Genomic DNA, 144,179 nt, shown 5'->3' with positions numbered 1-144,179 from the left:
CAATGTTTTACATTCTTCTTTAGAAAACTAAAATATATTCAATGGTCCCCCCTCACTGGGCACAGCACTGCACTCTGGAACCGGTGGGAGGTGCAGAGAGCAGATTTGACCCTGCTGCAAGTGCTTTAATACTAAGGTAAGCAATGTCATGCCCATTAGTACTCCTGCACTCCGGGCAGAGGCATAAGTAACTAATCTCGGATACTTGTAACAGCATTTCCATATCCAGCACCATAGCCACTTCCAACATCATGCTCAGTTTCAAATCGTATTTCTTTACCAGTTCCAGTGGCATCCTAATTGACAGCTGCCAACAAAAATGTTTGATTAGGTATCATAGAAAAAGGAAGGACAGATATATATTTATATATATACAGTGTATAGACAAGGCAACTGAAGATGATACTTACATGCATTTACCATTTCAGCATTTTTTCTGGTGAAGCTGCCATTAAAAAAGAAAATATTTGTTATTCTTCTCTCTGTTCCAGTAATGATTGGTTGGTTGATAATTTGGATACCATAGATCAATTTAGAATGAGGTTGCACTTCTGTTGCTATTCATGCCATAATATAAAATAATATAAATAACAAGATTGCTCACTTGTTCTCTTCTACTTCTAACAGTTTCCTGTAGGTGGCGATCTCAATGTCCAGTGCCAGTTTGGCATTAATCAGCTCCTGAAGTTCCATCATCTGGCGAGCCATGTCCTGCTTGGCCTTCTGCAGAGCAGCCTTCAGGTCTTGTGACTGTTGTTTTGCACCCTTTAATGTAACTTCCCCATGTTGCTCAGTCTCAGCAATGGTCATCTGCAGTTTGGCACACTAATTATAAAAGAGGCAAAATATAATTTGTTAGGAGACTACTAGTTACTACTAGTTACTTTTATGTGAAGTTGGAATTGAAATATTCAACAATATTTTAACACTTTTTGTAACTTAATCAGACCTCAGTAATCCAGGCCTGCAGAGCAGCACATTAGAACATTAATAAATGAAATATATATGAAGGTCAGTAATGAGAGCAAACAGAGACAGAGTAGTATGCAGACAGGGGAGCCATACTGGTGCCAAACCAGTGTCGCACTGGGGTGCCAAGGGTTCACCAGAGAACTATACCATAGGCCCACTCTCCTAATGGTTTTCATCCCCCTGCACTCCTTGTCTAATCTCTAAAGATTTCATCTATCTCTCTCCCCATTTCTTCTCTGTGTTCTCATTCTCAAGAAACTGGAAATGACCATGGTATAGACATACAAAGCCAATGGTTGGATGAAATTATCGAGACTCCCATTAGGGATGTTTTACTTTAAAGTTACCTTCATATTCATTTAATAGACTTAAAGCCAATGTAGAAGTAATTCAACAGATTTCAATCTTCCATACTTTTTTGTGTATCTTGTGCTCTACCAGGGTAGGTTTTAATGGGCAATTGCCCAGGCGCTCAGTATCATGTTCGGGGGATAACTATGGCTCCCTAACATGTTTGATACTTGGCTATTGTCTATTTTTTTTTTTTTTTTTCACTGGAATGGCACATTTGGGTGCTGTATAAAGGGGATGTTCACCTTTAGACAATACTATAAATTTGAACAGCCCCCTCTTGAAAAAACATTTTGTTAAATCACCTTTACTATTTAAAATGTAGGATCAGTGCTGTCAAAACTCTCTCTGCTCTGCTCTCTCTTTGTAAGGGACCACAAAAACAACTTGCATTCTGCCCAAACAGGAAGTTGACACTGGACTGGTTGCTATGCATGCCTTCCCTCTCCTGCTTCATTTGCATATCTTTCATACCATTGGTTGGCAATATTCAGCCAATCCAATCAATGAAATGCAAATAATGCAGCAGAGAGAAGGCATGCATAGTAACCGGTTCAGTGTCAACTTCCTGTTTGGGCAGAACACAAGTTGGTGTCGGTGATCCCTTCCAAAGAGAGAGCAGAGAGTGGAGTTTTAGAAGTGCTGATCCTGGTCTGTAGATTCAAAACTAAACATTTTTAATAACAAAGATGAATTACAAATTGTTTTTCTGACAGGGGCCCTTCAATTTTCAGTTTAACATCCCCTTTAATAAATGCATCAAATGAAATGCACACTCCACCTTTAATTCCTGTTCCATGTGAGGCCCATGGAAATCCTGCAGTGCAAGTGGTTCACATGATCATTAATCTGCTAAAAAAGCAGATTTGAACATGACAAGAAGTTTAAACTCCCAATCTTCCCCCACTTTTCTGTCGCCCCTATTGTACCTGATTTTTTAAAATGTTGATTTCAGAGTTTAGCCTTTTAATCATGTGATTCAGCTCGGAGCTTTCCACCTTTGACTTTCTCAGTTCATCACCATCAGTCCTAGATTGTCCCTGCAGCTTCTCATACTGTTGAAGAAAAACAGAATTTTATAGAACATGGAAACTGCTTTTAGGACTGTATTATGATAAAGCATGGTTTTTTTTTCATTTTACGGTTTGGAAATAATAAGCTTAGCTATCCCTTCCCAAGTAGGAGTAATTTACTAAAACATTTCATGGGAAAGGAGTCATGGGACAGAACAAAAGGGGAAGATGTCTGCTGATATCATAAAAACTAAAAAATTATTATGAAAATTGCAATTGCGCTCAGAAGAGCAATCTGAGCAATTTTACACTAAGTTAGGATATGGGTTGGGATATGTCCCTATCTGTGTATATTTGCTATGCCCCTAGGTTAAAGGGATTCTGGCATGATATTTATGAGGTATTTTTTATTTCTAAATTACACTGTTTACATAGCAAATAGTTCACTCTACCATGTAAAAGTTTATTCTTGAAACAACAATAGTATTTTTTTAGCTGCAATATTGGTGTGTAGGCGCCATCTCAGTGTATTGTGCCTGAGTCTGAGCTTCCAGATGGAGCCAGCACTTCACAATACAATGGCTTTCGGATAAGCTATTGTTTCTCCTACTCCCATGTAACTGAAAAAGGTATGACTTGGGTGAAGCAGATTTGGATTGGAGTGCCATTCTCATATCTACCACTATGTGAGGTGTGGGAGCATTGTTAGCAATGTAGATGTTAGGGAGCTGTTTCCTGTCACCTTCCCATTGTTCTGCTGATTGGCTGTTGGGGGGGGGGGTGATATCCCTCCAACTTGCAGCTCAGCAGTAAAGTGTGACTGAAGTTTATCAGAGCACAAGTAGGCACACTGGGAAATGAAGAATATGGCTAGCTTCGTGTGAAATTGAAAAAAAATTATAAAACTATAAAGTGATGCGTTTTGTAACAGAATCCTGTTAAGATACTAAAGCTAACTAGTGCTACATACAACATTAATGAACAGATACTGTGATATATATATATATATATATATATATACAGTCCACAAAATTTTCAGCAAACCAAACCTGTAATATAAATCACCTGGGTGCTACCTCCATGTGTCTAATTATCCAGAAGTCCAAGAATTGGGTGCACACCAGGATATTTTTTAAAAATTAAAACGTTACTTTTATTTAAACATGCTGTTAAAACAGGCCAACGTTTCGGTCTCCTCCTAAGAGGAAAATGGTCTTAGGAGGAGACCGAAATGTTGGCCTGTTTTAACAGCATGTTTAAATAAAAGTAACGTTTTAATTTTTAAAAAATATCCTGGTGTGCACCCAATTCTTGGACTTCTATATATATATATATATATCCTGAAGTCATGAAGAAGTATCACTAAGCCACTCACCTTGGTTTGATACAAGGACTCTTCTTTGTGGCTGAAGCTGATAATCTCCTCAAACTGAGCCTTCACCAGAGCTATTACACTGTCCAAGTCCAAGTGCCTGTTGTTGTCTATGGACAAGCTAACCACAATGTCTGAGGTCTGAGCCTGCATTTGGGTGAGCTCCTGCAACATGTAGAAACAAAATGTAGGAAAAAGCTCAGTTACAGCAATTAGTTATAGCAAAATAGTATTTTTCATTATCTGGTAAGAAGAAATACTGCGTTATGCTTTTTAAAAATCTTCTAACATTTACTTTCATCACTATTAAAGAATGTACATCAAGAAAGTGTAATTCTAAGTTATTTTCTAAGGGCTAGGATACACAGAGCTACTAGTCGCCACTAATTGTCGTGGCTACAAAAATAGACAATTCACTGATAATTGTCTCTACGTGTGTTTTAGCAGAGGCAATTCTCAGTATTGTCTTGTTTTTTGTATCTCCATGCATTATACTAAGTCTACTAAAAAAATCATTTCAATATTTTATAAAGCCAATAGGATTGTTTTGCCCCCAATAAGGATTAATTATATCTTAGTTAGTCAATAACAGTAACGATCGAGGAATTAAAACTTGTCACATGAGCTTCCCATATTGAATTTTGTTAGAAGTGTCTGCAACACTGCACATGCTCAGTGAGCTCTGGGCGGCTGTAGAGAAGCTGAGCTTAGGGGTCGTTGGAAATTATCAAGCAGAAAATTAGGTTTGTCTGTCATTTATATTCTATATATACAGTATATTGTGAGCTGGTCCCTAAGCTCAGATACGTGACAGCAGCACAGAGTATGTGCATTTAATCTCAGAAAAGATGGGGGCAAAGATCCATGCTAAAGGACTGTGATTGCCTTGGGCTGGTACAGAAGCCCAAAACATAATGTTCTACATTCTGCCCTATTTCTTCTGCTTTAAGGCTTTAGTTCTCCTTTAACATTTCAATAATTGCTGTATAATCAGTAGTATGTCTGATAATTGTTGATACACTTATACAACTGAAATACAACTAGACAAGGCAGATACAGTAGCGTTACCTCTTCATAGACGACCCTAAGGGTGTTTATCTCATGTGTCAGAAATTGTATCTTGGCCTCCAGCTCAGCTTTATCTATGTACCCTGCATCCGCATCCTAGAATGACACAAGTGTTACTGTATGTATTAAGGCATGGATTGCACTACTTTAGCTGGTTGGAGACACTTGCACCCATGCTTACCCTTTTAAGCTCTGCAAATGTATCCTTTAGCGCAATGTGCTTGTTTACTTCCTCTTCATATCTGTTGGATGGAAATTCATATTTAAGTCCTCAGTCTGAAAAAGTTAATGGCAAGTATAGGTTTATGCAATATTACTCTGATGGGCTGATTTACCTAGACGTTGCAAAGTGCAAAGGGTAAAATCAAGCACAACGCACCATTTTTTGGTCACCAGGTGTCTTTAGGTGCAACTTTATGCACTGGCGGAATGGAAAGCAAGAATTAGTGCCTTTTTCTGTGTGCAGCAGTACCTGTATCTGGAAGCACCACATGCTGGACTGGTGCACATTGGCAGGACTTGGACAACCTCTAGCATGCCCCTGTCATTTAGGAGGTAGAACATAAGTTTCCAAGTATACCCAATATCCATAGGAGCCCAGTATGTTATGCCTCTCAGAGCAGCTCCCTTGTAACTGTGAGCCATGTACTTTTCGCCTTTTAAGCTGGATTTCAACAGCCCTAACAATGGGCAGAGAAGTGCTAAGTATATGGGCTCTAAGGAGCATAGCATTACACCCATTAGTGCTCCAGCGCTTGCATTGCTGTCAATAGTAATGAGCACTTATATGTTCAGTTCTGTCAGATCTCATATATCCACCCAGCCACACATGCCCCACTCCCTCCCAGCATTCCCTCTGAACAACACTAGGGGGCTGATTTACTTACCCACGAACGGGTCGAATGGAGTCCGATTGCGTTTTTTTCGTAATGATCGGTACTTTGCGATTTTTTCGTATGTTTTGCGATTTTTTCGGATTCTGTACGAATTTTTCGGATCCAATACGATTTTTGCGTAAAAACGCGAGTTTTCCTATCCATTACGAAAGTTGCGTAAAAAGTTGCGCATTTTGCGTAGCGTTAAAACTTACGTGAAAAGTTGCGCATTTTTCGTAGCGTTAAGTTTTAACGCTACGAAAAATGCGCAACTTTTCGCGTAAGTTTTAACGCTACGCAAAATGCGCAACTTTTTACGCAACTTTCGTAATGGATACGAAAAACTCGCGTTTTTACGCAAAAATCGTATTGGATCCGAAAAATTCGTACAGAATCCGAAAAAATCGCAAAACATACGAAAAAGTCGCAAAATATTCGTTTTCAAGTCGGAACTTTTCCAATTCGGGTCGGATTCGTGGGTTAGTAAATCAGCCCCTAGGATTAATTCCAATAGATAGGCTTGTTACCTTATAGGCATATTAGATTTAGCACTCATCTTCATTCCCCACATCCAATCCCTACAAAATCCTGCTGGCTACATCTCAAAAAATCTCAAAACAAAAACGGAAGTATACACCCCTTTCTTATGTAAGAAGCTTATAAATTACTAGTTCTCTCATTAATTGTCTCCTGCTTAAGTTGCTGCAACCTTCTTATTATTTGGCAACCATGTTCATTTATCTCATTTCTACTTGAGCCAAAATTCTAATCAGCCTCTTCCATCAATTCTCTTCTGCTCCAACTCTGTGCAAATACCTACACAATTCTTTATTTCAGTTGTCGCTAAGTGATTTTATGCAGAATATGTTGGCACTTTTATAATACAATAAATAAACAGTTATGATGACCATAAGGCGTTTATGTGAATAGTTATAGAAGTTAAATTCTGTAAAAGGCCAACAGGGGGCCCCAGCAGGGTCACAGGGGCCACTGGTATTTAGTGTTTGGTGTAGGGACAAGGGGAAGTCTGGCTGGGAAATGTAGGACAAAAAAGTAGGAGGAGGAATAGGAAGGGTTAAGTGAAGGTAGGCAGAGGCACATTTAGGTAAAGCAGAGAGAAAGGCAAAAACACATCACTGCAAAGGTTAATGGACACAGAAGAAATAATGAGTTCAGCAGTAATAGTAGGGCAGAGCTGGGAGCTGCATTTAAGGTCTGGAAAGGGTACAACCAGGAACAAGATAAGGGAGCACCTATCATGAGTAGAGTGACCAGCAGGACCGGAACATCACAATCTGTAACAGAGCATTGGCATCAGCACCAAGGAGGCATTGGGATTTCATCACAAATGCCGGCTGTCTAATGTGCATGTGGCGTTTCCTGGCGTATAGTTGCTGGTGTCACTGAGCCAAATGATTGACCGGCAAATTGGTGACGAAGCATCAAAAACACTTAATGATGATTTTTTTATTTCTCCCCCTTTTCATTTGTGTAAAGTAAATATTTATTGGGGGGGATGCCTAATTGCCCTTTTTGTTCTCTGTAAAGTTTATAGGACTCATTTAGGAGCATTTATAGGGACCCTGGGCACAGATTCAGAATAGGGCACAAAGACCTACAGATGGATAGAGATTTTCAGATAAAGCACCTTTAAAAATGCACACATATATATACTGTATATCTAATGATGGGTGAAATAATTTGGCAGGCATGGATTTGAAGCGAATTTCACCATTGGCGGAAATGAGCAACAAACAAATTTTGCAAAATTTGTCAATTATACCAGGCATTCACCTCACTTGCCCTCAAGTCCCAATGAGCCGCACCCAAATTATCCAACATCCTGAGCATCCCTGCCTTCCCATTTTCACGTACAAAGCTCCTGCCCACAGCTGTGCAGTAAGGTAAAATCCAATTCTCTACCGTAGCTCTCTAATTCTAACTCATTTTTACCCCTCAAAAAAGGTGATGGTCAGATATTTTTAATTAAATTATATATAACAACAGCCTAAGGATTTGTTAACATGAGGAAGGTTGAGGAGTTAAAGGAAAAAATAAAATGATAAATATAGTATACCTTTACCTTCTCTTCCTGGAAATAACAGCAATACAAAAAGGGGTTGAAATTGATTGACTATGTCTTTTTTTTTCAACCCAAATTTACCATGTAATGTTCACATTAAAGCAATTGCACCTCTGTTAGTCTTTTAGCAAGCTTTCCATTCAGTAATTTGCTCTCCCATACTACAGTACTTCTATTTGGAGTAGCATAGAAAAGAAATGTTTACATCTTAGGGGCAGATTTATAAAACTCACAGAAGGCTCAAATGGCAGTAAAGACTTGAATCCAAGTTAGTGTATCAGGTGTTTGTAATGAGTGAATAGGACATGAAGATGCCCATCAAACCATTGCTTCTTGTCATGTAGAATTTATACTTACTTTCTTCTGAAATCATTGACAATCTTCTCAATTTGCCTTAATTTTGAATCTGAGTGCAACTTGTCATTTCCCAATTGGTCCAGTTGTCTCTGCAATGCATTGATGTAGTCTTTAAAAGGAAGTTGTGGTACACTGTTCTCATGCTTTATTCCCTGTGCTTGCAAAATGTTCCATTTAGTGCGCAATACACAATTGTGTTGTTCCAGTAGCTGAACCTATGTAAATAAATGGAACAAGTTCTAAAATATATCATTTTTGACCAATAAAGTTAATTCTTAAAGGACAAGTAAAGTGAAATTTCACTGGGGGGAAACAATGTGTTATGCAGTCCCCACTGAATATAGTTGTCAACCTAAGGCCCCAGGCTGGAACTCCTGTCCACTGAAAAATGCACTGGCCCAGCCTATTGTTCCTGCCATGGCGCCATCTTTCTCCACACATCAGAAATCCTCTATGGTGTCCCATTGAGTTATAATAACAATATGGTTACAGCGGATACAGCAAAGGCAGATGTGCTTAACCAGTTCTTTTCTTCTGTGTATACAGTAGAGGAGCCAGTGGGCCAAGTCCCACCCAATAGCTGCACTGTTGCCTCAGCTCCAACTACACAGTGGTTGGCACAGGATATGGTGCTTAAAGGGTTACACACGATAAATGTAAACAAGGCACCTGGGCCAGATGGAATACACCCTCGGGTACTGAGAGAGCTAGGGGCAGAATTGCAGTGGCCCTTGTTTCTGATATTCTCAGACTCTCTTTCATCAGATATGGTACCTAGGGATTGGAAGAAGGCGAATGTCATTCCCATATTTAAAAAGGGAGTAAGATCTCAGCCTGGTAATTATAGGCCTGTAAGTTTGACATCCGTGGTGGGCAAGTTATTTGAAGGCTTGTTAAGGGATCACATACAAAATTATGTAGTGGAGAATGGTATTATGAGCAGTAATCAGCATGGCTTTATGAAGGACAGGTCATGTCAGACCAATTTAATTGCTTTTTATGATGAGGTAAGTAAGAAGCTGGACAGTGGGGATGCAGTAGATATCATCTATTTGGATTTTGCCAAAGCATTTGATACCGTTCCCCACAAACGACTGCTTTCTAAGCTAAGGTCTATTGGTCTTAGTGAAGTTGTTTGCACATGGATAGCAAACTGGCTACAGGATCGGGTACAGAGGGTGGTTGTTAATGGTACATTCTCTACTTGGAGTAAGGTTCTCAGTGGGGTCCTTCAGGGTTCTGTACTGGGTCCACTTTTGTTTAACTTGTTCATAAATGACTTGGGGGAGGGTATTATGAGTAATGTATCAGTGTTTGCAGATGACACAAAACTCTGCAGACCAGTCAATTCTATCCAGGATGTGACATCCCTGCAGCAGGATCTTGACCAACTGGCAATCTGGGCAGCTAAGTGGCAGATGAGATTTAATGTGGATAAATGGAAGGTCATGCACCTGGGATGTAAAAATATACAAGCCCCGTATACCCTTAATGGGACTGCACTAGGCAAATCCATAATGGAGAAGGACCTTGGAGTCCTTGTAGATAATAAACTTGGCTGTAGCAAGCAATGCCAGGCAGCAGCTGCAAGGGCAAACAAGGTTTTGAGCTGTATTAAAAGGGGTATAGATTCACGGGAGGAGGGGGTTATTCTTCCCCTTTACAGAGCACTGGTAAGGCCCCATCTAGAATATGCTGTTCAGTTTTGGTCTCCAGTGCTCAAACGGACATTATTGAGTTAGAGAGGGTCCAGAGAAGGGCAACTAAGCTGGTAAATGGTATGGAAAGTCTCAGTTATGAAGAAAGACTGGCCAGGTTGGGTCTGTTTACACTGGAGAACAGGCGCTTAAGAGGTGACATGATAACTATGTATAAATATATAAGGGGATCATATAATAACCTTTCTAATGTTTTATTTACCAGTAGGTCCTTCCAACGGACACGAGGGCACCCACTTCGTTTAGAAGAAGGGAGGTTCCATTTAAATATTCGGAAAGGATTTTTTACTGTGAGAGCTGTGAAGTTCTGGAATTCCCTCCCTGAATCAGTTGTACTGGCAGATACATTATATAGCTTTAAGAAGGGGCTGGATGGATTCTTAGCAAGTGAGGGAATACAGGGTTATGGGAGATAGCTCTCAGTACAAGTGAGGGAATACAGGGGTATGGGAGATAGCTCTCAGTACAAGTGAGGGAATACAGGGGTAGGGGAGAAAGCTCTCAGTACAAGTGAGGGAATACAGGGGTAGGGGAGAAAGCTCTCAGTACAAGTGAGGGAATACAGGGGTATGGGAGATAGCTCTCAGTACAAGTGAGGGAATACAGGGGTATGGGGGATAGCTCTCAGTACAAGTGAGGGAATACAGGGGTAGGGGAGATAGCTCTCAGTACAAGTGAGGGAATACAGGGGTATGGGAGATAGCTCTCAGTACAAGTGAGGGAATACAGGGGTAGGGGAGATAGCTCTCAGTACAAGTGAGGGAATACAGGGGTATGGGAGATAGCTCTCAGTACAAGTGAGGGAATACAGGGGTAGGGGGGATAGCTCTCAGTACAAGTGAGGGAATACAGGGGTAGGGGAGATAGCTCTCAGTACAAGTGAGGGAATACAGGGGTATGGGAGATAGCTCTCAGTACAAGTGAGGGAATACAGGGGTAGGGGGGATAGCTCTCAGTACAAGTGAGGGAATACAGGGGTAAGGGAGATAGCTCTCAGTACAAGTGAGGGAATACAGGGTTATGGGAGATAGCTCTCAGTACAAGTGAGGGAATACAGGGGTAGGGGGGATAGCTCTCAGTACAAGTGAGGGAATACAGGGGTAGGGGGGATAGCTCTCAGTACAAGTGAGGGAATACAGGGGTAGGGGGGGATAGCTCTCAGTACAAGTGAGGGAATACAGGGGTAGGGGGGATAGCTCTCAGTACAAGTGAGGGAATACAGGGGTAGGGGGGATAGCTCTCAGTACAAGTGAGGGAATACAGGGGTAGGGGAGATAGCTCTCTGTACAAGTGAGGGAATACAGGGTTAGGGAGATAGCTCTCAGTACAAGTGGGGAATACAGGGGTAGGGGGGAAGCTCTCAGTACAAGTGAGGGAATACAGGGGTAGGGGGATAGCTCTCAGTACAAGTGAGGGAATACAGGGGTAGGGGAGATAGCTCTCAGTACAAGTGAGGGAATACAGGGGTAGGGGAGATAGCTCTCAGTACAAGTGAGGGAATACAGGGGTAGGGGAGATAGCTCTCAGTACAAGTGAGGGAATACAGGGGTAGGGAGATAGCTCTCAGTACAAGTGAGGGAATACAGGGGTAGGGGGATAGCTCTCAGTACAAGTGGAGGAATACAGGGGTAGGGGAGATAGCTCTCAGTACAAGTGAGGGAATACAGGGGTAGGGGAGATAGCTCTCAGTACAAGTGAGGGAATACAGGGGTAGGGGAGATAGCTCTCAGTACAAGTGAGGGAATACAGGGGTAGGGGAGATAGCTCTCAGTACAAGTGAGGGAATACAGGGGTAGGGGGATAGCTCTCAGTACAAGTGAGGGAATACAGGGGTATGGGAGATAGCTCTCAGTACAAGTGAGGGAATACAGGGGTATGGGAGATAGCTCTCAGTACAAGTGAGGGAATTACAGGGGTATGGGAGATAGCTCTCAGTACAAGTGAGGAATACAGGGTATGGGAGATAGCTCTCAGTACAAGTGAGGGAATACAGGGGTAGGGGGAGATAGCTCTCAGTACAAGTGAGGGAATACAGGGGTTAGGGAGATAGCTCTCAGTACAAGTGAGGGAATACAGGGGTAGGGGAGATAGCTCTCAGTACAAGTGAGGGAATACAGGGTTATGGGAGATAGCTCTCAGTACAAGTGAGGGAATACAGGGTATGGGAGATAGCTCTCAGTACAAGTGAGGAATACAGGGGTATGGGAGATAGCTCTCAGCTACAAGTGAGGGGAATACAGGGGTATGGGAGATAGCTCTCAGTACAAGTGAGGGAATACAGGGGTATGGGAGATAGCTCTCAGTACAAGTGAGGGAATACAGGGTTATGGGAGATAGCTCTCAGTACAAATGAGGGAATACAGGGGTATGGGAGATAGCTCTCAGTAGAAGTGAGGGAATACAGGGGTAGGGGGTGATAGCTCTCAGTACAAGTGAGGGAATACAGGGGTATGGGGAGATAGCTCTCAGTACAAGTGAGGGAATACAGGGGTAGGGGGATAGCTCTCAGTACAAGTGAGGGAATACAGGGGTAGGGGGAGATAGCTCTCAGTACAAGTGAGGAATACAGGGGTATGGGAGATAGCTCTCAGTACAAGTGAGGGAATACAGGGGTAGGGAGATAGCTCTCAGTACAAGTGAGGGAATACAGGGGTATGGGAGATAGCTCTCAGTACAAGTGAGGGAATACAGGGGTATGGGAGATAGCTCTCAGTCAGTACAAGTGAGGCGAATACAGGGTAGGGGAGATAGCTCTCAGTACAAGTGAGGCGAATACAGGGGTAGGGGATAGCTCTCAGTACAAGTGAGGGAATACAGGGGTATGGGAGATAGCTCTCAGTACAAGTGAGGGAATAAGGGTAGGGGGATAGCTCTCAGGGACAAGTGAGGATACAGGGTATGGGAGATAGCTCTCAGTACAAGTGAGGAATACAGGGTTATGGGAGATAGCTCTCAGTACAAGTGAGGGAATACAGGGTTATGGGGGATAGCTCTCAGTACAAGTGAGGGAATACAGGGTTATGGGGATAGCTCTCAGTACAAGTGAGGGAATACAGGGGTATGGGGATAGCTCTCAGTACAAGTGAGGAATACAGGGGGTAGGGGAGATAGCTCTCAGTACAAGTGAGGGAATACAGGGTTATGGGGATAGCTCTCAGTACAAGTGAGGGAATTACAGGGGTATGGGAGATAGCTCTCAGTACAAGTGAGGAATACAGGGGGTAGGGGAGATAGCTCTCAGTACAAGTGAGGAATACAGGGTTAGGGAGATACTCTCAGTAGCTCTCAGGACAAGTGAGGGAATACAGGGGTATGGGAGATAGCTCTCAGTACAAGTGAGGGAATACAGGGTTATGGGAGATAGCTCTCAGTACAAGTGAGGGAATACAGGGTTATGGGGGATAGCTCTCAGTACAAGTGAGGGAATACAGGGTTATGGGAGATAGCTCTCAGTACAAGTGAGGGAATACAGGGTTATGGGGGATAGCTCTCAGTACAAGTGAGGGAATACAGGGGTATGGGGGATAGCTCTCAGTACAAGTGAGGGAATACAGGGGTATGGGAGATAGCTCTCAGTACAAGTGAGGGAATACAGGGGTATGGGAGATAGCTCTCAGTACAAGTGAGGGAATACAGGGGTAGGGGAGATAGCTCTCAGTACAAGTGAGGGAATACAGGGGGAGGGGGATAGCTCTCAGTACAAGTGAGGGAATACAGGGGTAGGGAGATAGCTCTCAGTACAAGTGAGGGAATACAGGGGGAGGGGAGATAGCTCTCAGTACAAGTGAGGGAATACAGGTGTATGGGAGATAGCTCTCAGTACAAGTGAGGGAATACAGGGTTATGGGGGATAGCTCTCAGTACAAGTGAGGGAATACAAGGGTAGGGGAGATAGCTCTCAGTACAAGTGAGGGAATACAGGGGTAGGGGAGATAGCTCTCAGTACAAGTGAGGGAATACAGGGGTAGGGGAGATAGCTCTCAGTACAAGTGAGGGAATACAGGGGTAGGGGAGATAGCTCTCAGTACAAGTGAGGGAATACAGGGGTAGGGGAGATAGCTCTCAGTACAAGTGAGGGAATACAGGGGTAGGGGAGATAGCTCTCAGTACAAGTGAGGGAATACAGGGGTAGGGGAGATAGCTCTTAGTACAAGTTGCCCCAGGGACTGGTCCGATTGCCATCTTGGAGTCAGGAAGGAATTTTTTCCCCTCTGCGGCAAATTAGAGAGGCTTCAGATGGGGTTTTTTTTGCATTTCTCTGGATCAACTAGCAGTTAGGCAGGTTATATATAGGCATTATGGTTAAACGTGATGGACGTATGTCTTTTTTCAACCCAACTTACTATGTTACTATGTAATAGCACTCATGTGCAGTAGAGTAATATTTGCAACTCTAAAGCACATGTGCTGTGTCCAGGACACCCAAAGCAGATCACTGGGGCATTGGAAGGGCTGTGTGGCAGTATAAACAACTCAGGCCACTGTAAGGCTATATATATTCATTAGGGGCTTCCAAAAACATTGGCACCCCTAAATAAAGTTCATTTTACTTTCCCTTACCGGGCCAATCATGTGCCAAATCAGTTAGTGTTTAAAGGAGAACTAAACCCTATGGCTAGAAATGCCATATTTTATATACTGAACTTATTGAACCCACCTAAAGTTTAAGCATCACTATAGTAATAATGATTCAGTACTTAAAAGTTGTCACAGGGCGTCACCATAGTGGCATCTCGAAGAAGCGTCTGCAATATGCTCAGTATGCTCTGAGCGGCTGTTGAAAAGCAAAAGTTAGGGGTTGTCACAAATTATCAAGCAGAAAATGAGGTTGGCCTGTAATATCAGCAGATGCTACAGGGCTTTTTATTATATTCTGATGCTAATTACACTGGTTTCTGGGCTGCCATGCAGTGATAATCTGTATTATTTATTAATCATCTTTTTATTGTGACATGTATATTCTATATATACAGTATATTGTGAGTGGGTCCCTAAGCTCAGGTAAGTAACAGCAGCACAGAGCATGTGCAGGGAATCAGCAGAAAAGAAGATGGGGGGCTACTGGGGCATCTGGGGGTACAGATCCTCTTTAATAAAGGACTGTGTTTGCCTTGGGCTGGTACAGAATCCCAAAATATAATGTACAACTTTTTCAGCCTGCTTCTTTAGTTAAGCTTTAGTTCTCCTTTAAAACAATGGTTGGGTTAACAGCGCCACCTCAGGGGTCCTAGACGCTGTGAGGGGGGTGTGCATCGCTAGTGCAGAGAGCGCAATAAAAATTGGAATTTCTGCATTTTAAGTTACCAGTAACTTGTTGGGGGCTGCCACCTGAGGTCAGTTTCTCTACTCGCCTAATGGCAGCAGCGCCCCTGTGGGTAAATTTGAGATGTATATCACATATAGGTTTAGATTCAGTTTGATAAAAATGTATCTAATTCAATTCCAGCTTTCCCAATAGATAATAAAGTTTCTATTGGATCAACCATTTTTCTGAAATGAATCTCACTCATAATGGGCAAACCTATATAAAGCAAAGGTGTATACTGGTGAAAGAAAGCTACATGTATTGACATTTTCCTCTTTTAGCCAAAGGCTGAGCATACAGCATGATTATTGGCAATTACTTACCTTATCAATGACAGATGCAAACTTGTTGTTGAGTGATTTAATCTGATCTGTCTCTTCTTTGCGAATAGCATTTAATACATCACTTTCCTTATCCCATTTATCTCCTGTGCTCTGCTCTGCAATTATTTCAGATGTCTGGTAAGCTGTTTTAGGAGGCTGGTCAGGTACACCTTGAGCAAAGGGTACTCCTTTTATTGATGGTGGTACCACAAATATTTTACTCGCCATAATCAATTTTTAAATTAATCCTTTAATGAATATTTCTTTCCCTGGCAGTGCCTTTTATAAGGTATTGGTTGCACAGATAGTCTTGCAAAACACAATACATACAGGGTTAGGCATGCCTTCTACCATGACCTCACAGGAACTGGGTAACTCCCATAACTTGTGACTCACCATTATTTTAGCAATAGAATCAGAACTAGCAGTTTAGGAAATCTATCATACATTATACAATATAGCAACTTACTGTTCATTTCAAGGAATGGCAGTAATTATTTTCTGCTTTTAATGTCTGTTTCCATTTCATGAACACTGAATATCATCATGTGCAGTTTTTTACTTTCTACTGTTTTTATTGTTATAATTGTAGGGATCTCCAAAATTGGGCCCCTAGGATGGTTACCCCCAGGTTAGACCCCCAGGGAGGGTAGTACTTTGATAGTGGAACGCCTTGGGTGGTTTGGCACTTAAACAGTTAAGTGGGAGTTAGCTTCCCTGCAGTTCGGGTTATGGCCACAGGGTGGTACATTTAGTATATAAGGGTATGTAGCCATGTGCTGCCAGGTTTTCCTGCCTGGGACCCCTCTGGCTAGAGGTTAATAACAGGCCGGTGTTAGACAGAGAGAGAGATATAAGTTTAGTCCACTCTAGGAGTGGAAGACAGGCAAGCTAGTCGGGCAGCTTGGCCCCAACAGGAGAATTATGGTATTAAGATCCCCCAGGGAACAAAGTGCTAAGTATAGGAGATTTGCCTAATCCAGGGGTATCTGAGTGACAGTACTGGAGTGAGGTCTCAAAGGGGGTGTCTGCTTGGCGAGAAGTACCGGGGAGAGCCTTAGAGAGGGTCTTCTGGCGAGAAGTACCGGAGGGAACCCCTAAAAAGAATCATTTGGCGGGAGTACTGCTCGTATCTCACGGAGGGAGGGTCTCTCAAGGAAGAGGGAGTGTAACCTGACTGTAACATTGCACCTGTGTGTGATCTGCCTGTCTGATACATCTGTGCTAATAAACAAGTTCTGCTGGTTAAACATCCATCCAGTGTCTTGGTCTCTGCATACACTGAGGATCCGCTCTGCCTGGTAAGAGTCTACCCCAAAGGGAGGGGGCAAGGTGCCAGGAGTGCTGAGAGTCCCCAAGCAGAAGTACAATATCAAGTTCTCAGGAGGGGAGTTACAGTTCAGCCTGTCCCTATCCTGGGTGGAGGCACGCCAAATAGTACAGCAACATCTGTTCCCCATAGTAAGCGGGGCTCAGGATCCTGTTAGCGCCATAAGATCTCAGCAGGTAGCGGTACAATCTATAAAGTGGGCTACATAATATTTTTGTATTTATAATTATTTATGATTTAAAACTATAGAGCAGGGTCTTCTTATTTCCTGCATTGCTAGCTTTCCTATCTCAACAATAAAGAACATAAATTATCTTAGTAGCCCTTCTCCTGACAACTTCTCTTATACTGAAGTCTTTCTGTAGACTGACCCCCAAAATAACACCAAACATTCAAATTGTTTAATATTGTAGGGGTCATTTACTACTGCAAGTGCAGGGGGCAAAGTGCGATTTTGAGCGCAGTCCCTGTGTTTTTCTCCCATAATACAGGTTTTCCCCCAAAATTTCAAAGAAACTGTCATCTTCAGCAATGATTATGAATTACCATTGAACAATTTTTGAAACCAGAAAAACAGTAAACAAGGTCTATAAATCTTCGGGTAAAAACTATTTGATTGTATTTTGCTTCTGATAACAAAAATATCAATATAGGTATGGGATCTGTTATCTAAAAAAAATTTTTAAGATAATTTATGATTTTTACTGCCTAAATAAAAGTACTTTATTATTACAGAAATACAGGAATTAAAAAAAAACAGGACTTTCTATAAAATGTTTATCACTTAAAGGAGAAGGAAAGGTAAAAACTAAGTAAGCTTTATCAGAAAGGTGTATGTAAATACAGCCATAAGCGCTCACAGAAACGCTGCACTGACTTCTCTGAAAAAAGATTTCTTGTGTCTGTAATTCCTGTGCCAGAGACACACAGCTTTCTGTTCTCTGCTCTCTCCTGCTCCCCCCCCCTTAGGAATGTGGATCTGAGCCAATCAGCAGGAAGTTGACTCATAGTCTTACTAACTGAGCATCAAGGTAAGCGATCTAAGTCACTTGGGAGTAGGGATGTAGCGAACCTCAAAAAAAAAGTTCGCGAACTTACGCCAAAAAGTGCGAATATTCACAAACTTTGCGAACCCCATAGACTTCAATGGGAAGGCGAACTTTAAAACCTAGAAAAGCCATTTCTGGCCAGAAAACTGATTTTAAAGTTGTTTAAAGGGTGCCACGACCTGGACAGGGAGGGGGATCAAGGGCAAAAATTTCTCTGAAAAATACTTTGTTGACACAGCGTTGCGTAAAACCGCAAGCTATTCCTATGTATACGCAAAGGCAGCTGGCAGACCTAGCGGAAATACTCGGCGTTTTTTGCTATTTCGCACTATTAGCACCATGGAAACAGGATTTGCTGAAAAACGCCATGTGTGGCTTGTGCGGCGTTTTTAGGCCGATAAAAAACGCAGCGGAAAAACGCCACGCGAACCCAAATTCCAAACATATGCGAACAGTTCGCGAACTTGCGAACTCGCGAACACCTGATGTTCGCGAGGAATTAGTTCGCCGGCGAACAGTTCGCTACATCTCTACTTGGGGGTGCCTAACATTTTGGCACCCCCAAGTGACTTTGCCTTTCCTTCTCCTTTAAGAGAACTTTCTTTACACAGCTCAGCGTTTTTTCTTCCTGTTTGGCTTCTGATCATCTGAACAGGTGAAATATGGGGAGACTTAAGGGCACTATTGAGAGAACTGAAGGTATGCCTGCAGCTTGAGATTAACTCTTTACTAGCCTTTCCACTCAATTCTTCTTGGGTTGGTGGGAAGAAAAAAGTAAAGGCCAAGTTTTATAGGTAAAAAAAAGAGACAAACAACTAATAAACAAATGCACTTATTGTATAATATCCTCACATCTTTCTAAGTGTTTGTGAAATGAATTCCACCATTGCAGCTGGCATTTTCTATCACTGCTGTCTCCACCCTTAGTTTGTCCTAGAAAATCAACTGAGAATTCACATAAGGTAATAAAATGTAAATTGATAGGGAAACAAATTACATGTTTATGGCATTTAGTTGGACTCCGTTTAATAAAGAGAAATATAAAAGGCAAAGAAACAAGTCTTTAGTGACCACCTTTTATTCTGACCCTGTGCCGGCCTCTCTAAGTTTAAATATTGCCCCACGAGATTTGCTGGTTGTAAAATCTGTGTAAAATCTAATCGTCCGTCTGTGTTTGCTAAAAGGACCAAGTTTTGGGGTAAGGGATTCCAAGTTCTTCTTTCTCTTGGGATAAGGAATTTCAATTTCTTCTTGAGGTAAGGAATCAACATCACCACTCACTCCCTAGACTTAGGGGTTAAATAATCTGCAAGTGCACAAAACAGCAGAATGTTGGAATGTAATATCTATCAGTACAAATGTATTTCAAGAAAAATCATAGATCACATTCAAAATCTAACAACATTTACAAATCTAACAGTTCAAATTAATAGAACAATGTGCAGTTGAAGAAATATTTATATATACTCGAGTATAAGCCGATCCGAATATAAGCCAAGGTACCTAATTAATTAACCTAAGAAAACTGGAAAAACGTATTGACTCGAGTATAAGCCTAGGGTGGGAAATACAGCCGCTGCTGCTAAGTTTCAATAATCAAATAATTAATAAAGGACACTCAGTGTGACCCCCTGTGAACTCTTCATAAATATATCATGTTGGCAGCTGCAGATTAGGGAAAGGTGGATGGAGCCTAAAATAATTTTACTCACCCCCATCTGGAAGGCTGTGCCCAAAGCCTAGAACTTCTGATAAGCAGCTACTGTGAGCAAAGCACTGAATCTGCCACCAATCAGAGCAGTGTTCTCAACTGCTGCTTGTCAGAAGTTCTAGGTAAAGATCCTTTAGAGTAACAGGCTTCTGGATGGGGGTGAGAAAAGTTTGCCTCATAGTTTTCATTGTTTTACCTTTTATTTTTTTTAACTGTCAGGCAAGTCAGGAAAACATTTATTTAATGTTTAGATTTTTTTTTAGCAAATTATGAGTATAGTAATCAGAGGGGCTTGGCCAACTGGCGATGTGAACAGATGTGTTTTGACCTAGCTTCACTGGATTACCACAATATTCTTTAAATCTTGACTTCTACAGCCTATTAAACTTTGCTAAACCAGACCTGTGTCCTGAGAAACTTTAATGGGCAAGAAAATATAAGCTGCAGATGAAACTTCAGATATTCTCACCTGTGTGATTCAGTGCAGCCTACAAAAATGGCAGACCCACACAAAACTGAACTGCCTAAGGAGCAACCCATCAGACACCTGCATACTGACACCCCTCCTCAGAAAGATTGGTACATCGGGAAACCCAGGGCTCTTCTCTTGTCTGCAGCAAGCTCACCTCCCGACCTACAGCCTTTATACGAAGCACACAATATACCCGAATACACATCCTTGCTGTACTCGGTGGTTCATTACTGAATATGCCTAATGGTGCTGCCATGTATATAATCAAATCCCAACAAATTGTTCTTACAATAGCTTTTTTTTCACAGCCAGAGGAGAAAAAAATAATAATATTGCAATGCCCACACCCCACACAATGTGTAAATAATGTTCAGAATCATATAAGCTGCCCTCCTAAGCACATTTTTTGTTCTGAAAAACTCGGCTTATACTCGAGTATATACGGTACCTTAGAATCTTCCCTCTGCTGAGCCTTTATTGTACACAGACCCTGAGCTGGGGGGAGGGGGTCAGTGACCCCAATAAACACTACAGTTGCTTTTTTACTTCCTTATATGATGTCATGTATAGTACAGCAGACTTAACTCCTATTGGCTGTGTTTCCTGCCAGTCTGACACTGCTCCCTGTGCCTGTGACAGAGTGCTGCATATATATAACATGTTAGATTTGTGATATGCTCAGTCTGTTTGCCTACGCCATTGCAAGGGAGAAATTAACCAATGACCTTTCATTTTATCAAACAGGTTAGAGTGCACAAGCAACCAGTGTATTGGTCCAATAGGAGAAAAGTAAGGGCAAAGCCTGGGCATAATGATGTAACACTTGTTTGGCTTAATAGGGGTATTATTACCAGGCTAGTGGGAAATTAGAGCATGTGTTACATGCAACCCCCTTTCCCAGGATGGGCCTCCGCTATATGGGAGCTATGTCACCCACACTGGTGTTGTGCAATATAATAAGTGATAGGATGCCAGGAGCTCTTGCAGAATAACTGAATAATACTTTAATGGACAAAGGCACATATGGAATAGTGCAGCAGGGTTTATACTCACAGATACAGCAGTATAAGATGTTAGTCACAATGGAGAATGCAAGGGTGACCTTTAGGAACAGAATACCCCTCTTGGAGGATGCACAGAGGATTAGCTGATACCTGAGGTGAAGACCTTTCAGTAGGGAGTGTTCCGGCTGACTATGGTCCAGGGGAGAGCTCCTAACACTGGTACCTAAAACACTGGTAACACTGGTAATAAAACCGGTCCCTAAAGAACGACAACAGAGCCGGGGTAGGCTAAACCCTTTTACATCTCCTGGATGGGGCTATTAACTGCCCTTGCTAAATAAGCTGACTGTTCTCACCACTTCTAGAGGGTGCTATAAATGGTACTGACTGTTCTGGCTTTACCTCGTTCACGGGGCCCTGTCCCCAACTTAAGGAATAGGTGGTACTCTTTACTGGGGCCTTATGCCTCCAGGCTCAATGACGTGAAGCCTGAGACAACAGCAGCCAGAGAGGAAGACACTTCCTTGTGCAAGACACTATATAGTCTGCCAAGGGGAGTGGTCAACCTGAGCTAAACCTATTAGGAACAGCTTAACACTGTAATCTGAGTGTAGAGGGCTCTGCCCTATAGCAGCACAGATAAGGAAAAGATAAGGGATAACACCATAGGAAGCTTAACCCTATGGGTCCCTACAATAATGTCAGCATATAGGAAGTTCTCAGTGTGTCAGGTTCAAAATAGGCCACTCCCATCCCATCAGAAAACTGATCAGAGAGGAAGAAGGAGGACTGATTTAACAGGTATAAAAAGTAGCTTTTACTGTGGCCTTTTTATTTTTTTTATGGAAAATGGATTTTCTAACATGCTGAGAGCATTGTTGGTGGTTTAATAAGATTTGAACATTGAAGGTGAACAACCCCTTAAAGTAATATTTATTCTTGCCTTTGCTAGAGAAAAGAAATGTTTACAAAGTCTTTAATGACAAAAAGCATATGGGAGTTTTCAAAGCCATAAATACACTTAGGGGCACATTTACAAAAGCACGAACGCTCCGAGCGTATTTTTGCCAATTTTTTGGGGCGTCTGCACGACTTTTTCGTACGTTTGCATGAAAAAATCGGAAAGGTTTTACTGCTGTTTACAGTGGTTCGGTACGAAAATTTTGTGTCTTTCGGATCGCCAATACGATATTATCGTGACTAATATGATTTTTTCATAAGCATTTTCGGGATATTTGCGATCTTCAGAAATTTTTGTTTCCAATCCGAATTTTTCCCATTCGGGATTCAAATTCGTGGATTAGTAAATCTGCCCCTTAGTGGCCCTATATGGTATGAGATTGTACCATTACTTACTACTGTCATTTTGGGGATTCTGCCATTTGTTACTTTCTGCAGTTTATCCTTAAGCTATAATTTATGGCATCTCTTGGGGCTGCTGAGAGTTGTAGTTCAATGCACCCATACATATATCTGTCTATATATGTCTGGGGTATATGCAACAATCTAAATCCATTTCTGGTGTGACTTCCCAGCTGGACTGGACACATAGGGCAGGGAATTATCAGCCATCCCAGTAACTGGAGAGGGGGCACAGGGCAGGGGCAGTGATTATACGCTTTAAAAAGGCATGTTTTCCCATGTATACTTTCATTTTTTAGAGTTGTTTTCATTGAGCATATTGGGCTATTTTTGGGCTACTTTTGAAGTGGCTTTTGGCTAGCTTTGGGCTGGTTTTAGAACTGACTGGCTGATTTGGAAAAATAAATCTGGCAACCCTGGGGGGAATCAAAGTGCTCAGCTGATGTAGGAAATTTTACCTGACGTGCCAATTTTCATGTGCAGGACTAAGTGAATGTTCTTGTTGTATTATAGGTAGTGATCCTTATCCCAACGTTTTATAAAGTTATTTAAAGCTGTTATATGACGCTGCAAACTAGTTTTACACTGTCCCCAGAACAGACAGCCTGCAGTGAGTTACAGCAGCCAGACAGTTATACCTGCAGAATCAGTGCATGTGTTGCATAGTAGTTAATACCAGTTATAGATACCTTTATTCAGCAAGATAGATGTTATGTACATATATTCATATAAAAGATATTGTGTATTATTAGCACAGTATTATGTTATGTTGCCTGTGTAAGCTTATAGTAAATTAGCCCTTTAATTACCACAAGCTACACCGTATTTTATCCCGGATGAGACTGTATCCTTCAGGGGTGAGCCCTCGCTTTGTATGGAGGCCAAGTATATATGTGTTGTATTTCTCAATAAATGGGCGCCAGTGGTTCTTAACCTTGAAACCATGAACTGTTTATTTACACAGTCACTTTGGAGTAATTACAGCATAGAATAGGCAGGTAGTAGCATTTCACAGCATAGGCAGTACTTACAAGGTATAGTCATAATAACCCTTTAGCTGCAGGGCACAATGGGTTAACTCCCAGCTTTCAGGTATATGCTTCCAGTGGAACCTGGGTGATCACTATCAAGCCCTAGGTCTGTACACTGTTAACCCTACTCTGGGCAGTATTATACCCTGGCTAATAATGCCTCTACAATTCCTGGTTGGAGCAAATGCTGCTCACTAAATAGCCCTGCCTGTCTATCACACCTAGTGTGATCTATAACAAGAGCTCGCCATTCTTTCTAAACCTACCTATTCCCAGATTTCCACAGTATCTCTCTCTGCCTGCTTCCTCAGGCAGAGAGCTTCACAAAATAGTCCCTAGCCTCATGGCTGCTCAGCCTTTTATAACCACAGTGCCACCTAATGGCCAAATTGTGGAAATGCACCAAGAGGTCATGCTATGACCCAGGAACAGGGACTTACTTCCTATTACATTTAGGACCCTTCAAAGCTGTCCAAATACTAGGGGACCCAGAGTTAGAAAAGGTACAATTTACCAGTTCCCTACACCTGTATACTAAATTACTTATATATGTTTAGAAGCTTAGGAACTTTTACCTGATGCACCAGTTCCCATGTGCAGGACTAAGTGACTGTTCCTGTTGTCCTACAGCTCCCTGCAATAAAAGGAATTACTTCTCTTACCCTCCCCTTGCACTCTGAATTTATATACATATGTGCAACGTGATTATGTCATAAAATGAAGTCAGTGATCCTTTAGAGCAGGTTCTGGGCTGTTAAAAACCTGTTTAGGGCCATGCTCAGCTTATGAGCCTTTAGATAGACAGACCTGTCCTAGTCAGAGCATTTCTTTACAAGACTATAGCACACTTCCCTATTAACTTACAAGCTGCACACCCTTTCCTGATTTAAGTGCGTCTTTTTTGAAAATGCTCTCAATAGCAACACTTTTCATAGCCACATCAGGGCTGTAAGACTGCTAATCCATTGCTGCATAAATTAGAAAAACAACTTGTTTAATTAACATTAAGTCCATTTAATAAACTTTGCATATGCAACAAGTTCTTCAAGTAGTGAGTCCATGGGGCATATTTTTAAGTACGATTGTTTCCGAATACATGGGAGACTTTCCTTGGGCCGGGTTGGAGCTGCAGGGTGCCATTGAGCCCTATGGGAGACTTTCCTTGGGCCGGGTTGGAGCTGCAGAGTGCCATTGAGCCCTATGGGAGACTTTCCTTGGGCCGGGTTGGAGCTGCAGAGTGCCATCGAGCCCTATGGGAGACTTTCCTTGGGCCAGGTTGGAGCTGCAGAGTGCCATTGAGCCCTATGGGAGACTTTCCTTGGGCCGGGTTGGAGCTGCAGAGTGCCATTGAGCCCTATGGGAGACTTTCCTTGGGCCAGGTTGGAGCTGCAGAGTGCCATTGAGCCCTATGGGAGGCTTTCCTTGGGCCAGGTTGGAGCTGCAGAGTGCCATTGAGCCCTATGGGAGGCTTTCCTTGGGCCGGTTGAGCTGCAGAGTGCCATTGAGCCCTATGGGAGACTTTCCTTGGGCCGGGTTGGAGCTGCAGAGTGCCATTGAGCCCTATGGGAGACTTTCCTTGGGCCAGGTTGGAGCTGCAGAGTGCCATTGAGCCCTATGGGAGACTTTCCTTGGGCCAGGTTGGAGCTGCAGAGTGCCATTGAGCCCTATGGGAGACTTGCCTTGGGCCAGGTTGGAGCAGCAGAGTGCCATTGAGCCCTATGGGAGACTTTCCTTGGGCCGGGTTGGAGCTGCAGAGTGCCATTGAGCCCTATGGGAGACTTGCCTTGGGCCAGGTTGGAGCTGCAGAGTGCCATTGATTCGTATGGGAAGCTTCTGAAAACATGCACAGAAGGATCAAAGTCAGAAAGGTTTTCCCACCGTTTACGATCGTTCGGATACGAAAATTGTGACTTTCGGAATGCCATTATGATATTATTGTGACTATTATGATTTTTTCGTAAGCATTTTCGTGACATGTCCGACCATCAGAAATTATCGTATTTAATCCGAATTTTAACAAGTACAGCCAAATGTAAAAAGACTTGGGGAGCAACACAAGCATCATAAAAGTTCATGGAAGAGCCAAATAAGGGCTAAGATTGGCTATTAGGCAGCCTCTATGCACACTATCAGCTTACAGGGGCTTTATTTGGTAGTAAATCTTGTTTTTATTCAACCAAAACTTGCCCCCAAGTCAGGAATTCAAAAATAACTCCCTGTTTTGGGGCACTGAGAGTATGTTGCCCCGAGCCACATCACTGCTGTACATAGTAGGCAATCCCTAACAGTATTATACTTATTACTGGCTAATGGCTGGATTTATGATATATGCTAAAACAGTATAAAACAAAGCCTATTTTGCACTAGTAAGAAGAGACAGTGGGAGAGAAGGTCAGAAAGAACATCAAGGCCTTAGAACCCTTCAACATCAGGTCACATGAGATAATAGGCTGGGCAACTTAGAATATCTTATTTATGTGCCAGATAAGAACTGTACTTCTTTAAACTGCTGTAATCCATATTGGTGGCAAAACAATTTTATGGTGTTAATTTAAAGTTCAAATGATTTTTAGCAGATTTAAGGTATGGTGATCCAAATCATGGAAAGTTCCCTTATCCGGAAACGGCAGGTCCCAACCATTCCCGCTAATAGATCTAATGTTTGTATTATTAGTAAAACACAGGCTTGCTTCAAACACTGAATTTGCTGCCAGTTATTGTGTTCATCAAACTTTCTTAAAGGATTAACTCTGGCACATACAGACATGAGAAATATCTCAGAACACGTCAGGCAACAAATGCAATTACTTCAGTACATGGTTCTGTAGGATATGTTCTTTCAAACTATTATTTTAAGTTCAACTAGAAAGGGAAGTTTGAGAATAAACTTCATGTTGGTTTGAAAAACATGTGAAGCCACTGAATTAAATCTGATTGGCTGTTGTTGGCTCCACCCACTTTTTCAAACATAAAAACTGAGTTCCCCTAGTGGCCAACTGTGAGGGGTTTGGGGACACTAGCATAATCCCAGTTCTTCTAACCTTGGACCACAGTCATATAGTAAAAATCACTGTGCAGATTTTGGGGACCCCGGTTTGAATAATTACAGAATGGCAGCAATTTGAATTTTCACACTAAATTGGCTGTTGAAGGCTCCACCCACCTTTTTTTAACCTGAATCCATAGTCACCCAGTGACAAACTGCAAAATCTGGGGACACTGGCATTAAATGTGTGAAAATGGCAGCAGTTTATGTTTCCACACTGAAATCAATGAGTGAAATTTGAATCTATAGCCATCCAGTGACAAAATGTACAAAGTTTGGGGAACCTGGCTTAAATGTGCAAAGTGTGTGGGCCCTGCCATTAATGCTGTGAGGAAGGCAGCAGTTTAACTATAATCCAATGAGATTTAATGGGTAAAATCTGATTGGCTGTTGGTTTCTCCGCCCTTTTTTTTAACTTTTAACCTTAGTCAACTAGTGACCATCTGTGAGAAGTTTGGGGACACTGGCATTAAACATGTGAGAATGGCAGTAGTTTAAATTTTCCTGTTAAAATCAATGAGATAAACCTGGTTGGCTGTTGGTGGCTCCACCCACTTTGTTCAAACCATAAATTGTTGTCACCCAGTGACTAACTCTACAAAGTTTGGGGGCCCTGGCATAAATAGTATAAGAATGACAGAGTTTTAAACTTAATCCAAAAAAATTCAATAGGTGAATCTAAATCTGGCTATTGGTGGTTCCACCCACTCTTTCAAACCTAAAACGGCAGTCCCCTAATGGCCAGATTGAGTGTGGGGACCCTGGTGTTAATACTTTGAGAATGGCAGCAGGTTGAATTTCCCCATTAAAAAGTCAATAGGTAAAATATGTCTGGTTATTGGTGGCTCCGCCCACTTTTTATATCCCTGAATATATAGTCACCTAGTGACTGACTGTGCAAAGTTTGAGCATCCTGGCAAAAACAGTGTGAGAATGGGAGTGTTTTAACTGTAAAACAATGAAACTCAATGGATGAAATCTGATTGGCTGTTGGTGGCTCTGTCCACTTTTACTAACCTTGACTTGCAGTCCACCAGTGACCAACCATGAAGAGTTTGATGACCCTGGTGTTAATATTGTGAGAATGGCAGCAAATTGAATTCCTCCAATAATAGTTGAGTAAAATCTGATTGTAGCTCCACCCACTTTGGGGCATCCAACAAATTTCATCTTGTCATTCAGGTTGACCCTTTGAGTGTAGCCTCAAAGCTGTAAGATTGGCAGCAGTTTTAATTTCCCCATTAAAGTCAATAAGTGAAATTTGATTGGCTGTTTTTGGTTCCTCCTACTTTGGGTCAGCCAACAAATATCGCTGTTTCGTTTGGCGTGTTTGAGGTTTGGGGGGTGTAGCTTCAAAGCTGTAAGAGTGGCAATAGCGTGTAGAGTTGGAAATGGGCAATAGCGTGTAGAGTTGGAAATGCCCTTTCTTCCTAGCAGACATGCAGAAGGACACAACTCTGGTGTGGCTGGTGAGTGCATGTGTAGTGTACAGATTAGTTTGATTGGCGATAATGTGGCAACCACTATAGCAGTGATCCCCAACCGGTGGCTCGCCAGTAACATGTTGCTCCTTTGATGTTGCTCCCAGTGGCCTCAAAGTAGGTGCCCAGTTTTAAATCTCTGGTTTGGAGACAAGTTTTGGAAGCACCGAGACACAGTTTTACTCCAAGCAGATCCTCCTGCAGGCCAGCAGGCCAAATAGCCAATCACAGCCCTTGTTGTCTTCAGCCTTCCAGATTCTGTAGGTTAAATCAAGGCTCCAGAAACAGGCAGCACATTATCAGCAACTTTCTGTAAGTTTTTTTTTTATTTTTTAGCAAAGAACATCTAATCCCTAAACACGGGGTGCTAATCTGCTGTACAAGAGAGAGAGAAAGTCCTAAAACTACTGCAGGCATAGCACAGCGCCCTCTAGACTACTCCCAGTGGTAAAGACACAGCTAAACTTACTGCAGTCCTTATATGGCATCCTCAAGGAACTTTTGTGGCTCACCAACACTTTTTACACTTTTTTTTGTGTTTGGCTCACAGGTGAAAAGGTTGGGTAACCCTGTACTAGAGACGGCACAGGTCAGTAGGCAGCAGGTATGTATATTTTTCAGCAGAAATTCAAGGGAAAAAAGGCACCACTGAGGAACTAAGCAAACTTGACAGTAGCTTTGGCATAGGTAGCTAGTAGGTAACTACTTTGAATACTGAAAAATCATCCGAGAGCTTCTTAAATCCAATTTAGCAAGTCCAGTTGCTGCTAGGTACTGCATATCATATCTGGGCGATTTTGGACATCGCTGAACTAAATCAGGAAAGCGCTGAGGGACTGTGGAGCTAACCAGGGCCTATTTCCCTCCAGGGCACGAAGAGTTAACTGCTCAGGTCACTGGGCGGGAAAAAAAGAGCACTGCCCAACACCCCCTCCCCTTTGCCTGCCAGCTCACCCTGCAGCGTCTCACCTCCTCTGCAGCAGCACGGAGCGTCATCTCCCTCCCCCCCTCCCTGTTTAAGCGCGTCTAGCTAGTGAACTATTAGGTCAGCAAATTCGCTTAATTCACATTTATGTTTTTTCTTTCAGGTTCTGATTCTCAAAAAAAAAATTTTTTAAAAAAAAGGAAATGTATCTGATATATGCTTATAAATTGTGGTATGTCACAGCAAAGGCGGGGATAGTCCTTGGCCATTTAATATCGGTTTATTTGGTTTGTTTCCACACGCCCACTGCGTTCGCAGTGGCCGGCATCCGTTATATAACAAAAAAGTTTGTTGGGAAGTTGGGAAAGTTGGAATACATGGCAAGGACTATTTTTCGGAAGTCGTATTCTTTAATAAAGCTGTGGCTGAACCCCACCCACAAAAAATTGGTATCAGCGTGTTTTCTTGGGTCATGTGTTTATATGCGGGGGGGAGAAGGTTGGAAGGGAGGGAATAAGTCTCCGCAGTCCAACCTCGCAAAGGGTCTGTGTACTGTCTGTGGTCTTCAGATAATACATACTGATATTTCTACTGTACTCTCTGATGCTTTTTTTAGGTTCCTTATTGCCAGGGGTGCGCAGTTGTGCATTGGAGCACACAGGGGTTCTGTGATTAACATTATGGGGTTCTATGATCTCACTGAATAACATGCAAACTAGATACTCCCATTCCTAGTAACTGAACTTGTACAAACTATGCCTGAAATTGGTCGCTCCTGCTATAGTGTGGAACTGCCTTTTTCTGCTCGTCATATAAGCTATTTAGGAACTCATGATCATTAGCTGATCTGATGAATTGTGCATGTGATTACAATGAGTTTAAAAAAGGATTCCTTATCTCATACTTTATATTGTATGTGTCCTGGTGTAATTTCAGTATAAAACAATATTCATTTTTTCATTCAATGGAATGTATATAAACACTTCTACTTTATCCTGATAATCATGCCAACAGCGCCACCTCCTGGTAGCTGGTGGATTTCTTGCTGTGTTCTTTCTAAGAACTTGGTGGCGCTTCTGTGCAGTGTAAGCACATAATGATGTTCCGGCTCATTTATAATTTGGGCAACTATGCTGAATTCTGCTGAAATAGGCCGAATCTTGACCGAATCCTGGATTCGGTGCATCCCTATTGCATTTAATTGCAAACACCAGCGCTCTTCATCTGTAACTACAGAGTCAAGTTTGCTTCTTTTAGTGTAGAAGAAATCTTCAAGTTAATCTGTAATGCCGCTAATCATCAGTCACTTAGCTGCAGTGGCCACTCTGTGACTTGGGTTGCCACCTGGCCAGTATTTTACCTGCCTCACTGGTAAAAATGATGCTTGCCACTATCATTAATATGGTATTTAAAAAAAAATATAGGCCAGTATTTTCCCTAGAAAAGGCAACCCTATCTGTGACTGATCAGTGTTAAGGACCAGAGTTCAATTTAAAGCTGCTGGTCCGTGACTGATGTTGCACAGGCGGCAGGATTCGTGTGAAAAATACCTACAGCATGCTTCAAGAATAAATGTGAGTTGGAGTCAGGAGATCCTTACATGCTGAAGAGAGAAGCAGAAACCAAACAGAAGCGGCCGCCACTGGTGAGATCCTGCCACAGGGAATTGTGTAGGCCTTTGCTGTAAGAACTAGGCATCTCACAAAGTAATGCAATAACCAAGGCACAAAGTTTCATAGGAATCAGTTACACAAGAATAAGCACTTCTCTAAAGGATGATTTGAAAGATATGGAGTGAATAGAGATACAAGGCAAGAATATTCTAGGACAGGTAACATACATATGATATGTTTATATATATTTATTAAAGTTAATGTTTGTTGCACGCTCACTATTTAATCTTATTTATTGTTTGGATAATATTAACGTTTTGGTTATTACATAAACCCTTTATCAAGACATGTTGCCAAGCAGGCAGGTACTTGGCAACATGTCTTAATAAAGTTTCTAAGAAGATTAAAAGTGAGTCTGCAGCGAACATGACATTTTTTGCATACTGACTCCAACTGTGATGCAGCATCCTTGTTTAGCAATACAGGGTAAGGTGAGTGCAGACCCAGTGAAAGATATATATCAATATAATACACAAGAGCCAGGAAAATCCTGTTAATGATATCCTTATAATCGGTGCTTAGTGATGTCACCTGTTATAATCTGTGTTTAGTGATGTAATTTTTATAATTAAGTTCTTCTTGTTGTAAAATATGAGTATATTAGAAGACACCTTTGGCCTCCTGTTTTTATATGGTCATGGAACTCTTCCTAATATTTTACTCTCTCTCTCTCTATATATATATATGTATATATTTTTTTCCAAGTAGTGGATATAAACATTCTGTCACTGCTAAAAAGAGTGGATCCAAGAGAGGTGGGGTCTCTCAGATGTTAAGATGGGGAGGATACACCACTTACATTCCTCATTATAACATTGCAAAGAATGTGGGTATTTTATCATCTACAGTAAATGATATCATTAAAAGACTCAAATAATCTGGTGAAATCTCCATACTCAAGGGACAAGCTGAACCCCAATAGGGAATGGCTGAGATCTTGGGGCCCTCCGGCAGCACTGCATTAAAAACAGACATGGTTCTGTAGTGGAAATCAGTACATGGGCTAGGGCAGTGCTGTCCAACTTCTGTGGTACCGAGGGCCGGAATTTTTCCGACCTACGTGGTGGAGGGCCGATAATGGAAGCCAGTTTTGACTACTCCCCTTTTTGAAACCGCACCCACTTGAACACACCCATGTTATCACATGACCATACCCATATTAATGGTTGTAGTACAGCAAAAACTGGCCATACTCTGCCTGCCCTACCCTGCCTGTGTGTGCCATACTCTGCCTTCCCTACCCTGGCTGTGTGTGCCATACTCTGCCTTCCCTACCCTGCCTGTGTGCCATACTTGGCTGGTTTGTGCCATACTTGGCCTGTGTGTGCCATACTCTGCCTGCCCTACCCTACCTGTGTGTGCCATACTCTGCCTTCCCTACCCTGCCTGTGTGTGCCATACTCTGCTTGCCCTATGATGCCTGTGTGTATGGCACACACATGCAGCCTACAGTGACACAATGCTGGCATTGCTCCTACAGTCTGCACAATAACTACTGTATATATTAAAAAACTTTTTAATTGCAGTACCACCTCAGTATATGTTCTTTTTGTAGTGTGCAGGGATTGTTTGTGGGTTTCTACTGCTCCTGAGGTGTGAACAGGGGAACAATGGGGGTGATTACAGCCTGAGCCTGAGGTGTGAACACTGCAGGGGGGGAACAATGCAGAGATTAAAAGGTGTGAACAACACAGGGGATTACATATTTAAACAATACAGCCTGATTACAGCCTGAATCTGAGGTGAGAACCATGCAGGGGGGGCAGTTAATCACAGTACTGATACCATTTAAAGCTTACACAAGAGTAATCCATCAAAGCAGCCAGACAGGTGGGGGCCACACAGAGGGGGGCCCGCGGGCCGCCAGTTGGACAGCACTGGGCTAGGGAATACTTTCCAAAAACCATTGTCTTAGCGCACAGTTTGTCGTTGCATTCACAGTTGCCATTGGAAACTCTACCTTGCAAATCAAAATTTTCAAATTTTTTTTGGAAATCATGGATACCGTGTTCCCGGGGCTCAAGAGAAGAAGGACCATCTTGCTTGTTACCAGCGCGCAGTTCAAAAGCCAGAGTGCTTGATGGTATGGGGGCGCATGGTGTCAGGTAGGGTCACTGGTGAGTAACTGGCAGGTTGGAGCCTAAATGCTCAATACGGGCATGATGAGAAGCAGATGTCATGTTAAAGGAGAACTATTTATTAACAATAAACAGGAAGATACAAAGCAGTGTAAGAAATACTCAAGTCCTTATACTAGGCCAGAAGTCAGGGGCAGGCAGCAACAATCAAGTCCATATAACAGGCCAAATTCAGGGGCAGGCTGAAGACAAGGGGTGATCTAGTAAACAGGCCAAGGTCAAATACCAAGAGATCCGATGAGATTCAGGCTAGGGGAACTGGAATGGAACAAGGAATGGAAAGAGAACCAGGTAGGAATATGGGCAGGAACCAGTCAGGGGGATCATGGAACAACAGATACGCAGGCTAGGTCTGGCTGTAAAGCTTCAATGAATAAGCAACATGGCTTGCACAAAGCAAACTTATATAGGGGCTTAACTATAGATTGATGCCAAATAAGAATAATGAGGTAGGTGGAGAAAAGAGAACAGCAGGGAGACATAAAACATGAACATTAGAATAACTGACCAGCTCCAACCCCATGCCCCTCAGTGGTTCAGAAGTTTAGTGCAGTTGCGGTTTGATAAGCAGCCCAAGGTGCAATTCTGTGTAGTTCCTGACATGACAAAGTTATTTTCCAAGCAAGGCCATGATTATTTCAGCAAGGCAATGCCAAACCACACTGCGCTTCTTATACCAGCATGGCTCCATAGTAAGAGACTCTGGGTGCTGAACTGTCCCCCTGCCTGCAGTCCTGGCCTGTCACCCACTGATAACAATTGGGTGTATTATGAAAAGGAAAAATATGACAAGAGAGACCCCAAACTGTTGAGCAGCTGAAATCCTAAATTGGGCAAGAGTGGGACAACAATTTAGTTTGATAACTGTAGCAATTGGCTCCTTAGATCCCCAGCGATTAAACAGTGTTGTTAAAAGAGGAGCTGTGGGAAATTTGCCCCTCACTTTTTTGAAACGTGTTTCTGGTATCAAATTCAAAATAAGAATATATTTAAAAAACCAATACATTTCTCAGTTTAAACATGTGCTATATTGTTTTTGTACAATTTATAATAAATATAGGTTTTAAATGAGTTGCAAATCATCTGGAGTTGCCATTTTTCCTGCACGGAAATGCCAGGCAGGGAGGCGGCCATGACATCACTGGGCAGGGCAGTGACATTCTATACCCAATATGCAACATCGTTACATGGGTGTTTGCAGAAAATTTTCCATGGGGGGGGTTGCAAAATCATCACCAACTTGGTTTAACTAACTAAGTCTATATACAGTAACTCGGGGGCCAAGTTTGTAGGAAACCTATTTATTGGCAAAGCAAATAAAGTCACTCACAACTTACATACCTGTATAAATAGGGAGACTATTTAAATAGAGATTATTGGAGGAATTATAGTCGTAAATGGAAAGTTGTTTTGCACAAATAAGAATAAAAATTCACATTTCACAATGTAATATTCTTTATTAGACTGTTATTGCATTGCTAATTTTAATTGCGCATTGTGAACCTTTAAGTCCCTTCTCAGCCTGTCAGTTATAGCTCCTAATGCTAACAGACTCCTGCTGCACAAATATGGCCGCCCCCTCATAGAGGAACATGGGGGATCAGACAGGTAATGTAACAGCATCAGGCAAATACTTTTATGGCTAAATTTTAAATAGCATGCAAACTCAATGTTATGACAGTTGTAAAAAAAAGTTTCATTTCTGGTGTCAGTATCTCTTTAAGAAGTTTTATTACACACACTGTGCACTGTATAAAATTCACAAACTTTCTTCTACTGTGGGAAGTGGTCACTAAACAGTTCACAAAAGCCATTTTCGCATTGAGAATATTTTTTCGTTGCCAACTTTTATTACATTCCACCCATGAATCATCAAAATCTGTTGTGCGCAGATTTGTGCACTTTGTGAAAAAAAACCTAACAACCACAGCCATTTTACCATAATATACCCCAGGCATGAAATTATAATTACTACCGAAAATGGATAATCAGCATATTAACCCCAGACATGCCAGTGTAATCACTACAGGAAAGGGAAAACCAAAATAGTAAAAACAGACGTGCCACTAAAATCACAATAGAAAGATCACTGAAAATAACCATAAACCCTAGACTGATAATTACTGTGGCAAGATATAAGCTTCCAACTGGTACCTGCTTGTCTGAAGCGTTTTGGCTCCTAAAGGAGATGTAAAGTCATCCCATTAAGTAAAGGTATTCTGATTAAATCCCTACAATTAAGCAACTTTCCAATATATGTACTTTATTTTGTTTTTACAGTTGTGAAGATAAACAACCTGGTGTCTTCAGCTCTGCGGCAGCAGGGAAAATCGTATTGATTATTTTTAACAGCAGTAAGAAAAAAATACTGGAAATTAGCTTTTTTAGGGATTCTATCAGAATCCCTTAACTATGGGATGACTTTACATTCCCTTTTAGGGGGGCCTGGCCATGCTGTATTCACTCGGAGCCTTCCTGCTGTCATTAAGCTGCAGAATGGAGTAGGGAGGGCGGTGTTGTAGTTCTTGCATCTTCTTTCCTCTTACAGAGCTCTATAGGCTACTCGGTTTCCCTTAAAGTTTAGTGAGAAAATATTATCGTATGGTTTATAATGTGAGAACCCATGGATGAGATTCAATGCAAGGAGAAAAAACTTTTCTTTTAATTCATTTACAGTTTTTTTCCCATAGACTTCAATAGAGTTTTCAAATGATAGACTGTGAGATAGGTTTCTCTGTATTCAGTTGCATCTGATCCATGAGTTTTCACATGAAAAACTTTTTTCTCACTGAACTGAATATGGCCCATATGAACTATCTCCTTTGTAAACTTTTCAGCAGTGGGATGAATGGTTATTGGGCCCCTCTACAAGACATTTTCCATGAATATATATTGCAGCTGCTTATCAGTCCCATGGGGCCCCTATAGTTCAACAGGGAGCCAAAGTTTATGCACACTGCACTTGTAGTAAAGAAATGACCCCTAGTATCTAGTAATGTTTTCACCTTGATCCAAAGCACTTTTTTGGAAGCCAAAGAATGTCTAGGCAAACACAAGACCTACTTTGATCCATTTTTTTTTTTTGTACTTGGACACAGAGACCTTTGATACATTCAGCATTTCTTATAATAATTAAGACAAACACTGATGTCACACCACAAATTTAACAAGGTGCCTACAGGTGCACCAATGGCATGGGCACTGTATATTTATCTGCCCAGTGGACAGTCAGTAGTACTGCGGCTGCAGCCGCTTCCCCGCTACTATTGTTGGCGCTTCCTATAAATGAAGTTGTGTTGCTGTGACACAGGCAAAAATAGAAAGCATAAGGTAACCTTGGCGAATATTATGAACAAGAAGAAGACAGCAAAAGGTGCTTTAGAATGATTGCAGTTTATTAAGAAAACGTCAGAAAGAAAGGATGTATTGGTAGAAGCATTAAGTTGAAAACTGTGGCAAATTGGGGCATTTCCAGAATAATAACCAGATCATGAAACTTTCTGTAAAGATCTGCTCTCTAAACAATATTGTTTTCTCTCCTGTGTATGTTTTGTTTGTGGGGACTGCCTTAAAGTGTTATCTAAATTCTTTAAGACAGGGAATCTGTGGATGCAGTGAAATACCAGAATGCAAAGGCTTGTGCATGACATGACTGTAAGTGCCTATAACACAGCGGGTATGCTTTATCCCTAGGCATGTGTGGGGTTACAGGCATGTTTGGAACATGAAGCTGGCATTATTACTGCCATGTGTGTTGGTTTGGGAAGTGAGATTAAAGCTTTCTAGAGCTTGTGGAGGTTTTTGATATAATTTTCACATTGGAACTGCTCCCGCTTCCAGGGCCAAAGGCTGCCATTTTCCCGCTGCTTACAGAAAAGCTGGCTCCTCCCATACCCCCGGAAACTGATCCGCCTCCAAAGCTTTGTCCTCCGCCAATGGCATACCCACTTCCAGCTCCGAAGCCACTTCCGCCTCCGAAGCCGCTTCCGCCTCCCATTCCATAGCCACTTCCACTTCCACTGCCGCCCCCATAGCTAGAGCTCACGACAGCTATGGAGAGAATGGGACAGTTAGATTACACAGCAAACAGGCAGGAACACAATAACTCTTGCCAAATGATTACTTACATATATTTACAGGTCCAACGCCTTCTCCTGCCAACCTGGAACAGATAAAAATTATGATTTATTCCCAAAGTTGACTGGGTCCTGGGCCAAGATATATTGACATTTTAATGTGAAGCAATTCTGCATCATTTGCAAATTATTACATTTAAATGTATTTTTTTTTCTTGGTTACATTGGTGTTTTTTATTGCATCCCTTACCTGCACTCTTCTCCTTCCAGCAGTTTTCGATAGGTGGCAATTTCAACATCTAGAGACAGTTTCACATTCATGAGTTCCTGGTATTCCCGGAGCTGCCGAGCCATTTCCTGCTTGCATTTCTGAAGAGCTTCCTCCAGGTCTGCCAACTTTTTCTTGGCATCCTTCAGGGCAAGTTCCCCACGTTCCTCAGCCTCAGTAATGGCAGCTTGTAGTTTGGCACACTGTTAGCACAATGTAGGTTACTAATGGCAGTAAAGCCACACAGTGGGCTACAGCAAAGCAGTAAACCCTATAGCTCCTACCATTATCTTAGTATATAAAGGTTATAGTGGTCCTATTATAACTACCAGAGCAATCTACCAGCATATGTATTATAGAAAATAAGCAGATAAGTAAAGCATCCTATGCCCTGAAACCCTATTTATAAACAAGGCATTTTTTTCCCTTTCAAAAGAAAGGCGGGGCTTTGCATGAAAGAGTTAAAACTATTGCCCTAGGAGTTCTGGGTTGAACTCACCTGTTTTTTCACGCTGTCAATTTCAGATCGTAGCCTGTTAATCATACGGTTTAGCTCGGAGATTTCTGTCTTGGTACTTCTGAGATCATCACCGTGTCTCCCGGCTGACTGTTGTAGTTCTTCATACTGTGCAGAACAATCATATATATATATATATATGAATATGTGGCTGGAAACACCAAAATGTGGCAAATGGATATAATCTATGGACCTATTAGGTGTAGGGCAGTGGCCCCAACCAGTGACTCACGGGCAATATGTTGCTCACCAGCCCCTTTGATGTTGCAGGTGCATATTTTTGAATTTCTGACCTAGAGGTAAGTTTGTTTAAGCACAAAGACCAGATGTACTGCCAAACAGAGCCTATTGTAGTCTGCCAGTCCACACTGGGCTACCAAATAACCAATCATAGGCCCTATTGGGCACCACCTAGGAAGCTTTTTTATGCTTGTGTAGGTCCTTAACTTTTTTATATTTAAATTTTGATCACAAGTAAAAACGTTCGGGGACCCCTGGTGTAGGGTTGGGTAGTAGGGTTTTATGTCCTGCTTACTGTTAGAATTGCATGACATGGATGAAGCACTCACTTTGGTTTGGTACCAGGACTCTGCCTCTGCCCGGCTTCTGTTAGCGATATCCTCATATTGAGCCTTCACCTCAGCAATGATACCATTCAGGTCCAGGGTCCTGTTGTTGTCCATGGACAGGACAACTGAAGTATCTGAGATTTGAGTTTGCATCTGGGCAATCTCCTGTAAACAAAAAGTTTCCAGTTACAGATTGGGCAAATATGCAAGGCAGGAATTGTAGCTGTCGCACCCTTTCTTTCCACTGATTCCCTATAGATAACACAGTTGCTCCATCTATTTTTAAATGAACAAAAGTCTATTGTTTTCTTATTAGACAATTAATTGCCATAGTACGAGGAATCCAAAGCATAAAGAAACAAATGTATCACCTTAAACACTGGTTTTATTGTTGTGTTACTCCAGGCAACCTGTTTGGCACCAGAGTGGTTAATAAGGGTGCCTGGGACTGTGGGGAGGTGCTGGGAACATAGGGAACCATGGGACTCAGTACCTGCAGGTGTAGGATTGGATGCTGCTGCAAAGGGTGGGCTAGTATCTAAACTGGAAGCACTTGAGTTAGTCCCTTCCAGCGTGTCTGGTCTCCCACAATGGTGGTGGATCATTCAACCCCCGCCCCCTCTTATCTTTGGTGGGATTACCTGTATGTTGTTCAATACATCATATTAATCTGGTCTTATTTATATTATATTTGGTAACGTAAGCACTTGTGGAGCTTATCTGCATATTTAAATGTGTTATCCTTACTGTTATTTATTTCTTAATTTTGTCACAGCTCTTGGCGTTAATTTAAATTGACCCTTGCCATTTGGTACATGTTAACCATGTCTGGACTTTGATTCAAAATGGGTCCTGGGAATATCAAGTACACAGAGGCCCAAACAGTCCCCACCAGCCTAATAAATAGTGACTGTCTATGGCATCTTACAGCAGCCCCTCTGGCATTTGCCAGAATCCCCAGATTGCCAGTCCAGGCCTGATGTTAACAGGGTTCACTTTACATGCCCACTGCAGCTGTGGTGGCTGGACGGCTTATTTTGTTTCACAAATATGGTTCAATAGTAACATAGTAAGTTAGGTTGAAAAAAGACATACGTCCTTCAAGTTCAACCTTAATGCCCATATATAACCTGCCTAACTGTTAGTTGATCCAGAGGAAGGCAAAAAAACCCATCTGAAGCTCTAATTTGCCGCAGAGGGGGAAAAAATTCCTTTCTGACTTGAAGATGGCAATTGGACCAGCTATGGCTGACCTCCACCTATTTAACGAAAGTCTAACTTTGGTATCTTTATTTCTAATATTACCTATTTTCATTCTAAGGTAAATTCCACATACGCAACTGCCTCCCAACAGTCTAAGCAGTGACTCATTCTTTATTAAATTATAATTAAACTTACACATATTAAATGGGCGTTTCCATGTATTCCTATTGTAAGTATTGCATATATGATATAATTACCGCTTCATAGACGGCTCGTAAAAAGTTGATCTCATCTGTCAGAGCATTCAACTTCGCCTCCAGCTCCACTTTGTTCATGTAAGCAGCATCCACATCCTTAATTGCAAGAGAAAAGAGCATGTTAAGTCATTGGATGATTTTTTAAATTAAATCTGGGGGTGGTTCAGCCGAGCACTCTAAAATGATGGTTGCCAGATTTAATCTCACCTTTTTCAGGACCACAAACTCATTCTCTACAGAGGTGCGTTTGTTGATTTCATCTTCATATCTGAAATATTTAGTTTGCAAAAGTCAGTTTCCCACATGGCACTAGGGCAACAAGTCCTCAGCTGTTGTACCAGAGCCACAGTTACATACAGTATACCTACAACCATACAACATCCAGCATCTGCATCCACTAGATATACCATGACCTGGATGAATCAAAACCTTCATGCTGGCATCTACCTACAAATATTTCCTCCCATACTTACCTGCACCCATAAGATGATGCTATTCACTTATTTATTTTGAGGAGCATTAAATGGTTATTTTCCGTAAATTTACAAAAAACACCTTTTAGATCAAGGTGACTTTTGAAATAGTAATTGAACTAAGTGAATGGCTTTAGCGCTGAGAATAGACATTGGTGAGTGTAAAATACAAGATGGATCCACTTACTTCTTCTTGTAATCTTCTACAGCATCCTGCATTTGCCTTAGGTCTGAATCCAAACGAACTTTTTCACTTAACAAGCTATCCAGTTGCCTTCTCAGGGCACTAATGTAAGCTTCAAACAGAGGGTCAATATTACACTTCACACTTTTTACCCCCTGTTCTTGCAAGAGGTTCCATTTTGTCTCCAGAACTTTGTTCTGTTGCTCTAAGAACCGAACCTGTGCAAGAAAAGACGTATAATTAAAAGAAACATTCAAAAGAAAATGGATTTCATTTCTAGAAGCCCTGTGCAAAGTGTAAGAAAGAAAATGTTAAGTTTTACTTACCTTGTCAATAAAAGAGGCAAACTTGTTATTGAGGGTTTTAATTTGTTCTCTCTCTTCTGTTCTAATTCTCTGTATAGATGGATCAATTTCCAGATTAAGGGGTGCTAACAGGGTCTGGTTAACAGTTACTTCTTGGATGCCGCCAGGTGGACACACTGGAAATCCAGGACCACCGAAGGGACCCTGACCCATGCCAATTCCAGACATCATATCTGAACCATAGTTGCCACCAATGTGAGACTCAATGCCGGAACTCTTGAAACCAAAATGGGATGGTGCCCCATAACTAACAGCAATTCTCCTAGATCCACCAGCATTTTGAAGGCTTCTGCTCCCAAAGCCACCATAGCCACCATAGCTAGCACGGCCACCTCCACCACCAGCACGAGAGACAGAGAGAGTGCTAAAGCTGCTTCGGGTTCCCCCTGATGGTACAGCAGAAGAAGCACTGAATCTTTTGGTACCTCCAGTGGAATAGACAGTTTGGCGAGACACAGACATGGTACTGCTGCAGAAGCTCTGAAACTTTGATGCTGAGGATGAGCAAACAGAGAATGCAGAGTGAACCTCCCTGGGTTCTACTCCCCCTTTTATCTGTATGAGTATGTGGGTTTGGTCATTATAATGTGCATTAATCGTCTTACCTCAATACTGGGCTTGGCATGCCCTCCAGCAAATTAAACAGTGAAATCATCTAATTAAATCACACCTCTAACATCTCAAGCACTAAAAAGTAATGTCTTGGAATTTATGGGAAATTCACTTTCTGGATTGTCTTAACTAGTTCGTTTCCATCTGTATTTAATCTGTATAACTTGTATTGTTGCCTGTAAACACTTAAACCAATCCACTCCAACATAAACGCACAATCCCTTCTGGGGAATGTGACAAGTCTCCAAGCCCTTTTGTATAAAGAGCAAGATGACACTAGGGGGCATATTTATCAAAGAGTGAAATAAGAGTTTGCCACAGTGAAAATCTTTCACTTTTTTCAATTTCTATGGAGTTTCAGAGGTGTATTTATCAAAATGCACCCATTAATAAAGCAATCTTTAAAAATCAGAAAGTGAGGAATTCCCAAGTGAGTGGAAGAACTTTACTGGGGCAAGATCTAACTTCACTCTTTGATAAATATGACCCTGAAATGGGGAAAAGGATGTAGGACTCACGGGAGGTTATTTTTCAACACTGGGCAAATTTGCCCATGGGCAGTAACCCATGGCAACCAAACTGTTGCATCCATTGTTCTACCTTCATCTGGCTGAAAAAGGCCACTCAGTTATTGGTTGCCATGGGTTTCTGCTCATGGGCAAATTTGCCCAGTGTTGATAAATGAACTCTACAGTGTAGTGAATAGAATTCTATGATTCCCCATAAATCTCTAGTATTTACTGTTCAATGGTAATTCTCTTCATACTAAGTCAGCTATTAAAGGACATGTAAAGCCTACATTTGCCTACAATGTATATCAGTTGGGCACGTCTCCCCCACCTAAATGGCATTATTTGTACTACATATATCCCCTCTGTTTGCCAGCACCATCACATTTTCCTAAAGCAAATAGCAGCTTTCACCCGGTGGCCATTTTTCCTCTCATACATAATCAGATACATTTCAATCTGCAAACTGCCTACACACACAGACCCTTATTCAGCATACATTTCATCAAGAATACAGGCTCACACAGGCACAACTGTCTCTGATAAAAGTTCTGCTTTGTTTGAGTTGAGCTCAGGAGAGGAGGTTAGGAGAAAGAAACTGAAGCAGACAGCTAGAGCTGAGTTTCTATGGGAACCAGAAATGCCATCTCTTCACTGGCTGTTAGACTGGGGGGCGTGTTTAGTAATCTGAGCTTAGAACAACTGAGCATGCCCACAAGCCAGAAATCAAAGCAAATTCCTGAGGGAGGGGCCCGAGTGGGTTACAAGAGGAGAAGGAAATATAAGTGATAAAGGGACACTGCAGCCTTACTATTAACCTCTGGACAACCAGTCTGGTACTGAAAGATTTTTAAGAGGAGGTTCACTGATTACATTTTTGTGTGTGGGGTTTACATGTCCTTTAAGCAGCTTAATAAGTTCCCAATAAATACTGGAGAGATTGACAAGGAATTGGACCTTGAATGATAACTGTAACAGGAGTTTAAATGGCCTTAGAAAGATGTATAAAACTAGTAATGAGCAAATCTGTCCTATTTTGCTTCGGCGGCAAATTGACAAAACTGCTGAAAAATTTGCGAAATGCATTGAAGTGGATAGGCAACTTTTTTTCTGCGCATGGCAAATATTTACGTGGGGAACATTTTTTGCGTTCTACTTCTTTTTTCTTACTCCAAATGCATGAAAGTCAATGGGAGTTTTTTGGCTGTTGCTCTTTTGTCTCAGTGACAGCGACATTTTTGTCTTGGCGACTTGGCAGATTTTTTTTTAGCCAAATTGCTGCCGCAGTTTCACAGTAAAATTCGACGATGGTGAAATGCGGAATTTCGCTGCCAAACCATACCTGCCAAAAAAAATCACTCATCATTATATTTAACCTTTTATTTCATGCACAAAAAAATCATTGCTAGATGTACTTCTAAAGCCATACACCATCTCTTCTTCCTTCTAGTTTTGCTCTCTGGATCAGATAAGTGTTAAAAACCGTTTCTGCCAGTTCTTAGGAACTACAATTACTATCATCTGGCAGCAGTGGTGTAACTTTGGGGGCATGGGTCATCCAGCAGTCCCCTCCAGCAATCCCCTCCAGCAATCCCCTCCAACAATCCCCTCCAGCAATCCCCTCCAGCAATCCCCTCCAGCAATCCCCTCCAGCAATCCCCTCCAACAATCCCCTCCAGCAGTCCCCTCCAGCAATCCCCTCCAGCAATCCCCTCCAGCAATCCCCTCCAGTCCCCTCCAGCAATCCCTCCAGCAGCCCTCCAGCAGCCCTCCAGCATCCCTCCAGCAGTCCCCTCCAGCAGTCCCCTCAGCAGTCCCTCCAGCAGTCCCCTCCAGCAATCCCCTCCAGCAGTCCCCTCCAGCAATCCCCTCCAGCAGCAAGCAATCCCTCCAGCATCCCTCCAGCATCCCCTCCAGCAGTCCCCTCCAGCAGTCCCCTCCAGCAGTCCCCTCCAGCAGTCTCCTCCAGCAATCCCCTCCAGCATCCCCTCCAGCAGTCCCCTCCAGCTCCCTCCCCTCCAGCAGTCCCTCCAGCAATCCCCTCCAGCAGTCTCCTCCAGCAATCCCCTCCAGCAGTCCCCTCCAGCAGTCCCCTCCAGCAATCCCCTCCAGCAGCCTCCAGCAGTCCCCTCCAGCAATCCCCTCCAGCAATCCCCTCCAGCAATCCCCTCCAGCAGTCCCCTCCAGCAATCCCCTCCAGCAGTCTCCTCCAGCAATCCCTCCAGCAGTCCCCTCCAGCAATCCCCTCCAGCAGTCCCCTCCAGCAATCCCCTCCAGCAGTCCCCTCCAGCAATCCCCTCCAGCAGTCCCCTCCAGCAATCCCCTCCAGCAGTCCCCTCCAGCAATCCCCTCCAGCAGTCCCCTCCAGCAGTCCCCTCCAGCAGTCCCCTCCAGCAGTCCCCTCCAGCAATCCCCTCCAGCAGTAGCACAGGGCTCTTATTGAATCCCTTATTTAATCTCTGCCCGTTGAGATGATGAACTGACAGTTGGTTTAGGTGGATGACAAATCACTCAGTGTGGACACTAATACTAATACAGTGTTATTACTGGCCCAACTGCTTTATCAGTAGCAATGAAATTGGCGAAACTACAGAAAAATTTGTGAAACGCAGGGGTCACGCAACCATTTTGTTGCATGTGACTTTTTTTTATGTGACCGTGCCCAATTTGACGCGACAACTTTTTTTGACATGCTACAAAGTTTTGCAAAACAAGTCGCCAATAGCGAAATGTGGAAATTCACTGCGAATCCATGCCTGGCCATCACTATTTTTTAGCAGTTGGAGACACCAACGCATGGGTGGTCATGTCTATTCATCCTTTGCCAGGTGAGAGCCCCCAGCGATGCATGGACCAAACTGCAGGTATTGTAATGACTAAGGGGAACAAAATTACCTCTCTCAAACTGTGGTTAGGGAATCACTTTTTACAAGGCAGAAAGGAATGCTGCTAAGTCTCATCTCCATCCAGCCTCTGTTATGTTTTGAGATACTGAAGCCAATCTGTGCAAGAAGACAGTGAACGCCCAGCTGCATTTCTTACGGTATTAACCAAACAATAGCTGTTTCACTCCTGTGAGCGAGAACAAAAAACAGTGCATTGGGCCAAATTTTCTCTTGTGGAGAATTAGAGCAACAGTCAGCAAACAACAGTGGGAAATTTACAAAACAAAATAAAGGAGACCCAACGGGGAACCATATTTATTTATCTAGAAGAAACCTCTTCAGACACTTGCTTCTGGAACGCTGAGATGGCCCTAAATTAATTGTGCTTTACAGCTTGAGAAAGAGGGTGGAGAAGTGTCCTTAAAAAGAATGTATTGCTGCTCAACTGGGCTTTATAGGGGGGATATACTGTACTGACTGTGTATGCTTGCTACAGGCAACTGTGTATATTTTAACACAGTATATTTTAACTACAATTCTTATCACCTATAGCAGCCAATCTGCAGCATTTAGATGTCACATGGTTAAAACCAAACATCTTATTGATTACTAACGTAGTGCCATTTATTACATATGGGAGTAAGTGTATGGAGTTCTCTTTCCTTTTTGCCCCTATCACCTAGGAATAGTTAGAGCTTTAGAAATGTAGAGGGTATATTGATACTGAAACACATGAACCTCTAATCTACCTAAGTGGGTCCTTTTCTTTGTTCCTAAAACTCCTCTATTAACCTGTTTAGCTGTTTGGAGATTTTAAAGCCGCACTTGCACCCAGGGAGCCTCCTCTGCACACAGACTGCCGCCCGGCACTCCCCCATTGCAAAAGTATGTACTGTACAAAGACAGCAATTGTAAACTTACTTGTAAACAGTTAAATTGTCCCTACTTCAAATAGTATTGCCATTGTATTATGTTTCCTATAAATAGAACGTTAAGTATGTGGGCAAACAGCACAAAATGAATGGCTGTCTATGTGAAACACCTCCCTGAGGCAAGCAACATGGCAGATTCCCACTCCAGCAGAATCGAGATAGTAACTGTAAATGTTCTGCTGACACATTCGGTGTTGCTCTATACCGTTCCTCTCCTTCTATCTATAGGAGGGAAGGATTTGCCCACATTTGATGTGATGCCAGTGTCTCCTTGGCAGTTATAATTCCTTTTGGCATAATAACAACCGCTAAATACGTCAAAAGCGATTAAGTGGGTCTCTCTCGTACAAAGATGAAATATAAACAGCAATTTTATAATGACACGTTGCTCTCAGTAAATACAGATTGCACTTGGCATTTACCAACTTCTGAATTCTGCCCATTGTCTCTTTCCTTGACAACAGGGTGTGGGGTGTGTCTGTCTGCGCCATTGCCTTAAAGGCACATTAAACTGAAAAACATTTGGAAAGTGTATGCACAGCTGCGCCCCCTATGCCTCCTATTTGATAAACGCCAGGCAAGATTTGGTAGCAACTGAAGTTACTGTGAGGTTAGTGCCTCTGCACCAGGTCAGGACTGCCCTCAGGCCTACTAAATAATGACTGTCTATGGCATCTTACAGCAGCCCCTCTGGCATTTGCCAGAACCCACAGATTGCCAGTCTGGGCCTGCACTGCATCATATTATACCCCTGGATATTAAAATTTAAATCTCACAACATTTTTGTCTCTAAATTATAGGGGTCATTTACAAACTGCAGGGTGAGGAAGAGTTGCCCCCTGTTCCATTTTGTACTAGACTGTCCTGCTTTTAGTAGGAGTTTCCAGTTTAAAACTGGAAGTGATGGTGTATGTAGGGTGCATGCAGGGTGCTGAGGAGCCCAGTTTTTTACCATGTGCCCTATGGCCGGCGGTAAGCAGGGCTGCCTTGTGCCCATCAGCACTGCATTCTGCATTTCACAATGGATTTGTAATGTGCAAGGTGCAGGGCACAACAAGGCTCCAGATGCAACTAGTTAGTGAACGAGCAATAAAGGACACACTTTTGCTCCCTTATAGCTGTAGCACTTGTGTCTGACCCCTCTTCTGTAATTCTGTATGAGTTGCCCAGGTAAGCTTGGATCTGATCCTTGTTATATATATAGATCCAACATATTCATTCATAGATATTATACATCAGTCCATGACCCCGGCAGAGCTTACAATCTAATGTCTTTATCACATTCATACACATCATAGTTAATTTTATCAGGAGCCAGGTCATTTTCCTGTATGTTTTCGGAGCGTGGAAGGAAACTAGAGGAAACAGAAGGGGAGAACATACAAAGTGTATGCAACTGGCTGGAAGAGAATCTAGGACCCCAGCACAGGGCAGCATGTTTTGGCAAATTATGAATTCAGACTCCATCAAATGCAGCATATACTAAGCTGCTGTTCTAATCACCAATATTAAACTGCTATACTTATTGCCTACAATATGATCACTATGACTATATATATATATATATATAAATATAATAGTACCGCATGAAGCCGACTAGTGGATCAGACAGCCTCAATCTCTAATATGGAAATTTTGCTGAAACGACTTTAAACCAAATGAATATGCTGACATTATATATATTACTAGGTGGATGATGACATTAAATATTATTTATGTGTTAGTAAAAATCATTGAATGCTCCTTTCCCAGCTGTTTATCTTACTATACTATCTTACTTACATACTTCTGTAGCACATCAGTGTGAATGCTGGGTGAATCAGTGGCACCAATAGCTGCTTGCTGAATTGGTTTCCATGTTAGTCACTATCGCTAGACACATTAGTCACAGACCCTTGGAAATTGTGAATATCTTCACATAGTTGGGCATTTCATCAAGCAGAACATAAAGGGCTTGGCCAATAATATAACGTCTTGTCAAACATGTTCCTATAAGTTGGGCATCGTCCTGGCAGAACAAAAGGGCAATGAAAGTCCTGTCCTGACAAACCACACCTATATCTAGAGCTGAAAATAAAAATTTGATAGAAGTTTATCAGCAGGATATCCATCTGCATGTTCTTGCTTTAATTCTCTAAGCTCTTAATTGGCATTTGTCACTGAATATCCAAAGCAAAAAAATAAAATAAAAATCATTGCACTAGAGAGGCCAAGAAGGGCGAGAAGGCATCAGGTGTCCATACATTTTAACTGATTTCTGACTGAACTATACAGTATGTTCACTAAGTGAACCTGTTACTACACTACTATCCAAAAAAGAATTGTATTTGAATTATTTTTGATAAAAGTGCATTTTCAGCACTTCAGTGACTCAGATACACCCACCTGTCAGAGCTTAGTAACATTAATTTAAAGTTTAAAGTTAATTTTTGTAACTTTATTTAAAACCCCTAATTTGTCCCAGTACTGGAGACACTTAACTATGGGTCGGTTTTCACTTTAAAGCTGATTGGCTCACTTTGTCCTGCAGGCTCCTTCCTCCCTGCCTCCAGGGCAATAGTTCTTAACAGTTAAAGTACATTATTTCATTTATCATTCCCTTTCCCTATGTAATGTTTGCGTATCTAATAGCCTTCTCAATAGATCATCACTCACACTTGAGTGCATGAATCAGTTTTAGATCTCTTTTCGGAGAATATTTGTGCAGGGAATTTTACTTTCATGGTAACATAGTAGAAGAGGTTAAAAAAGACAAACAAGTATAAGTTCAGCCTTTTTGTCTAAGTGCTAGTTAATCCAGGGGAAGTTAAAAAACCCATCTGAATCCTCTCCAACTTACTGTACCTGGGTGGGGGTCCCTGAATCAACTATGTACTGAGAATTATTTTCAGTAACCTTGTATTTTCTACCTTGATAAAGTTATTTATGAGGAGGACACATGCTTTGCTAGTAGGGACAAAGCATGTGTGAGTGATTTCAAATCCCTGGTTTCCTCCTCCACTCCAAGATGCCCTGCAAGAGAAAGGGGATGTGCCTGAGGGAGAGAGGGTTTGCAGGCCCCTTAGGTTCTTGCAGAGCAGGGGGAGCAGAGCCAGGGCACATGCCCCCCACACACCCCAGCTTTTGTGTGCAGCTGGAAGGGCACAGAGCAGGAGGAGGGAGATGACTTGGTGGATCCAGAGGGTAGTCAGGAGCACTTCTTCTAGGTGGCTGCCCTTATGCAGAGATGACACAGGAGTGATCCCTGTATCTGTTCCATCAAATACTGGGAAGAATACTGGGTGGCCACCATGCTTGACCCACGGTGAAAGGACAAGCTGGGGGAGTTCCTTGAACCCAGTCAGAGAGAGAGGGGAATAGGGAACAGTTGAAGAGGGCTCTGTGTTCTAATCTGGTGGGGGCCTTTCCCCAGCCTGCCACTTCTCAGGCCTCCACTACTCCACACATCCAGCCAGGCAGCAGCAGAAGTGTGGGTAGAGGCGGTGATCTTAGGGATGTGTGGAGAGGTTTCTTTGAGCATCAAAAGGCAGCAGCAGCCGAAGACTCCACCAACAGCTGCTAAAGAATTTGGTGACTGACAACATAGGGGTCTGTGGATGTGCAGACACCATGCATACTGATGGTGACCCCATGGATTTCTTGGTGTCGAGGCTCAACCAGTGGCCAGAACCATAAGCTCTGGAAGCTTGCACCTCTGCCAGTCTCCTGTCAGAGCATTCTTCAGTGCCACAGGTGAGGTGGTCACTGGGAAACGGACATGGCTATGCACTGGCAGCATGGTAATGCTTTCATTAATTTGAGCACATGAGGCATTGATAAGCAGGGATATCCAAGTGCCCATTGTAGACAGCAGAGATTAGTCTCCTCCTCACATATATGTACCCTTGTCTCTCCAATGGTGCCTCATCCTCCTCTATACTCTCCTCTCATAGCCTCCTTCTCACTAGTTTTGCCTATTCTCCCTCTGGTTGATATATGTGCTGCTTCTGGTGGGGCCTGTCAAGGGCCTTACTGTCTGTCATTGTCTTTCTGTAATATGCAATTTGTATTTTGGTGAGGGCTAGTTGTCACGCAAGCTTGGTCCTTCTCTCTACCCTCAAGTTTATATAATGTGTAGTGACACCTGCATTCAAACCAATAACAGTCTCTTAAAAAATGCTCAAATTCATTTATAACTAGCCCCATTGGATTGATCCAGCAGTCACTACTGCAGAAAGAGCGTACAGGGCTATGTCCAAAATTGGCAGTGAACCCAATAAGTACAGTGATCAGTGAAATTATTTATAATATACCTTTAAAGGCAATTTAAGCTCAAACACATTTCATGCTTGTGGTGAGTACTGGGGAATGTATATCCATCAGTCTTCCTGCTTTCTGCCAGTAGCGTTTCCTTTGGTTCTGCCCATCTGCTATGACAGAAGATAGGTTGCTATAAGGTACCAGATCTGGTGCAATCTTTCTCACTGCATTTCTGCCATGGGGCAAATTGAAAAACCTTTCCTCAGGCGGCACTTCACCAGGGGTGGCAAGAAGAACCTTGCTCTAGGCAGCAGCAGATACCCCAGAATATATCCATGTAATATGGTGTTTGCTACTGGGATTGAGTAAGGTTGGCGGCTTGGGAGCTTTTTACACTTTTATACATATTCCCAAAACAATTTCACTATTACAGAAAAAAATCAGAGAGTAGCTTAATATTGCAACAGGATTCTGTTTATTTGTGCTACAACTTCAGCTTTGCTTAAGCTCAGTGCACATTAACAGAAACATAACAGTAACACCTAGTGGAGGGGGTTCACAAATTGGTACAAATGTAAGAAAAAAGGTAACAACTGCTTCATAAAGACTGCTCATGTTTGCTTCCATTTGTGCCACTGCAGGGACCTGCACTGATGGTTTTACCTTTATAAAGCATTAATGTTGCACTAGAGCCACATATGAGGCTAATGCCTATATTGCAATTGACACCTAATTTCATACAAAGCTAAAGTTTTTGGAGAGATTGTACCAAAAATGTGCATTTCACTGTATTGTTTTTTGTTATTTTTATGGTTTTTTATTATTTTGTAAATCAATGTAGATCTTTTCCTGTTTCTCCTGCACAGAAAATGAACTGCTTGAGGGACAAGCATGGACTGAGAGCACCTTATTGAGGAAAGGCAGTAGGAGACATGGCTACACCAAAGCCCTTTCTGTTGGAGAGTGATTACTTTCTCATCCCCCCACTAGTGTGTTTTAGTGAAAGAGAAAGGCATGAGGATGGGATCTGCAGAACAGAATGTTTACAGCAATCTGAAGGAACAGTAGTATCTGTACAGGCAGGCAATGCATTTTGTGTTCTGGGCACTGATTTTGGCCTAATTTCTTGGCTTAATTAACTCCTGTAGCTGGATTGACTGGATGAATATCGCACACTGCCGACACCACCACCAAATGAGGAGCTTGAGGAGCTGAATCCACCACCTCCTGAGCCAAAGGAAACGCCACTGCCACCAAAGGCAGCGCCACCACTTCCACCAAAGGCAGCCCCTCCACTTCCACCAAAGGCAGCACCACCACTTCCGAAGCCGAATCCTGCTCCAGATCCACCACCTCCTCCTCCTAGGGAACTTTTGCCACCAGAACTAATGACAGCTATGAAACAAACAAAGCAGAACATTAACAGTTGCATAAACAAATCTTTCTATTATTGCAAGAGGCACTTCTTTTGTAGCTTTGTAGGTTCCTATAAACATATTGCATCTACATTGGCATGTTGGTCTAACCTTCCACCTGTGATTATGGTGTGGCTCCTTGTAGTTAAAAAGGGGCACTTTTGGGGTGATAGCCTTGAAGTTTGCTCCAGCAAACCAATCAACCAATGTTTGCTTTCAAATAAAAAAACTGCTATATCTATTGATATGGTTAACTAGAATTGAAGCAAGCCTTGCATTTTAGGTGATAAACCCAATGCTGTGTTAAAAAATAACCAGGTCTATATTAGTATGGCCAAGGCCCTTTACTAAATGGGCAAAAGGGGTATTTGCCCTGGGCCAAATAGGACAGGGGGTCCTGACAGACCTTTCATCTGCTATAACTTTTGACAACATCCTGCTGAAATGCCAGACCCCTCGTTTTAATCCACTAACTGAGCACAACAGTTATACAATCTCTTTAAAAGACTGAATTTTTCATGTTTTATTTTGTTTTTTATTTTGTAATTATGGTTTATCTGCTCCCATGGCTGTTAATTCAGGGAGGTGCAACTGGACCTCAATTCTGCTTTGGTAAACTCGGACCATGTTTTTATTGCCTGCCTTATTACATCCTGGTTCATCTGCTTGGGCAACACTATCATAAATTTATTGGAACGGGGACCCACCAATGAGATCTTTGCCCTGAGCCCATTGGTACCACTGCACCCAGTATTATGCTGTGGCACACATTGTCCTGAAATATGTATAAGCAACAGGAACACCCATTGACTGACAAGACTACATGACAAAACACATGGGGGCGTATTTATTAACATTGGAGACAAACATCACTAGTGATGTTGCTCATAGCAACCAATCAGCAATTAGATTTTAACAGTCACCTACAAGTTAGAAAACAAAAGCAAAGATCTGATTGGTTGCTATGGGCAACACCACCGGTGATGTTTGTCACCAATGTTATATACCCCATAGTTATGTTAGGACTTATTGAAATGAAAACATACAGAAAATACTTACAAATGCTGACATTATTGACATCTGAATTAAGCCTGAAAAAATGGGAATGAAAAGAAATTAGTACAATTTAAGAACCAAATGATGAGAAACATATACCATAGGTTGACTAAAAAGTTTGTTAATAGTAGAGCAGTTTATAATTCAGGTTGGTGGCTGCAAGCTTTTCCTAACAGAAATGTTAAGCAAATTAAGGCTTTATCCTTAGAAAGATTATTACCATTCTTATAGGGACCTGTAACAAAGGAAGAATCAGATTGGTTGCTATGGGTTGCTAGACCTGCACAAATGTTGCACTTTTCAAGCATTATATGGATAGATTATAGCAAGTAACTTTAATATTTTGTCTAATAACCTTAGCTTTGCATTCATGACATGAATATGCATCCTGTATAGAAATAGGGCATATTATTCCATTAATAATAAAAATAAAATATATATTGTTTGACCAGCCATTGGGGTCTGCTGTCTTGTTTACAATACAGTGTTTAGCAGTGCTTAGCTAAAGGCACAAAGTATCTACTGTGAGCGGAGACACCTTCCTACTCACCTTTGGCTAAGTGGCAGAATTATATTAGGGGAGGCAGGAGCTGTGATTTGTGCAACTGGCACACCTTTTCACATTTTTTAATCATTTCACATTGTTTGCAAGCTGTGGATGAATCAGACTATAGTGGGCGCAGCTGAGAATTCATCTCCTTATTGCATCATTGTATGATATCATTCCCAACCAACTCATTGTCAGTGATTTTTGTAAAAATGAATGATGCATATACAAAATTATTCCGCATACATGCAATATTCATAGAAAGATAGATGATATCAATGATGTTATGAGAACAGACGCCTTGCTGTCAAAAAAGTTGAAAGGGAACTGATAAAGCCGAGGAGTTAGTGACGATTCACACAATTTGGTTGCTTCATAAATTTGTCACGTGAAATACAGGTGCTTCTGTCCCCTCTGTATTCATATAAATACATGAGTAGCAAGATCCTATTAAGTCACAGAAGAATTACCTGTTTGCCCATAGCTTTCCATGGTAACCAGTAATATCATCAATGTGACATGACATTATCTGTCTCCACTACTGTAAATTACAGAACTAAATGCTTTGCTTGCTAGCTCCCAATTAAACAGTTATTAGGGATTCATTTCCAGACTTGTAATCTATAAAACATCAAAGTTATAGCTAAGGAACATATTTCCTAATGTAGGCACACATATTTTCTTCAGTACAGTAACCGGTGACACCCAGGCATTTACTCCACTGTTTTCCACTACATTGATCAAGGCAAATTAGTGATTGTTGTGGGTTTCTAGGAAGCAAAAATTGAGGGGAGCAAGTTTTACAGCCTGTGCTATTCCCATACTTTTCCCATGTTTAGAAGAGCTTTTATATTGTGGATACCTAATACAAAAGACAGTCCATTCTTATTTTGTGTGGCACCAGTGTTTGTCTATAGAAGCATAACATTCATATAGTATCATTGTCTATCACTTTATCCTAAAAAATTGCCAATGCCCTTTGTACTTACCCTCTGACATGCAAAAGAAACCCAAGCTAACATGCTTGATAGCTCAACCATCACTATATTCTAAGACATGAAATAGGTTTCCGACTGCTAAGCCAGATACACTGAATTTATGATTTATGGCTTTGGCTGGAAACGCCTACCTGAATTCTTCTCCTTCCAGCAGTTTTCTGTAAGTAGCAATTTCAACATCCAGAGCCAGTTTCACATTCATGAGTTCCTGGTATTCCCGAAGCTGGCGAGCCATGTCCTGCTTAACCTTTTGCAGAGCAGCCTCCAGCTCGGCGAGTTTCGACTGAGCATCTTTCAGAACAAGATCCCCACGCTCCTCCGCTTCAGTTATAGATGCTTGCAGCTTGGCGATCTGGATAAAGCACAAAGATATTGCTGTAAACATATTGGTTGTTTATGTTCATCAGACCTGAAAGCAAATCTACAAAGTAAATACTCACTATAATTAGTGTCAAAAGCTAAAATAAGAGCACAATAACTGTTCGCTAACAAGCATAGCTACAAAAATAATCATGACACCAATATAAAAGGGGGATGCAAATGGATTATTCCAGGCCTAGTTATAGAGGCTATTTCCCATTCTAGCTGGTTTCCCCTGCAAATGCTAATGTACATTCTGCATGCATATATATATAGCAATCGAAAAGACTTCTGCCCTCCCAAAATTTCAACGATTGACCCAGGCAGTACCAAAAAGGCATTAACACACAAAATTCTGAAAAAGTTGTGCACACAGGGATCTTTTGAAAAAAATACCTTTATTTATCCATAAAACACTGTAGACAGGTCAACGTTTTGGTCTTTGTCTAAGACCTTTGTCTAGATCATCTTGACAAAGGTCTTAGACAAAGACAAAGACACATCTTACACATTACTACACATCCTTATCAATCCGTAGATGGAGACCTCTCACAGTTGCCCATAGTTACAATGTTACTATGTTGACAGTTACTATGTTGAGCTATTTAAACTGTCTTGCATTAATATTGCCTATAATATTAAACAATTTTTTTTGTGCTTTCATTTTTGTAACTTTTGGGTTGGGATCAATGGAGAAACTACCCAGAAGCCAAAGCAGATGTACTAGATAGAGCCCAGGGTCCTATGGTAATGTTTCTCTACCCTATTAACTACTGCGATTAATTTATATTGCTGTGTAGTAACTCTTCCCATTTTAAGAACTCCTTACTTTGGGACAAAAGCTAAGAAATTCTGGTGGTTCTTGTTTGAAGATCTGAGCTGAGTTACCTTTACACTTCATGTTGAGTTTAGTGATATCAACAAAGCACTTTGAAATTATATCTTCATCAATGTTTAGAATTTATATATATATATATATTGACATGTTATAATAGTGCAATAGATAGACTCAAATTATAATAATAAAAAACAACAACAACATTGCAGGTATGTCTTATGCACTACCCTGAGATTTACTATAGGTGCCAGTGCTATTCTCTGTTGGATTATAAATCCACATTCTCTAAACCCAAGCCAATGTCTCACCTGTTTCTTGACATTTTCAATTTCAGCTTTCAGTCTCTGGGATTTGCGGTTGAGCTCAGAGATCTCACTCTTCGTGTTGCGCAGAACATCTCCTTGTTCACCTGCAGATGCCTGCAACTCTTGAACCTAACGAAATAATGTCCCAATTTACTTCTTGTCTCCTAGACATTATTTGGATTAATGTTAATATCAAAGTTAGCCATTTGGCCTGTTAACTAAATAACATGACAAGTATGTGTGATAGAAAAACAATGTACATCTCTGTTTGAGATTGTCTCTTTTCTACTACCCGCTTCTGCTTTATCTTCTTATTGCATGATACTGTATGAAGAAAGTCAAGCAGTATTGCAGCACAGAAGGTAATGGAAGCCAAACTAGGCTAACTAAACTTAAGGGACAACTGGCCTAATATAAATATATAGGTCTATACAAAGTTCATAAATTGCAATTATTTCACTGCATTACAATGTCCAAAAATTTGTGGATTTAAAAAATTAGAGTCTAGCTTCCATTATGAGGCAGTTATCCTGTAAATCAGTCGGCTTATCTCTAGTATCAAAGGTAAGCTGGTTGTCCTTACCTTGCCTTGGTAAACAGATTCAGCTTCAGCTCTGCTCTTCTTCGCTATGTCTTCATACTGAGACTTCACCTCAGCGATGATGCTTTCCAGATCCAAAGCTCGGTTATTGTCCATGGACAGGACAACAGAGGTGTCAGAGATCTGAGCCTGCAACTCACCCAGTTCCTAAAGCACACATTGCACTCTGTTAGTAGCCAATAGCCTACATATAATATATATAATATAATAATATATAATATGCACCTAATATAGCCTAGTTAATATATATTACATTAACTGCAACTACAAGCATTCCATTATTAACCAAAGGTTTCTTTAAAGGACATGTCAACCCCAATAATAATTTTTTGCCTAATAAAAAAAAAAGCAACTTTCCGATGTGAATGTATTGAAACTTTTTTAGTGCTTTAGTTATTTGTAAATGTAATTGCTATAGAAAGCAGCATTTGCTGAACTCCTGGTTTTTACTTTTTAAACAAGAGCTTGAGGGTGTATATTACTGATTTATGTAATTTCCCCCAACCTTTGGCTGTCACAGTCTTTTTTCATTAAACAGGCCCCCTTCGTGTCTAGCCCCAACCTGCTTTCTACAAATATCTATTTTGCAGGCATGTTAAACAAGTGGGAATATTATTCTATCTTAACATAGTCATTAAATGGTTGTCAGTTAACCCTATATGATCACAGAATGCACAGTCCTGTCATACTGATCATGTTGTTCCTTTCTACTGAATCAGGTTATTCAATAATACTCGGCTGTGGAACTGTGGTTGTTTTGTGAATCCCTAATTACTGTTTTGTTTAAATAAAGATAAACATATATTACAGCTTCAAAGAAGGTCCTCAGGAAGTTGAGTTCATCTGTCAGAGCATCTACTTTGGCTTCCAGCTCCACCTTGCCCATGTAAGCAGCATCCACATCCTGAGAGATGCAAGTAATGCAAAAATCAAGTCAAGTACAACATGGGATGGTGAAGCACTTACTTATAGAACAAGTGAAAACCCTGATCATTTTTTGTTATATGTATATAGGAGATAAGGGGATAAGGTACCCTTCTAGTATAATATAAGGATATTAGAAGTAAGCAGGAATTCCATCACCAGTCATTATACAGATCATGGAGTTCCATTACGTAAAGTAGGGGTACATTTCTTATAATATAAGAGACATAAAGCACTGTGTCTAACTCAGGCCATTACCAAACATAGTTTATACAGAAGTTAATGTACCCCCTATTGTGAAATATAAAGCAGATTATAACTCATCGCCATATGGGTGAGTGTTTTCATAAGGTCATGGAACTTCTTGGTGATTTCAGATATCCTCATATTTTACAAAAGGGGTTCATTATTTTTATTATTTTCTTATTTTTCTATAATATACAGTTTTCAGTGAGAAATGTGATACAAATGACATCAGATTACAGCATACAGAATATTCATAGCAGAATATTATATAGTGAATAAAGTACCCCCTAGTGTAAAATATAGGGATATTATAAGTCAAGGAGGAATTCCATGACCATATAAGCACAAGGCAGAAGGTTGAGTACTTTTATACAGGTCATGGAACTCCGAGGTGACTTTTAATATCCTCATAAGCTAAATTCTCATTTCTGTACACCATAGTACTGTTGTTATCTTGTTATCACCACAGTCAAACTGGGACATAACACAGTATCCTTAAGAAATTAAATGCTGTACATATAGCAGATTTTATGGTTTTAGAGTCTGTGTTATGCTCTCAGTTATCAGTCTCATTCTAAAAGTTTATCCACAGGAGTATTTGTACTTTCATAGGGAATGGATCCCAGTAGAGAATGTTGGCAGGCATTATCATGTCTCTGTTCCATCCTCCTTTGGTGTTACTCCTTCTCCAAATGTTTGTTATGATAAACTAAGCAATGTCAGAAGAGCATACACTCTTTTTATGGAAATAATTTCCACAGCTTCTGTAGTTGATTAATATGATGGTTCTGCCATTTTTGGGAGAGAGTGTGTTCATTAGCTATTGTATCTGTTTGGCTTTTGTCTGATGGAAAATGAACAGATGGCAGGGCAGCTATGAAGCAGTACAGTGAGTGATAAAGATATTGATAATCAAGCATTTCTTTGGAAATATCTGACCACTCATTTTAACTTGTGACTCTATAACAAACCTATTGCAGGGCAGGGTGCAAAGTGCAAAAAAAGTGCAAACTGCCCTGGTTTTTTTTGCACTTACATTCTGCTTTGCACTTTCTAAACTGAATGCATGAATACATCTCTATCTCCATTCGGGTTTGCTGTATTCATGGGGGAGGCACATAGGCGTCCCCCCTCCTGTTCCCTACTTATATATGTATTTATATGGGACAGTATACAGTTAGGAGAACATTTACTTGGGCCCAATATTCATTTTATGAAATGCAGATAATTCACATGATATATACAAACAAAGCCAGGATTTTTTTTATCTTTTTAGAACTATTCTAGAACCAGATACATACACTTAATAGATTACTTAAATGAAGCAATTTTCTATATATTTAAATTTTTTTTAACATTTTTACATTTCCTATAACCTTACCTTCTTAATAACAACAAACTCGTTTTCAGCTGATGTTCTCTTATTAATTTCATCTTCGTATCTACCAAAATAAATAAAGTAGTTAATAAAGGTGTGCACCACACTCACTCCCATTTCACTAGTACAGCTCAAGTGCATTTGCCACACAGCCACTCCCTGGACACTGACATAGCTCAAATAATGAACCAGACCCTCTTGTAGATGTAGGATCATAGCATCAAATTATTATGAACATTACTTACTTGTTTTTAAAATCATCAACCAAGTCTTGCATATTCCTTAACTCCCCATCAAGCCGTAGTTTATCATTTTGCAGAGCATCCAGTTGCCTCTTGAGGCTGTTGATATAGGCGTCAAAAATAGGGTCAATGTTGTTTTTTCTTGACCCCTTTACTTGGCCTCCTTGCTCTTGCAATAAGCTCCATTTAGTTTCAAGTACCTTATTCTGTTGTTCAAGGAACCGGACCTAACATAGAGGAAATTATAAATATGAAACATTAGTGCTAATTAATGAATCTACATACTGAATGTGAATGATTAAATCTCTATGGCATGTAATAATTAAAGAGAACAACTGGAGACCAAATTGGTTTGGAGGTTAGTGCAGACCAGTAATACATTTACCAACCTTTATGTATGCAAAGAAATAAAGATATAAAACTGTACAATATTGTATAAAAAGTTACCTTGTCAATAAAGGAAGCAAATTTGTTGTTCAGAGTTTTAATTTGTTCTCTCTCCTCCAGTCGAACTTTCTGTATAGTTGGATCAATTTCCAGGTTCAGTGGTGCCAAGAGACTTTGGTTGACTGTGACTTCTTGAATACCAACTGATGGTCCACCAGGAAAGCCAGCACCTCCAAAGCCTCCAAATCCAGCTCCTCCAAAGCCACCACCGCCAGCTCCTCCAAAGGCACCACCGCCAGCTCCTCCGAAGGCACCACCGCCAGCCCCTCCAAAAGCTCCTCCACCTACTCCACCACCAAAACCTCTTCCACCAAAACCACCTGCTGCAAATCCAAAGCCACCTCCACTTGCAGAGCCAACGGAACTGACTTTCCTAGACCCCACACTGTAAAGACTTCTGCTACCAAAGCTACCCCCTCCTGAAGAACCTCCAAAACCTCCACCACTTTTAGACACAGAAAATGAGCTGAAGCCCGGCTTGCCTGAGGTTGCAACAGATCGAACACTAAACTGCTTATAATGACTCATTTTGGGTTGAAAAGAAAATTGAAGTTATTGTACAGAAACAGAAAGTGAAGGAGACAGAACCCCTCTGTATTTGAGATTTAGCAGCTCCTCTTATATACTTGTGCTGCGTGGTCTGCAGTAGTGCAAGGAGATCAATTTACAAGATAATTATACACAATCTGCCCAGAAGGCAATATTTTTTTTTAAATAAAATTTCAGGAATGACATTAACGCTTCCAGCATTAATGGTGTAAAGACAGATCTTTGAAAACGAGCAGGTGAAAATAAATTAACAAGTAAGAACCAGAAACACAGTGCCGTATGCATTCTTCTCCCTGGAAAATGTGGTCTACATAGCTATTCTCTACAATTTCTACATCTTTTCATAAAAAGAAAATTAGAATGTTCTTAGTCCAGGGGGCTTGATATGTGCATTCAAATGTTGTACATTTAAGAGCATAATTTAGCCTACTGCTGACTCTAAAAACAATGCTGTAAGTAATATAACAACAGAGCATATAGAGACGAATCAGATTTGTATCAGGGGTGCCAGCTGTACCCGTATGCTTCAGTATTTGCTTTAATATTCCTTTCCTTTTAAGCCAATAATTCAGTGACCCATTGTGACAATATCAACTACAGGAAACACATAACTGTGACTGTAAATATTTTCAGTTCAGGTACAGGTACAAATAATTTTCAGGTGCAAAATAAGCGCTGCGATTGGCTGTTTGGGAGCCCCATGTTGACTGCCGGCCTGCAGGAGTTTCTGCTTAGAGTAAACCTGTATCTCTTTTGCTTCTGCACATGTACCATGATTTTATTAGCAGGGGGACTAATAATACCCAGGGAAATAATACTAAGATGGTATGGATTTTCAAAATCAGGGACCCTGCCAATCAGATGTGATTGGTTTGGTTTTAGAAATGCTGCCGATAAAAGAATTCCATTCATGCAGTAAACTGGCTACATGGCCTGATTCTAACCTCTTTATTGGTGAAGAACACCCTCCATGCTCCTTGAGTCTAACCTGGCACAGGTATAATAATAATAATACTTGTTTACTATTTACATAATTTGCTATGGCTCGGGTTATGCACAAGTTCCCAAATTTAGGACTGTGGCCTAGTACGGAAGCCATTCAGGCAGAATTTAGGGTGATTGTGTATATATGATGTAATGAATATTCCTGGAACATTTGCAGAGAGTGTAGAGGGATTTTATAGCAGTTTTTATGAATCTGTTATTTTTTTTTAAGAAATTTGGGAAGTGGGGGAACGAGCAGGGGTACTAACCTATAATAATTCCTTTACTCTGATTTGCTTCAAGTCTTCACCTACATATATTGCTTGTATGCCAACCTGTTATTCATCTGTATGTGTTCTATAGCCCATTTTTATTTACTTCTCTCACATTCACCCAAACTGAAATGTGCGAGTGAAATGGGCCCCTGTTGGATGTAAGCCACTAAGGCCAGACTAATTTAATTTGGCTGCAACTGCCACAACCTCAAGCTGCCATGTCCTGCTGCATGCATGGACCTAAAGCCAGGCAGCCACTTTGTCTATTGGATAGGTTTTGAATGCCTTGTCAAATTTGTTTATAACACAGCAGTAATTAGAGTTAGTGCTTTTAGTAATACAGTAATCCTTCCTTCTTCCTTCGCTTGCTTCTCCTGCATGGACATTAATACATGCCTCTGCTGCCATGGACTAGTTGCCACAAGTTTGTCTAAGCTGCTTCTTCTGCTTCTTCTCCTGCTCCCAGGCATAAATAAAAATAGACCCGTGCCACCTGTCAGTTTTCTGTAACACAGTTTTTGTCAAAAATGTCAGAAAATGCCTTAGTGGGGCACAAAAACGGAAAGTTCAAAGGCTTTAAGAGCAGCAGCAGATGGACCTGCTTAGGAACATTGCTGAATCGCCATCCAGTCATACTCTTGTGCCACGCCCCAAACTCTCTGTAAGGAAAGTACAAAGGGAAACATTCTAACGGTAAGAACTGGTTTCATTTTTTTTTTTTTAATTTCCTGTCTCTATCTACTCATTGCTATTGTTTTGTGTTCTGTTCAGGGATAGTGCAGTCGATACACACTATCAAAGTACAATGTTTCAAGGTTGCTGCTTTTGAGGTCTTGTGCTTTCTTTTTGCATGTGCATTATAAGCTTTCCGGCTGGTTGTTTTTCTGATATGGATTGATACACCATGATATTTTGATCTACTTTTTAGAAATTATTTTACTGTTACTAATAGTTATTAATTTGAAATTTAATTGTCGTATATTTCTAAACCTTTAGCAATGGGAGTAGCCTAGAACGGGGCCCTTTGGAAAGTGTAGCCTAGGGGCCTCACATCTCCTTAATCCGCCACTGGGCAGGATTGATTTGTCCCTGTGTTTGACATGGAGTCCTGCCAATATACTGTACATCTGCAGAACTAGGTAACATTGGTAGCACTGCAAATTTTGGGAGAAGCCAGTGTGGGCACTTGGCTTTGGCCCTCTGCCAGAAGTGGCCTTGACCATAAGATGCCCTTGATAAAAGTATTATGTCACAGTGTTTGGGGTTTTTTTGTTTGGATTGCACATCCTGTGACCCTTCTGCTGGCATTTAGCTAAAACTCCAAATGCACCAATCAACAGCCTAGGCCTGTATAAACTTGAAGATTGCATTTCTGCTGCACTATTCTAGCATCATTCTTAATAAAGTGGGTTTTAACAAAGAACCACACATTGTCAAAATACGACAACTATAACTAATTCCATGTAGCCCAGTGCTGGACTGTATTGTGAGCCAACATCCAGAGCCTAAATCTTTTAAAACTTTGAATTTATTCAGAGAAGTCTGTGGAGCTAATAGGCAGACTGTAAGCAAAACATATGTCCTAAAGGGCCAGTCGCATAGCACTGATTAGTGATGAGCGAATCTGCTTCATTTCGCTTTGCTGAAAAATTTGTGAATCTTTCAAAAGATCCGTGAAACGGCGAAAATGTCATGCGGCAAAAAAAATTGTCGCCCACGACTATTCTTTTGTCGCCCGTGACTATTATTTTGTCGCCCGCGGCTATTATTTTGTCAGCCACGGCTATAATTTTGTCGCCGCCGGCTATTATTTTGTCGCATGGCTATTCTTTTGACGTCCGCGCCTATTCTTTTTTGACACCAGCGACAATCCATGCCTGGCGAAACATTTCGCCCATCACTAGCACTGATCTAGTCTTTATGAAGTTGACTATACAGTAACATAGCATAAGGGAATATTTTCGCTAACTTAAAGGTATCTTGGCTTGATTTAAAACACAGATAAAGGAATAAGACATGCTTTCTAAGAAACCAAAATCGCCAAGAGCTTCTGTTTGTTATGTAATTTTGTATATAATGTAGAGAAAGCATTCCATGCCAACAAATATCATAAATGAAATGTAAGTAGAACAAAAAGGGAGAATATTGCTTGCAGGGTTTTGGCTAACTCTCCGAACTTACATCATATTTCTTAGTCAATGATATGCCTCTGGCTAAAGGCAAAGATAAGATTTTTTTTATTTCACTGAATAAAGTTTTATGAACCTGGAAATGTTTGTGTCTGTGCAACTACAGGCAAGATATCCCTATTACAGATTTTAGTAGCACATCTCAAAGCTATGCAAGAGTAACATTGGGACTGGTAGAGCTGAAGGTCAAGGTTTATTTTCAAAGCAAGTCCCTTTAGACTGGGGCCAAAGTACTGGAAATGCTCTAGAAGTATAGGTATGGAGTACTAACCATATTATTATAAAAACTGATGGAAGTGATTAATGTTAAGGAGATTTACGTTTGGGGCTGACCAAACTATGTGTCCACAGGAAAGCTGTTTGGTGATTATGGTTAGGGCTCTGCCACTTCTAGCTTTTTTCCACATAAAGGCAATCAATTCTGCAGGAGTACAGGACCTATCCTCACCTGAAAGTATTTGCAGACTCGCACAGCAGATACTGTATCTGGAAGATATTGGTTGGAAAGCCAGTCCTAAGTGCGACATACATGGGCCAATAAATGGCTAACTTGGTCTGGAGTATTATCTGGAGTCAGATAATATTTTTATGGGGCCTGGAGGACAGGGGGTCTCGGACCAAGGGGTCTGCTACCTCCATTGCTGCATATAAATCTGTGGTCCATGCCAGCTCTCAGGTAGGAGGGCGGGAGAGGAGGGGGGATTTATATGCAAGCGGGCAGGAGAGGACAAGTCAAGGAGGGGGGGCCAATTAAGACTTCTCTCCACCGGGTGTTGCAGGGTGTTGCAACTGGCCAGGTGCCAGCTGGGTAAGAACAAGGAAGGTCCTAGGTACCAGAAAGTACACCATCTTCAAACTATGGTTGCATATATAAATATGGTCTACATATCTATTGGCAGGACCTTGGCATGTACTAATAGTAGTGAGAGGAATATTAATGTAGTCAACTGCAGGCGCTGGCACAACAAAGCAGTTCTGGTTTATGTTGAAAACGATGTCGGCTCCACTTAACTGCACCCATCCATAGTGGAGCTGTGTATGTTTTCCTGAGATTTTATCTTCCCTCCTACTGTACAAAACTTAGTTATAACATCAATAATATTAACAGTATCCCAGTATTGTCCCTTAATGTATAAATCATTCCCTCTCAGAATGGGATGTTCCAACTTCTGAGAGAGGCTTAGGCCATTGGAATCATCCTGTACAAAGCGTATTACCTCAGGCAAAGCTCAGAGCAGGAATACACAAGATTTTCTATCTATTTAAAGTAAAAATATTCTCTTAAATGTAACAAGAAATAACTTGAAAACTATGTTAACCATGTAACTGTAGTATATAACATGCAACTCGACAGCAAGATAAGAAGCGGATTGTAAAATACTTTATGGGTTTGTGGTATTTCATTAACTTGGATGACAGTCATTTTAATAATAATAATAACACCCCAAATGCAGGTGAAACCACTAGCACATACAGAGCATCACCGCTGTGTCCGGTCTGTTGCTTTCTGAGTTTATGGTTAATGGTTATGGTTTCTGAGTTTAAGGATAATATGAGCATAACCACAATGCAGACATTATAGTATAATATTAAGGGGAACTGTGATTCCAATAGATACAACCATTTACATTCCAAAAACAATATGTAAAAATAAATACATAAACCTATTCAAATTAAAAAAAAATTGAAGCACATTTGTTTTATAGGTTCTGATGTGCCTCCCCCTACAGCTGCTGCCCTGGGCACAGGCCAATGGGTGTCTCTGTATATAAATACATCCCTAAACATATGTGCTAAATTGCACCAGTGCAGTAACCCATTAACGAATTAGTTCTTTAGTTTAATGTAAGTACAATAGCAAATCTGCCCCCTTGCCTCCAAAATGGTGAATAGAGACCTTTGTTTCATAATGAGTTTGGCAGCCCTGTACTTACCACCTGCCCTATGGCTTTTGCTCTCCTTAGTGCTTATTTGCATCTATTTTGATGGATCTACTGTATTTAGGGGTCTAACTGCATTTGGCTGTTGTGTCCCTGTTTATGGGTTACCCATTGGTTCAACAAAAGTATCCAAAAATGGGCCCTATTACCATACTTGTAAGCCCATAGCATTATTAGTATGTGCAAGCACAGCTGCTGCGATAGCACAAATCTGTTTGCATCTCATTGGATTCAAATGTATTTTAGATAGGGAATGTCAGGCTTTCATGAACTGTGGTATTGTTAGATTTTATCTTGCTTTAATAAACAGCTCAAAGCGCTGGTGAATACTGTATTTATAATATATGAGTCCACCAGAGCCTGGGGCTTTCCAAGCTTTCTGTTTACTGATAACTCTGTTTAATTAAGGGTAATATCAAGGTTTAAACCCTTAACGGAGAACTAACGCCTAACTAATGAAGTAGGGCACATACTCTGTTTTCCTTGCTGTGCTGCTTAGGGACCGACTCACAATATACTGTATATACAGAATATAAATGGCACAATATACTGTATATATAGAATATAAATGTCACACTATACTGTATATATAGAATATAAATGGCACAATATACTGTATATATAGAATATAAATGGCACAATATACTGTATATACAGAATATAAATGGCACAATATACTGTATATACAGAATATAAATGGCACAATATACTGTATATATAGAATATAAATGGCACAATATACTGTATATACAGAATATAAATGGCACAATATACTGTATATATAGAATATAAATGGCACAATATACTGTATATATAGAATATAAATGGCACAATATACTGTATATACAGAATATAAATGGCACAATATACTGTATATATAGAATATAAATGGCACAATATACTGTATATACAGAATATAAATGGCACAATATACTGTATATACAGAATATAAATGGCACAATATACTGTATATATAGAATATAAATGGCACAATATACTGTATATATAGAATATAAATGGCACACTATACTGTATATATAGAATATAAATGGCACAATATACTGTATATATAGAATATAAATGGCACACTATACTGTATATATAGAATATAAATGGCACACTATCCTGTATATATAGAATATAAATGTCACAATATACTGTATACATAGAATATAAATGGCACAATATACTGTATATATAGAATATAAATGGCACAATATACTGTGTATATAGAATATAAATGTCACTATATACTGTATATATAGAATATAAATGGCACAATATACTGTGTATATAGAATATAAATGTCACTATATACTGTATATATAGAATATAAATGGCACAATATACTGTATATATAGAATATAAATGGCACAATATACTGTATATACAGAATATAAATGTTCACAATATAAGGCTGATTAGTTATTAATACAAATAATTACTACATGGCAGTGCAGAAACTAGTGCAATTAGCATCAGAATGTCATCATCATCCCTGTAACATCAGCTTATATTACAGACAAACTAATTTTCTGCTGATAATTTCCGACGACCCCCAAGATTAGCTTCACAACAGCCGCCCAGAGTTAACTGAGCATGTGAAACACTTTTCAAGATGGTGACCCTCTGTGACAAGTTTGAAGTCCTGAATCATGGCTGCTATTTAGATGCTGAAAGTTTAGACTGGTGGAAAAAGTTCAGTGTATAAAATATGGCATTTTTAGCCATATTCATGAATCTGGTACAATGCGTTATTCTGTTACTTTTAGTAATGTATTTGTAGAGTTGCAACCAATGGGCCAGTTTCAGTTTGTGAGAAAAAGGTTTAACATGTGAAAACCGACGGGCCAGATTCCATTTGAGATGCAGTTCAGTTTCGAAAAACTTATCTCACAGTTTATTATGTGAAAACTCTATTGTAGTCTATGTGAAAAAAATTGGAATTAAATTAGAAGAAAATGTTTTTTTCATTAAATTGAATCTCGTCTATAAGTTTTCATGTGATAAACCATGAAATAACCATTTCTCACTAAACTGAATCTGGCCCAATATGTGCTTAACTAATTACACAAAGCAATCCCAAGCTAGTCTGTTGAAATGAAATGTTATGGGCCCATGAGTAGAAGTTCATCTGGGGCACATGTCAAAGAGGTGTATAAAAACTGATGTGTCATTAAATAAAGATATAAGTAAGAAAATAAAAGTTGACCAAGGAATGGTAAACTCTAAAGCAAGAGGTGATGTGATATAAGCTTGTGAGAGGACCAATTGTGTGCCTAGTGTTATCCATGTGAAGGTTTGGGCGCAGGATTTTCTAAGTACCCCTCATATAATATAACAGATTACCCTGAAGCATCAGTCCCTCAAGATCTGAGTGTCAATGTTTCATAGAGTTGCTGTATTTACAGTTCATGTCTCACAGTGAGTGGTGCAGTTGCTTTAATACAGTGACATAAATAGAACCTGTCTACAATAAATGCTTTTTAACTTTATCCTGGTGCTGTGTTCCTGAAGTCTGGCATAGTGCAGTTGCCAAGTGATGCACCAATAATCCTTATTTTCGTTGGTGAGTGCCGGCCTCTTATAATTATATAAATAGAACAAGGGCACCGATATATAGGTGCTAATTTTAATGCTAGTTCAACATAGGTTTTATGCTACCCAACCACATTCCAGAGTGCTGAACATTAGATGGGTGTATACATCAAACAGATTCCATAGATCAAGGGTCCCCAATCTTTTCTGTGAGCCACATTCCAATTGAAAAGTGTTGGAGAGCAACACAAGCATAAAAAAACTGGCAGCCTACAGGAGGCTCTGTTTGTCAGTACACCTGGTATTTATTCCACCAAAACTCGCCTCCAAGCCAGGAATTCAAAAATAAGCACCTGCTTTGAGGCCACTGGGAGCAACATCCAAGGGGTTGGGGAGCAACATGTTGCTCGTGAGCCACTGGTTGGGGATCACTGACATAGACTGATAGAACAGACAGAGAAGGCCCTTCTCAACAGACCATCAGAAACAAAATTTTATCTATACTATTGCCTAAGGTCAAATGAGGCAATTAAATCCTGAGGCAAAATGTGACCCACCTCTTTAGGGAGAACTAAACTTGAAGACTTAAACTGGAAGAAGGAATAACATTGCATTCATCTATAGAAGGTATCACCTTACAATCGCCACAATGAACTAAAGGAAAGGGAGAGCATGGGATGGGAAATTATCGGCAGCTGGATGGCCCTGGCCGAAATTTACATTGGTTGCCACTTACTATAGGTAAGCTGACCAAGTAATTTACAATATAAATAAGATCTTTAGATCTTTCAAACAACATATGGAACTCAATAAGCCAAACATGCTAGCACTGGCATTTCTTTCAAATTACAAAATGTCAGCTTGCACATGCCTCCCAGTGCCCCTCCTGTAGTCTGCAAGTAAATGATCCTGCTCTACAAGTCTACTGTCTTTACATCTGACATGACTGTCTCTTTTGATGGAGAGAAGGTCAGCATTACTGTGAATGTTCAGACTAGAATATGCTGCGTAAAGGAAAATATTATCTCCCTCTCTGTGTATACTTAATACCTTTTAATACTTTTAAGCTTTTATTTTTCTCACAGGATTTTCATGAGAAGATTTTTATCATTGCATAGAATTATTTACATTTTGCACGATTCTGAATATAAACATCTGCAATTATATACCTCTTTCTTTCTAATAATAAATTAGCAAGGCTAAAAGCCCCTTAAATTCCAGTTCCATTATTTTCTGTCCATAAAAAAATTAACACTTTCTTAATCAAAGGGTAAAAACCTAGAGTTCACTGCAGCCAACATGAGAAAAGTTTGCCACTCTCTGTACACTTGTATGGGATTTTTAGCCACATATTTTCACAGTGTGAAAGTGAGAGTTTACCCTTTGGTACAAAAGTCTCTAAAACTCCAATACAAGTGAATAGAAAGAGAATTTTACTTTAGTGAACTCTAGTTTTACTCTTTGATAAACACACCCTTTAGCCTGGTATAGCCTAGGTAACACTACGTTTTTAGTTGCACATTGATGATCATAGTAACACTAAACTACATAACAATGACAAGGTAGATCCTATATGGGGGTACTAATTATTTACTTCTGATTGTATTGTATTGGCTGTCACTTCCCTGCTGGTTTAAGGTTTTATTGGAAGTGTCTTCTGACCAGTGTTAATTGGTGCTTTTATATAATGGGTAGGAGACACATTTATGATGGGATATAGGGTTCATGAAATAACATTGGGATTATTTACTTTGGTGCAGTTTCCCATAGCAATCAATCAAAAGTACTAAGGGCTGTCCCCTTAGTAATGCCCACTGCTCATTATGGGTATTGGTATGCCCTATGATGAACGCTTGAAATAGGATATTATTCTATGTACTATATGTAGCGTGTACTTAGCCCACACCCTGCAAGGACACTGTTTAGGATATAAGTGTGCAAATATTTATTAACGTGCTATTCACAAGACATGTTAGTGCACTTATTTTTAAAAATGGAGCAGAATAAATGAGATTAGACACAGGCCACTGCGGGAATCCTGGAGCTACCAGCACCTTCAAAGCAGTGACATGGAAATGGAAATACAGGTATAAGACCCTTTATCCACAATGCTCAGGACCAAGGGGATTCCGGATAAGGGGTCTTTCCGTAATTTGGATCTCTATACCTTAAGTCTACTAAAAAATTAATAAGCCATTAATTAAACCCAATAAGGATTAGTTATATCTTAGTTGGAATCAATTACAAGGTACTGTTTTATTACTACAGAGAAAAAGGAAATCAGCTTTAAAATTCTGAATATTTGAATTAAAATGGAGTCTATGGGAGACTGGCTTTCCATAATTCGGTGCTTTCTGGATAATGGGTTTTACGGATAAGGGGTCCGATACCTGTACATCACTCTCACTTTGAACATTGGAAATAACGCAAACCTGAAAATTTACAGCGCAGTTGTGTCTAATTTGTGTCAAAGTGCAAGCCCAATTGTGTCAAGTTTAATGCATCTGTCACAATTGTGTTCATCTTCAGCAGAGGCCACTCATGATTATGCTGGATCATGGGAATAATTGAAAAAAATATGGCCATTGCATTCACTGTGGTGCAGTAAGCAAATTACCCATATTGTTATATTGATTCCCCAATAAGCGCAGAGCTGTCAAACTTACAGCTGTGCCACTCGGGGAAATGCAGTGCCGAAGAATTCTACCAGCGCATGTACAAATGCACCAAATGATGTCACCAAATTCACCCCAAATTTACCGCAGGACTTTGTGGGACTTTGGAAAAATTGGGAGAATGCTGCTGGGGGATTAGAGGAAAGGGGAGACCCTCCAAAATTGTGTAACTCCCGAAGAAATAGGCAGCCCTTAAGAAAAGCAAATTAATGGCAATTTCAGTGCCAGCTCATCCAAGGCCGGAGGCATCAGGTGGGTACTTCTACAGTGACCTTCAACCTGGGAACCATAAATCTCAAAAGAATATACTAAGCCCAATTACAAGTTTATGGTTGCAACTGTATTTTCCCTTGTACCAAACAATAGCAAACTAATCTTTAAAATATAGTTTTACACTTTGTATTCGCTTGTATTCAAACAGAGCATTTCTCATGCATGAATAATTATTTCAGAGTTGGGGAGCTCACATTGCCCCCCACAGTATATACTGATGGCCAATGATTATTAGTAGCCACGATGTAGTCAGATAGTCATGACAGAAGCTTTGATCAGACGTGATAAATTTAAACAAAAAGTAAAGAAACACAACAATAGAGTCAAAACATTTATTCTATAGGGTACACAGATTCTCTATAAAGAATAAAATACATTTTATTTATAATACAGGAATATCTTCTGATTCAGCAATAGTTAGTAAATACCTTATAGGAAAAGTTAGGCTAATGAAAGACATGCCACAGATCCATATAAAAATTATAAACCCCCATTAAAATACTTTTAAATATGTTGAAAAAATACTTTGGTGCTTTATTAAGTCGCATAAAGCATTCTGGCTCGACCAGAGCAGTTGCAGAGCACTCAGAAAAGATGGAGAAGTTACAGTGATGCTTAAAAAGAAGGGACCTCAGTTATGAAGGGCAGGGCTGGCTGCAAAGTTCAAGAACTTGGCCCACTGGCAAAAACTTAAGGTGGCCATACATAGGAAGGTTCTCTTGTTTGGCGAGGTCACCAGCAGATCTTCTCCCGATATGCCCACCTAAAGTTGGGTGATATTAGGCTAATTCGATCATTTGGCCCTAGACATGCACAGTAGGGGTGCTAGTGGGTGCAGGATGCTGAGGAACCCCATGGCAGGCAGTAGAGACATGGCTACATGCTACTACTAGTGCTGCACTTGCTAGTTCAACACTTTCTTGTGTTGGATTTTTAATTCATATTGAGGTGCAGAGCACATCAGGGCCCCAGGTACAAATGCAAAATATGGGTGGAATTTGAAATGTTTGGCCGTAATGTGAAGTGGTTGGCGATGTAGCCATGATGCCGTACTGGGAAACCATGATTTCTGAAGGCTGCTCTGGCCACTGTCAGACTACAAGTTACATTCATTACTTTTGGCACCAAGCTAAGTATACATTTTCCAATTACTGATAGAGTGAAACAAGGCTGCTGCTTTCTGTCTTAGAGATTATTTTCACTCCGGAACTTCCTCTTCTTTTCACGCCAGTGTCAATACCTGCAGATCTTTTGGTTGCATCAAATGAAGACTTGGCGCCACTTACAAAAGCTTTAGGACATAAAATTAACAATATGTTAATTTCTAATTGATGATGACTAATGATGATGCCAGAGAATTACTGCTTAGAATTCTTAGGGGGTGGTTCCTTTTGGTCTAGTTTAATATTCTGCTATTAATTTGCTGCCTTCCTCAGGAAACCCTGTAACTATTGACTGACCTGGAACAAGTAGCAAAGCAGGGGCTTAGGTCACTTGCTTTATGTAGAAGTTGTCGCCTTAAGGGCACCAAGAAAGCATGACAGCCTCTGACAATGATGAGTAAAGGAAACTACTTTTTAGAGTTCAAAATTTCACTTTGCACTTTTTTGGCCCACGGACGTTTCACACCTCTTGATTTATTACTCTTTCTGTGTTCATGAAATACTTTAGGATGTGCCCTACAGCCAAGTGTATCACCTGTTTTTGCCTACTTTCTCATTTTAAGCTGTACATCTATACTGTATGTATTTTATTATGTACCTATGCTTTTGCTATGATTTTGATGAATTTGTCTAAAAAGAATACATATTAATTGTAATCTGTGTTGATATTGCTGTGCAGTATGGGAGTGCCTCTTTGGTGAAACAAGTTTAAGATGATACTCAGTAGTATTGATCTAGTAAAGAAATAATGGAAATAAATATAATACTTACAGACAGTAACTGCATCGGAGACTTGGCCAGTTATCCTGTATGAAACAATTCAGATATTGATTAATTTCACCATCTCATTGGATGATGCTGTACTACTACTCTGTGTGAAACTGAGGAATACAGATGTTCCAGCATAGGCAACCTTTGGAACTCTAGATGGCCATGTTTCTCCTAAGCTAACAAGCACACACATGTATGACACTACAGCACAGAACACACAGGGGAGCACAAATAAAATGTTTTATGCCTACTCAACGTTAGCAATGGTTTAGACAATACTCGCCACCACCACCACCATGATTTGGCCTACACAAAACTACAATGTGAGATTTAGTATCTCCCCTTGAACACAACAAAGTGGTCTTACAGTTAACTGAAGTGCCCCAATATCATTGGTACCCAGTCTTATGAGAGATTTGCTGTCATCCTACCTGCTTTCCTCTCCTTCCAGAAGTTTTCGATAAGTGGCAATTTCAACATCGAGGGCCAGTTTCACATTCAATAGTGTTTGATATTCCCTGAGCTGCTGGGCCATTTCCTGCTTGGCCTTCTGCAGAGCCCTTTCAAGGTTAACCAGCTTTTCCTGGGCATCTCTCAAAGCAATGTCACCCCGTCTTTCAGAGTCTTGAATAGAAACCTGCAAACTGGCAATCTTATGAAGAAAACAGTTTTTGGATTAATTTAAATACTTTAAGAATGATGGAACAAAAAATGACCTTTAGCTAATAGTGAGGTAACAAAAAATGTATATTCCAAAAACATTATATTCCAGAGACAACAGAGCCAGTTCATTGGACATACACATTCAATTGGGGCTTGTCTTAACTTTACCTGCTTCTTCACACTCTCTATTTCATTCCTTAGTTTCTGAACGGATCTGTTAACTTCTGATATCTCTTTCTTGCTGCTTTTCAGATCTTCTCCTTGTTGGCCTGCAGCGAGCTGCAACTGCTGGTACTGTTAGTAATAAAACATACCACAGAAGGGTATTAAGCTTTACAAGTCCAAATTCTTTTTAATAGCTATTATTATTGAGTTTAAAGACAATCTGGATCCCGCTATTTGCCTCACAATAGATTAGTGGCTTCTGAATAAACTACTGTAATTCGGACCTTCTATAATTTAAGTTTTTAGGGACCACCTGTGCAGTTTTATAAAGGGAAAGTTAATTTCACAAAATGAGTAGTTTCAAATTTACATCACCAATAATTACACTTTTCAAATGCTTTATTTTTTTATTTGTATTAGTCCGAAATTGGCATTTTAATGACAATAACATTTGTTCGCACCCTCTCTTAATTCTCAGTTGTAAGTTGTAGCACGCTAACCCTAATAGTTCACTAAACATTTGATGCAACTACAAGTGAGAAGGGTTAATAATTTGCTGGGCCCTTCTGTGACCACCAATCCACTGCCCCAGAGTGTGTATAGTGTTTCATCAGGGGACAGAGTGCAATTGGAAAATGGGTCCTTACTAGGCCCTTCTATCCCCTCACTCCCACAATCTGCACTCCCTATATTTATGCCACTGCCATTAATTAATGTATGACATTGTACTTGTACAGTAGCTCTGTCTTTAGACTTTAGCCATTATTTGTGCTGTACTATATGATCGCCCAAAACTATTAGATTCTTTACAAATGTGTAAGCTCTTTTAGTATAGATGATTTTTTTCAAATTACCCAGCATAGCAGTTTAATACTGACCCCAGAGGTCTTACTGAAGGGTAAATGTATAGGAAACAAAGGGAAGCATTATTATTATTATTACAGTTTGCACTACTGTTTATGCCTCACCAGACTACTCTCACAAATGTATAGGTCGTATCTCCTACTCCTTTCATCCAGCCAGGTTGGGCAATAAAGGTTTGTCTTCAGATACTAAAGACTTACTTTGGCCACAAGACTGAAATTAGCACAGAGCAGTAGAATAGTACATTTTAGCTTCCCAGCCCATTTTATTAGTATTAGTGCCACTGTGAACACAAGCATTCCCATACTGCAAAGCAATTATCACTAGCCAGTGTTTTTCCTACTGCTTAATGCCAGGGATTATTTTGCCTCACCATGGAAACTACCTAATATTCTTTGTTGCTTAATGCCCTGTCTGCCTTCTGGAGCAGTTATGTTGGATTTCAATTTCTCTGGTTTCACTTCCTAGTACAAGTATGGGACTTATTATCCAAAATGGTCAGGACATGTGTTTTCAGGATAAGGGGTCTTTCTGTAATTCGAATCTCCTACCTTAAGTTTACTGAAAAAATTATGTACACAGTTATTAAATCTGATAGAATTGTTTTGAGTCCAATAAGGATTAATTATATCTTAGCTGGGATCAAGTACAAGTACAAGTACTGTTTTATTATTACATAGAAAAAAATAAACCATTTCCATACATAACAGGGACATGATACTTGACCAGTAGTGCTACCATAAGCTGTTTAATGCAATTCTTGTACCTTGGTGTGTACATGTGTTGTATTTCTAACCTTGCTCTGATATGCAGCTTCTGCTTCCTCTTTGCTCCTCCTGGTAGTGTCCTCATACTGCGCCTTAACATCAGCAATAATGTCTCCTAGGTCCAACATACGACTGTTGTCCATAGAGAGGACTACTGAGGTACCAGCTGTTTGCTGTTTGATCCCATCAAGTTCCTGAAAGTCAAACTTTATTAAAACCCAATCTACACCATGATACCAAGATATCTAGTTTTACAAGCAAACTGTACTGTATGGGAAATAACACATCAGTCAGTAATAAAATGAATTCTGATGTTGGTTCCCAGTAAAGTTAGCAGTTACCTCTTTATAGAGATTTCTCAGGAATGCGAGTTCATCATCTAATGCTTTCTGTTTGGTCTCCAACTGCACTTGAATCAGGTAAGTGGCATCTACATCCTGGAAAATGATACATACAATAAACAATAGATTTGCTTTTTTCCTCCTTTATGGAGATGTAGGACAAGGAGACCATATCATAAGGCAATTTGCATTTTTGTCATTTTTCTTTGGGGGAATTCAGCATCATCTGTGGGTTGAGGAATCTCACATGGAATCCTTAGACTCAGGGCTCTTCTTTTTATTCATTTCCTCTCATTCTTCTACTTTTTGTATGTCTTTCCATCTCCCTTAGTAGGGATGTACCAACTCGGTGATTGTGTTTGGGATTTAGCCAAATTTGCAATTTTGGTCACAGATGCAGTGATCTCAAAGGTGGATTTGGTTTGACAATCGGTCAAATCCAAAAATGATGGACTAAGTGCATGCCTAGTTTTTACCTCCTTCCCTCTTCCATCCCAGCCTGTCAGCTTAGGTCCCTCAGGAGAAAGGTAGCCATAAGGGAGCTACCGGGACTATTGTACAAGGTTCCATTATTCCTTTAGGGTTAAACAATAATATGTAAAACTTTTAAATCATGATGGTGAATGACACCCTACTTGTTCAGGCCCTAAAATGCTAAATTGGTTTCTGCTGGGCAAAAATTTAGGTCAATGAACTTGGACCCACCAGAAAACTTTCTAGTTTCCTGGTAGCCTGAACAACCCCATTATAAAAATGATAATATTACTGAAATACCTTTCCTAGAATTTAGTCTCAGTAACAGGTGACCATGGCTACAAAAGTCCCATGGGTTTTGCATTGCAGTACAATTATTTTGTTGAACAACCAAAGATGAAGCATGAGGCAATGCACAGTAATTTGAGCTCTGTTTTAGTCCATAGTGTACATGTATGGGGCCTGTTTTCCAGAATGCTCGGGATCTGGGGTTTTCCAGATAAGGGATCTTTCCATAATATGGAACTTGTCTGTTAAAAATTATTTAAATATTGAATAAACCCAATAGGGCTGTTCTGCCCCCAATAAGGGGTAATTATATCTTAGTTGGGATCAAGTACAGGTACTGTTTTATTATTACAGAGAAAAGGGAATCATTTAACCATTAAATAAACCCAATAGGGCTGTTCTGCCCCCAATAAGGGGTAATTATATCTTAGTTGGGATCAAGTACAGGTACTGTTTTATTATTACAGAGAAAAGGGAATCATTTAACCATTAAATAAACCCAATAGGGCTGTTCTGCCCCAATAAGGGGTAATTATATCTTAGTTGGGATCAAGTACAAGGTACTGTTTTATTATTACAGGGAAAAAGCAATTCATTTTTAAAAATTAGAATTATTTGCTTATAATGGAGTCTATGGGAGATGGCCTTTCCGTAATTCGGAATTTTCTGGATAATGGGTTTCCAGATAAGGGATCCCATACCTGTAGAATCAGAACCACAGAATTCATTGTATGTCTTTGGAGTTACGCACAACAAAAAAACACATCTTATTGCTGATTGCTGGTTGCTACAGGTAACTGCACTGGTGTACTTTAGCATCTCTGTCGGTTAATTAGCCACTGAAGGTCATTTATCAACACTGGGCAATTTTGTACCTGGGCAGTAACCCACGACAACCAATTAAATATTTGCTTTTATTGTTCTACCTTCAACTAGCTGAAAAAAGGTGCTCACTGACTGGTTGCAATAGCAAAGTGTTGATACATGAGCCCCATTGTACTTTATTTCGAACAATAAAAAAATCTAAACTTTTCTGACAAATATAAGTAGAATTCTCAGTGTTTCTTTTGACTACAAACCCATGTTTCCTTCATAAAAAGACTGTTTATTGTACTGTTTGTTGACTGGATCAATATGTACATATGTTACAATCGAATGTATTTTTAAATTTAAACTTTACCTTTTTAAGTGACACAAAATCGTTCTCGTCTGCAGTTCTCTTTTTGAATTCTAACTCAAACCTGTTGAAACACAATACATTTTTAAACCAGGAAATTATAATACCCCATTGAGCCAAGATGTTCTACATAAGCACAGTGAGCAATGGGCACAATGGCTACTGATTTAAATCTACCTATTTTTATTATAAGAATAAATTCTATGAATATCTACTTGTCACATATACAGTCAATAATGCTCCTTTAATTTAAAAAAATACATTCATGGTCATAGATTGTCAACCTTACATTTGTAATGGATAGAAGGATAGCAGCAGTCTGTGACCCTCAACTCTTTTTCATAGCAGCTTCATGCATTTGCATTCGTATGTGTTTGTAATGATAATTTCATTCTTTGTTCCCATGGAGCCTGAAATATTCCCCAGACCCTGGCCTATCTGTGGCCCCAATAACCCTTGTAGTGACACTAAAGGTGGCCATACACGGGCAGATTTAAATTTAAGCTGCCAATTTGGGTCCATCAGACTGATTCAGCAGGTTATCTGCCTGTCTAATGGCACCCCCGATGGGCCTATCCAACTGATATCTGGCTTAAAATTGGGCAGATTTTGATCGGGCAGGTTTGATTTTCTGGTCCTATTAATTTTTGGTAATTGCAATTTGATTGTTTGGCCTGTGGGGATATTACCACCTTAGGTGGACATATATTTTTAAAAAATGCAATAGTTTTTAATGTGATTAACAGTATGTGGTTAATGTTATGGACAGGACCAACAGGCCAGTTGACGTTGGCAAGGCAAACCACCTATCCTTCTAGCCTTGTGCCACAAAAGATACCACAAAAGTTACCACTTGTGTCATGGTTGGGTAATTGTGGTGCTTTATGGGCAAGTACCTAAACTTTTCTTAGGTTTTTGGATTTTACTGTTCACTTAGGCAAAAAATCCGTAAAACAGCAGGGGGGGAAAAAATTGCATGTGCACATTTTTTTATGCATGTCTTTTTTTTTACGTGGGCGACAATTTTTTGATGCAAGTGTCATTTTTTTGTCACACTGTGAATTTTTATGAGGCAAATTTTGTTGCACGTTTCGCAAAACAATGCGCCAATGATGAAATGTGGAAATTCGCCCCGAGTCCATGCCTGGCAAATTATTTCGCCCATCACTATTTAGCGACTGTTTCATGAAATGCATGCCCATGCCATGCACCTGATTTTCAGATTCTTACTTTTATAAGCAAGTCCCATTATCTATTTAATTTATTCCCAACATTTCCTTTAAATTTGGATGGACATGAAAACATTGAGGGGCATATTTATTATAGTGTGCAAACCAACAATACCGGTAATGTTGCCTATGGCAACCAATCAGCAATTAGTTAGAAAACAAAAGCAAAGATCTGATTGGTTGCCATGGGCAACATGGGGTTGGCTTACACACTATAATAACTATGCCCCTTAGTTTGTAGAGCTAAGCGTTGGGCATTTTCTGGCCCAGCATGACATGTGTTCCAATTTAATGTTTAATAAAATGAAGGCACCTGTTCATTTTTGCATCTATACAAGTATTACTCAAAGGCTCCAACAACAGCACCCCTATTAATACAACAGGCTTTGTTTTTCTTGTGAATGTGAAAGAACATTGTAAAAACACAATGTAAATAAATATATTTCAGTCCATATTTAGCCAACAGAGGCAAGAGCGCACCTATATTATACATTTATTGGCAGTGAGGCAGTTGGTGCACGTATGACATCAGATGCTAAATTCCACCTGCCAGAGACATATATCCTGTGTGTCTTCTACAGGAAGAATACTATCAAATAAGATACATGCATGGTTGAAGATACATTCTAATCATAAGATTACTAGCCACTACCTTAAACAAAGGTTGCCCAAGATATATTCATTCCAGCACTGTATTAAAAGCATATTAAAAGTGGTTGTTGACCCTAACCAAACGTTTAGCAGCCATTCAAAACAATATTTAATGCACCTACTTGTTCTTAAAGTTCTCAGCATGATCCTTCATAACCTGCAGTTCTCCACCAAGGAGGCCCTTGTCTTTCACCAAACTGTCCAGTTGGCTTCTCAGACTGGTAATAAGAGTATTAAAGATGGATTCAATCTCAGAGCTCCTAGATTTTGAAACTTGCTGTTTCTGTAAGAGGCTCCATTTAGTCTCAAGAACTTTATTCTGCTGTTCAAGGAATCGGACCTAATAAACATTAAAAAAAACAGAATATTTGTATGTACAGCGTTTAAATGGCACTATGAATTCTCATAAGTAGTGAAAAGATACACAGCTACAAGCACACAGTTATATTACAGAATGTCTTTCAATGTATTTAGTACCATTAATATTACTGTAATAGCATCTATAGAAAAAAGAATGACATTTTGGAAATCCTACCTTATCAATGAAAGATGCAAATTTATTATTCAGAAGCTTTATCTTCTCTCTCTCTTCTTTCCTAACGACTGAAATGCTTGGGTCAATTTCCAAATTGAGTGGAGCCAGAAGGCTTTGATTGATATTTACTTGTTGGATACCTGAGAAGGACCCAGGGCCACCAAATCCTCCAGCCCCAGCAGCAGATATGGCACCATATCCAGCTCCAAACCTGCCACTGCTTGCTACAGAGGATACCTTTCTGCTGCCACTCAAGATGAGACTCCTACTTCCAAATCTGGCAGAGCTATTGGAAAGTCGACTGCTGGCAGAAGCCGAGTTTATCCCCATTCTGCTACCACCTCCTAAGGAAAGGCCACTGAATCCTTTCCCAGAACCTGTGGAAGTGGTCACACGTTGGTGCAAACTCCAGCTCATTATTTCAACAGACTTTTACTGTTGCAAAGAGACAAGAAAATCAGAGCAATTCTATGGTGGAAGCACTATAAATGAATGAGAGAGATGAGCTTTTATCTTTCAGATCTGCTGGGCTTGGTTACTGTGTTCTCAGCAATCGCTTTACATTCACTCCTCTGCTGCACCTTGAAGCCATTTGTGCTTTCAGCTTTAAATATGCATATTTACAGAAAATATGTTGCTTGCTCTAAGGCATTTCGTTTTACATTGTAGAAATACCTTCATTTTCTTTGGAAATCAGACTAACAATTGACAAACAGGTTCCACATACGCCAAGAGGGGAGGAGCTATGGTCCTATCATTGATACAGCAGGTGCAAGATGGAATCTTTTCTTAAGCATCATTCCTGTGGTCTTTATATAAAGGTTAATAATGTTCCCATTCACTACAGTATCACTCCTTTTTAACCCACTTTCTGTTGGATGTATGGCTTTAATATCCCCAGTGTGCTGTCTGTTTTTTTAAACAACCATCCATTTCCCTTCCATAACTGTAGCATCTTATTTTATTAGATAAAACATCTGTCTGCATAGCATCTTATGACTATCTATATATTTCTTTCTACATTTGCAAACAAATAGAACTAGAAGTAATACAATATATACATAGTGCTCAATTATTATTGCAGGTTCCTTAGAACTCTGAGCAAATAGTGCATTAAGCAACAAAGGCTGTAAAAGTCTGAAGAGTGGCAGGATAACCCCTAGGAATCTAGGCACGCCTCCACCCTCATGTATCTGGGCAAAGTCATCAATGAGACTGCCTATAGGGGGCATTAACTGAAATAAATATTAATACATTTAGTGTTTTCTTCATGTAAATCTGCCCAATGTGTTCACTGACAGGTGGATTGTATACAGTGGTTGTCAATTGTACATTCTCTAAATGGACTAGGTTTCTAAATGGTGTGTGCCACAGCGTTCTGCTTTGGGGACACTATTTTTTAATCTGTTATATCATCTAATCTATAATGCTATTTTGAATTCAATATTTGCATTACTAAGTAAAGCATGCACCAGTAAAATATCCTTATTAGATACACATTTGTGACTGCTTTTAGCAGGGCTTGTTTAACTGCTTTGCACCCCCAGCTTTAGAAAGGTCTCTTTGGCCATAGAATATCCTTAATGAAAATACATGTGCAAAGATATCTCTCCTGTGGACCTTTACTGTGGTTGGTCATCTCAGTGCCTATCCACTGACTGCTTCCTTGACAGGATTCGCCAATTTAATGCAACTAAGAAACTAGAGGTGCGTGTATCTTGCCTTAGGCATGTCTATATGTAGTTATGTACATACCTATATTAATTCCAAGAGATGCATTAAGGATCATCCATAAATTTTCATTGTTTATTCTCTATTCCCCCTGAACCAAACTTCCTCAGCAAAATGGGAATAAATGTTTTCCATTGTACTTAAACCCATATTTTAGGAAGACAACTGGGACAGGCTACTCTATAACATGCAGACTGACTTTTTATTGTCCAGGCCCGGACTGGCAATATGTGGATTCTGGTTTAAACACAGTCCAGACCTGTTATTGTCTCATATGTAATGAGACAATAACTACTGATATTTCCAAGTATGCATAAGCTTTTACCTGTAGTAGTATGTTGGAATCTCTACACCAATTAGGTTCTTTATCTGGCCTTGCCATGCCCATTTATGGAACAGTAACACATCAAGGACAGTTCAGTGGCCTGACCTGTGGACCTTGTGAACTCAAGAGAGTGATGCTCCTAACACGTATACAAAAATATTTATGTTTTTGTCTGTTTTGATCACATGTAGCAGATCATGTTTGGTTTATTAATCATCACTGAAAGCAAAAAAAAAAGCAAAAAAAACAAATAGTTATGAAACATGCAGTTTATTAGATGTACAATGAAGTTAGTTGTGAGGAATAGTTATTGCATAGGAAGGACAAATGTTGCCTAGAGTTTCTCTGTTTGAGCAATACGTAAGGTAAAGGAGCATGTTCATACATGGAACAGTAGCTACCAGTTGGTCAGTAGTGGTTGCTGAGGTTAAAATGGCAGAAACAAAATAGCAAAAGGTTCTCTTTACCCACAGGACATTCTCATTGAAGGTAAACATGTTGCAAGACAATTTGATAGCAAAGAGTTGTGTTTGTAAATAAACGTATATAATTATCTCTCCGGCCTATAAAGCGATACATTCCATACGATAATCCCAGATTTATTAAATGTGGCATTTATCTGCTGCATATCCCAGTGTTAAGATTAAGATTCATATACAATATTTGAAAAAAATTGTAGCTATGCCAAGCGTTGGTAACTTTAGATTGTCTTAGTTGTATTCTTCTCCAATCCTACTAAAAGGAAAACTCCACCAACCCATTGTGTTCCACCTCTTATGTATATGCTGAAAAATAAAAAATTGAAAATATAGGGTACAATTGTATAAATGATGTATGCCCAGTTGTTTCCAGTCATGCTCTCCTAAAGACAAAATTGGGATTCATCTAAATTCAGTCTGGCATGTATATTATGTGTCGGTGAGACTTAGGTATGAAACATGCTACAGAAGCCATATGAAGAGGCCAGTAATGATACTTACAACTGAGAGGAAATATAGAAAAGTAAGGGACCTGATTAACAAACTTTATTTTGCTTTCAAATGATCTTGACATAAAAACAGAGGATATATTCTAGCAGGCAAAAAGAGATGTTGTTGGATTAAAGATGCCAGGTTAATAGTTCATTTTGCTTGAAGAGGAAGAAGATGTTGTTGAGATAATGGCGACACCTTGTCTGCTTCCGGAACTGAAGCCTCCGCCTCCACCTCCACCCATGCTGTAACCTCCTCCCCCTCCTCCAAATTGGCCGCCTCCACCAACTCCATATCCTCCAGCTCCAAATCCTCCACCTCCTGCACCCCCAACTCCATATCCTCCGCCACCTCCGCCACCAGCTCCAAATCCTCCACCGCCAGCTCCAAATCCTCCACCGCCAGCTCCATATCCTCCACCGACAGCTCCAAATCCTCCACCGCCAGCTCCAAATCCACCACCGCCAGCTCCATATCCACCACCGCCAGCTCCAAATCCACCACCTACTCCAGAAGAGATTGAAGTGGAACCGCTGATCACGGCTGCAAGTAAAAATACAGTTGATGTAGGTTAACTTTAATGGTTACATCATTACTTTACAATATAAGTTCATGGCTCAAGTTTGGAATACTTACAAATGCTGACAGGATTTTGGTACTCTCCTGATATCCTGGAATAAAATAATGAAACCATTACAAAGAAAGCAATACCATGATTTTTATTACAGTGCATTCTGCAAAACTGCAGCATGTTATATAATTATGAGACACGAGAGATTATGATATTTATTGATACATATCAATAACAAGCATCAAGGGTACAACATGCTAAGATGGTCATACCTGCATTCTTCTCCTTCTAGCAGTTTCTTGTATGTGGCAATTTCAATATCCAAGGCCAGCTTAATACTCATCAGCCTCTGGTAATCATGCAATTGCTTTGCCATTTCCTCCTTGGCCTTCCTCAGGGCTTCCTGAAGCTCATCTAATTTTTTTTGTGCATCTTTTACAGCAAGTTCTCCACGTTCCTCTGCCTCTGTGATAGATGTCTGCAGATTGGCACACTGGGGAAACAATTACATTTGCTGAATGCAGTAATTTAGTAAAGCAATAACCAATTATGTACACAAAACCATGGCTAAAAACAAGCTATTAGAAAAAGCTAAATTACCAGATTTAAAGATTCAAATTCAAATATTCTAGTTTTATGACCCACCCCTCAGTGGTGGGACACCATCTTTATCAGGACAAATGTAAAATTGTTGGTCTGAGTCCACTGTAGGAGGGAACAAAGCAGCGCCTGGGGGCACAAGTTGTAGTAAGATTTGCTTCAGATTTCTATTTGCAATCCTAGATCATATTCAAAGTGCATTTGGGTTGGTACTAAATTGCTTCTCTAATCTTGGAACTATTACTGAAAGTGTTTCTAAACAATACACAAGTTGGTGATAGTTGGAAATAGTATCTACTTTCTGCAGGTTACTTCCAGTTTATATCAATGGGAAGGGACAAGGCCACAATGAGTCCTGCCCAAGAGGAACCCTGATGCCAGTTTACTGGGGCAATAATCTAAAAGGCTCATGTGCATGTTGAACAAATATCTATATATATATATTAGCATTAGCTAGCAGCACTTGCCTCACTACAGGCTCACTGCAAACACCTTATCCCATCCCAGCACACAGACCCCTATTGTGTTTATTACACCATTACAAGAGGGGCAGGGCCTGATGTTTTATCTGGGGCAACATAATTCCCCTGTCCTAAGCACAGCTTGGCTGAATATTTGAGGATATAGCGGCTTGTTAGATTAGGTGGAATTTACTGTCTTTCAACCTAAGGATAAGTGGCCATTAGCAAAGTATCCAATAGTTTCTATGAGATATACCTAACAGCTTTCCCTTACACTGATGCGAATTATTTTAACTTTGCGTGGTGAAAAATGTAATATTTAATATTTAAGAGTCAAACTAGAAACAAATATGGTCATTTATATCTGATTTGTTTTATGTAGTCAAAATGTTCAAGGTACCTGCTTCTTCACGCTTTCAATCTCAGCCTTTAGTCTCTGGATCATGCGATTCAGATCTGCAATTTCAGTCTTGCTACTTTTGAGGCTGTCTCCGTGCTGACCTGCTGTTGCTTGTAGCTGCTGGAACTAAAAATGTTAGGTCCAAAGTTATAATCGTGGCCTTTAATTGCTTGAATATTTTGATTTCCTAATAAGTGGCAACATTAATCAAGATGCTGAGATGTTTTTACCTTCATGGCACAAGCAGCTTCAGCCTCAGCTTTGCTCTTGTTAGCTATTTCCTCATACTGACATTTCACCTCCGCGATAATGCCATCAAGATCCAGCGCCCGGTTATTGTCCATTGACAGAACAACAGATATATCAGAAAGCTGACCTTGAAGATCTTGAACTTCCTGCCATTTAAAAAGAAAATAATAAATGATAATCAATTCTGATTCTGATACACTCTCATCATTTCAGCATCGATGCATATTGCCAAAGGCAAAGAATAACTGGCTATGCTGAAAGCTTAAAGAAAATGGGAAAACTAAACTAAGTGGCATGTGTAACCCCTGCTTCATATAAACCATTTTAATAAAAAATATACTTTTTTAGTAGGATGTGCAATTGGGTAATCCTATATAGGAAATTGCCATTTTAAGTACTAAGGGCCGCCCCCTGGGATCATATGATTCACAGTGCACACAAACAAGCCAAGGCACACATACATGCAAGGCCCCATCAGCCAATTAATGGGCAGAGTTCTGTCTTTTACTCCCAAACATCTTTCTGTTACAGGTGATCTCTGAGGAGCACACAGTCCATCACTATAGTGGATGAGGGGAAAAGATGTAACCGGGCAATATTTACTGTTATATATATATATATATTCCAGTTTGGCAAGATTCTTTAATAGGCCACTTAATATAATATAAATCTGTTGGTTATTCTGGTTGCACATTTTTCATTTAACAAAAGGAGGAGACTAAAATTACCGCTTCATATAGTGTCCTGAGGAAGTTAATTTCATCAGTCAATGCATCGACTTTACAGTCCAGCTCTACTTTGTTCATGTAAGCGCCATCCACATCCTAAACACAATACATGTTGAGGGTTAATTTAAGGAACCTGCATAAAGTGGCAATGCTGAGTAGGTTTAATCACAAAGGTTATAGACTGCATTATGTTCAAAACAGTTACAAGGCCTTAAGAGAATGTAGTTTTAACAAATTAGTCTTGTAAGTAAAAGTTATGTTCTAAAAGTGATAGTAACTGTTAGTAAGTTTAAGGCAGATGTATTATAAAGAAACTTTTCAATTAGTCTAAATCTTTTATTTTTTATTTTGTGTCATTTATAAGCTTTGCTATTCTGCTTCTTCTCAGCCAGCAATGACACAATGCCTTCTGGTTGTCTCAGCAAGGCAAAACCATCCTGACTGTAAAGCTGGATATACACATAAAGACCTGTTAGTTTGGCAAGTTACCAATCTTTGCCCACTTTAACCATCCACATGCTGGGCCAAATTAAGTAGATCTAACTGTTTCCTCCTGCAACAGTGCTGGCCATCAGTAGAGGTTCATCCTGTGTTTACACAGCCATTCTTTACTATCTTCTGTGATTACACCCAAGCTTCTCTTCACTGGTGCAATGCATTCACTACCTACCTTTTTGAGCACTACAAATTCATTTTCGGCAGTTGTGCGCTTGTTGATTTCATCCTCATATCTACAGAGATGAAACAAATTAGACCACACATTTAACCCACACAGTGACTTGACCTATAGAGCAATGTATAACTCGTTGCCATTATTTTATTCAACCCTAGAAGAGCACATATTCATTTTTAAAACATTAATACCCCTTTGATCCTAATCACTTGATCTATGTATGTTCTCAGTACTTTACGTTTGTATAGACACTGGGTGGACTAGTTATTTCTCTAGCTTTCAGCTACAATTAAACACATCAGGAAAAATAAAGTGCTGAGATCTAAAAAGTAACATATTGTGATTTTGTAAATAAGTAACCCCCTAGCACGACAGCCAATGCATTTAAAGAACTGTCACAAGCAAGGAAGAATGTATTTTGCAATCATTTCTGAACTTCACAGCTCTGTGGTACTAAGCACTCCAAAATTGCACAAAAAGTAGCATATACACAATAGCCAGTCTAAAGGACTTTTGTAGATTTGGAAGAGGGAACATCCCATTAGCTCCCATTAGTAATTTACTAAGCAGTGTTACACAATGGTTGTTATGATCAAAACCATGGCTGGCCAACTAGACACATAAGGGTATGGACGTCTAAGAGATTTTTGTTGGCACCCAGGACAAGTACAGTCTACATGGACCTCTTTGTATGACATCACTGTTTTTTTTAATAATCCCTCCCCCAAGCATGGAAAATAGTAAATAGCTGGTGCACAGCATCAAAACGATGGGATAACATTAATGCAAACAGCTAATTTAGTTGTAGTAATTAGCATGCTTATACCTGTAAATAAATACAGGTATGGGATCCCTTAGGGATTTATCCAGAAAGCTCCAAATGAGTCCAATTTAATCAAATTATTACAATTTTTCAAAAATACTTCCTTTTCTCTGTAATAATAAAACAGTACCTTGTATTGATGGCAACTGAACAATCCAACTGAATCCATATTGGTGTCAAAACAATCCTATTGCCTTTGTTTTAGTGTTTTTAAGGAGTCAAAAGGTTTCAAGATCCAAATTACAGAAAAAAAAAACTTCAGGTCCCAAGCATTCTGGATAACAGATGCCATACTATACTGTATTTATAATTACCCATACCTCATATCTGTATCTAGCCTAATAGCTTAACAGCCATGCCAACTTACTTGTTTTTGTAATCCTCTACCAAATCTTGAGTGCTTCTCAGGTCTGATTCCAAGCGGTGTTTGTCATTAAGCAGCGAATCCAATGAACGTCTCAGATTGCTGATGTAAGCTTCAAAGAGAGGTACAATGTTGCTTCTCTTTGTAACCCCTTTTTGCCCATGTTCTTGCAAGAGTTCCCATTTTGTCTTCAATACTTGATTTTGCTGCTCCAAAAATCTCGTCTATAACAACAAAGCAAACCAAAATGCATGAATAATGTTACTGTCAGCGATGCATCTGCAAATTTTGTACAGGGTTTTTTTTATATAAAGAAATTAAAATGTTCTTCACCTTGTCAATGAAGGAGGCAAATTTGTTGTTGAGGGTCTTAATCTGCTCCCTTTCCTCTGTCCTCACTTTTTGAATTGCTGGATCAATTTCCAGATTTAACGGTGCCAGAAGACTCTGGTTAATGGTCACTTCCTGAATTCCACCAGGAGGGCATACAGGAAAATTCATGCCTCCAAAACCTCCATCTATTCCTCCTAGGCCACCGCCAAATCCACCATCACCAAATCCTCCACCTCCAAATCCTCCACCTCCAAATCCTCCACCTCCAAATCCTCCACCACCAAATCCTCCACCTCCTGCCCCACCAAATCCTCCACCTCCTGCCCCACCAAATCCTCCACCTCCTGCCCCACCAAATCCTATACCACCTGCTCCACGAACACTGCCTGAACTAATGGCAGTTTTTCTTGTTCCTCCAAGAGGATGGAGGTTATGGAGGCTTTGAGAACTGAAACTGGCACCTCCACTTTGTATGAATCCTCCCCCACCACCACTAGCACGACCGCCACCCATTCCTTTAGACACAGAAGCTGAACTAAAGCTAATTCTACCTCCACCACCTCTAGCTCCAAGGCCTCCACCACCAAGCGAAGAAGAGCTAAAGCTCTTTGTGCCCGCTACAGACCTACTAGCAAATGACTGCTGACCCCTATTCATTTTGACAGAGGTAAAGAAACAGCTATAAGTAAGAAAGTAATAGCCTAAGATACAGAAGAAGAAGTCAGAATGAAGGGAATCTAAGCCCCTCTGATGAGAAAGCGTTTTCTCCACCTTTTATATAATTTTTAAAAGTGGGTTTGGCTGCCTTGGGAATCAGAAGATCAATTTACTGTAATCATGGGCTTGGCAACTTTGGCATGCCTGGCAGCACATATTTAGTGGATTGATAAATTGGGACACACCTCTTTATGTAAAAAAAAAGGTATTAAAAATTACCTCACTTGAAGGCTTTGGTGTTATGAAATCCTTTCATCTGCTAAATTAAGGATGCATATTGCTAGAGATATTCCAAAAAGATCCTCAGGCTACTTTTTTTTTAATACAAAGCATGCATATTTTACCTGTCTCTTTGTGTTATCCACAAAATTATGTGCCAGCATATTAATATAAATGAATTTAAAAAGCTGACTGAAAAATAAATTGCCGTGAGTCACACTTTTGCCTATCAGCTTATTAGAATGGATTAATAGACTAAATGGCTGCTGTTCAGTCTAGCTTTTATTCATCTACAGTGCACCCAGCTTTCAGTCACTTTGATTTGCTGCATGGTAAGGTACTTGGTAAAGCCAGAAAATTGAAGAGTAGAAGAAGATTCCAACCAGGAGCAGGGAGCAAGACTCCTTCAGTAGGATGAAGTGCAGAAGGAGAAGTCAACCACAGCTGAAATAGCAAGCTACTATTCACCAGGACCTACAGTAGGTATCCAGATGAGCTTGAGAATGTAGTACTGTCGTCCATTGGAAATAGGGAGTAGTAACTCAGATAAGACCCACAGACAAGTGCAGAAACTCAGTTGATGCAGCGAAGAGCTCAAAGCAGGACAGTTACAAAAGCTATAAGGACTACAAAGGATATTGGACATATTGGAGTTCTAAATGTGTCATGTGTTTTTAGTTGCGTATGTTTAAACCAATGATGGTAAAATTTCTTTTAACTTAATCCCTGTAGTGCTGGCTTGACTGCAACAATTATTGCCATCATCTAAGACCCATCAAGAGATGAACATATGACCTGACATTGCATTACTTGGTTGCACAAGCAGATGCTATGGGTGAGGCTCTGTGATGTGCCACTGGAACGACAAGGTTCTGAACAACATATTGAGAATTGTGAAATGTATATTTTGGTAGCTGTCTGTGCTGTATAAGTCACTGGCATAACAGATTTACATTTATTTTTTATTATCATTCTTTTTTAGCACTAACATTTTGGCACAGCACTTTGCAAAAATCTTTTTCAAGTCTATAACTTTCTTCTAATCTTTAGATTGTAAGCTCTTGCAAGTAAGGACATCTGAACCTATTCTAACCCTTGTGTGTTATTTAATTAATCCCTGTAAATAAATGTAAAGCACTGAGTAATTTGCTGGCACTATATAAATAAATGATGATAATACGAGGAAACTAACCCTTGCAAAACTCTTTCTTTTATTCTGTTTTGTTATGCATTGATCAGCAATATCTAAGCTTCATGAACACCCCCCAAGTATCCAGTTAATGAATAACAGAAAAGGTTTAGCACTTTTACTATTTACGTTTGGACCATGGGGCAAAATCAAATATTAATTGTATATACATCAAAAGATGAGCAAATAAAAAAGGTTTGGCATTTGTATATGCAAGTGCATCTGATATTTGCATTGATAACTTGTGTTATGCTCCCAGGTTTAGCAGGTTCTTTTAGGATAGTTTAGACCATTGGTCCCCAACCAGTGGCTCATGAGAAACATGTTTCTCCCAGTGGCCTCAAAGAAAGTGCTTATTTTTTCATTTCTGGCTCACAAACAAGTTTTGGTTGAATAAAAACCAGGTGTACTGCCAAACAGAATCTCCTATAGGCTGTCAGTCCATATAGGGGCTACCAAATAACAGTCATAGTCACAGCCCTTATTTGGCACCCCCAGGTACATGTTCACGGTTGTGTTGCTCCCCAACTCTTTTTACATTTGAACGTGGTTCAAAAAAGTTTTGGGACCCCTGGTTTAGACTATATAGAAGTAGAAGGAGTGCAAGTTGACACAAGTACCCTTTAGAAATGGGCTTTTTCATGCAATTGACTGTGGCCAAGTGCAACTGCAGTTAGGGAAGTAAATGACCCCTTGTATGTTGTTACATATGTTTAGAAACAGCTTTTAGTATTATCTGATAGTTTGGTGTAACGGAACCACTGTATACTGCAAAATAATTACAATGTAAATTTCACAAACAGCACTTGTTATATTCCTGCAACTGGTAATGTGTGGATTTGTATTATGGGGCAATTGATGCAGAACAAATTTTGTGGGAAGATTAATGCCAGCAAGAATGTAAATAGCAGTAAGTTGTCAGATTTGTTCACGTTTAAGTCCCCCTAGAAAAGCCAGCCTATGGTTTTAGGTATAGCAAAACATTACTGTTCATATCATTCATCATAGTGGGACCCCATGCAACTTAACAAAGGCCAAAAAACACCCAAATACCTAAAGCACAGGTTTGACCATGCCTCTCCCCAATAACATACACAATTCTCCCACTGTCCACCAACTCCTACCCTCACACCCTGGAATTAGGCCAGTATAACTAAGCCTTTCCTGCCATGGTGTCCTCGACAAGTCCCTGATTCAAGGTGGAAGATTTAACTGTTTAAAACAAGACTGAATTTGTATAAAAAGAATTAGACTTATTTTTCATTATTTCACACTCAGGAGAAAATGTATTAATATTTTGTAAAAAATGGAGTTATAATAGACCACACATCAACCATGTAAACTCACATGCATATATCAAGCTGTATCAGGAATGTGTAGCTCAGAATAAAATTCTGTAATAAAAAAAACGGTGTCTTCCCTGCCTCAACTTGTCCTACTGACTGTAGGCTGAGGTGGAGTAAAATTCTGGAGTAAATTATAATGAACATATTATACATACCCCTCCAGCTACAGGCTTTCAAAAAAAAAAAAAAAAACCCTATGCAGAAGTTCAGGTCATTAGATAGCAGTAGCTTCATTTTCATTATCTGGCAGAAAAATGAAGTCCAGGCATAGTTTCATCAATCCCAGTCTGTTCCAACCAATTTGGATCATTTATGAATGTTGTGAACAAAGAGCACACCTTTTAAAGAGATACTGACACCAGAAATTAAATATTTTTTTTCATCTATTATAACACTGACTTTGCATGAGCTTTATAATTTTGACTGCAAAGTATTTGTCTGATTCTTTTATATTTCTCTTCTTATCCCCCGATGTTCCCTCTATGAGGGGCGGCCATATTTGTGCATCAGTAGGCTGTTAGCATTAGAAGCTATAACTGACAGGCTGAGAAGGGGCAGTCAGGTTGGCAAAACAGTCAGGTTTAGGCAATTTAAGTAACAAATACTTACAACAGCAGCCCTATCGCTGAAGAAGATTAACATGACCTATTGGTAACTTTTAATGTACATTCAAATTTTGAAGAGTAGTTTTTTTCGTGTCAGTATCACTTTAATGAAAATTGGCATATTTTACCTATAATGCAGTATTTGTCAGAATCCCAGCATGGACGGATGCAATGGCACTTGGACCAAATACACAGAAGAGCAAGGAAGCATGTTTAGATGTTTTATTAACTTTAGCACAATGGCACTTCCACCTGTTCATAAGTTCATAAATGAGCCCTAGAATATGAACCTGAAATGATGGGAAAAAGCACCCGTGGACTCATTCACAAACGCAGGTACAAGCGCTGTAAATATTTTCATTGAAAATGTAAATGTAAAGCTCTGCTTATCAGAAACTGAGTATTAAAAACATTGTATTCTAAAAAGCTTATTTGCTATGCAGCCCTAGTGGATCCAATATGGCGCCTTGCATGGTTATCAAAGAACTGGTTAAAGATTCTGAAGCACATAAACAATTGCCGATAATAGATGCAGTTTATTTAATTGTATATGAAATACTTATTTTTTTTTATTCTATTGGTTTTTAAACTCTGTGTGTTTTTAAATTCTCTTGTCTGAAAACTTTCTGCTCCTCTACACCTTCTTTTGTGCCAGTATGTTGTTGGACATCTCATCTAGTTCTTCAGAGACGTTGCCTTTTCACAAGGCCCACTTCCACTGCCTTTAGCCCCCCTTACACTTTCTCTCTTTCTTTCATGCAGTGCTTAAAGGACATGGAAAGGCAAAGTCACTTGGGGGTGCCAAAATGTTAGGCACCCCCAAGTGACTTAAATCGCTTACCTTGTACCCCGGGCTGGTGCCCCTGTACGGAGAGAACAGCACCAGCCCGGGGTACCTGCAGCGAGCGCTTCCTTCCGTCTTCACGAGCGAGCGCATGCGCAGTAGAGTGAATAGTGGAACTTTAACAGAGAAGTCGGCTTTTCACTCTACTGTGCATGCGCCTATCGTATAGTCGCAGCTAAACGAAGCAGGAAGGAGGAAGCGCTCGCTACACCAGCCCGGGGTACAAGGTAAGCTATTAAAGTCACTTGGGGATCCCTAACATTTTGGCACCCCCAAGTGACTTAGCCTTTCCTTGTCCTTTAAGCCTCTTAAGTCTCTAGTGGTGCCCTGTACAATTTCCCAATGTTCTGCAGTCAGAAGGGTGAGGGTTAGTGAAGAGCCAGGCATGGATTCGCAGGGAATTTCCGCATTTTGCCTTAGGTGAATTATTTCGCGAAACTTCCGTGAAAAAATTTGTTGCACGCAAAACAGGACAGATTCGCTCATCACCAGTGAGGGTCACTGGGGTCACCTAATAAACACATGTGAGCATTCAGACAGTGCTGTATATCAGTATATCCAAACAACATTGGAAACGCACAGGGTTCAACTTCCCTGCCCTTCACCAGCAAAGGAATGAGCTGCTAACTTGTAACTTGTAAGTCCTACCTGAGTGGCCCCAGCCTTGGGTAATAGTTGGTTCCCTTTGATTTTCTGTACATTGTTTGGGTAAATCTTCAGGTAAATAATTTCAGTTGACCCAACTATCATTTCTACTTTAGGCTCGTCCTCTTCTGCTGTTATAGCACCTCAACATAGGATTTATCTTTGCCTTGACTAAGAGAACCTTCCCTGACTGGAACTCTTCTATGGGTTCCATAATTCCCCACAGTCTGGATGTTATTCCACCTTCCTATCTGATGCATATCAAGTTAGAGAATCCACTCCTCTTACTTTATACACTAAAAATTTCAGGAATGCATAGCTAACATATAAGGATATATAGAAAATAAATACAAATTAAGAGGACTGATGGAAAATGAACAATGAAAATGAAAGTTTCACATCCATGTTTAGCATGTAATACACAAATACACATGATGAATAAAATCCCACTAACCTCATATTATCCATAAAGAGGGAAGAGGAACAAAAATACTTCACATGTACAAATACTATATTATATTACCTTTACATGTACAAATAATTATATTATAATTTATGTCTCGACAATCATTGGGGAGCAGAACTTCAGCCAGGGTTGGAATATTCAATGTGACAGTGTCTCATTTGTGTGGCCATTTGTGTAATACTCACTATAACTGCCTCTATGGGCATACATGTATGTAATTTGTGATTGGCTACAATAATAATAATGTTCTTTCTATCCCTCCTCTCAAAGCGGCGTTTGATGCTAAAAAGGGTATTTTAAACATTTAACCTCTATTATTTTAAAAATGTCTTGGGCATCTTTAATATTTTTCTTGAGAAAAAACCATGAAAGAATAACAAGAATGCAAGTAATGATCATTTGAAAAATCTGTCAGCTTTTATGTAAGAAAAGAATTATTATGGCATTCCGGGTGTGCAGTTAGACAGGTAAAGCAATAAGGTGATGTATGGCTGTCACTTAGGTACTACTGCAACAAAGGAAACATACTGAGAGGCACCAATGAAAACACTGCTAACTAAATGCCCCAAGTAATATTTGATATTATTGTGGAGATTCCATTGTGGTGGAGAAAAAGTGTCAAGTTGTATTGTGACAGGAAATAGTCTGTGAAGAAAACAAAGTAGGTTTTAACTACTGTCTTAAGATAATAAGAGATACCTAGAAGGGCGCAGTGTATAGAAATATCTCTGTACAGGTTGTGAGAAAATAAAGGGAGTCTTCTCTTTATCGGCCCCATTTCGCTGGCCATACAAGACTGACAACACACCATTATTTCTGTTGAACAGAGTGACCCATTACGTCAAGGGACACTGGTAACAATATCTTTTTAAATCACTTTTTGTTCACTGATGTCTCTATCAGTATTTATGTTTAAATAAATATTGCTGTTTAGGTCTTCGAATAAAAGGGATAGATACATTTAGGCACAACCTAATAATATGGCAGGATAGTAGCACTCTATTAGTATACCTGCTTGTCTAATTCCCACTCTTATTAACCTCACCCTATACTGTATTGGTGTGTATAAATGTCTTCTAATATAGTTTCATTTAATATAACATCGTAAAGCCTGAAGCAGAGATATAATATTATCATATCGAAAGCATTTTTTAGTCACTCAGTTAAACAATAAAAGGTATTACCTAACCTTACATTTTCTACAACTGTGAGACAGCTACTTTTATTCCATCATTCCCAGCTTTCCTAGCTGTCAGTGGAGAAGTGCAATAGTGATGTGTGGGTCGAGAAATACTCAACCTGCACCCGACCCTAACCCGCCCGCTGCCAAACCCTACCCGACCCTAACCCGCCCGCTCCCAAACCCTACCCGACCCTAACCCGCCCGCTCCCAAACCCTACCCGACCCTAACCCGCCCGCTCCCAAACCCTACCCGACCCTAACCCGCCCGCTCCCAAACCCTACCCGACCCTAACCCGCCCGCTCCCAAACCCTACCCGACCCTAACCCGCCCGCTCCCATACCCTACCCGACCCTAACCCGCCCGTTCCCAAACCCTACCCGACCCTAACCCGCCCGCTCCCAAACCCTACCCGACCCTAACCCGCCCGCTCCCAAACCCTACCCGACCCTAACCCGCCCGCTCCCAAACCCTACCCGACCCGGCCTCTATTTATAGACCCGTGCCCGACCTGCCTGGCAATTACATCACAAAAGGGGGCGGGGTGTGCCAGGCGCATGCCTATGAATTATAAAGCTGGAAGAGGAAGCCGGCAGTGTAAGGTTGCGGGTGGGGAGGGTGAGTGGAAGCGCTCAACCCAAACCTGCCCGCAACCAGCAGTTGAGGCGAGGGGGCCGTTCTGCACATCACTAAAATGCAATATTTTTGTTTCATTTTTTGGAAACTCTTGCAAGTGCCTAACCTTGCACACCACTGCTAAATATGTTGGTGACTAATGGATGTAGATGTTGCAGTTTACTGATTTTTTACAATTTCATAATTAATGCCAATAGAAGGCTGAATCCACCTTGATGGTACAGTGTTAGCATAACACTCACAAAAGGCAAGGTTCATTTTGGATTTGAACTGTCAGCATTTATTTTGCTTACTAAGTGCCAGTTTTTGGTACAATGAAAAGCAGACACAGTTGAATGATTTTCAAATGCAGTTTATTAGAGATACATATTCAACCACCTTCAGTGTTGCATCAAATGCTCCTCCCACAATTAGCAACCCCATCAATTGCAACACAGATAATAAAGATATAGTCATAGAGAAACACTTAGGTAAAGACATTTATATCACAGCATATAAAATCTGAGCAGCAGGTGATCATGGGTTGCTGTGTTTTTTTTTTTTATCAAGAAATGAATGGTTTATTTACTAAAATGGGCCGTATGGCATTTGTCTATCTACAAGTAACTATAATAGGATCAGAATTCTTCAGGATGTGATCCACTACATCAATGGCTTACATCATTAGTTGTCAAACATCATTTCTGTGTTTATAGAAAGGAACAAAACCCCAAACTGACAACTTTCTGTGACGCGCGGGCCGAATTTTTCCATGGCAAATTATGTCACCCGTTTCACTAAACAATCCGCCGATGGTGAAACGCAGAAATTGTTAGGGAATCCATGCGTGGCAAATTATTTCGCCCATCACTAGTGACAATACAATAACCATTGCGCATGAGTGGTCAGGACAAGAAACAGATGTGACAATGAGTTAAAATGAGAAAAGCAGACAGAGAGCAGTTGCTGAAGATGTTTGTTGATTATTCTTGTTGGGGTCTTTTAAAGTATTCCTACATATCTAATAGCCTAGCTTGGCATAGGCAGTTCCGCAGGGTTTTGGTGGCTGTGCACACTTAGGGGCACACATGGGGGCACACTTTGGGGCTTCTACTCCTGCAAGGATACTTCCACTGCTTTTCAAGTTGCATGTAGATATACATTCAGCGTTTGAGTCTCCAAGCTTTTTCGTACTGTACACGGCTGCAATTGAGAGGTAAACATGCAATAAACTGAAGATATTGCTGGAACAATTAAGAATCATCTTGATTAATCAGACCACAATGATACTTACATATTTTGACATCATTAGTAATCTCTCCGTGCATTCTAAAAGGGAAAAATAAAAAGATTATAGTCTGATTCTTAGGCTATTCTATTGTCCTTCCCTTGGGCCGATGGAATAACCTTGTGCAGTTACTATAGAAATGACCAACCATCGGCAGTACATGTTCCCTTTAAGCCAATCTGTCCAGATGTAGTTAAAGCAATATGGGCTGACAAATAAACCATTTGTTATATCAAGGTTTGTAATTATTTGGAAATAAAAGAAATATACAAAAAGAAGCAATTGGAGTAGCAAATATAAAAGCACAATGTAAATGCTATACATAGGGGCACATTTACAAAAGCACGAACGCTCCGAGCGTATTTTTGCCGATTTTTTCGGGTGTCCGCACGACTTTTTCGTACGCCACACGACTTTTTCGGACGTTTGCACGAAAAAATCGGAAAGGTTTTACCGCTGTTTACAATTGTTCGGTACGAAAATTTCGTGACTTTTCGGATCGCCAATATGATATTATCGTAACTAATCCGATTTTTTCGTAAGCATTTTCGTGATCTTTTCGTTTCCAATCCGATTTTTTTCCCATTCGTGATTCGGATTGGTGGATTAGTAAATGTGCCCCTATGTGTCTCTGTTTCCTAAATACGTAAGTACTGACCTGCTCTCCTCTCCCTCTAGAAGAGTTCTGTAGGTAGCAATCTCAACATCCAGTGCCAGTTTGACCCTGAGAAGCTCCTGATATTCCCTCAGTTGAATGGCCAAGTCCTCCTTGGCTTTCTGTAATACGGCCTCCAACTCTGACATCTTACAATTGGCATCCTTCAAAGTAGCCTCTCCTCTGGATTCAGCATCACAAATAGCAGCTTGCAGACCAGCAATCTTGAGGATAAATGATGTAATAAAATGAGTCCATACTTTGCTAGATTTATTATAATGAAATCATATATAAATAAATGTAAAAAGTGACAAATAAAATCATATATTGCAGTGCATATATTGCTTTTGCACATATATAACCCTGCCTCCTGTACTACATAAAGACTCATCTCAAATACCCTATAATCTCTTCATATGGAAACAATACTGATATTACACTATACCCATCTACACATAAACCCTCAGACTGTGCACATTCATACAAAACAAACACATATACTGTCAGATCTGTACCTGTTTCTTCACACACTCAATCTCTGACTGAAGTCTCTTTATCATGGTATTCAGGTCTTGAATTTCAGTCTTAGAGCTCCGCAGATTGTCTCCATGTTGTCCTGCTGCTTCCTTTAGCTGTTGGAACTAGTGCGGGAGAGGGAAAAAACAGTAACTAGTAGAAAATTGTCTTCATTAAAACTAAATGTAAAGCAATGGTTTTGTTATAGGTACAAATAAAAAAGACCAAAACAATGTGTTTTTTAGTAATAAAATTCCTTTTGCCTGTCTGTCTTATATTCCTGGCTCATTTCTATTGTCTTGTTTACAGCTGTTCATTTTTATGCATGCTATTAAGTCAATGATATAACAGGGCTGTCAAGCAGGAGGACCTTTGGCTGGATGAGGCTCCCCAACACATTTTTATGGCCCTCAGCCTGCTCAAGAACAACAACAGGTATTAAAGTGATTTCAGATCTGCTCATTCAGGCCAGAGACCCAAAGCAACAATGCTAGGTGTCTATATGCGATGATTAATGTTTGAAAACACCATCCTCCATTATGGTAGAAGACAGTGGTAATCCAAATTCCCCATCCACCTTTCACCTCTTACCATAGTTATCCATAGGAAATGCATGTATCTATGACAGGCATCCTCAGTGTTTCTAAGTGGAGTTCCATTTGACACTACCATGTGTGGTTTAGGTACTATTACCATAAAGTTGAAGGCTACGGAAAAATAAAATCAGAAGGCCTCACCTTTTTGGAATATGCAGCTTCGGCTTCAGTTTTGCTTCTGGCTGCAATTTCTTCATACTGTGCTTTACATTCTGCAATGAGCCCATTCAGGTCCAAGTCCCGGTTGTTGTCCATGGACAAAACAACATTAATATCAGACAGACAATCTTGTAGTTCAGCCAGTTCCTGCAAGAAAAGCCCACACTTTATTTGAAAATTGTCTCTATGCCAGTAAAAGAATGATGATCCTATTGATTTAAAGCAGCATTTCTAACATTGTGCTATTTTGTCAATAATAATTTGAGTTAATTTTTACAGAAATGTAATGGGCCCTAAATCTATTACTGCATAGAGCTAGGGTATTCTCTTGAGATTTGATTGACCTGAAACCTTTGTGGTACAATGGAAATGCTGTTTTAGTGTTAGAAATATAATTTTACTGAGTTGAAAGAACCAGAACATGGATCATATACTGGTTAATTCCAATTATAAACAAATCATGAGCGCATGAGAGTTACCACCTGTTCAACACTGTCAATTAAGGAAGGGGAGCAACATTTGTGTTTGGGAAGCTCCCAATAGAAGGCTTTTGATGGAAGAACGTATATATATGATTATTTAGTGGCTCAATTTGGGGAGGTTTAGTACCGCATCAAAGATGTTCCTCAAAAAGTTGATCTCATTTCCCAAGGATTCCTCTTTGGCCTCCAACTCTGCTTTTTTCATGTATAAGATATCTACATCCTATAAAAAAGAAAGTATAATAATATTATTAGTAGAACATCTACTAGACATGAACAAGCTAGCTAAATTTGCTCCATATATAGGATCTCTCATCTGCAAACCCATTATCCAGAAAGCTTTTAATTTAAGGCATGGAGATAGAAATTACAGAAAGATCATTATCAGGAAAACCCAAGTCCTGAGCTTTTTGGATAATAAGTCCCATACCTATTTACTGAATGTGGGTGTGTACAATTATTATTGGGCCAAGGGTACAGTTTACTCCTATGCTGAATATATAAACATGTTTGGAAGGAAACGTGAGCAGAAAAATTTACTGTCTTGCAAGCAGCCCTTGAAACTAAACAACTATAACCTTGATTTACAACATAAAGTACTGACCTCTCATGGGTAAATAGCCTTCCAGTTATGAATTCTCTGCTCTAATAGAACCAAGAATTGTGCATCAAACTTGTTTGGAACAACTCACTGTACATTAGATTGACTATTAACGTAGTGTAGAATTTCTTGTGTGCTGGTGTTGCAAAATGAGTGTCTGTGCACTAAAGCATTATGTGCACTTAAGGATCATGTGGACTATAGCATTATGTGCACTATAGCATTATGATGCATATACATCTATGGGATCTATTGTCTGCAAACCCGTTACCCCAATTACAGGAAGGCAATCACAATAGACTCCATTTTAATCAAATAATTCCAATTTTTACAAATGATTTCCTTTTTCCCTGAACTAATGGAACAGTACCTTGTACTTAATTCCATACCTGTACATTTCAACCACATGCATAATCTGTTTTTATAAAGCAAAATCTTACATTCAGATAAGCAACATGCATGCACCGGTATCAGCCAGTGGGACTGAGGGAATAGTAATTGATGCTAATAAACACAATGTCCCTTATTCTAGAATCTTACTATATTTATGTGTTTGAAAGCCTGATATTGTAAAATAAACATTTATAATGTACTTTACAAACAATCATATATATATACACTGGTGATCTGATTTATGCTGAATATATACAAATGCAGGACACTAAAGAAGAATGCAGTCCAAGCCCATTCGAACATTGTATGTTAAGGTACTTATGTTTTATTTCACCTAGTTCTAGACAAAGTACTGCTGATGATGTCAAAATATGTTTTAGGAATGGCTGCGTTCATAGTGAATTACTTGTTTCTAAAATCTACATTTTTCTCTATATTTATGCTCACTAAAGGACAAGGCAGTAAATTACAGCATTTAGGTTCTGTAAAGGTATAATTTAAGTACTTGCATAATTCAAGATGAATTATAATATTTGTGCAGATAGAAAATGGCAGCATATAGATATATACAGGTATGGGACCAGTAATGCAGAATGTTTGGGACTTGGAGTTTCCTGGATGATGGATCTTTCCATAATTTGGATCTCCACACCTTAAGACTACTAAAACATCATTTAAACATTAAATAAACCAAAAAGAATTGTTTTGCCTCAAATAAGGATTAATTATATCTTAGTTGGGATCAAGTACAGGTTCTGTTTTATTATTACAGAGAAAAGGGAATCATTTAACCATGAAATAAACCCAATAGGGCTGTTCTGCCCCCAATAAGGGGTAATTATATCTTAGTTGGGATCAAGTACAAGGTACTGTTTTATTATTACAGAGAAAAGGGAATCATTTAACCATGAAATAAACCCAATAGGGCTGTTCTGCCCCCAATAAGGGGTAATTATATCTTAGTTGGGATCAAGTACAAGGTACTGTTTTATTATTACAGAGAAAAGGGAATCATTTAACCATGAAATAAACCCAATAGGGCTGTTCTGCCCCCAATAAGGGGTAATTATATCTTAGTTGGGATCAAGTACAAGGTTCTGTTTTATTATTACAGAGAAAAATTAAATCATTTTTAAAAATCTGAATTATTTAATTAAAATGGAGCCTATGGAAGATGGCCCTTCCATCATAATGGGTTTCTGGATAATTATGGATCCCATACCTGTATATACATTCTCATTAATATTATTTAAACCCACCTTTTTGAGGGCTACAAACTCATTTTCGGTGCATGTTCTCTTATTAATCTCTTCTTCATATCTGTAAGGAAATGGATACGTAGGTCATTGCCATATAAAGAAGAACACTGAAACTACTGAAGTAGCCAAATATTCCTAAATATCCCTGGCAAAATGAATGTCCATTAGAATAGAAGAGTTGCTTAAAATAAATAAGTTATTTAAAGGCAGCTTATTAGAACTTACATTAGTACAGGTTTGAAACCTGTTATCCAGAATGCTCTGGACCTGGGTATTTCCAGATATGGGATCTTTCCATAATTTGGATCTCCATATCTTAAGTCTACTATAAAATAATTTAATCATTAATTAAAGCCATTGGGATTGTTTTGCCTCCAATAAGATGAATTATATATTAGCTGGGATACAGTACATGGGAAGTGGCCTTCCTGAAATTCTGAGCTTTCTGGATAGCAAGTTTCTGGATAACAGATTCCATGCCTGTAATCAATATGAAAATCCCTTATCAGATATGTAGCATTAGTGAATAAATGAACCCACTAAATGTTTCTAATCACATGTATGAGAAACTGGTTTGGATTAGAACTAACTTGCTCTTGAACTCTTCCACCACATCCTGCATGTTCTTCAGTTCCCCATCTAGGCGACATTTTTCACTCCTTAATCCTTCCAGTTGGCGCTGAAGGTTGGTAATGTAAGCATCGAACAACGGTTTAATAGTATCTCTCCTAGAGCAAAGTTTCTGACTTTTTTCTTGCAAAAAGTTCCATTTTGTTCCCAGAATTTGATTTTGTTGTTCCAGAAATCGAACCTAAAGTCAAGGAATTGAATGAAAAAAAAGTTCTACAATATATCCCTTTAAACTTGATACATTTCTTGAATTATAAATATCCATTGTCCCAAAATATATATATATATAAACTTACCTTGTCAATAAAACCTGCAAATTTGTTGTTGAGGCCCTTGATCTGATCCCTTTCTGCAGAGCGCACCTTTTGGATGTTTGGGTCAATCTCTACATTTAATGGCTGGAGAAGAATTTGGTTGACTGTAACCTTTTGGATACCTCCTGGTGGACATACAGGAAAGCTGTCAGTTCCAAATCCCTTGCTGGTACCCAACGTGGAACCAAGGACTCTCCCGCTGCTGATAGAGGTTCTTTTGTGACCCCCTAAACAATATAGGCTTCCAGTGGATTTTAGCTTTCCGCTGCTGTAGGTGATGGGGTTACCTCCAGCAGAAGATAAAGAGCTGAAATTATATTTTGGCCCTACAAATCCTCCCCCAATGGAACAAGCTGTGTAGCCTCGAACATTGCATGATCCAGGTTTGCTGCTCAAGGACTGTCGGACTTGGCTCATTGTTCCTAATTTAGATGTACAGCCAGGTACAGTGTTGATAAAACAGGAAGCCCAAAAGGATAGTTAACCGCTATTACAGGACCAAAGTTCTCCTTTTATATGTTTTAGATGAGGGCTTGGTTGCCTAACACAATGCAGATGCATTTGCAACTCTAATAGCTTGGGTTTGGCAATCATGACACCAGGCAATCCTTCTACACTTGCTAAACACAGCTGTAAATTAAAATGCCTTGTTAGCGTCTCTTTGTGTTTACAAACTCTAGTTTCAAGCTATTTAATCTATCATATCTTATCATAAAAAGTAAATCAAAACAGGGCAAGGTGGCTTTATCTACTTTGCTAAGAAAGTACTTAAATACAGTATATACTATCCTTGGTTGAGCTTTTCTGCCATACAGGAATGGTTAATTTATAGTACATGTATATACTGTCTAAAGATTTCTAATGATAATCACGCAATATATGTATTCAATGTTTTGGTAAAGAGCAGAAATTGAGAGCATGGTTCCTCTTGGGTTCCAAGGGCTTTTACTTAAAGGACATATCAACCCCAAAAGTATTTTTTTGCCTAAAGAAAGCAAATTTCCTATATCAATTTATTAAACATTATTAGTGCTTTAAATGTTATTTGTAAATGTAATTGCTATTGAAAGCAGCATTTGCTGAACTCCTAGTTGTTATACTTTAAACAATGTTGCAAAGGTCAGTCTCCTCCAGCCAGACAGGTCTGTCAGCCTGCTGTCATGTCATTTGTCTTGACATTCTGTGCATGGAGTGAGTTCATGACACATTATCCTCAACCGGATGGCCACCATTGATTCTCAGGGCAATAAGACAGTGGGTGTTTAGTCTTCCATGTCTACTTGCTGATGCGTTTTTACATGAATTTATGATTTGAATGACCTGCAACTATGGTAAGGAGTAATCAGGTTTTTTTGTCATGTTCAGGGAGTATGATATCCCAGGGGTGAGAAAGCGCCCTGTCTGCCATTACCCATAAGGCCTGGAACTGACCTGATACGAGTCTATGGTAGGAGAATGCACATAAGTTATGAGGCATTCACCCTCAGGGAAAAAATGTAATTTTGTTTAATCCTAATAAGAAAGCATTACTTATGCATGTGTATATTACTTGTCCACTATAATTAAAGAATAAAAATCACAATTGGAATTGGAATTGGAAAAAGAGATACTGACATCAGAAATTAAATCTTTTTTTACATTTATCACAACATTGTCTTTTCATGCTATAAAATGTTGCTATAAAAATATTTTCCTCGTGCTGTTACATTACCTGTCTGATCCCCCATGTTCCCCTACGAGGGGGCGGCCATATTTTTGCAGCAGGACTTCGTTAGCATTAGAAGCTGTAAATGACAGGCTGAGAAGGGACAGTCAGGTTGGCAAAACAGTCAGGTTTTGGGATTTCAAGCAACAATTACTTACAAAATTAGAGCTATCTGTGAAAACAATCAACATGACCTATAGGGAACTTGTTACATACATTTATATTTTGAGAAGTTTTTAGTGTCAGTATCCCTTTAAGTAAATTAGAGGCTCAAACTTAATTTTTAATCAGAAGAATAAATACATTTCAAACTAAAAGAAAGTCCCTGCCAATACACAGCACGCAAAACTCAAGTGACAAAATGGCTTCTAGATAAGCACCAGGTTACACAAAAGTGTCAAAGCATGTATGGGGCAGTACAGGGCTGTCAGAACCCAGTAAGCGGCTCATCCCTACCTGAAACTGTCTATGCAGTGGAACAATATCCTCATAGGAGAAAGAAATGGCGAATGGTTGTTGGAATTAAAAAATAGGAAACTTATTTCAGGAGGAGCTATGGACAAAATGAATAAAAGTTGACTTTGGAGACTTTTTTGTCACAGGGAATGAATAATTATGTTTTATGCCTCTACTTTACAAACTCTGTAACCTGCAACCAAATCTGCAAATTGCTCTCATTCCGCCAATAAAAACCAAGCATTATTTCAAATTATTGTGGAGATTCCGCTGTGAAGGGAAAGTGTCAAGTTATATTTCATCAGGACCGTTTTGTGAACAAAAACAAGAGCATTTTACATCCAATTATTTCCATATAAATTGAAAATAAAAAGTCTGGTGACTCTTTCAGTCCTGTATTCCCTTCCTTATCTCATGAAGTTTATTAAAAAGTTTGGAGAAGTATCCCAGTTTTAAAATTAACTCTGGCAAGTTCACAACTCCAAATGTTGCTGCACAACAGCCCCAAATAAATGGGTTCAAATACTAGTTAACTTTGGAATTATTTATTATATCTGAACTATCTGTCTCTGGTGCCTAAAATGAAATGTCTGTTAAAAGAAATAGGAATAAACTGCAGTTTACTTGGTTTGGTAACATGCAGGTGATTAAAATGATGATTTTGTAATTGAGTACAAGAGATAAATGCATTTAGGCACAATTTAAACTAACCTGATTATTTGATATTGTGTTATTCATTCAAAAGCGCAGAACTGACCCTTCTGCCAAGATACAAGGTTTACCTATTTGCGTTACCTTTTTGTATTAGAATGTGTTTGGCTTATCTTAGGGACAAGGCTTCTACTAACTGAGGTCTCCTGCTTTAGATTCAACCTCAAAATCAAACCTTCAGAGTTATGCTATTTCAGCCTTTTTAAAGACTAGAGATGACCTATAACCCCCCTGAGCCTAAGGACACACACCCCTTGCTTGCGGCACAGGTTACATTTTACACAGCAGGGAAAATAAACCTTTCTACCTTTTTCCATGTAAAAAAAGTACATGTTCCTACTGTGTAAAGTGTAACCGGTGCCCCAAACAAGGGGTGTAAATACCAATGAATTGGATAATGCTGCGCTTGTTGTAGCGTCGGGTGCAGGCTGCCGATCCCACTGCTGAGGGTCAACTATAACTCACTGATAAACACGCTGCAGCACCCCGATTTTGTGTAGATAGTGTTTATTGTGCCAACAAACCAGGCAACATTTTGGGCACCAGCCCTTTCGCAAGCTTTTACACTGTGTAATAAAATACCTTTAAATACATGTGTCAAGAAGCAGTGGTAGGTAAGCCCCACCCTTACCGTATGTTAACCAATACAATCAAGTGTAATTGTGATTCAAATCTGTCCATTCAAAGTCGCATCAGACTTCAGGTGATCATAAAGTTAGCCAATAGTAATGACATTAAACCCATAATGCACATTGTGTACCATAAATCCATTTCAGTGTCTTTAAATTACCACCTGAATATATGAATAAAATATTATAAGCATCTTTACTTACATAGTGACACTATTTGTTCATATCTTGGATCTGAATGTCTACATCAAAACTCCCCAAGGGCAGAAGCTAGGGAGTGTATCCATCTCCTCTTAACACATGTATTTAAAGGTTTTATTACACAGTGTATAGGCTTGAGAAAGGGCTGGTGCCCGAAACGTTGCCTGGTTTGTTGGCACAATAAACACTTTCTACAGAGAAACGGAGCGCTGCAGCATGTTTATTAGTGACTGAACTAGGGGTGTGTTCCTCTTGGTCCAGGGGTGTTATAGGTAATTAGGGATGTAGCGAACCTCAAAAAAAAAGTTTGCAAACCCATTCGCGAACTTACGCCAAAAAGTGAAGCAGACTTCAATGGGAAGGCGAACTTTAAAACCTAGAAAAGCCATTTCTGGCCAGAAAACTGATTTTAAAGTTGTTTAAAGGGTGCCACGACCTGGACAGTGGCATGCAGGAGGGGGATCAAGGGCAAAAATTTCTCTGAAAAATACGTTGTTGACACAGCGTTGCATAAAAACGCAAGCTATTCCTATGTATATGCAAAGGCAGCTGGCAGACCTAGCGGAAATATGCAGCATTTTTTGCTATTTCGCACTATTAGCACCATGGAAACGGGATTTGCTTACACCAGTACTAGGCTGAAAAACGCCATGTGTGGCTTGTGCGGCGTTTTTAGGCCGAGAAAAAACGCAGCAGAAAAACGCCTAAGGCGAACCCAAATTGCAAACATCGCGAAAAGTTTGCGAATTTGCGAACACCCGATGTTCGCGCGAATTAGTTCGCCGGCGAACAGTTCGCTACATCTCTATAGGTAATCTCTAGTCTCTAAAACATCTTTCTTTCACTTTGACTCTTGGAAAAGCTGTAACCGGCCCTCTCGACCCATGAACCATTACATGCTATGTTTATCAGGCAAGAGAACTTAGAGGACAGGGATATGATTTTCTATTAATCCTATTCAGCAATTAGAACAGGATGTTGGCACCAGAGCTATAACTATAAGGCCCAATAAGAATATAGGAAGGACCACACAAAAAACTTACATTTAGAACATGAAATCAAGTATATTACAAATTTTGTATTACAGGTAATATGTTGTTTGATCTTATAAGATGTATTTCTATCTGATGCCACAAATGTCCACTAGAGATATAAGGGCAAACCAAACACTGTCTTTCTCCACACCTAAAGCTACCCTAGTATGATAACCAGGTAGATCTATTTAAACGCTGGCTCTCTACAATACTAGGGGAGAACATGTTTCATAATGTACTACCCCTCCTTTGTAGTAAACCTATAGCCTGAGCTAAGAATAGCACTTAGTTTTTATCTGTCTGCAAATGGGGAGATACTTTTTGATAATACATATATGGAAATTGTGGACTATAGGTTAGAATACAAGATGGTACATTGGATTGGGAAAACCTTGTTCTAAGTCTCTGGCCTAGGGTGTTATGCTCCTGAAGTAGAAAGAAATTGCTTTCAAAAAGCTGAAATAAGAGTATACATATGCATATATACTGATATCCCCTTGTCAACAGTCTGTCAAGCAACTGACATGCCTCTGTGACAAAATCTTGAAAATTAGACCATAAGCGCAGAAAAAGCAAAACTTGACCTACAGGAATATTCCTGTGTTTCGGGTGTGAAGAGGTGGCCTGCAAGATGGCATTGGCAGCACAACTCTTGCTATATAAGGAAGTAATTATAGTATTAGCTACACCCTCTACCCAGATGTCTAGGAAACTGATATAGGTATAATGAAATTCAAAAGTGAACTGTAGTTTAAGATCATTTGTATTAATATACTTCACAAAGTCCTTGAGCAATGCGTATTCTACATTCCAAATGAACAGGAGATCGTCTATGGAGCACCCATAATATTGAACAGATTCCCTAAATGGGTTTTGATCACCAAAGATATAGATCTGTTCCCACCAGACCATATATAGATTGGCAAATGCTGGGGTGAATTGCTTCCCCATGTTGGTACTTTGTTTTTGAAGCTAATATCTGTTGTCAAAAAGAAAAAATCATGAATTAAGGGTGCTCATAGTTACTGTACTGTTAAAGATGAAAAGATACGGCCTTAATACCTAGCTGATAAGGGATACAAGAATAAAATACTTGAACATCTTCTGCCGGCCATTTAAAACTAAGGTCCCAAACCATAGTATTCATAGCCTTCACTACCGGTCCTCTATCCCTTACATAACCGAGTAAATGTAACACCAAAGGTTGAAGATCTATTGAAATCTATTAATTCAGAGAGGTACATCAAGTGATCCAAATCCCACAACTATGGGTCTACCTATGGGAGGTCTCTCCGCTTGATGTATCTTTGGCAGGTGGTGAAAAATTGCCATAGTGGGGTATTAAATCTTACAAAAATTACCTTTCTGTGGATCAGCTGCTCCCAGGTCAACATTCATTTACAAGTCCAAAACAGAAACCTTGAAATTTCTTAACCACATTTTTTGTGAGTGGAATATATGTAACAAAGCTTTTGAATGCAAGGTTTTAACTTCACTCCTTTTCTGGCACATTCAGCACTTCCTTTGTTCCTCTAGTAGTAAAGTCAAACATATATCACCTAAATTAAGTTTAAGACCATCTTGAGATTTAAATCCAGAACAAACCTGGGGACAGACCTCTTTATCCAGAACTTGGTTGCTGGACTTGCACAGCAAACCCTTCCCATCACTGCCCAATTGAGTTGCTGTAGGAGAGCAGCTGGGGAGGGGGATGTTCTCAACTATAGAGGAAGCAGATCCTGTCTCCCTATCCTCCTATCCTACAGAGGCCAGAGGCTCCCTTTAATGTGCCTAATTCATGTACCCCTAGGGTCATTGTTTTTATTATTGGCCTCATTTGTACATGGCCTACATACATAACAATCTCAAACCACATTGCAGCACTCTGCTAATTTTGATTGAAATTTTACTGACACTCATTTTATTTGCCCCATTATGTTTTCAATGTATTTAATAAAAGCTGTTTTATTCCATTGTTTTCATCTTTCACAGTCACCCAGTTATCAGTTGGAGAGTGCAATATATGGGTTTTCGTTTCTTTACAACCTTAGTGCTTAAACTGGTAAAGCCATGTAACATATGTTTTTGTTACTAATGAATGTGGAAATTGCAATTTACTATTTTTTTTAAATGGTTATATTAGACCAAAACAATATTAGGCATAACACCAACAAAGGCAAGATCTATTTAGTATTTTGGCTATCTGTCAGCATTTATTTTGCTTATCAAGGGCCAATTTTTTAAACAATGAAAAGCAGACACAACAGAATGATTTTAAAATGCAGTTTATTAGATATACAGATTCAACCATCTTCAGTGTTGCGTCAAATGCTCCTCCAACAATTAGCAACCTCATCAATTGCAGCAGAGATAATAAAGATATAGTCATAGAGAAACAATTATGTAAAGCCATTTATATCACAGCATAATAGTTATATTAAATCTGAGCAGCAAGTGATCATGGGTTGCCATAGTCCAAAATAATTAGTGTTTATTATCAAGATATGATAAATGAGCCGAATGGATTTGTCCATCTGCCAGTAACTATAATAGAATCAGAATTCTTCAGGGTGTGATCCACTACATCATAGCTTTTAGTTGTCAAAGAGCATTTCTGTGTCCATAGAAAGGAACAAGACCCCAAACTGACAACGTGTACATGCTTTAGTGCTGCTTAGTGTCATATATGTAAAAATACAATGCATGAGTGGTCAGGACAAGACCAAGATATTATAAGGTCCAGTCAAAGACATTTGTTATTGTTGGTGTGTCCCAAAGAGTAACAAATATCATTTTTTACATCTTTGTGATCATTTTAGAATATTCCTTAGTTCAGACAGAATGGAGCATTGGTTATGTACAAATGACCCATGTATTTAAGTTAAAATGAGAAAAGCATACAGAGAGACAACAGTTGCTGAAGATGGATACTCATTGGTCTAACTGGGGTCTTTTAAAGTAGACCTTACATATAGCTTGGTTTAGTACAGGTGGTCCCACAGGGTTTTGGTGACTGTGCACACTTGGGGGCACACTTAGGGACACACTTGGAGATGCACTTGGTGGCACACTTGGGACCGTCTACTCCTGCAAGGATACTTCCACTGCTTTTCAAGTTGCATGTAGATATACATTCAGCGTTTGAGCTTCCAAGCTTTCCAGTAGTGTACACAGCTGCAAATGAGAAGGATGACATGAGAAACATGCAAAGAAATGAAGATATCCCTGGAAATAGTATAAATGATCTTGACTTTAATATGTAATACTTACATATTTTGACATCATTAGTAATCTCTCCATGCATTCTAGAAGGAAAAAAAAAAGATTATGGACTGATTCTTAGGCTATTCTGTTGACCTCCCCCAGGGCTGAGGGATCAAATCTTTTGCAGAAATGCACCCCCATTAGCCATCAGCAATACATTTTTCCTTTACGCCAATCTATCCAGATGTAATTACAGCAACAGGGGCTCACACACAAACCAGCTGTTTGGAAAGTTGTTTGAAAACTACCAAAACGTGTATTTGTATTATATTGTTATATCAAGATTTGTAAATATTTCGGAAAAATCTGTAAAGAGTATAAAAGCACAATATGAACACTTTCTCAGTTTCCTAGCCATACAAGTACTGACCTGCTCTCCTCTCCCTCCAGAAGAGTTCTGTAGGTAGCAATCTCAACATCCAGTGCCAATTTGACCCTGAGGAGCTCCTGATATTCCTTCAGTTGAATGGCCAAGTCCTCCTTGGCTTTCTGTAATACGGCCTCCAACTCTGACATCTTACATCTGGCATCTTTCAAAGTAGCCTCTCCTCTGGATTCAGCATCACAAATAGCAGCTTGCAGACCAGCAATCTTTAGAATAAATAATGTAATAAATAATATAATAAAAACATGTACATGTAAAATGTGACAAATATAATCTGCAGTGATTATACTGTTTGTACAGATAAAGAACTGTCTCTTATGTGCTACATAAAGGCTACTCTCAAAAACTCCAAAATTCCTTCAACCATAGGTAAAAAATACTCCCATGATGTTCTACCCTCTTGTTCTATTTTTGCCTAACATCCATCTCCCTAACCATCTAACCCTCTCTGTTACCTATGCATAGCCCCTCAGAGTGCACATTCATACATAACAATAACATTTGCGGTCAGATCTGTACCTGTTTCCTCACACACTCAATCTCTGACTGAAGTCTCTTTATCATGGTATTCAGGTCTTGAATTTCAGTCTTAGAGCTTTTTAGATTGTCTCCATGTAGTCCTGCTGTTTCCTTCAGCTGTTGGAACTGGTTTTGTAGAGGGAAAACAGTTACATAGTTACATAGGGTTCAAAAGACCAGAGTCCATCAAGTTCCACCCTTCCAAATAAACCCAGCACACAACCTATACTGACCTATCTATACACTCACATACATAAAATATATATACAACCACTAATACTAAATGTAGATATAAGTATCACAATAGCCTTGGATATTCTGATTGTCCAGTGAGTTAGTCAATGTAGAAGCAGTGATAAGAAAGACCAAAGCAATTAACTAAATTCTTGCTCTGTTTTTTTATTTTTCAAGCTCATTTTCATTGTCTTGTTTAGAGCTGTCCAACGTTTAAACATGCTATTAAGCCAAAGATATGCAACAGGACTGTCCAACTGGAGGACTGTTTGTTGGATGAGGTTCTCTAAAAGATTTTTATGACCCCCAGTCTGCTCTAGAGCAACAACAGATGTAGAAGGGATTGGAAAGTCAGTGCTCCATTTAAGAAATGCTTATTCATTCAATCTTCGGCAACCAATAGAACAATGTTAGGTGTCTATGTTGGACATTCACAAACCATCATCCAAAACCGTAGACTACCTTTCCCATATCAAGGCCAACTGATATAATAATTAGAATAAAATCAGAAGACTCTAATGGGTTGTGGCAAGAAGCAAGGCCTAACCTTTCTGGCATATGCAGCTTCAGCTTCCGTTTTGCTTCTGGCTGCAATTTCTTCATACTGTGCTTTACATTCTGCAATGAGGCCATTCAGGTCCAATTCCCGGTTGTTGTCCATGCACAGAACAACATTAATATCAGACAGACAATCTTGTAGTTCAGCCAGTTCCTGCAAGAAAAGCCCACAGTTTGGTTAAAAATTGTCTCCATGGCAATATGAGAATGATGATCCTACTGATTTAAGGCAGCTTTTTTTAACATTGGGCTATTTTGTCAATAATGATTAGAGTTAATTTTAACTTAAACCTGATGGGAAGGGTACCTAGAAAGTTTCTATTCCTAAACACATTACTAGAAATTTCTATTTGAAATGCATTATTATTATTATATTCTGCAAGTTTATTTTATTGCATTTGGTATTTGTTTTTCACTATAAATAAAAGCACTTACAAAGACATAAGTAAAGTAAGGGCAATAGCAAGACAAGCCCTTTTCTAATATTCACTAATCTCTAATCTTCAAAGTAATGACCTAAATGTTTGTGGAACAATGGAAATGGTGTTTCGGTGTTAGAAATATGATTTTACTGAGCTGAAAGAACCAGAACAAGGTTCACATACTGATTAATTCCAATATAGGCAAATCCACTCAACTAAAAAATATTCTGCAACTATTCGACACTGTTATTCAGGGATGGTTGAACATGGTGATGTTTTTGTTTGGGGAAGCTCCCAACAGAATGCTTTTGACTGGGAACTTGTAATTATATATAATTACGTAACGGCTCTATTTGAAGGAGGTTTAGTACCGCATCAAAGAGGCTCCTCAAGAAGCTGATCTCATTTGCCAAAGTTTCCTCTTTGGCCTCCAACTCTGCTTTTTTCATGTATAAGACATCCACATCCTTTAAAGAAGAAAGAAGAAGAAGAATATTATTAGAACATCTCAGACATGCACGGGCCGGTCAGAATAACTATACTGAATGTGGGTGCTTAAAATTATTAGCTCACACAATGGGCTGAGGGTACAGTTCACACCTATGTTGTATATTCAAACATGAGCATAAAAACTTTCTGTCTTGCAAGCAGCCCTTAGCTGAAACTAAACAACAAACGATAACCTTGATTTACAACACTGTCTGCTGTATCCACAAGACATAAAGTGCTGGCCTCTCTGTTGGGTAAATAGCCTTCTAGTTATGAATCCTCTCCTCTGATACAACCAAGAACGGAATGATGCATCAAACATGTTTGGAACAACTTACAACTTGTACATTGGATTGACTATTCATGTAGTGCAGAAAAGGTAGTTAAAATAAAATTAGGGATGCACGGAACCCATTTTTTTAGGTTCGGCCAAACCCCCAAACCCACCCTGAAGGTTTCTGCCATATGCTAATTAGGACTGGGAAAGATCAGGAAGGGTTAAAATTTGGCGCACATGTAGCATGCAGTGAAAATCAACTCTTTCTGAATGCTTATTAGCATTAGGATTCCGATTTGGTGCATCCCTACATATAAAAAGGCTGGATTCGGGCCGAACCGTATCTGGGAATCAGTGCACCCCTACATAAAATAAGTGTCCATGCACAAGGATGAGGAGCAAAGCAGTATGATGCATATACATTTCAGTTGCGTACATAAATGGTTTGATTTCTATGAAGCAAAATCATAAATATTGATAAGCAAAGTGCATGTACCAGTCTCAGCCAATGGGAATAGTGGAGCTGGTACTTATAAAAGCAACCCATAAAGTGAAGAAATAAAAAATGTATGGAATGGTTCTTTAATGCTAATGATTCCATTAAAACCAGAATCTTATCACATTTATGTGTTTAAAAGCTTATTATTGTACAATAAACGTTTAGAATGTACTGCATCGGAAATGATGAAATATACTAGTGCTATGATGATTGAAGAAAATATACAAATACCTGTAGCATGCTAACTGTTCAAGGCCATTTACACAATGTGCACTATGCAATGAAGTGCTAAACAATTCGGCCAATCACATTAAACATATTTTGCAAGTTACTTCATTTTTGATTAATCTAGGTCTAGGTCTAAGTACTGCTAATGATACAAAATGTTGGATTTGCATTGGTGATTAGGATGTGACACCGAAGCAAAAACCATTACCACATAAAGAGCCAAATAACTAACGTGCAAATTGGTTTATACAAAGATGTTCGTGTAAACATTCATAAATATCCTGTATATTCAAATGTTTCTTAAACAAAAATAAATATATTTTAGAAATGGCTGTGTTCATGCGGGAGGGGTTAATTTCTTTCTAAAAGCTCCAGTTTCCTCTATGTATGTTCACTAGAGGAAAAGGCAGGAAGTTACAGTACAGTGTACAGTCAGGTTCAATTAGGGTATGGCAACTCTTGAGTATGAATCACATTGCTAATGGCAGTTGATTTGTCATTTTCATTAATATTAATATTGTTTAAACGTACCTTTTTGAGGCCTACAAACTGATTTTCAGCACATGTTCTCTTATTAATCTCTTCTTCATATCTGTTAGGAAATGGATATGTAGATCATTGATATATGTAGAAGCACTGAAACTACAGACGTAGTCAAATATTCCCAAATATTCCTGGCAGAATGAATATCCACTGTAATAGCCAATTACTGCAGCTTATTAGAACTTATATTTGTACAGGTTTGGAACCTGTTATCCAGAATGCTCGGGACCTGGGGTTTTCTAAATAAGGAATCTTTCCAGCATTTGGATCTCCATACCTTAAGTCTACTGCAAAATAATTTAAAGATTAATTAAACCCAATAGGATTGTTTTGCTTTCAATAAGGATTAATTATATCTTAGTTGGGATCAAGTACAAGGTACTGTTTAATCATAACAAAAAAAGGAGACAATTTAAAGAAATTAGAATGATTAGTCTATTGTACATGACCTTCTGGTAATTAGGAACTTTCTGGATAAGTGCTTTCCAGATAACAGGTCCCATACCTTTACTCAGTATTAAATTCCCATATTGAATATATTGCATCAGTGTGTATTTGAGCCTATTAAATGTTTCTAATCTCATGTATAATGGTATTGGTTTGGATTTGAACTAACTTGCACTTGAACTCTTCCACCACATCCTGCATGTTCTTCAGTTCCCCATCTAGGCGACATTTTTCACTCCTTAATCCTTCCAGTTGGCGCTGAAGGTTGGTAATGTAAGCATCGAACAATGGTTTAATAGTATCTCTCCTAGAGCAAAGTTTCTGACTTTTGTCTTGCAAAAAGTTCCATTTTGTTCCCAGAATTTGATTTTGTTGTTCCAGAAATCGAACCTAAAGTCAAGGAATTTAAAGAAAGAGAAAAAAATCAAATGAATGAGTCTACAACATATTCCCTTAAACATTTTCAAATAAAATAAATATAACTGATGTTTTAAGATTCTAATCTTACTGTTATTTCCAATATATAAACTTACCTTGTCAATAAAACTGGCAAATTTGTTGTTGAGGCACTTGATCTGATCCCTTTCTGCAGAGCGCACCTTTTGGATGTTTGGGTCAATATCTACATTTAATGGCTGGAGAAGAATTTGGTTGACTGTAACCTTTTGGATACCTCCTGGTGGACATACAGGAAAGCTGTCAGTTCCAAATCCCTTGCTGGTACCCAACGTGGAACCAAGGACTCTCCCGCTGCTGATAGAGGTTCTTTTGTGACCCCCTAAACAATATAGGCTTCCAGTGGATTTTAGCTTTCCACTGTTGTGGTGGATGGGGTTACCTCCAGCAGAAGATAAAGAGCTAAAATTATATTTTGGCCCTACAAATCCCCCACCAATGGAACAAGCTGTGTAGCCTCGAACATTGCATGATCCAGGTTTGCTGCTCAAGGACTTTCGGACTTGGCTCATTGTTCCTAATTTAGATGTACAGCCAGGTACAGTGTTGATAAAACAGGAAGCCCAAGAGGATAGTTAACCGCTATTACAGGACCAAAGTTCTCCTTTTATATGTTTTAGATGAGGGCTTGGTTGCCTAACACAATGCAGATGCATTTGCAACTCTAATAGCTTGGGTTTGGCAATCATGACACCAGGCAATCCTTCTACACTTGCTAAACACAGGTGTAAATTAAACTTATTAGCGTCTCTTTGTGTGTATATATTTTAATTTCAATCTGTTTCATCTATCATATTGTATAAAGTATATAAATAAACAGGGCAAAGTGGCTTTATTTTTGTGGCTAAAAAGTAGATAAAAATAGATTCTGAAGAAGCTGAGTGTGCATCAGATAGGGATTCTCCTCCACATATGACACATAACCTTACTTCGGAACAAAAGGAAGCTTTGCGAAATTTGCCCCAAAGGACTGACATTACCATTAAGCCCTCTGATAAGGGGGGTGCAATTGTAATAATAGATATCTCATATTATGTTGCAGAAATAGAAAGCCAACTAGCTGATAAGGATATGTATAAACTGCTACATTCTGATCCTCTTTTGGGCATTATATATAAAATTAAAAACTAACTACGGTAGATGGAATCCTTGACAAAGGAGTGATTACTCACAAATTATATGATCACTAGATAGTAAAAAATCCTATTACTCCGGTCCTGTACTCCTTACCAAAGGATCCATTACATCCACCTGGTTGTCCTATAGTGGCTTGGATGGGCTCAGTAGTCTGTCCACTTGCTGTCATGTTGGACAGGATACTTAGCCCATTGATTCAAACAGTACCTTATTACATTAAAGACATTGGACATTTTTTTACAGGGCTTGTGTTCCCTCGAGGATGAGATAGGGGAGGGAACAGTTCCGGCGAAATTCGATGTGGCCAGTTTGTACACCTCAATTCCAAATCAAGATGAAATACAGGCTTGTGCATAGATCCTTAAGGAAAGGGCACAATATTCTGCGCAATGGATGTCCTTTTTCCTACAGGCATTGGAGATCATATTGATCTGTAATTATTTCACTTTTAGGGTCCAATTCTATCTCCAGCTGCATGGGACCACCATGAGGTCCAACGTTGCTCCGTCATGTGCCAATGCCTTTATGGCCTGGCATGAAGAACTGTACATATATTGTGATGCAGACTTTGCCAAGCATTGTTTAGCGTGGTGGTGGTACAGCAACAATATTTTTGTACTTTGGGGTAGGGATGTTGGTTCCCTGTTGCGGTTCCATGACAAGCTAAATGAGATACATCCCTTTATCTAATTGTCACTTTCTTATGGATGTGTTGATATATAGGAGCCAAGATGGTGATTTAAGTATTTATTTATTTATTAATCCTACTGATCATAATCAAATTTTATACCATACTAACCATATACTAATAAAAGTGATTCTATTGCCAAGGTACTAGGTAAGCATTAGTATATTTATAAAAAAAACACATATCATACAGTCCAGAAATTTAAAGTGCCACCACTTAACTCTTATCATAGGGGTAAAACAATAGGTACTTCGGTGTAAGACTTCTTCAGTTTTAAAACAAAAAGGCCAAGGTTGTCACTGTTTTTTGGGCACTAGGTCGAAGGGCATGTATCCCTGTTTGGGTTGTATATAATGTCCTCATGTTTTGAAGAATAGGGAATTTGTTCATCCCCATAAAGGACAGATGGCGCAGTTATATGGCTACTATACCTGTGTTTCTAAATTTGCCATTTATGTGTTGACTTGTCCATGTGGTCTCATATTCAGTATATATGTGAGATCACACAGATGGTGATATCACGTATTTCTCAAAATAGGTCTTTTATTAATCAGGGCAATATGACATTACCTGTATCTAAACATTTTGTGGAAAAGGGTCATACCTCTGACCATATATAAAGTATTGGAAACTGTGCCCTCCTTAGCAAGGGGAAGTGACAGAGAATTGAGACTAAAGAGGAGAGAGGTGTGGTGGACAAACTTAAATCTCTTTATCCTACAGGTTTGAATAGAGATTATGATTTGTTTTTGTGTTTTAGCAACATGTATTTTATTGCATATAACTCTTTGATAGGTGTGCTTATTTAAGGAATCTTTTTGATATGATATTGTCATTTTGGTGTATGATGTTTATAATGTCACTTCCTACATAGCCCTGCAAAGCCCATTAAATACAGCTGGCTTGTGTTTATATAACTTGATAAAGATGTTGTGCCTGAAACGTTGCATATGTGATTCTTTAATAAATCTTTTTGCATTACAAAATCCGTGTGCTGCTTCTCTTCTTCTAGTGACTGTGTGTTTGGGGATAGGGGATGTGGCAGCATCTCCTGTTGGAGTTGGGTAATTACGCTATTTTGTGAGTGTGCTGGGGTGCCATTCTACAAACCGGATTCCAAAAAAGTTGGGACACTAAACAAATTGTGAATAAAAACTGAACGCAATTTTTTTGGGATTTGTTGACACCATGAAATTCTGAATCAACATATTTTCCCTTAAAATGGTACATTTTCTCAGTTTAAACTTTTGTTCCGTGATTTATGTTTTATTCTGAATAAAATATTAGAAGTTGGCACCTCCACATCATTGCATTCAGTTTTTATTCACAATTTGTTCAGTGTCCCAACTTTTTTGGAATCCGGTTTGTACATTGTGTGCGTATATATATATATACTGGGGTCAGCAAACCTTTGTGGCTGTTTTTTTGCAAAAAGTTTCATAAATCTAAGCTAAAATGTCACCATACATTACATTTGGATGGAAAATAATCCTATTTCAACAACAGATAAGCATCTGTGCCAAGATTCTTGGAAAATGACAATGATCAAAAGGCTTCCAATACCGATGAAACTAAGCCTATCACCATTACGGTCAATCCCCTACAGACTATTATCCTGGGAAAGATTGACTTTCTTGTTTCTTGGGGCAATAGCACAGTTAGCATTTTGTTGCCCATGTGTACCTGCCCATGTATTTTCATGCAATAACATGATTTGAATGACATACCCACAGCTATGGCAAGGCATTTTAGGTAGTTTTATCTGTAGGAAGCATGTTTTCCATGCAGGTTGGGAAACTCCCAGTATTCCATTGCCCTTAAAGGTGTGGTTACCTTTAGGTTAACTTTAAGTATGTTAGAGAATGGCCAATTCTTAGCAACTTTTCATTTGGTCTACATTCTTTGTTTTTTTAATCAATGCTTTATTTGCCTTCCATTTCTGACTCTTTCCAGCTTTCAAATGGGGGTCTCTGAAGCAGCAGCCAATAAACTTTTGCTCTGTGAGGCTACAATTTTTTTGTCTTACTTAGTTTTTTCAGATCATCCCCTATTAATATTCCTGCCTTTCTTTCAAAACGATGCCTGGTTACTAGGTTAAACGGGACCCAAACAACCAGATAGATGCTGAAATTCCAAACTGGAGACCTGCTAAATAATAAAAAAAAAAAACTGTAAAAAAAATGTCTCTGAAAGGTGAACAACCTCTTTAAGGTCAAAAACGTGAAGGAATCTATGGCAGAAGAATGCAGACGATGCTTGAGGCCTTAATCTTTAGGCAACAAAATTATTTAATTAGAATAAAAAAGCCTTGCTTTCGCATGTGTATTGGTGATGAATCAGAGGTACAAACTGCCTTTGTTAAGCAGAGGAATAAAGTGACAAAATAGCTTCTAGAAGTGCTGGATAAGGACAAATTTAGTAGAAAAGTGGCAAACCTCATAAGCAACTCAGTCCTACCTGGAATTATCTACCTAACGTTGGCAAATCCATATGGAAAAAAGAAATGGCATTTAGTTGTAGCTGGCTAAAAACAAATACCAAAAGGAACACTTGACAAAATGAATAAAAGTTGACTTTAGAATCATTTTTGTTGCAACAGATATATAATACTTATATTTTTTTGGTATAATTTGTTTTTTAGAATTTTTGCAAAAGCTATGACTAGCAACTAAATCTGCAATTTGCTCCCATTCCACCAATGAAGCCAAAAATTGCAAATATGATTAAATGTATATGGCCGTAGAAGTCAACAATTGTTGCTACTGATGGTCAGAAATGATGCATATGTCTCCTAACATGCAAAGACTGCAGTTTTATGGTGTAATGTAATAAAAGGTTCAGATCCCAGATTTGATTTGAGCCTTCTGTAAGGATTTGGTATACAAGAATTATACATCTGTTGCAACAAAAATGATTCTAAAGTCAACTTTGCACGACATTATATATACTGCCCTACCCTTTGCCAGGGTGACAGGATTCAGTAGCCAGGGGGTATCAGGTATTGACCCCCAATTTTTTGAAATATGGGACCAGGGATGGAAAACCAGGAACAGCAATTCCTCAGCTCATTGCCCGGATAGGACATAGAGTCATAGGTAGTGGAAATACAGTTGAAGAGAACTAGCGAAATAGTAAAGGGCTTATGTACTAAAACATGCAATGCTTGTTACATGTCTAGTCTAGCAACCAACCTGGTAGCATTTATTGGTCATCTGTTGTAAAGCATAAATATTTTTGGTTGCTATGGGTTACTTCATCTGTGGAAAATTACTGCCTTTATTATACCTGAGGGTAGGTACATATTTTAGTAATACCTACATACTGTATGTATTATATTATTGTAAATAGGCTTGTAAAACATAAACACTAGGGGAATATTTTTATTCCAGATTGAGATTTTCAGGAATATTGCAGTGAAGAACGTGATAACAAATCTATTTGAGCCTGAGTATTTCAAACTCAAATTTTTGATATTTATCAAACTAAAAAAAAATCTCAGGTCAAGGTTTTATAACAGTCAATGGGAAATGTATCTGAAAGAAAAGAAAGTCAACTCAATTCAATGACTATTTTTTCCCCAATGATATTTGTTTTAAAGCACATTTACACAAATTGATTGATAGTTTGGCCCCACAATTCTAAGAATCACTGACATTTTCTTGATATTTCTTGTAAATTTAATGCTGCTGTCGGAGTCACCAACCATCTAGAAGCACAAGTTTTCTTAATAGCTTTAATTTCATGATTTATGACCTGCTAATTCATAGCAGCTTTGGCTACCATTATGCTCTTACTAGTAAATATAACAAGCAGTTTTTCTTAATTTGTTGCTTCCCTGGGCGTGTACAAGGAATGTACTTGGTCGGTAAATGCAAACATACATTACCCAGGCTGCTTGATTCCTCTGTTGGAAGTTTGTCTCCGGGTCGGTATGTGTGGCCACAACCTTAAAGGGCACCTGCCACCCTAAGAAATAATTCTGAACTCTTTTCTATTGTACTTGTCTATATTAAATTTCTTAAATCTTCTTTCCTTTATTATTTTGGAATCTGCCGTTAGAGTCCATAGACAGGTGCCATTTTGTAAACACTGTTATTAAAGCAAGCTTTGCATTATCCCAAAATCATGCGTTTGCACCAGAATGGGGGACCTGATGCCCATGCACAGGGATGAGTGGGAAGTGGGGAGTGCAAGGACATCTAGGAAGTGATAAATGAGGCATTGAGGTGGGGCAGGCAATATATGATTGACAGCTGAGATTTTTAAATACCTATATAACAGGTATGGATGTGTTATAAAGAAAAAAGAAATTGGGTTTTTGGTTTCATGTTTGATTTGAAGAGGACTTTTATTACACAGCTGCCTGGGTGACAGGTCCCCTTTATAGTGTAGTGGCTCGCTGAGACCATTATGAAATGTTCTAAACAGAGTGCTTTTTCTGCACTTTAAGAGACAGGAGGAGGAGTTGGACTAAAGGTTATGGGTAAGTTAGGGACCCTGGCTTGATTCTTAGTGGCTACTCCTTGTGACCCTGAACAAGTTATAAGGATAAGGAAAGGTCTAACAAAGTGTTAGGCACCCCCCAGTAATTTTGTCGTTGTATGAGAGCCTCAAAAGAGCGTAAAGAGAGTAAAGCAGCTACGAGTATAAGGGCTCTGGAAGTCCTGCATCTGAACTAATATGATAAACAAGATATGAGTGATGGGTGTCACTGGAGTTGCACCATTTTTTCCCTTAAAAAGTTTTAATCTTAAAGGTATGATCTCTGTACTTTTATAAAGTGAGTGATTTTATTTTACATTTGTTACTGTGTGACTATGATGCCCTAGGAATATATTGGCTGTACTTCTGAATTCTATTAGCTCTGTAGTAAAAACTTAAAAATAGACATCATTATCATTTCACAATATAACTAATTAAAGCTCATAGACAGAGGCAGTAATTAGATCAGCAGACAGCTACTCCTGTTCCCCTCCCAGGCCAACGCCATAGCAACATTCAGGGAGGATGGATAAGCCTTTCCTGTCCTTTCAGGAATTCCACGTATTATTATCGAGTTTTTCCTTGTAATCATGTAAACGTAGTACATGAAGGCACAATTTAGGCAGTGTAAATTGCTAGTTGTATATTTAGTCATCTTAAATGAATTCTAAAAATGTAATATTTAAGGCATCCACCATGTGAAAGAACAGGCATAGCCACTGAATCCATTGGCCCAAGCCTCGAAGTGAGGATGCACTCAGAAGGGTCTATTTGCAAAGCTGTATAAAGAATGGCAGGAAAATATACTACATATCACTGCTCAAACATCAGACATTGCCATGTAAAATGTGGTGTAACTGTAAAGCTGGGTATTGAATTGAGACAAACTTGAAACCCAGTGTTAAATTCCACCATAAAAAGCAGCAGTCATACAGAATATGCAGGAAACCTGATGAACCACTTTTAAATCATGAGTCTATGTTACATTTAATGACTTGGTGCCAATAAAATTAAAAAACAAACATCTGATTTATAACAACCAAGAATTACTGGGGAAATTCTGCTAATAGTGCTTTATTTCCCTTACTGTGAAGCTAGTGCCAGTGTAGGAATGACCCCAGAATCCTGGTTCTCTTCTTTTCCTTAGGCCGCTGTGCAGTCACAGTATGGTGTGCTCCTTAGCATGGCAGAAGAAGGCCCAAAGGGTTTGTTGAAAGCCACAGTGTTCCTAGTACAGTTTCCAATGCAATTCAGTTTTACCCACAATGTTGTGCTGAATGCATTAAAAAGGACACAATTGTGTTTATTACGCAAATCAGGGCTTCTAGCATTCCCATAGTTAGGGTTTGTAGGAAAGTGTTGTATCATGTTTTGGGGCATTTGTTCAAAATGATATTTTCATCTGATTCATTGGGTGTAGGTCTGCTGTTCCTTTAGACACAACAACACTTTGGAAAGTACCTCCAGGGTTCCTCAGCCTAAATGGGTGCTATGATGGATGCAATCAGCACTTAAATGGAAGTGCAGGAGTGTGTTTGGATTTTTCAGCACCCAGAGTCCCTGATGAATTCATTAATGACCCATTTTGTGTTCAAGTAGTTTTTAGGCAAAACACAGAAAACTGAAGTATTTGGGCCAACTGTTCAAAGGGGGTATTTGTGTGTCATATTTAGGTATGGGACCTAATTGCACCCCCAGTGTGTGAAAGTGATGTCACTTTTTGTGCGTTTCTGGGTTATTTGCAGTTTAGACTGTAAACATAAGATTTTTGGCTCAATTTAGAGCCAGCAACCCTAGGTTTAACTGAACCCAGGAAGGGTATATGAAATGCATAGACAGTAAGGGTCACTGACACACTTGGCCTTCAAAGAGAGCTGTTGTCATGTACCACAGTGAGTCTGACGGTGATAGCTTCCCCTATGCTTCCCACTGGGACACAATGCCTGGAACTAGAACAGGTTGAGCCCAGCTGAGGAATAGCAGGAGTGCCAGAAAACTGTGGGAAATAGCAGTCCAGAAGCAAAGGCATGAGATGCTGAAGTCAAATGGAGCTGAAGTCAAACCATGGAATCAATAACCAGAAGTCAAAAGCCAAAGGGGAACTGAAAGATAAGTCAGAAGCAAGTCGAAGTTTATTATCCAGATGTCAATAATCACAAAAGAACACTTAGGGGCACATTTACAAAAGCACGGACATCGGAGCGTTCATTCGAACGTATTTTCGCCGAATTTTTCGGGCGTCCGCATGACTTTTTCGTACGTTTGCATGAAAAAATCGAAAAGGTTTTACCGCTGTTTACAATGGTTCGGTACAAAAATTTCGTGACTTTCGGATCGCCAATGTGATATTATCATGACTAATACGATTTTTTCGTAAGCATTTTTGGGATATTTGCGATCTTCGGAAATTTTCATTTCCAATCCGAATTTTTCCCATTTGGGATTCAAATTCGTGGATTAGTAAATCTGCCCCTTAGCGTCAGTATAGACGATCTCCTTGCATAGAGGGTAGGCCTCAGCCTCTATTTATACTGAATGCGCATGTGGCAGAATGCACGCATGCTAACCTGCGGCAAAACGTAATTTCATGCGTTTTCCATGACATGCTTTAACTGTGCACCTAGACGTTGCGCTGAAGACCGGCACCCGTACGTGATACCTGACAGCTGCTGAGCTGAAGCCTGCCTAGCAGTATAAAACTGATAATATTTCAGAAACCAATAAAAAATGAATGAAATTGTGAAAGGTAGAGTTGATATCAATTTTTTTTATAGGGTGGTACTGTCACAATGGTATGGGGGTTGGCTGCAGGGGCGAACCCTAGGCTCTAAAGTATAAAGTGCATGAACCCCATGGTCTTTTCTGCCTAATAGTAATAATACTGTGTAACTTTATAGTTCCTGCAGGTTTACTACATGTAGCTTAACACTGGAGGGAGTGTTCCTTCTTGGCAAACGGCACAGTTAATTTATAGTTATGCTACCTAACCACTCCTTGTGAGCATTTTATAGTTAGTTTTAGGTTACATTGAGTTGCAAAGATGTCTTAATCACTTACCTGGTTTTCGAGGTGATGCTACTGAAATTATATTATACTTATAAATTGTTCAGAATTTGTCATAATAACAAGAACTTGTAAAATTATGTTGTTGCAGTAGCTCAAAGACTGGGCCGGTTATTAGGATGGGATAGTGTATAGCAAAAAACAAATGAGCAACTCATGATGTGAATAATGTAGACATTATACAAGGTGCCAATTTGCATGAAATTTGTTGGGATGGTGAACATGCTGGGATCTTGGAGCAAGTCCTTTCTGCCATTTGGTATATACTTTTTATTTTATTTTTCTATTAAAGAAGAAGGAAAGGTAAAGTCTCTAGGGGATGCCATAATGGTAGGCACCTCCCAGACTGTAATTGCTTATGTTATATCCCAAGTTGGTGCTCCTGTTTGAAAAAAATGCACCAGTCCGGGGTAGCGGAGAGCAAGCGATGCTTTTTCTTCTTCTAACTTCATTCCTCCGAATCCCAGGCCAGAACATGAGCAGTAGGGTGAAGATGACAATTTCTTGTTAAAGTTCGGCTTTTCACTCTCCTGCACATGCGCAAGTGTTACGAAGACAGAAGAAGGAAGAGAATTTCTCCCTCGCAGCTACCCCGGGCTTTTGCTTTTTTTTCTAACAGGAGCCTGGGGTATCAGGTAAGTGATTACAATCACTGGGGGGGTGCCTTACCCCCCCCTTCCTTCGTCACATCAGTCAAAGAGAAATTGTACACTGTTCTCTCCCTCATATAGCCTCTTTCTAGGGATGTACCCTACAAGTGTTACTGAGGAGAACCTGCTCTAGAACCTCCTCAGGTAATCCCCTACCTAACAGTGCAATCTAGTGACCGGAACCAAAATAACTCAATTTACACAAATAAATCATTTATAGTCCTTACATACAATGCTGCCAGTCCAGTGTACAGTGCTGCAGGGAAGTGCTCAGCAACATATTCCACAATTAGGATGTGCTGATGCCTATTGCATGTGTATATGGGAAATATTTTCAAAGGACATGTAAACCCCCCTACACAAAAATTCACTTACAGTGAACAGCCTCTTTGAAATCTTTAACTACCTGCCACTCTGATTGTTAAAAGGTTAATAGTAAGGCTGTAGCATCTCCTTAATCACTTAGGATGCCTTCTTCTCCTCTAACCCACTTGGCCCCCTCTCTTAGGAATTTACTTTGGCTGTTTGCTAGTGAGCATGCTCAGTTCTTCTCAACTCAGGCTACCAAACACACCCTCCAGTCTAGCAGCCAATAAAAAGAGGGCACTGCTGGTTTCCATAGAAACTCTGGTCTAGCTGTGCAACCTGCTGGAGAAACATGTTTTTTTCTCCTAACCTGCGCCTAACCATTACAGTGCTCAAGACAAGCAGGACTTTTTATCAAAGTTCTGCCTGTGTAAGCCTGCATTCTTCATTGCATGAACTTTACAGTGCACATGTGCTGTTTTCAGATGTAAACATCACTGATGATGTCAGAGGGAAAATGTGATGATGCTGGCAAATGGAGGGAATATATATGGTACAAATGCTGCAGTGTGGGTGGGGGAAAGGTGCCCATGGTACACGGTAGGAAAATGTAGGCTGTAGACTTGGACACCAATATAATAATTTGAGACTGTATGGCACCAATATTTTACCCTAAGAAATATGTATATATATTTTTTTCATTAGAAATCACATGATTTGGAATGATTCTTGCTAGCAATTTTTTTTACATGAACTCTATATTACACTGCTCTGCTGTACTATATGAACTGTCCATGATACATATTGCTTACCAGAAAAGAAATATATATATATTTGAGTATTTTTTGTAATTGACATGAACAAATCTAAAGACCCATAAGCTGTAATGAGTGAATTTAGTGACAGGACCCTTCTTTTTACCTCGGGTCACCTATTGTGTGTGTAACCCCTTTTTGGCTTTAACACAAACAGAGTCCATTGGTACACTGGACTCTCTAACTTGGAATGGTGCTTTACTATGTGGAAGAGTTATTGTGGATGGTGTTGTTTGACTATACCTCCCACTGCCAGATAAAACAAAGTAGAGGTAAAAGTAAAAAAAAGCTTCTAACAACAAACTGAAGAACAATTTAATTTGTCCAAGACAAATGATCCACAGGGATAGATATAGCAATACTAACAATGCAGATGTAGCAAAAGAAAGGCAGGTTCAAATGATGGTAAAGGCAGAGCACTGATGCATCACTGTAGAGATTAGCATGGGTGGTAAAGAAGATCCTTAGGGTTTCCACTTTATATGGTCCGGATCCCAAACAGCAGACATGGATCAGGGAGAATAAATCCTCATTCAGTGGGTCCCTGCTCCCCGACTTCACTAGAGATGCATGGCATCTCTTCTCTAGGGCAAATGAGCGATAATAAACAATATGTAAATATAAGAAAAAATTCAAAGGGTTCTTTCTAGTAACTAGAAACAAGTGTAGGGTTTAAATCCATAGGGGCATATTAGCCCTATGGGTCACTACATGTGTTTCCCCTAAGCTTTGCCTTCCCATCACAAACATCAAATTGTGAAGCACACATCACATCTTTATATATAATATGGATTTGAAGGGCTAATGCTAAGGGCTAAAGGGACCCTGGGGATATTACTACTATACGCAGAATGTTTTTAATCTTCTTAAAATAATGTTATGCTGCACCGTTTTAGATTCAAATGCAGTTTATTAAAGATACAAAGTAAAGGAAAGAAATTCTACAATGTTTAAGAAAATGCCCAAATGCATTAAGAGGATACTCAGTACAAACACCCAGGATCCCTACTCCTATCAGATAAATGTTAAGCATTTACAGAACTAGAAGCTATAATGACCCGTTATATAAGTAAATATATTCTTAACTTGTTGCTAGAATAGATGTACACCTACCTCCACAACAATGCCTGAGAATGAGATTTCTGTGCGATATGTGGTTCTTGCTTATATATAGTGATGAGCGAATTTTTTCGCCAGGCATGGACTTGCAGCGAATTTCTGCATTTCGCAATTGGCGAATTGTTCCACGAAACTTCTGTGAAAAAAATTTGCCACGCGTAAAAATGTTTTGTGGGGCATCAAATTGGGCTTGGCTGCATTAAAATTGGGCGCGGGTGACAAACAAAAAATGCGTTTCGTGAATTTTTTCGACGTTTGGCAAATTTTCTAGCCGTTTCCCAAATTTTATGGCGAAGCAAAACGGGACAGATTCTCTCATCACTACTTATATATTTCATATATTACACAAAATGTTTGATGGTCTCCCTATGTTCAGTGTCGTGATATGTGGAAATGAGCCACTTCCTTCATGCATGGAGCCAAATTAATGTCCCATTCCTACAGCTCCATGGCCACCATGTCCACCACTATGGCCCGATCTCATGTCGCCTCCCATTCCCATTTCACTGCCCATGCCGCCGCCCATTCCGCCTGCTGCAGCACCAAGAATGCTGTATACATTTGAACCGCCGCTGATCACAGCTAAGATTTAAGGAGGAAATTAATTAGCTACTACTTGAAAAACAAAACCATTAAACATAATCATAGCATAAATGAATTGTAGGCACTTACATATGCTGACATTGTTGGCAATCAGTCCAGAAATTCTGTAAAAACCAGAAAAGAAATATTAGGGCACAGATTGTTCTTTCTTTCTGTTTACTGTGTTTTTTTTGTTTTTTTTAAGGATAAGCCTGTATGTTTCATACTCTGCCTACCTGTATATGCCTTACCCTGCCTGCCCTATGCTGCCTATAGAGTATATGCCTTACCCTGCCTGCCCTATGCTGCCTATATATGCCTTACCCTGCCTGCCCTATGCTGCCTATATATGCCTTACCCTGCCTGCCCTATGCTGCCTATATATGCCTTACCCTGCCTGCCCTATGCTGCCTGTGGCAGGCAAACCTAGCTGGGGTTTGTTTTGAGAGGTTGTTAGCATTAGGAAATAGTTATTAGGGGGTCCTTAAGGTGTGTATGTACTTCTGTGCTACCCACAGGGGAGTAGGGGCCATATGGATTTAAGGGTGAGTCAGGGGGATATCCCTGCAGTGAGCACCAACTGTTTGGGGTTTTGCTGCAGTTTTGCAAAAATATTCACTGAAGAATGACTCTAAAAATGTTGCAAAAATTGCAAATCCATCCATCACAAATTATTTCAGATACAATAAACATTTTGATGATAGTGTCCCTATAAGAATGTTACAGAGTTGGTATAGCTCATTAATAACTTTCAAACTGCTTAACATAGCGTGGGACTAAATCATTTTTATCTCAAGGGCCCCATGTAACTGACCTGCGCTCTTCTCCTCCCAGCATGAGTCCGTAAGTGCCAATTTCAACATCCAGTGCAATCTTAGCAGCCAGAAGTTCTTGGTAGTCTTTAAGCTGACGAGCCATGTCCTCCTTAAGTTTCTTTTCAGCAGCTTCAAGATCCTGAAGTTTCTTTTCTGCATCCTTGAGAGCAAGGTTGCCCTTTTCTTCAGCTCCAGCAATGGATTGATTCAGACCTGCAATCTATCATTTAAGGAAAGGCATGGGTTCTGAGTATGGATCGGCTATTGGTTACAAACCTAAGTCACTACTGGCACAGCTCCGACCTACCTGCTTCTTGAGATTTTCAATTTCAGCCTTCAGCCTCTGAATCCTACGATTCAGTTCTGCTATTTCAGCCTTGGAATTCTTTATGCTGTCCCCGTGTCCTTCAGCTGTTTTCTGCAGCTCCTTGTACTAAAGCAAAGAAATGATTAACAAACATTGATAATTATTTTTTTTTTTTATATTGCTTTATCGTAGAAATCCAGAGGTAACTTGATTTCACAGGCTAGCACTTTTGAACTCCTGTGGTATTTATAATTGAATTAAATTATATTTTATAACGGAATTCATTTTAAGAATTGAATTGAATTTTGTGTTTATATGCGATTAGATTTATAACTGAATTCAAATTGATAACTGAATTGCATTTTGTATTCATATTTAGAATTGAATTGTATTTATAACTGAATTTACTTTTTTACATTACATAAATAATGAAGGGTCATTTTCATAAATGTTCATAAAAATGTTTTGTATTTTTTGCTTTTCTATCATTCCTTTTAGCAGGGTAACTTATGTTTACTAATTTAATCTGCCTACCCTCAGCTGATGTTTCTAAGCTAGCGGAGAAAAGCAGATCTGCTGCTTTTCTCTCCCTGAATGTGCTGACAGGCATGGCAGCAGCAGGCGCACACGCACAATGGATTTCACAATGAAAATGCATAATTTACCACTGCCTTGCCGATGGGCTGATCTCTTTGCTTTTCTTCGCTTGAGAAAAACACCCCTATTCCATTGGCCTTAGGCCTATAACACATGGGGTGTATTCTGTGCCAATACATTTTTCAGCTGGTGCAGAAGGGTAGGGTTATGGCCATTTCACATTAAGTTGAATAGATTTAATCTACAAAATGCACATGTAAAGCAACAGTGGTTGCTTCTCTGCCAGCCGAAATACACTGAGAATATGCACAACATCAGCATCAGGTGAGATGCAAATTTCTGTTGTTTCTAAAATCTTTCTGCAATGCGAAGAGGGACAGATTCATTAATCACTACCTAAGAGTAAACTTTTAGTATGTTATGAAATATCTTAATCTTAGCAACTTTGCCTTCATAATTTATTCTTTATAGTTTTTAAGTTACTGCCCCCCCTCTATTCAGCTTTCAAATAGGGGTCACTGACCCCTAGCAGCCACAAAACTATTGCTCTCATTGTTATTTTTTTTATTGCTTATTTTGCTAATCAGCCCCCCAGCTGTACTTATTCCAGTCTTATACTCAAATTCATCTTCATCTACCATCCTCACCTGTCCCATTCTGCACTAGACATTGCACTTTATATTCTATATAAACTATATACAGTTTTGAAGGTAGTACTCTTAAGTTATCATTGTTGATACCATATTGTTTTTGTTGACCCTCTTCTCCACTTACAGAGCTCATTTACTGTTTTTCTTTGAAATAAATATTGAAAAACATATACCCCACTGATGCCTCAATTAATGTTATTTTATAGGTATTTATTTTGATTATTAAAACTTAGCAGTTGCTGCTGTATTTCCCACCCTAGGCTTATACTCGAGTCAACAAGTTTTTCCAGTTTTCTTAGGTAAAATTAGGTACCTCGGCTTATATTCGGATCGGCTTATACTCGAGTATATATGGTACATTGGCTAAAGCTGTCTGTGTTATTGTAATTAGCTGCAACATGAAGTTACAGTAGGGTGTAGATATGCATTATCAAACAATGCTTCAGCTTCCATTTTGCTTCTTTGTGCACATAGTTCTAATTGTGCTTTAACATCCTGAATGATACCTTCCAGGTTCAAGTCACGGTTGTTATCCATAGTCAGAACAACAGAGGTGTTGGTGACGCTATCATGTACCTGTGACAATTCCTGAAAAAGACAAAATCACACCAAATGTGTTTTTTTGTCTGAAACAAAATCTTTCTCAAATTCAAAATAACAAAACATTAAACACTTGGGGCAGGTTTAGCAAAAAATACAGTTTGCAATTTATTTTCCGTTTCAGAAAATGAAACAATGCTTGTGTGAGTGTTTTCTGAAACCTCGAATAGTCAGGATTTATTGAACAAAAAAACATGAAAGGTCACTAAAACAACTTGGCAAGTAAAAGCCTGTAAGGTTCTATAGAAGTCAATGGGAATAATCTCAAGCAATTTGTAATTTTTCAAGTCAAGTAGGAATTTATTGCTATTTGTACTACCAGTGTCGGACTGGGATGCCAGGGGCCCACCAGAAAATCCCAGACCATGGGCCCACTCTCCAAACTATTTTTCATTCGCTTCTCACTCAACAATGTATAATCTTTTCTTCTTTATATCTAGTCTCTTTGTTCCCAAGCTTAAGGTGGATTCTAGCTGCCAATATGGGTCCCTTAGACCGACTCTGCAGTTTATCAGCCCGTATAGGGGCACTAACGACGGGACTGCCTAACTGATATCTTGCCAGATATCGATCAGGCAGGTTTAAAAATTAAGTCAGATCGGGGACCGCATCGGCTCACCGAATTGACTGTACCTATACCCGGCGTTCGAATGAATTAGCCCAATATTGCCCGCCCGTAGGTCGCCAAGCGTGTGGATCATAGCGTGTCAGTCTTAACCAGTGTCGGACTGAGATGCAAGGGGCCCTCTAGGAAACCGTGGGCCATAGGCCCACTTTCTAAACTATTATTCCTCCTCTCCTCCCTCAGCCTCTTTATTATCTAAGTCCCTTTTCTTTATCCTTCCATCTCTTTTTCCCATATAGAAATAGGGATTGACGATGCAACTGGCCAAATAGTTAGGAGCAGGAGGACCCCCTGACACCTGGGCCCACAGGGAGTTTTCCTGGTATCCCGGTGGGCCAGTCCGACACTGGGCCAAACTGTTAGAATCACTGACACTTGGGCCCACCGGGAGTTTTCCTGGTATCCTGGTGGGCCAGTCCGACACTGTATACTACAGTACATAGGGATCCTTGTGCAGCATAGTATATAGTAAAGAAGGACACATGGGGAGGACCATTTATCAGCATTTTAATTTCATCTAAAACCACAAAGGTCAAGTCACGATACCAAAGCTTGAATGAATAATGAAATTTTGGTTGTTGTTGCAAAAAGTACGACTTTTTCGTGGAATAACAAACGTATCATGAAAAAGCCATACTATTTTAACAATATTATAATAATGATATAAAAAGTTCTACACTTTACAAAAAATACAATTTTTTTCTGAATAAAGACCTCTGACTTAAGGGTAAAATCAGAAGGGTGCTCGATTCCTCACAGACACCTAGGAGTTACATTGTGATCTCCTGTCCTCTATTTGCTATGAGAGAACTTGCAGGGGTTCTTACCGCAGCATAAAGAGTTCTTAAGAAGTTGATTTCACTTGTCACTGCATCCACCTTGGCCTCAAGTTCTGTTTTAGCCATGTAGGCAGTATCAACATCCTGGAAAAAGACAAAAACAAGATTTCTTTAATTCATCTTCAGAATTTTGTTAGACTCACTTTTAGTAGCAGGGAGAGAGGACATTCAGCACACATTGATCAGAGGATGCTAACATGTATTGTCTTTGTTGCGCTCCATTGATTATAAGTTTGGAATTTTTTTGCAGCACAGGTATAGGATCTTATTCTCCTGAATGCTTGGGACCTTAGGTTTTAAGGATAAAGAATCTTTCTGTAATTTGGATCACTATTAGTGATTAGCAAATGTGTCCCTTTTCGCTACACTGAAAAATTTGCAAAAAGTCAGCAAAACGCGTTTGTCGCACTCATTTTTTGGCATGTTCTTTTTTTTGCTGCGACCGTCCCCATTTTGGGTTCGCGTGGCGTTTTTCCGCTGCATTTTTTCTCGGCCTAAAAACGCCGCACAAGCCACACATGGCGTTTTTCAGCAAATCCCGTTTCCATGGTGCTAATAGTGCGAAATAGCAGAAAACGCTGCGTATTTCCGCTAGGTCTGCCAGCTGCCTTTGCGTATACATAGGAATAGCTTGCGTTTTTACGCAACGCTGTGTCAAGAAAGTATTTTTGAGAGACATTTTTGCCCTTGATCCCCCTCCTGCATGCCACTGTCCAGGTCGTGGCACCCTTTAAACAACTTTAAAATCAGTTTTCTGGCCAGAAATGGCTTTTCTAGGTTTTAAAGTTCGCCTTCCAATTGAAGTCTATGGGGTTCGCAAAGTTCGCAAACTTTCGCACTTTTTGGTGTAAGTTCGCGAACGGGTTCGCAAACTTTTTTTTTGAGGTTCACTACATCCCTAGTACCCTTAGATAGGTCTTAACAAACACCTCTTTTTGGCCTTTCCAAAATAGACCCTTTATTCCTTCAAATTTTAATCATCCAAATGAAACTTCCTCGGACCCACATTATATACTGTGATATATAATACAGCTAATATACTTGCAATACAACGCAACCTAACTTGTATCCCTCTGCCCCAGGCCACACTAGTGACAACCATAAATGGGGAGGGTGGGCTACTTCCCTCAGTCTGCTATTCCATAAGATCCCTTATGCTCCACCCCCCATGCTAATGTGACATCCCTTGGTATTTAACCCCTTACTGCCTGCTTTATCCTGCCCTGTAATGAGCCATTAATCCTATAATTGGAGCTGTGTGGGTATCCTTTCCTATATTTTTGAGCTAATGGGTTTCCATTTAATAGACCTTAATATGACTTTATCAATACATCAAAACTGACCTTCTTAAGTACCACAAAATCATTTTCTGCTTTTGTACGCTTGTTAATTTCATCCTCGTATCTGTTTTAAGAGAACAGTGGTTAGTAAGCAGTCTTTCTTTTCCAGCTTATTGTCACAGCAACACAAACATGCAGGTTACATGTACCAACAGAGCTCTACCTTATCATACAGTGAGCAGCTTAAAACTTATTCTAAATGTACAGTTGGGAAAGTAAAACTTGTGCAGACATACTTTTTCTTATATTCCTCTGCAAAACCTTGCTGATTCTTCCGTTCATGCACCAAATGGCCTCTTTCATTTATCAAAGTATTTGAATATCTCTTCAGGTCGCCAATGTATTTCTCAAACAGGGGATCTAGGTTGGCCCTTTTGGTGCTGTGCTTAGTTCCCTGTTCCTGCAGCAGTTTCCATTTTGTTTCTAGGACTTTGTTATTCTGTTCCAGAAATCTGACCTGTGACCAAAAGGAAAGAGTTTAGAAGAAAAGACTCTAGAAATATGGAAAATCAAATAACTTAGAAACAGGAAACATACTATACATACTATACTCTATTCTTCCATATATTAAGCTTCTTTGTTCCCATACAGAATTGGGAAATAATCATATTACAGGCCAAATAGTTAAAAGCAAGATGGCCCACTGACACCTGGGCCCACCAGGAGTTTTCCTGTTATCCTGGTATCCAACACAGCATGACTTGTTTCATTTCAGTTCTACTTTATAAGCTATAAATGCCCTCTATAAGGCAATATATATATACTAATATATTAGTATATCTTAAAACCATCTAGCAGCACTTTAAATTTGGACATTTGTAATATTAACATTAACAGACTTACCTTGTCAATGTAAGCTGCAAACTTGTTGTTGAGAGTTTTAATTTGTTCTCCTTCCTCTGCCTTTATTATCTGGATATTTGGATCTATGGAAACATTAAGTGGTTTCACACTCATTGTATTAACCTTATGGAATCCACCAGGTCGACAACCAGGCAATCTCTTTTTTTTTTTGTTACCATCCCAATATCCTCCTCCAATTCCTCCCACAAAACAGTCGCTAAAACCCCCTTTTCCACCATCACCACTGCTAACATTTTGTCCCTTCTTGATGGAGAAAGACATGATGGCTCTGGATTAAAGCTGTTAAAAGGGAAAATCAGAAACTTGAAGGAACAGATAAGACGAAGGAGATGTGGCCCCTTTGCACTGAAAGAGAAAAGTGTCTCCCTTTCATCTGCTTGAAGTAAAGGGCTTGGTTGCATGGGAGACAGAGGGCCAGTTTAGAACAATAGTGGGTTTGGCATAGTTGGCAGACACCCATCTAGTCAGTCTGCTACATTGATCACACCTATTGCAATATATTTCTTTGCTAGCGTTCCTTGATATTTGCCTATATTTAAATGCACCTTCCTGTGATGACATTAATAGACAATATTATATAAATGTAATCTTCTTCTGCCTGCTACCAGTGCTGAATATAATTACGCACAATTATTAGTCATTTCATTTATACAGGGTTTGTTATACAGGTGCAGGTTATAAAACAACAGGGGAATAGACATGCTGGGGATATAATGAAATAAGTAGGCTGGGTCAATTGGAATTATTGATTTTTTTATGTGGGAGCGTGCTTGGTGTGTGAGGCTGTGCGTCCGGATCAGCTGTCAGAAGTTCTGTGTGGTGCATGTAGATGATGCGCTACGTGAGGGAGCGCTACTGAAGGTGTTTTGGCGCCTTAGGATGGCATCAGATGCGCTCTGTGATTGCTGCAGAGGCAGTTCTAATTGGAGCTACAGGTATTTAAACTGATGTTTCTTTTCCTGCTTTGCCTATTAGACATGGAAAAACTGGTGTTAACACTGAGAGTGCTGCTGATTCTGTCTAAGGCTGCAGCCTCCTGAGTTAGGCTTAAGGTAACCCTGGCTGATGTGCCCTCCATTCAGAGGCTTGCTGGGTTAGGGTTTAACCCTGTTTTATTTTTTTCTACAGATGTCCACTACTAATGAGTCCCCAGCAAAAAAGTATAGAAAGGCTAAGCACCTGCAATGCAGAGCTTGTGAAGATCAATTGCCAGACAACTACTCAAAGAGATTTTGGGGCTGATTCACTAAAGTGCGATTAGTGTTATCGCATGCGATAAATACCGCTCGATTCGCCAAAATAATATCGCATGTGCTAATCCGCATATCGCATGCGTTAAATAGCGCATTAACGAAATGTGTTATTTTTAACGCATTGCGGTAATTAGCGAATGAAAAGAATACTAACACATGATCCACAAAAGCACATGAAGCGTTAAACGTGCTAAATATTGTGAGAAGCTGTGCGAATATTAACACCTACTTGGGGGAGACGGTACTTAAAGAACATTGCGCCTTGTGAGCGTTTGGCAACACAACATGGACTTGGCAGTTGGATTTTTCTTGCCTTGTGAAGAAGAGGATCAAGTATGTGATCGTCCTAGAGTGATACATCCTACAGTTTTCAAGGAAAAATCAACTCTAGAGGGATTGTCAGAGGAGGAAATAGTGAGGTGCTATAGGTTTAATAGAGCAGCAATCTATGGCCTGTATGAGGTACTGGAGCCTTATCTGCAGCCACTAGCACACAGAAGCTATGCTGTTCCTGGCATTGTCAAACTTCTGTGCTGGGGTTGTGAAAATCAACTTCTGATGCCAGGTGGAAGCCTGATGTACAGCCCCAGTAAAGTGGCGCAAATTGTAGTAGCCTTTGCTGTACTGCACAATATTGCCAGTTGTCATGGATTGCCTGGATTTGTGGCTGATGTCCTAGATGACCCAGATCATCCCATATATGGTGTATAAAGTGCAGATGACAGAGGCAATGGAGTAAGGGGAGAAATCCTAAACAATTACTTTACGTGTAAGTACCTACAATCTTTACTAGAATAAAAAACAAACAATACTCTTTTTCTTTCCTGTGAAAATAGTTGCACACTTTTTAAAAATGTTTTTATTTTATTGAGCTCAGCAGTAGTGAGTGGCAATATGCCACATTTCTGCATTCCCAGTAACTAGTATTCACTAAGCACTTAAGGCTCACGTCCCTTGGAGTGGGTGAGTCCCCCCCCCCCACAACAAATAGTAAAAACAGAAATGTTTAATTACATAGCACTAGATTGACATAGGACTAATGTTTGCATGGGTCTTGCATTATCATCAACAATAAACCTCTTTTCCATTTCAGGAGATTGTTGTGGTTTTCTGTAAAACTGTCTTGCTGGCTTTACAACCCATTGACCTTTTTGATGTTGTTGGAAAAAATGATATATTTTTGCCAATCTTCCCAATGATGATCATCATGACATGAAACATACAACTTCATGGACAATAATGTAATTCTGGTATTTTTGGACATTACAAAGTTCATGTGAAGAAAACCGTTTTACAAGGACCACCTCCAGTTTCAGACTTATATAAAAAAAATATATGAATGCTTTTATTGTGTTGGCTACAATAAGCAAGCCCATCACAACATAGTGACTTTTTGCTACTCATTGTTGCCCAAATGAATCCCTTTCTTCCCATTGTTATCAATAGAATAGTAATGCATGCTCTGACACTAACCTTACTAAACTACTGCAACTTGCTACTAACTGGCCTCACTAACTCCCATCCCTCTCCCTTATATTTTGTATAACTGTGCTGTGTAGTTCCTCACTTTCCAGCTTCACTTGATTCCTCTGGATGATAATCTTTATCTGTGCCCTCAATATCAGACACATCTGGCCTGCTAATATAGCCAGGCCTCTCGTCATCACTGTTGGTCAAATGTGAAGGTGCATATATGTTTTTAGTTTTTTTTGTGTTGAGTTTGCTGTGTCATATTGACTAACATCTGAACTGTCACTGCTGTCATTAACATGAATAGGTATTTCAACTTTCAATTAACATTTACTAACACTTGCATGTTTGGTGGTTTGGCCTAAATCTCTGATTTATGTAGATTTTTTCCTTTGTTTTTTGGCATCTGTGAGCACTCATGCCTCCTTCATGTTATTCATTTGTTTATTACCACCACTACTGGGTTCAATATTGTTGTGACCCCTCGTCAAGGGTTTATTTGGTCGCTCCACAGGCGGTAATTGGGCATCTACACCTTCTGAGCTCTCCATCTTAAGCATCTCTGCAGAACTGCACAAAATGGTGAAAGTCATGTGATACGCGATGCCTAATGCTTACTTGTGGAATATCGCGCGGTAATAATGCATGCGAAATACCACTTGAAAATGTGTTATCGCCAGATAAATAACGACAATAAAATTGCTTCTTAATTATCACAAGTATCCTTTTAGTGAATTGTGAGTTAAGTCGCAAAAAATAAGAAGCGATAAAATTTTTAACAAATGCTATAAATAGTGCTCATTATATCGACCTTGAATCGGCCCCTTTGTGTTACCTTCCTAGGATATCTGTCTAATAAAGAGAAAGGGAATACTCCTAGCACTTCAGCTGATTAAATGAAAAACTTTATCAATTCCACTATGCAGGTGATGATTCCCCAGTTCAGACAGAACTCCACTGTTGATAATTCTGCCTCAAGTCCTCTGCCTACATTTCAGATGGCCCCTAATGTGGTTTCATTAGATGAGTCTAATGAGGATTCTTCATCTTCTGAAGAAGATGCTGAAAATACCCCTAAGCTTATTAAAAGGGTGAAGGCCACCATAGACTCCCTGGAGGGAGGGGATACCAAAGCTGCTTCTTCATCCCAGCTATTAAGGAGGTCTAGAGCCTTCCCAGTCCATTCTCTCATGAAGGAGCTTATGGCTAGGAAATGGAAAAATCCTGAGAAAGCTCCATCTATAACTAAAAGACATAAGTTAATCTTTCCAGTCCAGGAGGAAGAACTTAAGATTTGGGAACTCCTCCCAAAGTAGATATTGCCGTGGCCAGATTGTCTAAGAAGACATTCCAGTGGAAGATGGGTCGGGATTGAAAGACCCTATGGATAGGAAAGTAGAATGTTTGCTTAAGCTCTCTTATTCTACAGCTGTGGCTTTATGTAAGCCTGCACTGGCAGCATCTGGAGTTGTTTGTTCTTCCAAGTTCTGGATTAAGCAGCTTGGAAGGATATAGACAACCGTGTGTCCAGAGATGCCTTGTTAGAATCTCTTTCTCAGATAAGCTCTACGGTGGATTTCCTCTGTGATGCTACTGTTGACAGCATTAAACTTTCCGCTATAGCACTTTCATCAGCAGCTAGGAGGGCATTGTGGCTCAGAACTTGGTCGGCAGACATCACCTCAAAGAATAGCTTTTGTTCCATGGCATTTGAGCCTGGTCATTTATTTGGAGCAGAATTAGACAAGTTTTGGAAGCCATGTCTGGATCCAAAGGGAAGCAACTTCGACAAGAGCCAAACAGGAAAAATAATTTATTTTTTCGTTCCAGAAGATATTCTCCTAAGAGAGGCAACACGTCCCAAAGATCAAGAAACAAACAGAGTTCATTTCGGCCATTTCGCTCCTTCAGGAATGCTCTCTCAGGTAGAAATGAGAAAAACAATGACAGGAACCTCGCTCGAAAAAAAATACCTTCTGACGCCAGAGACTCCTTACCTGTAGGGGGGAGGCTTACTTATTTCCTTACAGAATGGAAAGAAACAATATCAGATCCTTGGTTCTTTGGCTAATTGCACATGGCTATCAGATAGACTTCCTCTCGATTCCTCATTCAAGGTACAGAATTACTCCTCCAGCAAGTCAAATACAACAAATAGCTTTGGAAGAAGCTATTATGGATTTCATTTCCTCCAGAGTATTTGAGCCTGCTCCTCAGAAGAAGGCCTGGGAACCTATTCAAGAGCTTTTTTGGTTCCAAAGCCAAATGGCAAATTTCGAACTATCATAGACCTTCACTTTGTCAATCAATTTATAGAAAAAAGATCCTTCTATATGGAGACTATAAGATCAGTGACAAATGCCTTAGATCGCAGAGATTTTATGACCTCATTAGACCTCAGATGCATATCTCCATGTTCCTCTCTTCAGTGCTTACAGAGAATTTCTGGAGGGGGGTACCCAGTGGCACCTGGGGCGCCATCACCCAGGGGCCCCATAGATTCTACGTGTCCGACTTTTTCTGCTCTCTCCCTCATTTCCTGTGTTTTATGTTGGTACGTTATGAAATGTGGGCTTCATAATGGGGCAAAATGCAAGCTTTGTAACAATTTTCATAGCTTTGTAGTTTGGTAGTTTGCAGTAGAAAGATGTATTTACCCATTTTTGTTTTGTCAGAATGTGTACTTTCGGAAAATTTATGGTTTTCTAGGGTCTCTGTACTGTTAGGGAGTCTTATGGCACATAATACACATACCGGGTGCAAAAACTGCACAAGCCGGAGCGTCATTCGTGAAAATTCATATGCACTATTTTTATTTGGGAGCCCCCGTACTCCGCATAGTTTGGTAAATCTATGCATATAGGGCATCAAATTGTTCAGTAGGCCTCTGGTGTTCCTATTTGGGGTGATTTTCCTTTGTACACAATAAATTGTGTGAGATAAATGCGGCAAATTGCAACATTATTAGTAGATTTTCTGAAATGTCATAAAAACCACTAGATTTAGGAAAGCTTTGCAGATTGGTACTTTTGTGTAGAAAGGACTCTTTACCCATGTTGGATTTGTCTGAACATGTACTTTCCAAAAATATATGGTTTTCAGGGGTCACCCTATATTTCTGCAGTTTCTATCCCACATAAAACTGCCATATGTTTATGAATTAGGTAAAGGTAAGTCATGAAATTAGTGTGCATATTTTCAAAGTGCCATGTGCTTTGATAAACCTATGTACAATGGGCATCAAACTGTTCAGTAGATCCCTGGGGTTCATATTTAGGGTGTTTTATCTTGGTACCTAATGACTTGTAGAAAATAAGATGCTGCATATTGGAAGTTTTGAGGTGATTTTTGGAAATGTCATAAAATCAGCAAACTTAGGAAACCTTTGTGGCTTGGTACTTTGGAGTAGAAAGACATGGGTACCCATTTTAGATTTCAGGGAATGTGTACTTTCCAAAAATATATGACTTTCTGGGGTGAGTGTACTTTTTACTAGCTTTATCCCACACAAAATTATGTAAATGTGTTGATTTTGCAGAAGCTGAAATGGCAGATCATATGGGGATATGTTCACATTGGGGCCCCTACATGCCACATACTTAGGTAAACCTATACATATTGGGCATCAAACTGTTCAGTGGACCCCTGGTGTTTAAATTTAGGGTGTTTTATCTTGGTACCTAATGCTATGTGGGAGATAAGATGCTGCAAAGTGGAAGCTTTGAGGGGATTTTTGGAATTGTCATCAAAATTGCTAACTTTAGAAATGCTTTGCGGCTTGGTACTTTGGAGTAGAAAGACCCTGGTACCCATTTTAGATTTCAGGGAATGTGTACGTTCCAAAAATATATGGCTTTCTGGGGTGAGCTTACTTTTTTGTAGCGTTATCCCAAACAAAAGGATGTAAATGTGTTGATTTTGCAGGAGCTGAAATGATAGATCATATGGGGTATGTTCACATTGGGGCCCCTACATGCCACATACTTAGCTAAACCTATACATATTGGGCATCAAACTGTTCGGTGGACCCCTGGCGTTCATATTTAGGGTGTTTTATCTGGTTACTTTATGACCTGTAGGAGATAAGATACTATAGACAGGAAGCTTTGAAGCGATTTTTAAGAAATTTCATGTTTACAGGGTAAACCTTTTGAAATAAAAAATAACAAAAGTGGTATAAAGGTGATACCCTTATTGGCTTACTAAGATAATCATAGCAAGCTTTCAGAACATTCTAGTTCCTTTTTCAAGCTGATTACAATGAAGCTGTGGTGCTCTCTGATATATATACAACATTCAGCTCATAGATCAAATAACCAGAGAAAAGGAATATCTGTGTGGAAGGTGTTAACAAAGTCATATAAATGAAGGGGGGGGGGCTGCAAGGGACAAACAGATACAAACAGATAAGGTACATGATAATGTGGATCAAAGTGACTTGATATAAATTAGGGTAAGTTACTGAAGTGTGAAGTGAATGGAATTCCATGTGATGTAACTGGTCCACTCTCTACAGATGTTTGTATTTTCTGTCTGGGTGCAGGCAGTTCTTAATCTATATAATTTGCCATAAATCCAATTCAGTCCCTGCTCCAGAGAGTTGAAAGTTTTCATTAGTTTGGAGTAGACAGGCAGTTCTATCTATTCTGGATTCCACAGAATCTGTTCTTTCTAAAAATGTATATTTTTCTGGGATAAACCTTCTGTTAGTGGAATTTGTGACCTTGAAATCTAAAGTATGCAGCTTTCTGGAGCAGTGCTTTGGAAATTTGGTAATGTACTGCTGGGAGTTTTTGACCTATGTCAGTGAGAAATCTCCATAAAACTATATATATTTGGTATTGGCACGTTCAGGAGACATGGGACTTTCCAAATCAGTTGTATTTTTGTGCATAAAATAATTTTTGTTTCTGGTGTATGTGTTTATATTATGGAAAATATTATTTTTGTTTCCTTTTTTAGACATTTAGAAGCCTATATCTTGTTACAAAATTGGAATTACACAAAAATCCTACCATATTTTCAAAGCGATATATAGTTTTCCTAGGTAACCTAAAAGTCCTCCCTAGGAAAAGCCCCTAAAGTGAAACAGTGCAAAATGTTCAAAAACTGTCTGGCAGTAGTTCTGTTTTGTTCAAAATGGCTGGCAGTGAAAGGGTTAAACAGTGGACAGGGAATTAAAGAATAATTGTTTGGATCTAGTAGGTCTTTTATCAATATGATGTTTTTTTCTCAGATGTTAGTAAAAAGGAAGAAGACCTTATTGGGTCAGAGGTTTTCAATAGAAGTTTAACTGACATGAAGGGAGTTTGAGAGTAACTGAAGCCATGGCTCGAGAATAGATATTTCCATACAAAAATAGTGTCCCGAAATAGAGGATTCCTTTTAATATCTCTTGGTAAATTACTCCATTTACTATGTAATGCAGAAAATATATCAGAATAAGGTTCATGGAGTAATTCTATTTTTGGGTTGGTGTATTTGTTACTTTGAAAGATCCATTCAATAAGGTATCTTGTTAGAGCAGACAGGTTAAATGTTCTAAAATTCTGTATTTTTAGTCCACCAAGTTTAGCAGGTCCCCTTAATTTGGACAAAGCTATTTTTGATTTTTTTTCATTCCAAATAAATTTCACAAGTGCAGAAGTGAAGAACTTTGTTGTTTAAGCCAGGAGAAGTATTAATTTTTGGCATTATTTGGAGCATAAGCAGAACATAAGTGCCATGGAGTATCATTAATAAGTATCTCTATGTAAATATATCGGCCTTGCTCTTCTTTGACTGATTGTAGTATAGCTACATTTAGTTTGTGGTGAAACAGGATAGCTACACCACATTTTTTATTAACTGCTGGAGAAAAAACAACTTCTCCTACCCAACCCTTTTTTAACTTTTTCGTTATCTGATTCATTCAGGTGGGTCTCTTGTAAAAAAGCTACATCACATTTAAAGCTTTTTAATTTTTGTGAAATACTTTTTCTTTTTATATGATGATTTAATCCATTGACATTCCAGGAAACTATGTTCAATGGTAGAGACTTATGTTGGAATTATATCAGAAAAGATGAGCAAGAGCAGAATTTGATACTCTAACATACTTGTAATAACATCGACTGGGCAAAAATATTCAATAATATTAACAATAAATGCGAATAGCATAACAATATTAGGTAGATAAAATAATAAGCTACAAAGGCATAACAATTTTAAACAATACAATCTAATCATATGTAACTTCCTTTTTTCCTAAAGGATAAAGGTCTGAATGCTCTCTCAAAGAGAAGAGTTATCAGGGAGAAAAGCATCCCCTTGTGGGTCAGGCACAATTAAGCATGGTTGATTATGTTTCAAATTA

At 39.6% G+C, this 144,179-nt stretch overlaps 8 protein-coding genes across 8 annotated transcripts in view; all 8 read right to left on the bottom strand.

Annotated features, from left to right (window-relative positions):
• krt6b (keratin 6B) overlaps positions 1-15,787 on the bottom strand; it is a 15,822-nt gene extending 35 nt beyond the window's left edge. The window contains exons 1-9 of the mRNA XM_031897213.1: positions 15,438-15,787; positions 8,092-8,306; positions 4,958-5,018; positions 4,777-4,872; positions 3,712-3,873; positions 2,253-2,378; positions 605-825; positions 411-445; positions 1-307 (exon numbers count right to left, since the gene is read on the bottom strand). The exon at positions 1-307 is cut by the window's left edge and continues 35 nt beyond it. Of these exons, the coding sequence (XP_031753073.1) occupies positions 297-307; positions 411-445; positions 605-825; positions 2,253-2,378; positions 3,712-3,873; positions 4,777-4,872; positions 4,958-5,018; positions 8,092-8,306; positions 15,438-15,665 (1,155 nt within the window). The 5' untranslated portion in view covers positions 15,666-15,787 and the 3' untranslated portion in view covers positions 1-296. The remainder of the gene's footprint in view (positions 308-410; positions 446-604; positions 826-2,252; positions 2,379-3,711; positions 3,874-4,776; positions 4,873-4,957; positions 5,019-8,091; positions 8,307-15,437) is intronic.
• A 20,246-nt stretch (positions 15,788-36,033) lies between these two features.
• Positions 36,034-41,081, bottom strand: krt61 (keratin 61). The gene is made up of 9 exons (NM_001078909.1): positions 40,533-41,081; positions 40,210-40,424; positions 39,757-39,817; positions 39,550-39,645; positions 38,090-38,254; positions 37,503-37,628; positions 36,986-37,206; positions 36,787-36,821; positions 36,034-36,709 (listed from the first exon to the last, which is right to left on the bottom strand). Exons 1-9 carry the CDS (start codon positions 41,031-41,033, stop codon positions 36,432-36,434), a joined length of 1,698 nt encoding a protein of 565 aa, NP_001072377.1. The 5' UTR covers positions 41,034-41,081; the 3' UTR covers positions 36,034-36,431.
• A 9,119-nt stretch (positions 41,082-50,200) lies between these two features.
• krt62 (keratin 62) lies at positions 50,201-59,713 on the bottom strand. The gene is made up of 9 exons (XM_002935730.3): positions 59,106-59,713; positions 58,662-58,885; positions 58,420-58,480; positions 56,677-56,772; positions 55,851-56,015; positions 55,271-55,396; positions 53,896-54,116; positions 52,223-52,254; positions 50,201-51,143 (listed from the first exon to the last, which is right to left on the bottom strand). Exons 1-9 carry the CDS (start codon positions 59,631-59,633, stop codon positions 50,884-50,886), a joined length of 1,713 nt encoding a protein of 570 aa, XP_002935776.1. The 5' UTR covers positions 59,634-59,713; the 3' UTR covers positions 50,201-50,883.
• Positions 59,714-70,846: 11,133 nt separating this feature from the next.
• On the bottom strand, positions 70,847-80,376 carry krt78.1 (keratin 78, gene 1). The gene is made up of 9 exons (XM_002935740.5): positions 79,617-80,376; positions 79,204-79,421; positions 77,205-77,265; positions 75,263-75,358; positions 74,951-75,115; positions 73,294-73,419; positions 72,894-73,114; positions 72,463-72,497; positions 70,847-71,819 (listed from the first exon to the last, which is right to left on the bottom strand). The coding sequence occupies exons 1-9, from the start codon at positions 80,031-80,033 to the stop codon at positions 71,677-71,679; spliced, it is 1,482 nt and encodes a 493-aa protein (XP_002935786.2). The 5' UTR covers positions 80,034-80,376; the 3' UTR covers positions 70,847-71,676.
• A 1,547-nt stretch (positions 80,377-81,923) lies between these two features.
• On the bottom strand, positions 81,924-88,602 carry krt78.2 (keratin 78, gene 2). The gene is made up of 9 exons (XM_002935729.4): positions 87,846-88,602; positions 87,516-87,736; positions 86,323-86,383; positions 85,653-85,748; positions 84,906-85,070; positions 84,676-84,801; positions 83,487-83,707; positions 83,280-83,314; positions 81,924-83,186 (listed from the first exon to the last, which is right to left on the bottom strand). Exons 1-9 carry the CDS (start codon positions 88,500-88,502, stop codon positions 82,786-82,788), a joined length of 1,983 nt encoding a protein of 660 aa, XP_002935775.1. The 5' UTR covers positions 88,503-88,602; the 3' UTR covers positions 81,924-82,785.
• Positions 88,603-96,029: 7,427 nt separating this feature from the next.
• Positions 96,030-103,045, bottom strand: krt78.3 (keratin 78, gene 3). The gene is made up of 9 exons (XM_002935739.3): positions 102,548-103,045; positions 102,212-102,432; positions 101,622-101,682; positions 99,496-99,591; positions 98,869-99,033; positions 98,131-98,256; positions 97,619-97,839; positions 96,967-97,001; positions 96,030-96,875 (listed from the first exon to the last, which is right to left on the bottom strand). The coding sequence occupies exons 1-9, from the start codon at positions 102,980-102,982 to the stop codon at positions 96,694-96,696; spliced, it is 1,542 nt and encodes a 513-aa protein (XP_002935785.2). The 5' UTR covers positions 102,983-103,045; the 3' UTR covers positions 96,030-96,693.
• A 6,524-nt stretch (positions 103,046-109,569) lies between these two features.
• Positions 109,570-116,214, bottom strand: krt78.4 (keratin 78, gene 4). Its single transcript, XM_002935738.5, has 9 exons — positions 115,700-116,214; positions 115,336-115,556; positions 114,708-114,768; positions 113,055-113,150; positions 112,251-112,415; positions 111,470-111,595; positions 110,936-111,156; positions 110,572-110,606; positions 109,570-110,475 (listed from the first exon to the last, which is right to left on the bottom strand). Exons 1-9 carry the CDS (start codon positions 116,132-116,134, stop codon positions 110,267-110,269), a joined length of 1,569 nt encoding a protein of 522 aa, XP_002935784.2. The 5' UTR covers positions 116,135-116,214; the 3' UTR covers positions 109,570-110,266.
• A 12,077-nt stretch (positions 116,215-128,291) lies between these two features.
• On the bottom strand, positions 128,292-135,377 carry krt78.5 (keratin 78, gene 5). The gene is made up of 9 exons (XM_031897212.1): positions 135,081-135,377; positions 134,474-134,694; positions 134,241-134,301; positions 132,886-132,981; positions 131,242-131,421; positions 129,587-129,712; positions 129,279-129,499; positions 128,555-128,589; positions 128,292-128,464 (listed from the first exon to the last, which is right to left on the bottom strand). The coding sequence occupies exons 1-9, from the start codon at positions 135,360-135,362 to the stop codon at positions 128,307-128,309; spliced, it is 1,380 nt and encodes a 459-aa protein (XP_031753072.1). The 5' UTR covers positions 135,363-135,377; the 3' UTR covers positions 128,292-128,306.
• Between the last annotated feature and the right edge of the window lie 8,802 nt (positions 135,378-144,179).

This window comes from Xenopus tropicalis, chromosome 2 (genome assembly GCF_000004195.4).
Source record: "Xenopus tropicalis strain Nigerian chromosome 2, UCB_Xtro_10.0, whole genome shotgun sequence".
NCBI lineage: Eukaryota > Metazoa > Chordata > Amphibia > Anura > Pipidae > Xenopus > Xenopus tropicalis.
This window is presented reverse-complemented; position numbering and strand designations above follow the sequence as displayed.

Bases quoted from the DNA above. Each gene is read 5' to 3' on its own strand.
- krt61 (NM_001078909.1), bottom strand. From the start codon at position 41,033: ATGTCTGTGTCTCGCCAAACTGTCTATTCCACTGGAGGTACCAAAAGA. The intron at 39,818-40,209 runs GTAAGTGGATCC...TAAATATTTCAG, and splicing joins GTAGAAGATTACAAGAAGAA to ATATGAAGATGAAATCAACA. The intron at 36,710-36,786 runs GTAAGTAATCAT...TTCTCTCCATAG, and splicing joins CGTTGGACCTGTAAATATAT to CTGTCGTGAGCTCTAGCTAT.
- krt62 (XM_002935730.3), bottom strand. From the start codon at position 59,633: ATGAGTCATTATAAGCAGTTTAGTGTTCGATCTGTTGCAACCTCAGGC. The intron at 58,481-58,661 runs GTAAGTAATGTT...TTATTTTGGTAG, and splicing joins GTTGATGATTTTAAAAACAA to ATACGAAGATGAAATTAATA. The intron at 56,016-56,676 runs GTAATATATGTT...TGTGTGCTTTAG, and splicing joins TGAGGACCTTCTTTGAAGCT to GAACTGGGTGAGTTGCAGGC.
- krt78.1 (XM_002935740.5), bottom strand. From the start codon at position 80,033: ATGAGCTGGAGTTTGCACCAACGTGTGACCACTTCCACAGGTTCTGGG. The intron at 79,422-79,616 runs GTAGGATTTCCA...AATGTTTATTAG, and splicing joins TTGCATCTTTCATTGATAAG to GTCCGATTCCTTGAACAGCA. The intron at 71,820-72,462 runs GTAAGTATTATA...TATGTCCTAAAG, and splicing joins CTCCGATGCAGTTACTGTCT to CTTTTGTAAGTGGCGCCAAG.
- krt78.2 (XM_002935729.4), bottom strand. From the start codon at position 88,502: ATGAATAGGGGTCAGCAGTCATTTGCTAGTAGGTCTGTAGCGGGCACA. The intron at 87,737-87,845 runs GTGAAGAACATT...TTGTTGTTATAG, and splicing joins TTGCCTCCTTCATTGACAAG to ACGAGATTTTTGGAGCAGCA. The intron at 84,802-84,905 runs GTAAAAACATCT...TAACATTTTTAG, and splicing joins AAGCTGCTTGTGCCATGAAG to TTCCAGCAGCTACAAGCAAC.
- krt78.3 (XM_002935739.3), bottom strand. From the start codon at position 102,982: ATGAGCCAAGTCCGACAGTCCTTGAGCAGCAAACCTGGATCATGCAAT. The intron at 101,683-102,211 runs GTTAGTTCTAAT...ATTTCCTTACAG, and splicing joins GTGGAAGAGTTCAAGAGCAA to ATATGAAGAAGAGATTAATA. The intron at 98,257-98,868 runs GTGAGGCCTTCT...CTCCCGCACTAG, and splicing joins AAGCTGCATATTCCAAAAAG to TTCCAACAGCTAAAGGAAGC.
- krt78.4 (XM_002935738.5), bottom strand. From the start codon at position 116,134: ATGAGCCAAGTCCGAAAGTCCTTGAGCAGCAAACCTGGATCATGCAAT. The intron at 112,416-113,054 runs GTACTAAACCTC...CTTTTCTTGCAG, and splicing joins TGAGGAGCCTCTTTGATGCG to GAACTGGCTGAACTACAAGA. The intron at 111,157-111,469 runs GTACAGATCTGA...TTTATTCTAAAG, and splicing joins TTGAGTGTGTGAGGAAACAG to ATTGCTGGTCTGCAAGCTGC.
- krt78.5 (XM_031897212.1), bottom strand. From the start codon at position 135,362: ATGTCTTTCTCCATCAAGAAGGGACAAAATGTTAGCAGTGGTGATGGT. The intron at 129,713-131,241 runs GTAACTTCATGT...TCTTTGCTTTAG, and splicing joins ATGCATATCTACACCCTACT to TACAAGGAGCTGCAGAAAAC. The intron at 128,465-128,554 runs GTAAGTGCCTAC...CTTAAATCTTAG, and splicing joins TGCCAACAATGTCAGCATAT to CTGTGATCAGCGGCGGTTCA.